Source organism: Thalassophryne amazonica, chromosome 7 (genome assembly GCF_902500255.1).
Source record: "Thalassophryne amazonica chromosome 7, fThaAma1.1, whole genome shotgun sequence".
In the NCBI taxonomy this organism is placed as follows: domain Eukaryota; kingdom Metazoa; phylum Chordata; class Actinopteri; order Batrachoidiformes; family Batrachoididae; genus Thalassophryne; species Thalassophryne amazonica.
The window spans coordinates 52161371-52305549 of record NC_047109.1 but is presented as its reverse complement, the minus strand read 5'-3'; the positions used below and the strand labels follow the sequence as shown (position 1 = coordinate 52305549).

General features: G+C 41.4%; 4 protein-coding genes across 7 annotated transcripts; 2 read left to right on the top strand and 2 right to left on the bottom strand.

Annotated features, from left to right (window-relative positions):
- Positions 1-7936: 7936 nt before the first annotated feature.
- On the bottom strand, positions 7937-8627 carry LOC117513441 (nitric oxide synthase-interacting protein-like). Its single transcript, XM_034173623.1, has 3 exons — positions 8456-8627; positions 8149-8254; positions 7937-8051 (listed from the first exon to the last, which is right to left on the bottom strand). Exons 1-3 carry the CDS (start codon positions 8523-8525, stop codon positions 7937-7939), a joined length of 291 nt encoding a protein of 96 aa, XP_034029514.1. The 5' UTR covers positions 8526-8627.
- Positions 8628-20781: 12154 nt separating this feature from the next.
- Positions 20782-36784, top strand: LOC117513909 (interferon-inducible GTPase 5-like). Its single transcript, XM_034174153.1, is given in 4 exon segments — positions 20782-20872; positions 22871-23352; positions 23354-24014; positions 36620-36784. Coding segments are annotated over 2 exon segments (1140 nt in total). The 5' UTR covers positions 20782-20872; positions 22871-22872; the 3' UTR covers position 24014; positions 36620-36784.
- A 6745-nt stretch (positions 36785-43529) lies between these two features.
- On the top strand, positions 43530-69355 carry si:dkey-24p1.1 (uncharacterized protein LOC556718 homolog). The gene is made up of 14 exons (XM_034174152.1): positions 43530-43804; positions 43982-44233; positions 47793-48050; positions 50465-50755; positions 55496-55774; positions 55910-56179; positions 63611-63877; positions 64294-64372; positions 64510-64576; positions 64725-64867; positions 65040-65097; positions 68334-68428; positions 68504-68570; positions 68839-69355. The coding sequence occupies exons 1-14, from the start codon at positions 43702-43704 to the stop codon at positions 69031-69033; spliced, it is 2424 nt and encodes an 807-aa protein (XP_034030043.1). The 5' UTR covers positions 43530-43701; the 3' UTR covers positions 69034-69355.
- Positions 69356-78518: 9163 nt separating this feature from the next.
- LOC117513907 (B-cell receptor CD22-like) lies at positions 78519-123560 on the bottom strand. 4 transcript variants are annotated; one of them, XM_034174148.1, is made up of 11 exons: positions 123351-123560; positions 120323-120391; positions 119811-120179; positions 119436-119729; positions 105810-106067; positions 105467-105727; positions 100323-100589; positions 99948-100244; positions 99769-99859; positions 95536-95605; positions 78519-79023 (listed from the first exon to the last, which is right to left on the bottom strand). In XM_034174148.1, the coding sequence occupies exons 2-11, from the start codon at positions 120363-120365 to the stop codon at positions 78691-78693; spliced, it is 2283 nt and encodes a 760-aa protein (XP_034030039.1). In that variant the 5' UTR covers positions 120366-120391; positions 123351-123560; the 3' UTR covers positions 78519-78690. The 4 variants fall into 4 exon arrangements, with proteins under 4 accessions (XP_034030039.1, XP_034030038.1, XP_034030042.1 ...); XM_034174147.1 differs by having other exon boundaries at positions 120323-120386; XM_034174151.1 differs by having other exon boundaries at positions 120323-120393; positions 123354-123560.
- Positions 123561-144179: the final 20619 nt, after the last annotated feature.

Below are 144179 nucleotides of genomic sequence, written 5' to 3'. Positions count from 1 at the left end.
AATCTAATTGGTTAATCGTGTGACATTTCAGACCATAAAATATCACGTAAACGGTGGCAAAATATTAAAACCGTTTCACAATTGATGTGTTACTCTGCGCCCTGTCCGCGCGTGTTGCTACGCAGATGTCAATAATGGCGCTATCAGCTGAGAGCGAGAGCTTGCCAACCACCATTAAACACAAAGAAGAAGAAGGAGAGAAATACGAAAATATTGATGTAGATTCTGGTCACAGAATTTCCAGTTTGGCATGAAGACGCTGTTGCTACGGTAAGCTTGGACGAGCCGACCACGCCCTTCATCTGTGTAACAGTTTTACCGAACTATATTATTATGTGGATTAAGATGTAGCCTTCAGTGGTGGACACAGATCCGTGCAAATGTTGGAATTGGATGAGAATGGGAATAACCCCCTTGTGTCTGATGATTTGCGGACGTTAGTGCTGGATTTTACGGTCACAAATGGAAATGGCAGACACAACAGGGTTATTCCCTAAATAACAAGGTTTCCATTTCCTTTTGGACTACTGTTAATTTGCCTATTTTAGGTCATGCTCTAAAATACTTCAGGATACACTCTGGCTTTCATATGGAAAGATATGGTGTTAAAATATGCTCTCAAATTGTTATGGTTGGGTTACTGTGGTGTTTGTGGATCTTGTGTTCTGGTCCCTTTAATTTTTTTTTTTTTCCCCAAAGTCAGTCATGTTATGAGGACGCCTGCAGGTTGATTACATGCAGGCATCCACAAAGAGAAGTCTGTCATCACATGAGTTGTTCTCTAATTGTTTTTCATTATTGCACTGGGTGCACACGCCGCAGACCTGCTGTGTTTCATGACTGTCAAACATATGAAAAAAGTTTATGTTGAAATGCTTGAAATTAATACAACTAGGAAAAAATTAAGGTCTTTTGATCCCCCACAAAGTATTTATGCCATTTATTTTAAATTCGGGGTATTTCATGTTGTTTGGCATTATTTTACACATTCATGTTTGTGTACCTGTTGTTACGTTTGAGTGATATTTTAGAGAAGTATATTTTCATCAAAATAAGGCCAAAATAAGTATTTGCACACAAAAATGGAACGTTATTACAGGTTTTTTTTTTTTTTGCAATCACTTCGATGCTAACCTAGCAGCTGGTCTGCTCTGTGTCGGCCTGATCCCGTCAGATCTCAGAAACTAAGCAGAGCAGGATCTGGTTAGTACTTGGATGGGAGACCTCTTTGGAACACCAGCGGCTGTGAGTGTTTCTCCAGGTAAAACTGGAATTGCGTCAGGAAGGGCATCCGGCGTAAAACCTGTGCCAATTCCCAATGCGGATCTGGTTGTATCCACTGTGGCGACCCCGAACGAAACCGGGGGCGGCCAAATGAACTTCGATGCTAACCTCAGATGTTTGTGCTCAATTTTCAAAATGTTAAATACAACACTCATGACAGTGAATACTTGTAACACAGCCCAACCATGTGTTCAAAATCTTGCATTGTGTATTCATATCATTCATATCATTGAAGAAACATTGTACATCTGAATCTGTGGCTCATATGACTCACCTATCATGAAATGCCGTGGGAACACTAATTTGGATCACCCACACACAAGATGCCAATAACTTCACTGCTAAGTCATTATTTCAATCCCTTACTGCAAGAAACAGTTGATGCATGTTTCAATAAGGTTATATATGTTATGTGTCGGACGCAGCTCGGAGAACCGACCAGCGTTTGAAGGACCCAGTATGAAATAAGCAGAGCACGGTTCAAAGGATAACTGAATTTAATACATAACAGTGATAATATAATAACAAAAAGGTGCGGCCTGGCGTGGTGCGCTCCCAGCAGCGCTAACGGTCCGGAGCCAGAAGCTGTTTCGGACCCAAGGACCCCGCCGACACCCCCCAGGTGGCCGCAACAACCGAGTCTGTGAAAGAAGGAACCATTATGTGAGTCCACACTCTACACACAGAACACTTAAAGGTGTACAAACAGCAAACACTTCCTGGCTTGATTACTGATCAGCTTCCCAACCTGCAGGCATGGAACATCCAGTTCACAAAACTCCACTGCAGTGGAAGCTGATACATGACTAACAAACAGCTCAATACAATAAGGTGTGAGGGACACCACATTTACTGACTGTATAACAGTTAGTCACAAAATCTAACGTACCTCAGGAAGTGTGCTGACGAGCGTGAGACCTCACCCCCTCCTCTTTCACAGACTGTGCATCAAACCTGGACGTTCTCAGCATCCGCTGCTGATGAGATGGCTCCCGAGACGACGATCTCACCCCTGGTCACAAGGTCGAGTCTCTGGCAAATACACACTGTGCACTCCAGTCTTAAATGCCAACATGTTCCAATCCATCCAGATGCACCACAGCTGTGAGTCCTGACGAGTCGCAGGTGATCAGGGTGAGGTCCTGACAGCCTCAGCAACACAGCCACTCAGTCCCAAACGCACGCCACCTGGGAGGAAAACCAAAAAACAGAAACAAACCGGCAGCCAGGCCCCCCCAGCCATATAACAATATATTGTGGTTCTAAACAATAGATACATTGGAATTATTGAACAAAATGTGAAATAATGTCTGAAACACATAGTAACAGGCTTATTTGTAGAATGGTAAAGAAAAGTAGCCATAATGCCAAATAAAGTAGCCATAAAAGTAAGTGAAACAAAGCATTTTTATCAACTGCCATGTAAAAAGTGAATAATCATAAACAAAAACAATACTGTAACATTGTTACTCACCATTTGCATCAACTCTCTCTGCTGGAGTTGGCCAGAGATTCTCATTGATATCACAGTGGATAATTTCCCTTGCCAGGCATCGGGGGGAAATATCTCCTGGCATGACAAACCCAGGCCTGACATTGATCTGCCATCATTTCATCACATGCATCATCTGTGGCCTGGAAGAGAGTGGCACGTTTATGAGGGTGGCGATCATAGACTCTCCACCTCCATGCTGAGAAGAAATCCATTATCGGGTTGAGAAAAGGAGGGTATGAGCACAAATATAATGCTATGAACTGTGTGGCCCTCAAACCATGTGTGCACCACTTCAACATGGTGGAATTGTCCCAGACTACCACATATGTGACTCCCTCAGTTTACAGAGCTGCTCTAGTTCATTTACTACCCACAGGAAATGTGGGCATAAACTTCAAGTACTGCTTGTCCATCATTATCCATAAACCTGTGCATTAGGACCCATACGTTTATTTGTTCTTCTTTTTTTTAACCAACGCTGCAGTGACCATTTTGAGTACTTGTATTTATTGCTAGTTCGATGCCTTTAATGACATGGAAAGACATATGTGATACTTTGATGTTAACTTGTGTCATTTTGAACAGGTGATTTACATTCACTGAATAAATGACTTAAATGTAATGTGTATTGTATCCCAGCAATGAAAATGTGTTTAGAGTTTTGGGAACTTGTCTATCTTGATGATCTGTGTTGAGGTTTGTATCTAGAGTTTTGAAAGTTGTGCAAAGACTTATGAGGTGAGAGTCGAAGCGATTGCAAAAAAATGTAAGAATGCTGATACACTACTAAAATACAACAAACCCAAAACAAATGTGTCCTAAATTCCCGACACAGGCACATTTTGTACATTAACATCTCCTCATCTCTGACATGGTTACGACAATCTTCACTCTTAACCTCCTAGGGCCTGGCATCCACATATGTGGACATGACATTTTTGGTTGTCTAGACCATAATACTAAGTTTTGTTTCATGAGAACCTCCGGGTCTTAGGAGGTTAAAAATGAAAACTAATTTCATATACTGAATTAAAAATGACTCCACTTTATTTTGTGTTATTTATTAATTAATTGTTTGGGGTCAAAGTTGTGTAATATTTAATTTAAAAGAATACCATTCTGTACATACTGATTAAATAATTTCAAATTTGCACAATTTAAAATAGTGTATTGCATAAAGTGCTAATACCCTGAACCTGGAATGAATAAACATATCGTTAGTTGTGGGATGCATCTGTGATGGAGACATTAAAATGATGACTACTCTAATGATGACTCTAACATCTACTTCATAAGATCAAATCTATCTGAAATGGGTAATTTTTTTCTATGCAGCCATTAATCTGTCCATGGTATTTTCCTCTGTCTATGGTGTCCATTCACTCAGTTCATTATTATTATTATTCAGATGTCTTTGTGACAACAGCTTTGCTTCATCATCAGTCCAAACAAAATGTCAGCCCCAAATGGTCATGTGGCTGTGCGTCCCATATCAGTTCAGAGACTGACATCATGCTTTTAGAGACTGAAAATGTGTGAAAAAGAGAAGATATCCAGTGAGTGGCAGTTATGTGGACAGAAATGCCTTGTTGATGTCAGAGGAGAACGAGCACTGGTTGAATGGGCGACTGGGTGACGCCATCATGTCAATATGGAGGAATGCTTCAAACACATTGATGAAGGAACATGGTGATCTGTTTCAAATTGACCACACTTGCAGTACAACACTTCAAGATGTTGATAAGCACAGTTTAAAAAAAGAAGACATGTTTTGCATGGTTGGTCATGCAAATGCTGTCTTCTGATTTGAGTCAACAGTAAGAACTTCCCTTTTTAAAAGTTTTACCTAAACCTCGTGACAGCTGTTTTGCTGTGTGCTGCGTGTTGCTCCTCTGAGGTAAGATCCAGCTTGTTTGAGAATGTTGTTGGAGTCTAAAGTATTTGCCGTGTTAGCATTTTGATTCAAACCACTTTTTATGTTTGTTTGACCCTGTGTTCATCATTAGGTGAGTGATCAGGAGAAAAGAAAGTCTTTAAACTGAAATCTCAGTTCTTGGATTTTATTTAACTGGCATCAGTCAAAAAAGATTCCTGTGATGACAAGTGACATTTTATGAAAAATAAAATTTATAAATATCCAGCTGTGGATGTACATTTGCATACACCTTGCCTAAACACATTCAAACCCACATTTCTCTGACTGCACATACTGAATTTTATGAAACAACAGGTGTGTTAATTCAGTTAGAATATACACTTTAGTTACATATAAAGTTATTTAAAATAGTAGTTAAAAGATAGATTTATTTCAGCTTTTATTTGTTGTGAGATTACATACAACACGATAAATGACGGAGTCGAAGATCCCAGAAAATGATGAAATTACTTGTAACAGCTTTTAAATGACTACTTAGCATAACATACAAGAATCTTGAGTAACACTTTACTTGAAGGTATCGTCATAATAGTGACATAACACTGTCATAAGTGTTACATGACACAGTCATGAATGTGTCATAAACATTATGTCAATGTCATAAACGTTTATGACTGCTGTCATTAAGTGTCATTCAGTTTTTGCAATGACAAGTTGACAAGTTGCCATACAGCCAACGACCACAAAGGTCAAAGACAACCTCTGGTCATGTCACTTTGTTTTTTTTCTATCTGATTCCTTCATCTCTTTCATCCATAGTTGTGATTCTGACGTTTTGGTGGACCCTTAACTCACTCGATGCCACTGACTCTAAAATGCGTCTTTTCCGATATTAATGCTCCGCGCCAAAGACGCGTCATCGAGCCAATTTCTTTTCTTCTCTTTTCTTTTCTTGTGGTATGTTTGTTGTTGACATGAACATAGAACCCAATTTTATAGGTCTTGAAAAAACACTCAAATGCTGAAGAAATCCTGGCACTGGGATGTTCTAAACTTTGAAAATGGCTGGCACTCAATGAGTTAATAAAAGTTTGCTAATTTCTGGATGTTAATTTTAGTTTGCCCCAGTGATGTCAACTCTGTGTGGTCCCACGATTCGGTCACACTTTACTTGAAGGTATTGTCATAAAAGTGACATAACACTGTCATAAGTGTGACATGACACAATGATGAAGTGTCATAAACATGTATGTCAATGTCATAAGTGGCATCAGTTTTTTAATGACAAGTGGACAAGTTGCCATACAGCCAACGACCACAAAGGTCAAAGACAACTTCTGGTCATGTCACTTTGTTTAAAGTCAAGTGTTATAATCAAGGACAAGCCAAAAAATCTCAACTTGTCATATAAAAAACAGATGTCATAACTCCTTTAATATTTTCGATTTGATGATTTCTTTTTAATTCGGGCCGTGTCCATAACTCTCATTTAATGCAGTTAAATTTAAATGTAATACTCTGCGCGGCTGCAAATTGACAAATTAAAAAAAATGTAAGCAAAATTACTTGAGAAAACACAGTGAACACCCTAAACATAAAAATCGTCATGATGGTGCTGAGTGGGGTGTTGTGAGTACAATTTTGAGGGGAAACTGAAGTTACACTTTGGAATAAGACTGTAAGACATAAATGTGGAAAAACTGAAGTGCTGTGCATAATTTCTGGATGCAGTGTATAGACAAAGAAATACCACATGAAGCAAAACAAACTTTGTTCACACTTAGACTGTCAGAAGATAGTAGTTATGCCATACACAGTGCATTTGAACAGCTACATATTTGCACTGCCCCCTAATGACTAGTCTTGGTAATGTTTGAGCCTCTCCTCATGCTATACCTCAAATCAAAAAAGGTTGGGATGGTAAATACAAAAATAGAAATGCATTTAAAAAAAAAAACGTTTCTTAGATTTATTTTGACAACTATTTAATTGCATTAGATATTACTCAGAATATTTTATTCATCCCAGTGCGAAGTTAAATAGAGTTTTAAAATACACAACAGTACAAATATGTAATATAAACAGGATGTGTAAATGAAAAACTTTAAACGCAATGCTAAAATACCCTCGGCCATATGAGCATTGTCTTCTTTAGAATTTTTAAATTAATATATATATATATATATATATATATACACACATACACACACACACACACACACATTCTTATTTACATTCATTATCAAGATCCAATTGTCTTGTGTACAATTGGTACATGTCCAATAAAGCCCCTCCATCAATCAGTGAATCATAAACAATATTAACTATAAACTAATTAACAGCATCTGCAAGAGGGCATGCCTGAGCGCATACACAAGCTTTTGACCAGAGTGGAAGTTAGCGCACACACTAATGTTGGCAAAACATCTTATAAACCACTTCAGAGGTGTTATCAGGTACCAAAAACAGTGTTTTCAGTTTTAGAAGTGTTTATTTCTCGCTAGCTTTTACAGAATCTATGACAAGAGGTTATATTTCCACACAAACTTAACAGAGTTTGCAGCTAGCTAGACCTGCCACTGACATCATGGTGCTACTCTACTCTGATTGACTGTCACCCCGCCAACCCAATAAAAAAAAACCCTGAACAGAATTAATCTCAAAAAATCTCTGAACTTGTCCAAGGTGTATGTCCCAAGAATGTTCTCTGTGAATTTTAAGACTCAGTAATTGGACTGGACTTATGCACAGACAGACGGACAGACAGATCCACATGAAGGCTTCGCAATACCCAATGGCCATATTTGATGGCCTTGGGTATTGAGTCCAGTCTGTAGAATGAACCAAAGCTATTTCGCATTTTATGTGGTCAACATTTAATACATGAATATACATTCATCACTGGATTTAAGGTCTGCAACACATTCCAAATAAAGTTTGCAATGCTAAAGCATTTATCATTTTGTAATGTTTAATTCCTTTTCACAACACTTAAAAGATGTTTTGGCATTGAAGACACTAAACACTGAAGCGTTTGTGTGTTTTTGTCCCATTCTTCCTGCAAAGAAATCTTCAGGAGTGTAATAGTACCAGGGTTGTCACTGTTCGACTGTTCATTTAAATGTTCTGGGGACAGGTCAGGACTTCAGGCATTCCAGTCGAGTACCCACGCCTTTTCCTTATAATAATAATAATATAATAATAATAATGATAATAAAAAAAAAAACTTGAGTGTCTTCTCTCAGTATGAGCAAGGTGCAGGTGCTTGCACCTCAACATCATTAGTGTAAATGTCCTGTCAGGTGTTCAGTTACCTTCATTTTTTTGGCAATTTCTGTCTTCTGGTGCAATATGTATTCCAGAATAGCCTGTTTTTCATACAAGTATCCATCGGGACTAATAACAGCAAACACAAACAAAAAGACTTTATTCACTTTGGTCTCTTGATCATGTTCAGGTTATAGTTACAGTGGGTATGTGAATGCAAACATACGTGACAACAGGACTGTGACAGGGCTGAAGAGAAAGACAGCAACAGTCAAAGTCTTTGATGGCATCTTTGCCCAGTCGAACACTCTGTGTCCCATAACCAGACGCCGCTGAGGAAGACGAAACGCTGTTCAATATTTGTCGTTTGATATACTGCTATTATGACACATATCATGAGGCAGCTACCAACTTGTATAAACACTCTATAATCTCCAGAAAACAGAGTTATCCAAAATTTGGATCCACATATTTCTCCAGCCTCCTTACGTTCTAGCATTAGCTCGGAGCAGCTAACAAGTCTGTTTTCTCACCTGTATCCTTCTTCTTTTCGTGGTATGTGTAAACAGCTCCAGCCGTACAGTTCTTTCCGTGTCGAGTCATTGTAGTGATAGAACTTCTCACAACGACGTTAAACCTCGATATGTGCACAGATGATGATTTATTTCCCTTTTCCCTTATTTCGATTTCTTCTTCTACACGCTGTTACAATGTTGTACCGCCACCAACTGGACAGGAGTACGCTAACCCAAGCCAGACATACGTACATAAATAAATAAATAAATAAATAGAAAGTGAACAGGCAACCGTCAAATTAAAAATAACAACTTAAAAATAAATAAGAATGGACAAGAATTAAAAAATAAATAAATAAATTCAAAGGGCTTACTTTGCTTTGGAGTGAGGGAGATGAGGTGATGGAGAGTGTACCCAAGCATGAAAGAGTGGTGACTGACTGAAGTAGTGGAGCAGATAAGAATGACTTTTGGCCAGAATTGTTCACATGGGTATGCAAGCATCAGATTTGGCATGAAAGTTCTACATAAATCAGTGTTTGGGAAAAAAGTGCTGGCCACGTAAAATTCAATATGAGGGGCAGGTAGGGGTCAATGAAGAATTACACAGGGGTCAATATTTTAAAATGCTCCAATCATTTTGAAAGCTATACCACATTATGTGTCTGATCACAAAGATTCCAAAAAGGTATAGTTTTGGCTATCTGTGACTGAATGTTATGGAGTTATGGGGTAAAAACAGCAAAAATGGTGAGAAAGGTCAGTTTCAGTTTGTACAGGGGTCAAAAGTTAAAGTTCCTCAAATTTTTGTCAAATGTGATGCGGATTATTGGTTGAGTTAATAGGGTTTTTAAAAGGAATAGTTTGCAACATGTGTCATGCTTAGTTGTCACGTTACAGGGTAACATACGTCACATGTCATAGAATCCAATGTACGTCAACATTGTTTGACATTTACTCTGCAAACCAAGCATTCAACACAGTCAAAACTATGCTGACAGCTGAGCAGAGATAAATGCTTTAAAAGTGGTAAATGTTTTAAGCTAAGTGGTAAATTATCTGCAAAATAACTAGAAGGATGTACTTGGTTACCGCAGGTGAATAGTTTAGCAATGGCTGCCCACTATCGCATCTTCAGTCTAAAGTCTAGTAATAAACTGTTACAAACTGGTTCCATTATACATGTTCATGCCTTATTTCCTTATAGACCGCTGGTTTCTTCCTGAATGATGCCTTGAAAAGTTTCTGGTGACCCAGTGTATCTTACTACCAGTCACTTCGTTATTACTTCACATCGTTAACCCATTTAATCCCAAAATTTTCCCAGACATGAAAATATGTAAATCATGTGCCATTAGTACCCCTTTGAAATGATCAATGTTTTTTTTTTTTATTTTCATAGAAAAGCAGGTGAAAAGATGTTTTTTTTTATGGTCGGTCACAATAGTGAGCGGTGGGATAATGTATTATCATATACCTATAAATGATACGCCAATATGATCGGATAAAACACTAAAGAATAAATAGCAATGCGGACCGGTAATATTTTTCATACCACCCAAGTAAAACCCACAAAATGAATGTTGCCTTGGTAATCAGCCAATCCATACATATGTTATGTGACGTCACGGCACATGCGATCCTAGATATTGTCAATGTGTAATTTAATACAACTGTTTCTGTTCTATTCAATGACATTATCAATTGAATGTGTTTGTCGTAGATATTTTCAATGTCTTATTACAATTGTTTAGAAATGTTCTATTTAATAAAATTCTGATTACAATTGACACAGCATTTATTACTATTGCCTTTAGTGTACATGTATATGATAAAATCGTTATCGAGTTATCTTAACTTCTGTGCAGACATAGTCTCCCCAACCAAGCCTGTCCACGGTTAACCTAATACAAACCATAGGTAATGCAGGAAGTTAAAGCTGTCCTCAGCAGGAGAGAAGGCTGCCTTCAGAAGCAGAGATATGGAGGCGATGAAAGCAGGACAATTGGAGGTGAAACACTTCATGAGGGAAGCAAAGGTCAGCTACAGGAGAAAGGTGGAGCAGAAGCTGAAAGAAAACACGAGGGAGGTTTGGGAAGATATGAAATCCATTACAGGCATAAGACCAGAGTCATCTGGTCTTTGTGGAGAAGGCGAATGAACTTAACGACTTCTTCAACCGGTTCAACCAGTCCATGTTTCTCAACCCTCTCCCTCACTGCAGCCATCTCTCCTCCTTCCCTCAGCACACCTCCCCCCAGACATCACAGTAGCGGCTCCCTCCTCCTCCTCTCCCACCTCATCACAACCTCCTCCATACATCACTGTGGACCAGGTCAAAGGACAGCTGAGGAAGCTTCATCCCAGGAAAGCAGAAGGCCCAGACAAGGTGTGTCCCCAACTACTGAAGACCTGTGCAGTTGAACTGGTAGAACTCTGTTACAGCATATCTTCAACCTTAGCTTGCAGCTAGGGAAAGTGCCCACCCTCTGGAAGACATCATGCTTCGTTCCAATCCCTAAGAAGAACCAGCCTCGTGAGCTGAATGACTTCCAAACAGTGGCACTCACTTTACACCTGATGAAGACATTGGAGCAGCTCTTCCTCAGCCTCATCAAACCCCAGATGCAACATGCCCAGGAGAGTCTGCAGTTTGCATACAGGGCAGGTGTTGGTGTGGAGGATACCATTCACTACCTGCTACACCAAGCCCACTCGCACCTGGATAAGGGAAGCGGCACAGTGAGGATTCCTTTCCTGGACTTCTTGAGCGCCTTCAACACCATCCAGCCCATATGCATACCAAAAGGCAAATGTGATTGTAGGACCTTTGTGGCAGGGACGGCGGTGGGATCGAACCCCTGACGGTTCGCACTAAAGACCATTCCTCTACCAGGTCAGCCAAAGGGGAATTCCCCGTTAGCCAAGCTAGCAGGAATGTCTTTTCAATCAGGAACCAGGACCTTCATCCTGCTACATATCTCCCCACCATTTTGACTTTGTCCTGAAGTCACAGGTGTGTTTAAGCATGTTCTGTGACTACCCACATCCTGCTGACAATGCCAATTGTGACCGTAGGACCTTTGTGGCCGGGATGGCAGTGGGATCAAACCCCGGACGGCTTGCACTAAAGACCATTCATCTACCAGGTCAGCCAAAGGGGAATACCCCGTTAGCCAAGCTAGCGGAACATCTTTTCAATCAGGACCCAGGACCTTCATCTTGCTACAGCAAATGTCAGCTCTCCCCAGTTTCTCCATGATCAAAGGTGCACACACACGTACACACACACGTACAGAAACATTGTGAGTTTTCCCATGTTCAGTGTCTCATGACAGTCCTGGATTATGCTGACATCATCTATAGACATGCATCTGTTCAGACAACATACGGAAAATACAAGCATACAGTATATCACTTGGCGATCTTGGCAGGATGTGGCATTTGACCAGGCAGAAACAGGTTTAGGTTTTCCATACTTAAGAGCACCTGTGACTCCAGGAATGAGGTCAAAAATGTGCTAGGAGATATGTAGCAATGTGAAAGCCACACTGAAATATATTCCTACTGGCTTGGTTAGCGGCAAAAATCACCTTGGCTGACCTGGTAGTGCTTTGGTCTCATCAGCAAAAGGTCGTGGGCGTAGAATCACACCAGAAGCCATAAAAAAGATTATCACTTGAATATAATATATATATATATATATATATAAATATATATATATATATATATATATATATATGTGTGTGTGTGGGGTGTGTGTGTGTGTGTGTGTGTGTGGGTGTGTAGTGTATACGAGGTCTATTAGATAAGAAAACCGACACTTTTATTATTTTTTTTAACTATATGGATGTTGAATGACGTGCGATTACACCAATCATGCTTGAACCCTCGTGCGCATGCGTGAGTTTTTTCACGGCAGGTCGGTGATGGCATTTCCCTGTGGGCAGGCCCTTGAGTGAGATGTGGTTCAGGCCCTCTCGGCTGAATTCCTTTGTTTCACACGCTGCTCAGACGGCGCGCGTTGCTTTATCAAAATTTTTCTGGACCTGTGAGGAATATCGGAGTGGACACTATTCGAGAAATTTAGCTGGTTTTTGGTGAAAGGTTTAACAGCTGATGAGAGATTATGGGGTGTTTCTGTCACTGTAAGGACTTCCCACGGAGCGGGACGTCGTGCAGGCGCTTCCAGGCGCCGTTCGTCAGCCTTTTTCGACCTGAAAACAATCCTAATTTAAGGCTTAATTCACCCAGGGACGTCGTGAGAGAAACAGAGAAGATTCAGAAGAGGCCGGCATGAGACTTTGTGCGGACATTCCACTGTTTAAGGACATTTTTAATGAAAGACGTGCACGCAAATTAAACCATTTTGTAAATTCAGGCGGCTTCTTTTGATGGCTTTCAACAAATGAGTAAACTGAGAAATTGTTTAACAGCTTGGGCATGTTCCAACTTGCCCGTCAAGGTTTCCAACGGAGGTGTTTTTTCCTGTCGCGACCTCCCTCGGTCCGGGGCCGGTCCGACATGCGACTCTACCCCGCACGTTCTTTCATTACAAAATTTCCGTTAACAATGGAATGTCCGATAAACTCCTCATGCCGCTTCTTCTGAAAGTTCTCTGACGACTTACTGGGTCAACAGAGCCGGAAATGTGGAAAGTTTTCAACTTGAAACTGCGAGACGCTGCCGCCTCGAAGTGCAGATCACCGTCAGGCACCGTGGCCATTCCTTAAAGCGACACTACCCGAGACCAAAATCTCTCATCAGTTCGTTAAAATTTTTTACCGAAAAAACCAGCTGAATTTATCGAATGGTGTCCACTCAGTTGTGCCTTACAGTTTTTGAAAAAAGCAGTCTCTGAGCCATTCCTAAAACAATGAAAAAAATCGACGAGAGGGTGGGCCACTCCTCACTCAAAGACTGCCCACAGGTGAGATGACGTAACTGACAGCGTGAAAAAACTCTCGCATGCCCATGAAGGGTTCAAGCATGTCTGATGTTAATCACAACGTGATTGAAATCCATATGGGTTTTTGAAAAAAATAATAAGTCGGATACTTTCTAATAGACCTGCGTATATATATTATATATATATATATATATATATATAGTATATATATAGTATATATACAGGGCTGTCCGTAAGGTATAGGGTCCTTTTTTATTTTTTGCAAAAACTATATGGATTTCATCATATTTGTTTATGTCAGACATGCTTGCACCCTCATGCGCATGCGTGAGTTTTTCCATGCCTGTCGGTGACGTCATTCGCCTGTGAGCACTCCTTTGTGGGAGGAGGTCGCCCAGCCCCCTCGTCGGAATTCCTTTGTCTGAGAAGTTGCTGAGAGACTGGCGCTTTGTTTGATCAAAAATTTTTTCTAAACCTGTGGAGACACATCGAGTGGACATGGTTCGAGAAAATTAAGCTGGTTTTCAGTGAAAATTTTAACAGCTGATGAGAGATTTGAGGTGATTCTGTCGCTTTAAGGACTTTTCACGGTGCGAGACGTCGCTCACGCTCTCAGGCAGTGTCCATCAGCCTGTTTCAAGCTTAAAACCTCCACATTCAGGCTCTATTGATCCAGGACGGCGTGAGAGAACAGAGAAGTTCAGAAGAAGTCGGTTTCAGCATTTTATTATCCGGATATTCCACTGTTAAAGGAGATTTTTTAAGTGAAAGACGTTCGGACAGGCGCGGCGCGGCGGCACAGGAAAAACACCTCCGTGTTGAAACCATTTGTTAAAATCCAGTGGCTTGTGATGGCTTTCAGTGGAGTGAGTATAGGAGAAATTGTTTATCACCTGAGATGTTCCAACTTGTCCTCAGGCTTCCAACAGAGGTGTTTTTTTCTGTGGCGGAGCGCCGCGGCAGCTGCGAGCCGACTCTGGCTATCCAGCCCCGCACGTCTTTCATTAAAAAAATCTCCTTTAACAGTGGAATATCCGGATAAAATGCTGAAACCGACTTCTTCTGAAACTTCTCTGTTCTCTCACGACGTCCTGGATCAACAGAGCCTGAAATGTGGAGGGTTTTAAAGCTTGAAACAGGCTGATGACGCCACCTGAGAGGTGCTGCAGCGACGTCTCGCACATGTGAAAAGAGTCCTTAAAGCGACAGAATCACCTCAAAATCTCTCATCAGCTGTTAAAATTTTCACTGAAGACCAGCTTAAGTTTTTCGAACCGTGTCCACTTCGAGTGTCCTCACAGGTATTAGAAAAAAATTTGATTCAAACAAAGCGCCAGTCATCTCAGCAACTTCTCAGACAAAGGAATTCCGACGAGGGGCTGACGACTCCTCCCACAAGGAGTGCTCACAGGCGAATGACATCACCCGACAGGCGTGGAAAAACTCACGCATGTGCACGAGGGTTCAAGCATGTCTAGACGTAAAAACATATGAATGAAAATCCATATAGTTTTTGAAAAAAAATAAAAAGGACCTATACTTTAACGGACAGACCTCGTATATATATATAATATATATATATATATATATATATATATATATATATAATATATATATATATTATAATGGATTTAATGTAAAATAATTGGTACTATTTAGCGGCAAAAGTAGTTCCTCTTTGATTACACGAAAAAACCCCAAACAAACCCCCAAAAAAACTAAACAAAAAAAACCCAACAACTTTCAGTGGTATTTTGCACCATTAGTTTTTGAGTGTGGTGCAGGTGACCAACACAGTGAGGTTCACTCATGCACATCTGCCTACACTGTAAATTTAGCTTGTTCCTCTTTATTGCTACAATTAAATAAAGTCAGAAGTCACAACACAACTTTCAGAAGTGTAAGTGAAAGTACATGCACGGGAATTAAACATTTCTCCTGCAAATGTATTTTCTCTCTCTGTCAACATTAGACAGTAGGTACTTGAATCCAAAATAGGCTTTTTTTCAATATGATCTCAAAAGACTCACCAGCCGTTAATGATCCACTAACTTTGTGATTATTCATACGGAACTAGTGAACCTAAAGCACATCAAGGTATTTTTTAATAAAGTCTCAATTTTGAGCATTGTGGACAGAGAGGGAAAATTGAGCTCTTTTGCGAATAAAGCGATAAAACACTTTGTTGCATGACCGGGGGGGGGGGCATCCACTGCACAATTAAACACCAAATCCACACAGACCAAATGTATCCAACATATCTGAGATATATAATCTCATCTTTCAACACTTTTGTGTCATGACAAAAAAATGTCAGTGAGCGCTTAAATAGCAGTTCCTCTGCACAATCATTTTAGCAGAGCGACTGATCTGTTATGATTAACATATTTATTATGTTAAGATGTGGTGTGATCACCATTGTTAGTCTGTCAGTTCAAAACTTGTTTCAGCCCATCTCCATGAAACTTGTTGGAATGTTCAATCTCATTGAGTGCTAAAGAAACACACAGACCACACACCTCCACCGCAGCTAAAGAGGGTTTTCAATTTTACCAAATCCAACCTATATTCTAATACTCAAATCACATTTATCATTGATTATCTTTGAAAGTTATTCATTAGATCATTTTCAGCTGCTTATTCAGGTCAGGGTCATGGTGCCAACAGAACAAGTAGCTCATCCCACACTTCCCTCTCCTCAGTCAAGTCCTGTAACTCTTCCTGGGGCATCCCAAGGTGTTCCCAAGCCAGATGGCAAATATAATCCCTCCAGCATGTCCTGGGTCTTCTCCGAGGCCTCCTCACAGTTGGATGTGCCTGGAAGACCTCCTTAGGGAGACGACCAGGAAGCATCCCCACCAGATTCCCAAACCACCTCAACTGGTTCCTTTCGATGCAAAGAAGCAGCGGATCTACTCCGAGTTCCTCCCAGATAATCAAGCTTCTCACCCTGTCCAGGAGTGTAAGCCCAGGTACCCGACAGAGGAATCTCATTGCTGCCAGTTGTATCTGCAATCTTATTCTTTCAGTCATTACCCAATGCTCATGACTATAGGTGAGGAGTGTAAACTGACTGGTAAATTGAGAGCCCTCCTTCTGGCTCAGCTCATTCTTTACCACAATGGTCCAGTATAACGTCCATAAAATTTCATGCACCGCCCAAATTCGTCTATAAATCACACGCTCCAATTTACCCCCACTCATGAACAAGACCACGAGACACTTAAACTCCTCCACTTCGGCAATAACTCTGCCCTGACCCAGAGGGAACAATCCACCATTTCCAATAGAGGACCATGGTCTCAGATTTCGAGGTGCTGTTTCTCATCCCATTTGCTTCACACTCAGCCTCAAACCTGCTCAGTGCGCATCAGAGCTCACCGCTTGATAAAGCCAACAAAACCACATCATCTGCATAAAGCAGAGATGCAACTATGAGGTCACTAAATTGGGCATGCTCTGACTGCGCCTTGAAATTCTGTCCATGAACATCACATACAAGCTTGGTGAGAAGGGGCAATCCTGGCAGAGTCCAACTCTCACCAGAAACAAGTCTGATGTAATGCTAAGAATATGGACTCGCCTCCTACTCTGGTCGCATAGAGACCGGATTCCACAGTCAGCAAATCCGGTGCCCCATATTTCCACAGCAGTCCCCACAGGTTTCACAGAGAAACCCGGTCATACTGTTATGTGTCGGACGTGGTCGGAGCATCGACCCAGCGTTTGACAGGACCCAGCATAAAATAAGCAGAGCACAGTTCAAAAGGTAACAGAATTTAATAAACATAATAGTGAGTGGAGTGATAAACAACCCAAAAAGTCCGCAGTCTGGTGAGGTGGAAACACGGCGCGCTCTCAGCAGCGCAAACGGTCCGGAGCCACAGCAGTTCGGACCCAGGGACCCCGCCGACACCCCCCAGGCGGCCGCGACAAACCGAGTCTGCGAAGGAAGAAATCATGAGGTGAGTCCAACACTCTCCACACAGAGAGACACAGCTCAAAGGTGCACACAATCAGCAAACACTTCCTGGCTTTAATATAACTCAGCTTCTCACCCTGCAGGCACGGAACAACTCAGTTCAAATCTCCACTGCAGCAGAAGCTGATTAGGCGATTAGCATAGCGTAACAGCTCAATATAACAAGGTGTGAGGGACACCAAATCCACTGTCATTACTTCATGAAAGTCACCAAAACCAAATTACCTCAGGAAGTGTGCTGAAGAGCGTGAGACCTCACCCAATCCTCCTTCACAGACTGTGGCGTCAAACCTGGAGCGGTCTCTGCGTCCGTAATGGTGAGATTGTTCTCCTGACGTCGATCTCACACGTCTGCTCACAAGGTCGAGTCTCTGACAATCACACACTGTGCATTCAAGGTTTAAGTGCAGCAAGCTCTGATCAAGACAGATACACCACAGCTGTGAGTCCTGATGACCTGCACGTGATAACAAGCCTCAGGTGTTCAGGGTGAGGTCCTAATACTCAGCCACACGTCAGCCACTCAGTCCTGAACGCATACCACCTGGTGGGAGAAACAGAAAACAAAAACAAAGCCAGCCAAACACCCCAGCCCACAACACATATGCGTTTTACAAGTCTACAAAACACATGTAGACTGGTTGGTCATACTCCCAAGAGCCCTCCAATATCCTTCTGAGGTTAAAGAGCTGGTCCACCATTCCATGACCAGGATGGAATCCGTATTGCTCTTCCTGAATCTGAGGATCAAGTAACGGTCTAAGTCTCCTCTCTAGTACCCTGGTATAGACTTTCCCAGGCAGACTGGGAAGTGTGATTCCTCTATAAGTGGAACACATTCTCTGATAACCTTTTTTAAAGATGGGGACCACCAGCTCAGTTTGCCAATCTAGAGCTACTATCCCCAACTTCCATACAGCGTTATATAAGCATGTCAACCATGACAGCTGAACAACATCCAGAGACTTCAGACACTCAAGACAAACCTTATCCGCCCCTGGTGACTTGCCATCAAGGAGTTTTTATTGACTACTTCAGTGACTTCCACTACAGTGAAGGCACCAGATCCATCAAAGTCACCCATTTCTGTCAACTTGATGGAGGGCATGTCAGTAGGGTTGACAAGAACCTCAAAGTGTTCTTTCCACTGTCTGACATATCTTCAGTACAGTTTAGCAGCTCTCCTCCCCTGCTGAAGAACTGCCTCCCTTTCCTGAGGCGCATGACATTTTGCCAGAACCGCTTTGAGGTCATTTTCCATGGCCTCTCCAAACTCCTCCTTTGCTCAAGTTTTTGCCTCAGCCAGCACTGAGGCTGCTGTTTTCTGGCCTGCCGATACCTATCCACTGATTCCGGAGACCTCTGTGCCAACCAAGCACAACAGGCCTCTTTCTTCAGCCTGACGGCTTCCCTTATCACTAGAGTCTAAAAGTGGGCTTTTCTGTTGCTGCCATGACAAGCATGACCACCTTCTGGCCACAGCTCAAAGCAGCTGCCTTAGCAATGGAGGCTTTGAACATGGACCACTCTGTTTCCATGTCGTCAACCTCCCCCGGGATCTGGGAGACATTTCGTCAGAGGTGCAAGTTAAAAGCCGTTCAGACAGGCTCTTCCACCAAATGTTCCCAGGAAAACCATCACAACATGTTTAGGTCTTCCAGTTCATCCCGGCAGCTTATCCTGCCATCTGAGCCTACTCAACACCAGGTGGAGATCAGTTGACAGCTCCGCAGCTCTCTTCACTCACTGATTGATGCAGGTATGCAGCAACCACAGGTGTAGATGATGATCAGCTCCACTGGCAGAGAAAACACAGGAAGGTGGGAGAAACAAAAAAGGAGATACCCCAGACCACAACAGATTTCAAGGTTTTGCTGTGAAAATATAAGGCTCTAAATGGTCATGCACCCACCTCTCTTGCTGAACTTTCAATCATTTTTTCCATTAACTTTATATAATTTATCTTGGTATGAGTCATGGTAGCAGCAGTCCAAGTACCTCATGTGACATTTCCATATCCTCAGCCAAGTCCTGAAACTCTTCCTGAGGGGTCTTGATGTGTTCCCAAACCGACCGGAGAGATAAACCTTCTAGTATGTCAGAGGTCTTCCCCAGGTCCTCCTCCCAGCTGCACATGACTGGAAGATCTCCCTAGGGAGACAACCACAGGGCATCCACACCAGATGCCATAACTACCTTAGCTGGCTCCATTTGATGCAAAGAAGAAGTAGCCCTACTCTGAGTTCCTCCTGGATATTTGGGCTTCTCACCATGACCCTGAATGTAAGCTCAGATACTTGAGGGTCAAATCTCATTTATGCCCCTTGTATCTGAGACCAGGAGACCTTTGTTCTTTCATTCATACCCAAAGATTATGGTCATAGGTGAGGATAGGAGTGCAAATTGATTGGTAAATGGAGAGTCTCATCTTACAGCGCTGCTCTTTTTTCCCCATGACAGTCCATCCTTTTCTGACACAGATCCATGGCCTCAGAGATGGATGTGCTAATACTCATCTCATTTGCTTCACAGTTGGCCTCAAACCTGCACAGTGCACTTTGGAGCCATATCATCCACAAAAAAAGCAGAGATGGAATTCTGAGGTCACCAAACTGGATATCCTCCAGTCCCTCACTCTACCATGAAATCCTATCAATGAAAATCATGTACAGGACTGGTGACAGGGAGCAGTCCTGACAGCAGGGAGTAGCCCTCCAGCATCCACCCGGAACAGGTCCGATACAATGCTGAGAATGCAGACACAGCTCCGACTTTGGCTGTCTCGAGCAACAGCAGTACTGGTATCCCATACTCCCATAGTACCCTCCACAGGGCACCTTGGGAGAACTGGCTGTACACCTTTTCCAAGTCCACAAAACACTGGGTGGGCATACTCTTGCTGAACTTGATAAACCTTATTTGCCTTCTCCCGCTCTGCAGGCAAAGGATGAGTGCATGCTCTGTGTCCCCACCGGGTTAAAAAAAAAACTCAGCAGGTTTCAGAGCCTTTGCCTACCGTGCTGCTATTTTTTGGAGCAGTTGGAGCAGCACTTATTGACAACAGAAAGTCCACCACAGTTGAATCTTTTAAGATTAATCATAAAACTAATTGATTTTCTGTTGTTTTAAAATAGTTTTATGGTTTTAACTTATTTAATTATATCTGCTAGTTCATGTGTTTTATTTGCACTTGACATTTTAATTTTAATTTGTTCTTATCAATGTAAAATTCTGGTTTATTGTTGCTTCTTGAAGGTTTTATTTTTCTACTTGAACATGATATATAAATAAATCAATACATTATTATTACAAGCTTTCTGAGTTTACATGCTGTGTGATGCACATAAAGCAGCTTTGAGCATGTGCATGTACGTGCTTACTGATTTTGGATTAAGGCTCAGTTTACAGGATTAGAAAGTTCCATTGGAAGGGTGAACACTCTAAATACCTCTGATGCTGTCAACCCTCCAGAGCTGCAAAAGAATCTGTGCTTGATCACTGCAGGGACTCCAACCAGAGCACGGCTCTGTCTCCAGGTTTGCTGGTGAGCATCTTCGATATCTGTATGGAATTCAAACTGTCCTTAAATATTCCTTAAATATTATATTTGCAAAAACAGGAAATTATTTTCAGACAGCAGCTCATTTTTACAGATTGAATTTGTCTCAGTCTGGACTATACGTATATTAAATACACTGTATATTTTCAATTTTAGCAGTCTGTCACGGGGTTGATTTGTAAACTGTAGCTATCAAGCTGTCATGCAGACTGTCAGCTTACCTTGAGGGGTAAGAACATTAAAATCAGACAAATGTGACAGCAAACAAACAAACAAAAAAACAAAAACACCAAGACACCCACTGGCTGTGACTGCAGAGACTGTGAGAACAGGAAGTTTTGCTTTTTGCTTCATTTGTCACAGCTTTATGGTTAAATTTACACCAATGTCACTTCACTCTATATTCCGATAAGATGGTTCCTCAAATTCCAATAAGCGTGTTGTCGTGCGCAGCTTCATGTCTGAACTATTTCTCATTTACAATCATGGCAACCCTATATTTTATGTACACCTGTTAATATATGGTAAGAAATAAAGGTAAACAAAGCAATTTTATTTAATAAAAAATATCTAAAGTTATTTGGCAACAAGAATAAAACAAAATGCTTTCATAAAGTGACAAAAAAATAAAGTAAAATCCTGGCATAAAATGTATTCTGGACACTATTATTGGCACCCTTTGATGAGTTTGCAGTAAATTGTCACTTTTATAGCCAGTTTTCTTCAGACAAGTCAGGTGATGGATAATGAACATTTCCAATTCACTGAATATGTCTTGGACTTCATGAGGGAAGCCACAAAGACACTCAGGACAATTCTTAAGAAGTGATAGGCTTCTGTGGCTGTGACTGAAAAAATTGTGCCTCTGCAACTTTTGTCTGTTGCAGCACCACTCTTATAAGTCTTAGAAGTTGCTTTGGATCAAAGCTGCAAAATGCATATACACAATTAATGCCAATAGTTAGGCTTTTAATGTGGAAGTAACTGGAAGTGCTGAAGTATGAGCAGGTATGGAATACACTTGGGTCTGGATCAGAACATTTGCCCACTTGCATTTAGACAAACTTAAGTCAGTGTCATATATTTACCATTTATCATTGACTCCTTGTGTGACTGAAGCTGTGATCAGTGAAGCAACAGAAAAAGTTACAGTGCTGCCACTGTCTTCAATTACTGCCACAAAAACTACAAGTCAGAAGTGCCATATGGGAGTCTTGGTGGCTCTCCTCACATGTCTCTTGTGCATTGTCACTGATTATTGCCCAATTAGTTTTGCCTCCTTAAAAAGTCGAGACCACCTATATGCAGTAAAGTGCTGTTATTTGTACAACATTCAGCTGTTTTGAATAAAACTGACAGGTTGCACTATGAGCTCATACTCAATACTTCATTTGTCTCTAATGGCCCCATCGCTTTGATTTATTGTGCAAGATCTACAGCACATGCATCCAAGTCCACTCTGCTATTTACATGATGTGCAATCTGAGTACAAAATAGGGCACAAGGCGCAAACAGTCAATTGGCTATGAGCGTGAAGTAAAATTAACCAGAGTGTGTCATTGTATTTAAGAGAAAGGTGCGCCAGCAAGTACTGCATTATTTGGACAGTGAACTCAGATGTGAGAGTTTTTCTGGTGAGGAAAAGTTTCTGGGCATAAAGAATGTAACTGGGAGTGAACATTATCTCCCTGAGGTGAAGCATTACCACACTTCATTTAAAGACCAACATACCCATGGATGCAAAGGTGGCACAAGTAGACCAGCTTTTTAAAGAACCTGGGCACTGGGTGTGAAAAGACAGCTGTATCTGTTGGAAACTAGCAACACTCAACACTAGACAAAGGGTATCAAAGCTGTGACAGGCAGACAACATATCTGCATATCGATGTCCAGTATGGGTCTAAATACATGAACAAAAGTTGTGGGAGAATCGTGTGTGCTGAGAGTGGAGGATTCCTTCAAACAATCTTTATTTTTCCACAGTCATGGCTGATGTGTTCAGAGGTCTAAAGCTGCTTGAAACTCTCAAAGAAATGATAGAGAACAACAAGCTATCAGATGTCAAAGATGCAGTGGAAGATCTCCTCATCAGCAGGATAAATGTGGCCATAGTGGGCGACCGTGGGGATGAAAAAGTGACTTTCATAAACTCTTTACGTGGATTGGGTCCAGGCGATGAGGGTGCAGCTGTGTTTCCATCTCCTGCTGCCTCAGAGGAAGTGGCAGGATACCCTAGTCCAAAACATCCTGACTTTCGCTTGTGGGATCTGCCACCCGTCCCATCCACCTCTCCGTTTGAGCCTGAGGAATACATGGACCGAGTTAAGTTCCTCCGCTACAATGCAGTGCTCATGACGTTCACACAGACACCACAAAGTAACAGTGTGGAGGTCTTCTTTGAGGCTCTTTCACTTCAGCGAAAAACAGTTTACTTTATTCTGTTGGCATCACAAAAAGATACAGAAAAAAACTCTGGAAGCCAAGAGAAAAGCCAGTCTAGACATTCTGACATCAGAGGGTGTGAAGCAGCCAAAAGTTTATCTCGTAACACCCGCCACCCTGGAAAAGTTTGACTTCCCAAAGCTGTTGGAGGACATGGGCAGGGAGCTGCCTGAGGTCCGAGCTCATGCATTACTCCTGGCTCTCCCAACTCTCACTCCCGCTCTGGTTACTCAGAAAAAGGAGGCCTTCAAAGCATTAGTGTGGGCGGCTGCCTCGCTGTCTGGCGGGGTATCAGCTATCCCTGTTCCCCTGGTGGCTTCCATGGTGGACACAAGTGTAGCAGTGCGGATCCTGACCAAAGCACAAGCATCCCTCTGCCTGGACAATGAATCAGTTGAGCGACTGGCACGACAGCGTGGCGTGGAACCCACCAGACTTAAAGACCTGCAGACTTGCGTCCTGTCAATGGAGGTCAGCAAAGAGGAGGTGAAAAAGCGGCTGGCGGCTGCAGAAAAGGACCTGTCCACTGTTTCATCCAAGTTGATGGGGATTGCCATGCCGCGACATGCCCGTTCTGCAAGCCGCTCTTTTGCTGCCATGCTGCAGGCCTTAAATGGTGCCATTGATGACATGGCTGCAGATGCTGAGAAGATAATGTCCACTGCTGTCAGCGAGGGGAAGTGAGGTTGTAAATGTACATTTTTTAAATTACTCTCTTTAAGTTATTTCCTATTTGGCTTTTGTAAACAAGACTGGATGTTGAAAATGGTTATTTGATGATGCATTTGATATTCTAATCCAATTCCATTTTCCCGCAAATCTAATTGGTTAATCGTGTGACATTTCAGACCATAAAATATCACGTAAACGGTGGCAAAATATTAAAACCGTTTCACAATTGATGTGTTACTCTGCGCCCTGTCCGCGCGTGTTGCTACGCAGATGTCAATAATGGCGCTATCAGCTTAGAGCGAGAGCTTGCCAACCACCATTAAACACAAAGAAGAAGAAGGAGAGAAATACGAAAAATATTGATGTAGATTCTGGTCACAGAATTTCCAGTTTGGCATGAAGACGCTGTTGCTACGGTAAGCTTGGACGAGCCGACCACGCCCTTCATCTGTGTAACAGTTTTACCGAACTATATTATTATGTGGATTAAGATGTAGCCTTCAGTGGTGGACACAGATCCGTGCAAATGTTGGAATTGGATGAGAATGGGAATAACCCCCTTGTGTCTGATGATTTGCGGACGTTAGTGCTGGATTTTACGGTCACAAATGGAAATGGCAGACACAACAGGGTTATTCCCTAAATAACAAGGTTTCCATTTCCTTTTGGACTACTGTTAATTTGCCTATTTTAGGTCATGCTCTAAAATACTTCAGGATACACTCTGGCTTTCATATGGAAAGATATGGTGTTAAAATATGCTCTCAAATTGTTATGGTTGGGTTACTGTGGTGTTTGTGGATCTTGTGTTCTGGTCCCTTTAATTTTTTTTTTTTTCCCCAAAGTCAGTCATGTTATGAGGACGCCTGCAGGTTGATTACATGCAGGCATCCACAAAGAGAAGTCTGTCATCACATGAGTTGTTCTCTAATTGTTTTTCATTATTGCACTGGGTGCACACGCCGCAGACCTGCTGTGTTTCATGACTGTCAAACATATGAAAAAAGTTTATGTTGAAATGCTTGAAATTAATACAACTAGGAAAAAATTAAGGTCTTTTGATCCCCCACAAAGTATTTATGCCATTTATTTTAAATTCGGGGTATTTCATGTTGTTTGGCATTATTTTACACATTCATGTTTGTGTACCTGTTGTTACGTTTGAGTGATATTTTAGAGAAGTATATTTTCATCAAAATAAGGCCAAAATAAGTATTTGCACACAAAAATGGAACGTTATTACAGGTTTTTTTTTTTTTTGCAATCACTTCGATGCTAACCTAGCAGCTGGTCTGCTCTGTGTCGGCCTGATCCCGTCAGATCTCAGAAACTAAGCAGAGCAGGATCTGGTTAGTACTTGGATGGGAGACCTCTTTGGAACACCAGCGGCTGTGAGTGTTTCTCCAGGTAAAACTGGAATTGCGTCAGGAAGGGCATCCGGCGTAAAACCTGTGCCAATTCCCAATGCGGATCTGGTTGTATCCACTGTGGCGACCCCGAACGAAACCGGGGGCGGCCAAATGAACTTCGATGCTAACCTCAGATGTTTGTGCTCAATTTTCAAAATGTTAAATACAACACTCATGACAGTGAATACTTGTAACACAGCCCAACCATGTGTTCAAAATCTTGCATTGTGTATTCATATCATTCATATCATTGAAGAAACATTGTACATCTGAATCTGTGGCTCATATGACTCACCTATCATGAAATGCCGTGGGAACACTAATTTGGATCACCCACACACAAGATGCCAATAACTTCACTGCTAAGTCATTATTTCAATCCCTTACTGCAAGAAACAGTTGATGCATGTTTCAATAAGGTTATATATGTTATGTGTCGGACGCAGCTCGGAGAACCGACCAGCGTTTGAAGGACCCAGTATGAAATAAGCAGAGCACGGTTCAAAGGATAACTGAATTTAATACATAACAGTGATAATATAATAACAAAAAGGTGCGGCCTGGCGTGGTGCGCTCCCAGCAGCGCTAACGGTCCGGAGCCAGAAGCTGTTTCGGACCCAAGGACCCCGCCGACACCCCCCAGGTGGCCGCAACAACCGAGTCTGTGAAAGAAGGAACCATTATGTGAGTCCACACTCTACACACAGAACACTTAAAGGTGTACAAACAGCAAACACTTCCTGGCTTGATTACTGATCAGCTTCCCAACCTGCAGGCATGGAACATCCAGTTCACAAAACTCCACTGCAGTGGAAGCTGATACATGACTAACAAACAGCTCAATACAATAAGGTGTGAGGGACACCACATTTACTGACTGTATAACAGTTAGTCACAAAATCTAACGTACCTCAGGAAGTGTGCTGACGAGCGTGAGACCTCACCCCCTCCTCTTTCACAGACTGTGCATCAAACCTGGACGTTCTCAGCATCCGCTGCTGATGAGATGGCTCCCGAGACGACGATCTCACCCGTCTGGTCACAAGGTCGAGTCTCTGGCAAATACACACTGTGCACTCCAGTCTTAAATGCCAACATGTTCCAATCCATCCAGATGCACCACAGCTGTGAGTCCTGACGAGTCGCAGGTGATCAGGGTGAGGTCCTGACAGCCTCAGCAACACAGCCACTCAGTCCCAAACGCACGCCACCTGGGAGGAAAACCAAAAAACAGAAACAAACCGGCAGCCAGGCCCCCCCAGCCATATAACAATATATTGTGGTTCTAAACAATAGATACATTGGAATTATTGAACAAAATGTGAAATAATGTCTGAAACACATAGTAACAGGCTTATTTGTAGAATGGTAAAGAAAAGTAGCCATAATGCCAAATAAAGTAGCCATAAAAGTAAGTGAAACAAAGCATTTTTATCAACTGCCATGTAAAAAGTGAATAATCATAAACAAAAACAATACTGTAACATTGTTACTCACCATTTGCATCAACTCTCTCTGCTGGAGTTGGCCAGAGATTCTCATTGATATCACAGTGGATAATTTCCCTTGCCAGGCATCGGGGGGAAATATCTCCTGGCATGACAAACCCAGGCCTGACATTGATCTGCCATCATTTCATCACATGCATCATCTGTGGCCTGGAAGAGAGTGGCACGTTTATGAGGGTGGCGATCATAGACTCTCCACCTCCATGCTGAGAAGAAATCCATTATCGGGTTGAGAAAAGGAGGGTATGAGCACAAATATAATGCTATGAACTGTGTGGCCCTCAAACCATGTGTGCACCACTTCAACATGGTGGAATTGTCCCAGACTACCACATATGTGACTCCCTCAGTTTGACAGAGCTGCTCTAGTTCATTTACTACCCACAGGAAATGTGGGCATAAACTTCAAGTACTGCTTGTCCATCATTATCCATAAACCTGTGCATTAGGACCCATACGTTTATTTGTTCTTCTTTTTTTTAACCAACGCTGCAGTGACCATTTTGAGTACTTGTATTTATTGCTAGTTCGATGCCTTTAATGACATGGAAAGACATATGTGATACTTTGATGTTAACTTGTGTCATTTTGAACAGGTGATTTACATTCACTGAATAAATGACTTAAATGTAATGTGTATTGTATCCCAGCAATGAAAAATGTGTTTAGAGTTTTGGGAACTTGTCTATCTTGATGATCTGTGTTGAGGTTTGTATCTAGAGTTTTGAAAGTTGTGCAAAGACTTATGAGGTGAGAGTCGAAGCGATTGCAAAAAAATGTAAGAATGCTGATACACTACTAAAATACAACAAACCCAAAACAAATGTGTCCTAAATTCCCGACACAGGCACATTTTGTACATTAACATCTCCTCATCTCTGACATGGTTACGACAATCTTCACTCTTAACCTCCTAGGGCCTGGCATCCACATATGTGGACATGACATTTTTGGTTGTCTAGACCATAATACTAAGTTTTGTTTCATGAGAACCTCCGGGTCTTAGGAGGTTAAAAATGAAAACTAATTTCATATACTGAATTAAAAATGACTCCACTTTATTTTGTGTTATTTATTAATTAATTGTTTGGGGTCAAAGTTGTGTAATATTTAATTTAAAAGAATACCATTCTGTACATACTGATTAAATAATTTCAAATTTGCACAATTTAAAATAGTGTATTGCATAAAGTGCTAATACCCTGAACCTGGAATGAATAAACATATCGTTAGTTGTGGGATGCATCTGTGATGGAGACATTAAAAATGATGACTACTCTAATGATGACTCTAACATCTACTTCATAAGATCAAATCTATCTGAAATGGGTAATTTTTTTCTATGCAGCCATTAATCTGTCCATGGTATTTTCCTCTGTCTATGGTGTCCATTCACTCAGTTCATTATTATTATTATTATTCAGATGTCTTTGTGACAACAGCTTTGCTTCATCATCAGTCCAAACAAAATGTCAGCCCCAAATGGTCATGTGGCTGTGCGTCCCATATCAGTTCAGAGACTGACATCATGCTTTTAGAGACTGAAAATGTGTGAAAAAGAGAAGATATCCAGTGAGTGGCAGTTATGTGGACAGAAATGCCTTGTTGATGTCAGAGGAGAACGAGCACTGGTTGAATGGGCGACTGGGTGACGCCATCATGTCAATATGGAGGAATGCTTCAAACACATTGATGAAGGAACATGGTGATCTGTTTCAAATTGACCACACTTGCAGTACAACACTTCAAGATGTTGATAAGCACAGTTTAAAAAAAGAAGACATGTTTTGCATGGTTGGTCATGCAAATGCTGTCTTCTGATTTGAGTCAACAGTAAGAACTTCCCTTTTTAAAAGTTTTACCTAAACCTCGTGACAGCTGTTTTGCTGTGTGCTGCGTGTTGCTCCTCTGAGGTAAGATCCAGCTTGTTTGAGAATGTTGTTGGAGTCTAAAGTATTTGCCGTGTTAGCATTTTGATTCAAACCACTTTTTATGTTTGTTTGACCCTGTGTTCATCATTAGGTGAGTGATCAGGAGAAAAGAAAGTCTTTAAACTGAAATCTCAGTTCTTGGATTTTATTTAACTGGCATCAGTCAAAAAAGATTCCTGTGATGACAAGTGACATTTTATGAAAAATAAAATTTATAAATATCCAGCTGTGGATGTACATTTGCATACACCTTGCCTAAACACATTCAAACCCACATTTCTCTGACTGCACATACTGAATTTTATGAAACAACAGGTGTGTTAATTCAGTTAGAATATACACTTTAGTTACATATAAAGTTATTTAAAATAGTAGTTAAAAGATAGATTTATTTCAGCTTTTATTTGTTGTGAGATTACATACAACACGATAAATGACGGAGTCGAAGATCCCAGAAAATGATGAAATTACTTGTAACAGCTTTTAAATGACTACTTAGCATAACATACAAGAATCTTGAGTAACACTTTACTTGAAGGTATCGTCATAATAGTGACATAACACTGTCATAAGTGTTACATGACACAGTCATGAATGTGTCATAAACATTATGTCAATGTCATAAACGTTTATGACTGCTGTCATTAAGTGTCATTCAGTTTTTGCAATGACAAGTTGACAAGTTGCCATACAGCCAACGACCACAAAGGTCAAAGACAACCTCTGGTCATGTCACTTTGTTTTTTTTCTATCTGATTCCTTCATCTCTTTCATCCATAGTTGTGATTCTGACGTTTTGGTGGACCCTTAACTCACTCGATGCCACTGACTCTAAAATGCGTCTTTTCCGATATTAATGCTCCGCGCCAAAGACGCGTCATCGAGCCAATTTCTTTTCTTCTCTTTTCTTTTCTTGTGGTATGTTTGTTGTTGACATGAACATAGAACCCAATTTTCTATAGGTCTTGAAAAAACACTCAAATGCTGAAGAAATCCTGGCACTGGGATGTTCTAAACTTTGAAAATGGCTGGCACTCAATGAGTTAATAAAAGTTTGCTAATTTCTGGATGTTAATTTTAGTTTGCCCCAGTGATGTCAACTCTGTGTGGTCCCACGATTCGGTCACACTTTACTTGAAGGTATTGTCATAAAAGTGACATAACACTGTCATAAGTGTTACATGACACAATGATGAATGTGTCATAAACATTATGTCAATGTCATTAAGTGTCATTCAGTTTTTGTAATGACAAGTTGACAAGTTGCCATACAGCCAACGACCACAAAGGTCAAAGACAACTTCTGGTCATGTCACTTTGTTTAAAGTCAAGTTGTTATAATCAAGACAAGCCAAAAAATCTCAACTTGTCATTATAAAAAACAGATGTCATAACTCCTTTAATATTTTTCGATTTTGATGATTTCTTTTTATTCGGCCGTGTCCATAACTCTCATTTAATGCAGTTAAATTTAAATGTAATACTCTGCGCGGCTGCAAATTGACAAATTAAAAAAAAATGTAAGCAAAATTACTTGAGAAAACACAGTGAACACCCTAAACATAAAAATCGTCATGATGGTGCTGAGATTGTAACAATGTGGTGCTGCACCACACTTGTATTTGTTAGGGAGAGCCCTGACATGCCTACAATCAGATGTTCATACCAGTTTAGGCACCGTCACTTCAATGAATTGAGCCCCGTACTGGTACGTAATCTTGCGTGCCAATGAGTAAACTTGTTGTAACTGTTGTAAACTGCACATGAACTGTGTGTTGCTGCATGTCAGTGCGCAATGAAAATTTTAAAATGTTCAAAACTTCTGCCACACATAAAATTTGTGAACTAGCCGTGAACATTGTGCAACCTATCTGAAAACACTGCGTATCACTGCCCGTCAGGGCATCAGAACGATTATGACGCGATGTTACATCTATAATAAACATAATTTTACAGATACATTATCTCGCTCATAAGAAGGAATGAAATTGCAGTTGTTTTACCAATCTATTCCGATATATATATTATAAATTATTACATTTGCAACAAGACTCCAAATGCGTTCTCCACCACATGGTGCACACGAGACAAGCTGCAGCTGTAGATAAATTCTCTGTGATTCTGGGTGCGATGAGAGAATGGTTTCATCAGCCAAGTTCTGAGTGCAAACGTGTCATCGGCTACAAAATGATTATTTTATATAGCGTGGTGTCAAGCAGGACAAAGCGGGATGTATTGGCACGACGAATTGCACGGCAGTATGGGAATCAAACTCGTGCAAGCAGGGCCGCTGCTAAGGTTTTGGAGGCCCTAAGCATAACTGGTCAGGGAGGCCCCCCCACGCCCATACAAGAACCCCCCCCCCCCCCACACACACACACAAGTAATCAAAACAATTTAAACCTTTAACACGTACTTACCAGCAAGGGATGCACGGGCATCATCGTTTTGTTTCTTTTTCCTCCGTTTTTCAGCTCCAGTCTCCTGCTGTCGCTTCATTGTTTAATTGTGGCATAGTGGCAACTTGTCGTCTCGCGTCAGAATCGAATGTGGGCTAGCAGTGCTACTTCAGTTAGGGGCAGGGTTGTTATGTGTCGGACGCAGCTCAGAGAACCGACCAGCGTTTGAAGGACCCAGTATGAAATAAGCAGAGCACGGTTCAAAGGCTAACTGAATTTAATACATAACAGTGATAATATAACAAAAAGGTGCGGCCTGGCGTGGTGCGCTCCCAGCAGCGCTAACGGTCCGGAGCCAGAAGCTGTTTCGGACCCAAGGACCCCGCCGACACCCCCCAGGTGGCCGCAACAACCGAGTCTGTGAAAGAAGGAACCATTATGTGAGTCCACACTCTACACACAGAACACTTAAAGGTGTACAAACAGCAAACACTTCCTGGCTTGATTACTGATCAGCTTCCCAACCTGCAGGCATGGAACATCCAGTTCACAAAACTCCACTGCAGTGGAAGCTGATACATGACTAACAAACAGCTCAATACAATAAGGTGTGAGGGACACCACATTTACTGACTGTATAACTGTTAGTCACAAAATCTAACGTACCTCAGGAAGTGTGCTGACGAGCGTGAGACCTCACCCCCTCCTCTTTCACAGACCGTGCATCAAACCTGGACGTTCTCAGCATCCGCTGTTGATGAGATGGCTCCCGAGACGACGATCTCACCCGTCTGGTCACAAGGTCGAGTCTCTGGCAAATACACACTGTGCACTCCAGTCTTAAATGCCAACATGTTCCAATCCATCCAGATGCACCACAGCTGTGAGTCCTGACGAGTCGCAGGTGATCAGGGTGAGGTCCTGACAGCCTCAGCAACACAGCCACTCAGTCCCAAACGCACGCCACCTGGGAGGAAAACCAAAAAACAGAAACAAACCGGCAGCCAGGCCCCCCCAGCCATATAAAAGTACCCCACCCTCACGGGAAGCCTCCCGGCGACCACACACACCTGGCCCAGGAGAAACACCCCCCTCCAGGGACCATGGCTGGAAACCGCGTCTGCGTTCATCCTCCAACAGACTGGTTGAACTGGCTGCATCTTTGCCCTTGTTTCTGACAGTCTCTTAGCACAGGTGTGGCCAGGAGTTCTTACACCTGTGCGGTCAGCCTTTATCCAACATGTGTGATTAGTCATAAAACAAAACAACCAAAACACCCCCCCCCTCCCCAGGGGAGCGTCCCATCAAACCCCAGGGAAGGGGAGAAAGGAAAAACAACCCAAACCCAAGCCTACAAACAAAAATACCAAACACCCCCCCCCCCCCCCAGAGGACCGTTCCATCAAACCCTAGGGAAGGGGAGAAAGAAAAACAACCCAAACTTGAGCTCACAAACAAAAATGCCAAAATACCCCCCCTCCCCCCCCCCCCCAGAGGACCGTTCCATCAAACCCCAGGGAAGGGGAGAAAGAAAAACCCAAACTTGAGCTCACAAACAAAAATGCCAAAATACCCCCCCTCCTCCCCCCAAACGACACGTAGGGACCAACACCCCCAGAGGGCCACCCGCCAGCTCCAGGAGTAATAACCACGGCCGAGGTCCCTCTGGGATCCAACGTCACCCACGGGGACTACCAGCGCCTCCCAGAGGACCACTCGTCAACCCCAGGAGACGCCTCCCCTCATGACCAATGGACCCAGCCCCGGCCGTCCACGGCTAGATGGACCCAACGCCCTTTCCCCCCCAGAGGACACCACAGTCAAACCCTGAGGGCGGAAACTGGGGGGGGAAAACAAAAAGACACCCCAAACCCCCCCCCTCCCCTCCCGGGTGCAGAGGCTACCTGGGAAACGCCCAGCACAACCTAACTGCACCCCTCCAGCAATGCCGACACTACGGCACACCCGGCTGGAGTCAGAGGAGAAGAGAGGGCATAACAAAAAACGAAAAAAACAACCCAAGTTCCACCCCATCACCCCCCAGGGGACCGTTCCATCTAACCCTGGGGATGTGAAACAAAAAGAAATAAAAGAAAAAACAAACAGACCAACACACAGTTGTTTGGGTCCTTTTTTTTTGTTTTTTTTTGTTTTTTTTGTTCTTTGTCAGACAGGCTGCAGGGTCACAACCCCAGACAAATAGTGGACAACAAAAAAATAAAATCCCACACAAAAACCAACTCAAAAAACACCCACACAAAATGAACTAACACAAAACAAATCAGTGAGTTATACCGTCAAGCTCAACCAAATGGAACACACCTGTTCCTACTCAAGAGCTTGACGGTAACGTGATTCAGTCACCACAAGGGGGAGCCAGAGTGCAAAAATGAAAAAAACCCCTTTGGCGACAGAAAAACAAACGAGCTGCTCTTATGTGCGCAGCTGAGTGCAACACACAACCAAAATGTGCTCAACTAAATAACGCCGGAGCTGATACAACAGACGCAGTAGTTACCTTTGTCTGGGGAAACGGGGCTACGACTGTAACACAGGAAGCCCAGCGACCCGTGCTAACAGAGCTCCGCCGTGCGCGTGAACCCATTACAAACGCACTCTTGCAGCTCCCGTTTACACCTCTTATCCGGTCGGAGTGTGACGCGAAGCCGTCGCCAGTCACACTCCACCACGACCCACGGATAAGGCACAACACAGGAACACGGCTGCAAGAGAGCACAAATCAGTATCCAGTAATGGGTCTCAAACACGCACCTTCCGGGTGGAGAGCCCCGCAACTGATCCGGATAACCACTGAACGTCTGCTGCCGCCTTCCCGGCGCGTTACCGTCTCTGCTACCGCTGGGTCCGTGATGTTTGGCCAGAGACTACTGTTATGTGTCGGACGCAGCTCGGAGAACCGACCAGCGTTTGAAGGACCCAGTATGAAATAAGCAGAGCACGGTTCAAAGGCTAACTGAATTTAATACATAACAGTGATAATATAACAAAAAGGTGCGGCCTGGCGTGGTGCGCTCCCAGCAGCGCTAACGGTCCGGAGCCAGAAGCTGTTTCGGACCCAAGGACCCCGCCGACACCCCCCAGGTGGCCGCAACAACCGAGTCTGTGAAAGAAGGAACCATTATGTGAGTCCACACTCTACACACAGAACACTTAAAGGTGTACAAACAGCAAACACTTCCTGGCTTGATTACTGATCAGCTTCCCAACCTGCAGGCATGGAACATCCAGTTCACAAAACTCCACTGCAGTGGAAGCTGATACATGACTAACAAACAGCTCAATACAATAAGGTGTGAGGGACACCACATTTACTGACTGTATAACTGTTAGTCACAAAATCTAACGTACCTCAGGAAGTGTGCTGACGAGCGTGAGACCTCACCCCCTCCTCTTTCACAGACCGTGCATCAAACCTGGACGTTCTCAGCATCCGCTGTTGATGAGATGGCTCCCGAGACGACGATCTCACCCGTCTGGTCACAAGGTCGAGTCTCTGGCAAATACACACTGTGCACTCCAGTCTTAAATGCCAACATGTTCCAATCCATCCAGATGCACCACAGCTGTGAGTCCTGACGAGTCGCAGGTGATCAGGGTGAGGTCCTGACAGCCTCAGCAACACAGCCACTCAGTCCCAAACGCACGCCACCTGGGAGGAAAACCAAAAAACAGAAACAAACCGGCAGCCAGGCCCCCCCAGCCATATAACAAGGGTTGCCAGATTGTGTGTTTTCCCATCCAGTTGGTTTGTTTAGGGTAAAAATATGGCACTGGATGAGTTTTTTTGTATAGAATTGTCACACACATTTTAAAAATCAGTTCAAATTGCGCAGGATTTAGTGCCTCCATGCATTTTTGAGCATTTATTGGACTGGAAATTGTCACATCTGGCAACATTGGTTAGGCGACACAGCGAACAGAGAAAGACGCAAACAGGGCTGTACCATTTCAGGGAATCGGGGCGGGGGTGGATGGGGGCTTTATATTAGGGAAAAAAACTGTTAATTTGCCCCAGTTAAGTAATGGGGTAGGGGCCTACACAATGTTTAAAGACAAAAACGATGGGCCTATTCATAAATAATTCATACTGATTTGAAATGTAATAATCAGTGTTGCCACAGTTACTTTGATAAAGTAATCCAATTACTGATTACTGATTACTCCTTGAAAAAGTAACTTAGTTACTTTACTGATTACTCAATTGTAAAAGTAACTAAGTTAGATTACTAGTTACTTTTTTAGTTACTTTCCCCAGCTGCCGACAACAACCCACGTCAACATGACAATGATACCTGTTTTGCCAAAACTCACTTTATAGTCACCCTTTCTTGACTTCAATGAAAATAAATACTTGTTTTATAAAAAGTACAATAATCTTTCTTGACCTCATATTTAACTGTTGACAGCACTGTAACAGTAAAACTTCAGCAATTTCTAACCTACATTGTTTATAAATGTAACTATTAAATTCCAACATTTTTCTAACATTTAAATTCTCTATAAACATTTTACTTGTCAAAATTATTATTATTTTAAGTAGTATTAGTAGTTGTAGTAAAAAAAAAAAACGGCTTCAAAACTGGACCTTTAATCTAGGGATGTTGTGGGGGAGGGGGGCACATCCTTGCCCCACGCCCCCATTCCATCTGGATTCGCCCCTGCTTTGGCGTTTGAGCACAAAGAATGGATAACATTTATTTATTCAGAAAACATGACCAGATTTACAGGTAAGAAAGGTTTATTGTGTTTTCACATCATGTGGTCCTCAGAAAGAGAGTTTAGGTGTATTTGAGTGGAAAAAAAGTTGCTGACGCGTCGCGGAAGATCAGCTGTTTTTAACGAGACGATACGGAGCGGCTCAGCTCAGAATTATAAATAAAGGAGAAAAATAAAGCATAAAAATGACTTTGTAAAGCTCAGTGCAGGTGTGCTGTTTTCACCGCGCTTTAAGAGGTGAGGACGAGTCGTAGCTGATGAAAAGCTCACAGCTCGATTAAAGTGGGCAGTTCAGTCGAACCCCGACCTCCTGCCCACAGACCAAGTTTAATGCTGCTGTCAACCCACAATGAAAAAATAATAGTAACGCACAGTGACTTGGAGAAGTAACTTTAATCTGATTACTCATTTGGAAAGATTAATGCGTTAGATTATTCGTTACAAAAAAAGTGGTTAGATTATTGGCATCACTGGTAATAATGTAATAATTTCAACACATTTTTCAGTCAATTGGAGGCCCTGCAAACTAGTGCAATATGGTTGGTGCCTCACGCAGGCTGCATAGTCTGCTTATGCCGAACGGCGGCGTTGCGTGCAAGTGTCAAGGTGCCTTTTGTTTTCTTGTTTGTTTCAGATATCATGCAGACGTCCTTCCAATAGTTAAGAAAATGAATGTGTCACTCAAGTGGTTGGTGTTTATGGCTCTAGTGCGAGGTAGGCATCTTTTCGCCCCGTCATTGTAACAATATTTACTTTTTCAAGCATTTTGTAAGTGTTAATTAACAGTCATTTGTGTTTTTACCATCACAGATTCATGCCAAAAAGAGTCTCTACGGTTTGAATTACCAGACCTAAACCTGACAGTTAATGAGGGGGTGTGTGTTAAGATCAACTGCAGTGTCAAAGGATATGTTAATTCTAGGGCAGCGGAATGGTTTTGGATGAAGAATGCAACATGGAATACACTTAGCAAGGATTTTGACTCTGAGATTGTTTACAGCAACAGAAAAACACGCCCTGCCAGCCACAAATACGCAGGAAGAGTGAAATTTGACGGCAGTTGGGCTTCAGCAGGCACACAAATGCTGACATGCAGCATTTCTATCTGCAATTTGACAAGAAGTGACAGCGGAAAATATGCTTTTAGATTTGTTAAAGGCGAGAAATGGAAGAGTGAGCACGATGTGCAGCTGACAGTTCAAGGCAAGTAGCACACAGGTGAAAGTCAGTCCACAGTTTGACTGAAACTCTGCAAAAATTAAGAGTCATGAGACCGACTGTGTCAAATGAGCAGTTACTTCAGGAGACTAAGATTAGGAATATTACTTGTATTGTGAGGTAGCATCAGCTGTGACATTCTGACCACATGGTGCACTTGCCTAGGCCTCAGTTGTTGAGGACACCAGAATCATGGGGACACCAGTGTTTAACCTGGCTGCAGCAGATCAATGGTTACTATCAAGGAGTGGGGATGGACTGGTCGTCTGCCTGTCTGGTTGCCTCCCAGAACCGAGGACGGTTTCCTGGTATGGTTGATGAGATTATGCTCCCATACCTGATCTGGTGCTGATGCTATGACTGATTTACTGCATCCACCATCCCACTGAACTGTTCTGGATCCTGATCATCATTCCATCCTCATCTCTCCAAAATAACCATCTACTTCCTGAGGCTGAGGTGATATTAGAGGCATCTCCTCATTGACCTGGAGGAGCTACTGGGATTCCAAGCATTGATACAACTCAGAAAAATACAAAAAAATTATTTTTTGATGCCACTAAGCTCTGGCAAATCATGTTTTTGCTTTTACCAATGTAAGTGTCAAGTTTTCAACAATTTAAAGTTGACACTTTACATTGAAATGATTTACAGTCAGGTTCATAAAGTCATTGCACAGTGTCATGAGTAGACAAGGGTTCAGACACCAATGCTGAAAAAAACCCCCCAAAAAAACAGCAAATGCGGGAAGAGTCAATATTTCAGTACACAGGAGAGCACGCCACAACTGGCAGTAGTGTGTGAGGGGATAGGCAGGACAGCGGTCAGAAAGGCAACAAAAGGTCCAAAAAACATGAGGCATTTAAGAGCAAAAGTGTCCAAAGAGCAAGCAAGGTCAAACATTCCCAAGAGGCAAATAAAGGTCAGCAAGAAGAAGACAATTACTGGGAAACACTAGACGTAATGACAAGAAAAAAGCAACAAAGTACAAACATTCAAGCAATGCACAGGAGGAACACAGGGGTATAATACACACTGGAGGAATCACACAAATGGATAACAGGTGAAGGTAATTATAGATAAACAGCAGGAGAGAGACACAGGAAGAAAGTTAACAAAACCACACAGGAAACCATTAAAATACAGGACACAGGCATCAAATAAAACACAGGAATGAAACACAATAAAACCAGACTACAATAACTCAGGACCTAAACTGCAGAACATTTAAATAAACACCAAATACATACAAGGATAAAGACAGCACATAGACATGAAAACCCACAGGGACCCAAGACAATATCAACACCAGGAACAGTCACAAGGGAAAGCCAGAGGACAAGGATGGACACAAACATGAAAACCCACAGGGAACTTAAAATAACACACAAGGGGGTGGCAAAGGATAAGGACAGACAGACAGGGATTATGACACACAGTAACAATTTTTGCCATTTTACCTCCGTACACCACCATAGTGAAGATGAAATTAAAAAATAAAAATGTGATGTAGCGTAAACATTTAGCATTCATTTGAAAGGTTTAGCAAAAATATCACATTAACCATTTTTATGTTTGTACAGAGTATAGTGAGGGTGTACATTCTTGCATGTTCAGAGCCCATGAAGCCATCTGCAGAGTTTGTCCAGTCACAGTCACGGAAGCTTGTAGCTCTTTCAGAGTTGTCTGGGTGTCTTGGTGGTTTTTCATCATTTGTCTCCTTCGTCCAAGGGTTTTTGAGAACTATCCACTCCAGAGAGATTTATCATACAGTACCATACTGTTTGTATTCCTTAATGACTGATGGAAATGAAGAGCTACAGCAACTTATTGATTAATCAATTAATCATTTATTAATTAACTGAATGAATCATTCAGAGTTTTTTTAAATATATAAATTTGATTTCAGCTGTATAAATGTGAATATTCTGTTTATTTTACGAGCTACTTTAGTCTTAATTTGCAAAAAACTGAGTACCTTTGGGTTGTGGATAAAACAAGACATCTGAAGGTGTTATCTAGGCGCTCAAAAGCATAGATCTACATTTTTCACATTTTTTTTTTAGCATTTTATGGACCAAACAACTGAGAAAAAAATTTGATTGATTAATCAACTATGAAAATAATTGTTAATTGCAGCCCTATGGAAATCAAGTCCAAGACATATTCAGTGGATTGGAAATGTTCATGTGTCATTCCCTGATCTAAAGAAAACTGGCTGTGAGAGTGGTGATTTATGTGTATTAAAATAATGCCAATTTACCGACTACAGTATGTATGGGGTCTGGAAATGGAGGGACTATGTATACAAATGAAAGCAATTCCCAAATGGTTAGTGTGATATTTTTGTCCAACCTCTTGAATTAAAGCTGAAAGTCTGCATTATGCACACATCTTCATTGTCTGATGTCAACTCCATTGTGGTGGTGTACAGAAACATTTCAAAAATAGTAACTGTCCAATTACTTATGGACCTGACTGCAGCTCAGTCAAAGAAAAAAGATGACTGAATCAAGTGGAGTCAACAAATCCTACTTTACAGTGCACACATTATGACTAGTGGTTGAGGTGATGGTTCTTCATGATGTACGAGGGTAGGCTGAAAAGTTATAAGGCTCACTATGATGCAGTTAATGCATTACTCCTTCATGGGGAGCCTTAGAACTTTTCAGCCTACCCTCGTATGTATCCACCTCAGATGAGTCTCCTGAAGTAGCCTCACACTTGACATGAAGGACCCTATCTTACACCTGGCGCAAAGCAAGTATCAATGCTGGTTTTGATACATTTGCCATATGTTTAAATAGCTAAATGTTTAAATAGTAAATGTATTTGTGCTCATGTGTCTGCCTGTGGGCATGTTAGTCTTAAAATAAGGTGTTTTCATACGCAGTACTGGTGCATTGCTGTCATGAGGCAGCAGAAACCAAGTTCATGACAGACCATCAAAATATTGATCTGAAGGGCAGAGTTTTTCTGGATTTTATGTGGTGCAATATGCAGATACGCCTTACATAAACAGGTTGAAACTGCACATATACTCTACATACACATACAAGTCTATTCTCACTCATTATCAATCATCAAATTGAATCAAACTGAATACAAAACTAAAATGAATAAAAGGCATCAGAGGGCTGATGCTTAATTGGTGTGCTCCATGCAGCAAGATGTAAATATGCAGTTGTGCTCAAAGGTTTACATACCTTGGCTGAATTTTTCTTTTTCTTTTTTTTTGGCCATTTTTCAGAGAATGTGAATGATAGCACAAAACCCTTTTTTCCCCCACTCATGGTTAGTGGTTGGGTGAAGCCATTTATTATATATTAAACTAATGTGTTTACTCTTTACTACCCAAATGAGCCTATCAAAGGTTTACATACCCCAGTTCTTAATACTGTGTATTGCCCCCTTTAATATCAATGACAGGTTGGAGTCTTTTGTGGTAATTGTGGACAGCATGCCTGCTATCAGGCTGGCTTATAAAGCACATACCTGGCAAACTGCTCTAAAACGAGAGTGAAGCTGCTGTGCCCGGTTGCATTCTGAGCCAGAACCACAACAATCACTGCTTTTGCTTCAAGATGTACTCACTAGGGCTACCAAATTTAAAGATGTTTGAACATGACTAAAGCTGTTAAGACTATGAACATCCAGAAGTGACCGCCAAATCAGGATGAATTTTTGAACAGCTTGAAAATTTCACCCAGATTTCAAAACTGGTGCAGATGATGGCCGTAACTACTATGTACGAGATATCTTATAAAACTAACCGGCAGTTTTATTAAAAAAAAAAAAAAAAAAACTATATGGATTTGAATGACATGCGATTACACCAATCATGCTTGAACCCTCGTGCGCATGCGTGAGTTTTTTCACGCGTGTCGGTGACGTCATTTCCCTGTGGGCAGGCTTTGAGTGAGCGCTGGTCCCGCCCTCTCGGCTGAATTCCTTTCTTTGAGACGCTGCTCCAGACGGCGCGCGTTGCTTTATCAAAAATTTTTCTGGACCTGTGAGGAATATCCGAGTGGACACTATTCGAGAAATTCAGCTGGTTTTCGATGAAAAGTTTAATGGCTGATGAGAGATTATGGGGTGTTTCTGTCACTTTAAGGACTTCCCACGGAGCGGGACGTCGCACAGCGCTTCCAGGCGCCGTCGTCTGGCTGTTTCGAGCTGAAATCATCCTAATTTAAGGCTTAATTCACCCAGGACGTCGTGAGAGAACAGAGAAGAGGCCGGCATGAGGACTTTATGTGGACATTCCACTGTTAAAGGTCATTTTGTAATGAAAGAACGTACGCGCAAATTCGCCGAGTCGTTTCTGTGACGACGCCGCAAATCTGTGTGCGCCGCGACAGGAAAAACACCTCTGTGTTGAAAACCATTTGTAAAATTCAGGCGGCTTTTGGTGGCTTTCAACAAGTGAGTAACTGAGAAATTAACAGCTTGGGCATGTTCCAACTTGCCCGTTAAGTTTTCCAACGGAGGTGTTTTTCCTGTCGCGACCCCCCGCGTCGGGTCCGGCCCGACATGCGACTCTGCCTGCACGTTCTTTCATTACAAAATGACCTTTAACAGTGGAATGGCCGCATAAACTCCTCATGCCGACTTCTTCTGAAAGTTCTCTGTTGTCTGACGACTTACTGGGTGAACAGAGCCTGAAATGTGGAAGTTTTCAACTTGAAACAGCGAGATGACGCTGCCTCAGAGCGCAGATCGCCGTCAGGCACCGTGGGCCGTCCTTACGGCGACACTACCAGACCAAAATCTCTCATCAGCCGTTAAAATTTTCAACGAAAACCAGCTGAATTTATCGAATGGTGTCCACTCAGTTGTGCCTTACAGTTTTTGAAAAAATTTTTATCAAACAAAGCAGCAGTCTCTGAGCCATTCCTAAACAATGAAAAAAATCGACGAGAGGGTGGGCGACTCCTCACTCAAAGACTGCCCACAGGCGAATGACGTAACCGACTGGCGTGAAAAAACTCTCGCATGCCCACGAGGGTTCAAGCATGTCTGATGTAATCACACGTGATTCAAATCCATATGGTTTTTGAAAAAAATAATAAGGTCGGATACTTTTCTAATAGACCTCGTATACCGTATGTTCACGATTGACAAAAGATGGATCAAGAAGATACTGTGATGCTTCAAAATGCACCCTGATTTGCTATTTGGGATGAAATGGGAAGGAACGGTGCTCTATGGAATACGGGTATAAGCTAATACAAAACTTTAGTACCTGTCATTTGTTTCTGTCCAGTTTTGCAGGCAGAGAGCACCAAGATGGGGATGGACCACAGGATGCTCTTGGAGCAGCAGGGAGTCTGTGTGTAACTGATGAGGATCTGGAGCAGATCAGGCAGATGGAGGAGTTGCAGGAATGATGCTTTATACTGCTTCACCTCAGGGAGCTTTAGTGCAGGACTGCTGCTCCTGTAAATGACCTGCTTCAGAAATCCTCTCAGTTGAGTCTGCCATATACACAGATGAATCACCAGTGTAAAATTAACACTGCCAGTGTCTATATATTCCTCACTGACCCAGTGTGTACCCATATAGGCAAAGTCAGTGTTCATTTAACACGGGTGATTTTGCTGTGTAGCAGTGCGACAAGCTCACATGACTCTTAAAGGAGATGGTGTAATTCATGTTACCCCAAAGCATAGCCCCTTTATCCCGTGTACCTTACTGTGCACCCGATTTCACAAAAAAATAGCAAGGTTAAGTTGAAGACAGCTCAAAAGCACTTGCGCTATGCACTTTATGCTGTGCATTATAGATTGTCAAAACTGGGGCCCAAAGTCATTCCAGCAGTACCCAGTGATACTCTTGGTAGACCTGGTACCAGAGATCAATGGATAGAATCCAGGTCTCCTTGCAGAGGACCACGGTGACAAAATGAAGCTGTATAACATCTGGCTGCAGTATGTCGGTGTTTTATTTCAGTACATTGCAGGTGTGTCTCTGTGATGTCAGACAGGAAGCAGAGCAGTTGTGTGCTGGTGCATGCAACAATGCACAGCACATTTCCCTAGATCTGACTTGATGGATCTGTCAGGACGGTCTTAATTATCAGTATGTTGATTTTAATATAATGCCAGAATGAAGTGATGCAGTCTTTCATTAACAACGTTTTCAGTTTTACAGTGTAGAATATGGTTACCAGTACTGTGTATGATACATCTAGCTTGGGATTGAATGGCAAGATGACCTGTATGTTTCTTTTACCTTTTCTGAGTCTTAACTAAAGGTCTGCACTGATCTGTCTATTTGATCTTATCATTGTGTTGATGTTTTCTCACTTTTCTGTTTGCAGTTAATCCATGCCCTTTCATTTTTGAGAAGCCATCTGCTGTTAGAGAATCCAGTAGGATAATCTTAAAATGTTCCACATCAGCGTCATGTCCTACAAGTCCATGGATCACATCATCTAAAAATTTCAATCAACTGCCTCAAACTACTGAATCAAGGAATTCAAAAATCACCACAATCATGTTTGATGCTGACTGGCAGGATGATGGAAAGGAGTTTTCATGTGAAGCACGGGAAAACAAAGACCAATATTTTAGTCCAAAAATCAGCTTAACTGTAGAATGTACGTTCAAAAATGGACAATTATTGCAGTTAATAAAATTAATTCTAAAAGCCATATTTTGAGGAAAATATCATCAGCATATTAGTTGATCTTTTGTGCATAAACTCGAACTCTGTGGCAGCATGCAGACTGATGTCTTTTCCTCACCTATTTGCAAATCCTGTTTTGTTGATTCAGATGGTCCTAAAGAAACAAAAGCAGAAATAAGCAATCCCAATGTGACTGAAGGACAGCATGTGACTCTCACCTGCTCCACCAGAGGACGCCCCATTCCCAGTGTTACATGGTTCAGAGGTGAAGAACACATGTCCTCAGGGCCAGCGTGGACCATCACCTCCATTACCCGTTCACAGCAGGGAGAGTACCACTGCGTCTCAACAAACACACAGGGACAAATGACATCTAACAATGTCACCATTAATGTTAAATGTAAGAATTACCTTGAATTTCATTTCTGGCACTATAGAAAATGTTGATTTAATTTTGCCCAAAGAAATCACAATGTGAAGGTGATATTGGTCAAGTCAGCTTGAGGGGCTTGCACAGATGTTGAGTGTTGGTGCATTCACCTTGTGGGATTAAATTTGGGACTAAATTTGTCTGTATGAAAAAAAAATTAAACTGAAAGTCCAGCTATTGATTTCACACTTTAAAAACAGACCTCTTGATTGTAGTGTCAAATTATTTCCGATAGACAAAAGCATTTCCTTTTTTGCCTTCTTCCAACATAATTTCAAAATTGTTGTAAATCAGCTATTCTAAAACTTTTGTCCCACTTTGTAACCTGAAAAAGTTCTGGTGACCACCAAAACTTTAGTCAGAATGCTTTATCAACACATGAAACTTAATGAAGTATTTCCATTAATAATTTTAATATAATTCGGATAAAAGAAATGTAACACATAATTTAAATCCCATTGTTTGGTTTTCTTAATTCTGACATTTTGACATCAATTACTTTTAAATATTTGTAAACTTTGTTACAAAATTGAAAATCAAAGATGTTTTTATTTCATTCAATTTAATGACATCTCATGGACCACCTGCAGTACCGGCGTGACAGCCCAGACTGCGAGAAACTGCTGTAGAAATTCAATGATGTGTCTTTGCATTCTGTTCACGTCCCCACTTGTGCATATGAAAATAGTGAAAACTAGAGCACTGCGTTCATAGAGCGCAAACCTCCGCCAACACTAGTTTTCAATTCCACAAATTTTTAACCTTGCAAAAATTTCAAGGTTAAAGTCCTGTTAGAAGTGGCTTTTCATAAGCCAAAATATAATACAAAATATAGATCAAAAGGGCTTTTCAATGTTAAATCAAAAATTGCTAAATCCGCAATACGGATCAGATGCGGATCAAACTTAATCTATTCATTGAGAGTGCCAGTTTGCACCTTATTGTCACGAATGAGAGTGATTTAGGCACTTCTGATTGAGATATAATGCAAAAGTTACATCATATGTCTTTTCAATATTAAATTAAAATGTCTACAAAATCTACAGTCCAGAACAGATCTAGATCAAACTTTGTCAGGCAATAGTGAGTGACACTCCACATCTCACTTTAAAACATAAGACTGATTGAGGCATGTTTGAATAAGATATAATGTAAAATATACATTAATGAGGTTTTCAATGTTAAATTTAAATGGCCACAAAATCTTTAATCTGGACCAGATCCAGATCAAACTTTGTCAATCGACAAATGATACCAACCTACAACCCCTGGCAAAAATTATGGAATCACCGGCCTCGGAGGATGTTCATTCAGTTGTTTAATTTTGTAGAAAAAAAGCAGATCACAGATATGACACAAAACTAAAGTCATTTCAAATGGCAACTTTCTGGCTTTAAGAAACACTATAAGAAATCAAGAAAAAAAGATTGTGGCAGTCAGTAACAGTTACTTTTTTAGACCAAGCAGAGGAAAAAAATATGGAATCACTCAATTCTGAGGAAAAATTATGGAATCACCCTGTAATTTTCATCCCCAAAACTAACACCTGCATCATATCAGATCTGCTCGTTAGTCTGCATCTAAAAAGGAGTGCTCACACCTTGGAGAGCTGTTGCACCAAGTGGACTGACATGAATCATGGCTCCAACATGAGAGATGTCAATTGAAACAAAGAAGAGGATTATCAAACTCTTAAAAGAGGGTAAATCATCACGCAATGTTGCAAAAGATGTTGGTTGTTCACAGTCAGCTGTGTCTAAACTCTGGACCAAATACAAACAACATGGGAAGGTTGTTAAAGGCAAACATACTGGTAGACCAAGGAAGACATCAAAGCGTCAAGACAGAAAACTTAAAGCAATATGTCTCAAAAATCAAAAAATGCACAACAAAACAAATGAGGAACGAATGGGAGGAAACTGGAGTCAACGTCTGTGACCGAACTCTAAGAAACCGCCTAAAGGAAATGGGATTAACATACAGAAAAGCTAAACAAAAGCCATCATTAACACCTAAACAGAAAAAAAACAAGGTTACAATGGGCTAAGGAAAAGCAATCGTGGACTGTGGATGACTGGATGAAAGTCATATTCAGTGATGAATCTCGAATCTGCATTGGGCAAGGTGATGATGCTGGAACTTTTGTTTGGTGCCGTTCCAATGAGATTTATAAAGATGACTGCCTGAAGAGAACATGTAGATTTCCACAGTCATTGATGATATGGGGCTGCATGTCAGGTAAAGGCACTGGGGAGATGACTGTCATTACATCATCAATAAATGCACAAGTTTACGTTGATATTTGGACAATTGAAAGGATGTTTGGGGATGATTAAATCATTTTTCAAGATGATAATACATCTTGCCATAGAGCAAAAACTGTGAAAACATTCCTTGCAAAAAGACACATAGGGTCAATGTCAACGAGCAGATCTGATTTGATGCAGGTGTTAGTTTGGGGGATGAAAATTTACAGGGTGATTCCATAATTTATTCCTCAGAATTGAGTGATTCCATATTTTTTTCCTCTGCTTGGTCTAAAAAAGTAACCGTTACTGTCACAATCTTTTTTTCCTGATTTCTTATAGTGTTTCTTAAAGCCAGAAAGTTGCCATTTGAAATGACTTTAGTTTTGTGTCATGTCTGTGATCTGCTTTTTTTTCTACAAAATTAAACAACTGAATGAACATCATCCGAGGCCGGGGATTCCATAATTTTTGCCAGGGGATGTACATAACACTCTCAAATGTGAAAGGAATTTGATCTTTTATGACAGAGTTATGAATTTTTGAAAATTTGTTAAATGATAAATGATTTTTTTTTCAATTTTCAAAGATTTTTCCTCACTTTGCCATTTGATCCTGAAAATTGAATCACTTCTTGCCTATCAGGATATGAATCCTCAGTAAAAAAAAAAAATCATAACAATAGAAAAAAAAATTGGTCTCTAGGCTGTTCACAACAAAACAGACAGACAAACAAAACAAACAAACAAACAAACAATCTAACGCAATAACATAACCTCCTCCAACTTCGTTGGTGTAGGCAATTAACAATACAAACCTCCCACTTCTTACTTTAGTGAGGGGTCTTTTTTATTTGGGTCAGAGGTCAAAGCAGGTGTGTCTGGTTATTTTAGGGGAAAATATTTCAATATATCAAACAGAAACATGGAATCTGAGTAATTTAAGGCCACTAGCTGATTGATCTGTCTGGTCCAGTTACTAAAATGAGAGCAGCAGGTTACCATGGTAACACCCAATCTTGATAAAGTTAAAGTCTATAGAAACATGCATGATGGAAATAACTATATACTGGATATATGACAACATCCACACAAGGACACACAGTACATAGTGGTACATGGACCTTTTTTTCTCCCCACTGACGACAGCAGTGTCTGTTACTCTAATGCGTCAATGGAATACATAATGTTTGTCCAAAGGTCTTACATTTAGTGGATATGTCATTTCAAATATTCCTGTTAGTAAATCTGTTGGTCATTTTTTTTTCACATTTTCTCTTTCAGATCCCCCAAGTGTTGAGATCAGTTCACCAAAATATGAATTTACTGAAGGAGAAGAAATGGAATTAGAATGCAAAGTGATCGACAGCAACCCACAACCTCACACTTTTCATTGGCATATAGCTGAGGAAACACTGGCTGGAAATTGGAAAAAACATGTTCTTTCCAGGATTCGGCCTGAAGACGGCGGAAAATACACGTGCACAGCGACTAACACTGCAGGCCCTGGAACATCAATGTCACACATCATTGTGGTTAACTGTAAGTCAAACAGCTCCCTCATGATAAGACTAAAGGGCTCTATCTTCATGGCAGACACAAAAACGAGTGGCACAGTGGGTACAAATCTATTTAGAAATGCTCGACTCCACCTTGGTTTTTACGTAGCAGTAAATATCAAAGCAAACCAGGGCGCTAGGCGCAAAAGGCTTGGACGTACTCTGTTCAATAGACTGAGGCATGTTGTAGTTCAAATGGCAGTTGGGATGATTGTTCATACAAATCACTTTTACAACCAATGTTCTTCAGAGGATATAAACATCTCAAGTCAGTGACTGTATCTTGGACTTGAAGAGAAACAGCATGGCACTGTATGATAAATCTCCCTGGAGTAGGCAGTTCTCAGATGATTAGTGAAAGAAGCCATCAAGACAGCCATGTCCACTCTGAAGGTGTTATATGCTTCTGTGGCTGTGATTTGAAAAACTACATTTCAAATTTTGTCTCAGATTTCAGACCAGATTTTTGTTGTCCAAGGTGTAAACACTTTCTTGTGATGGACAATATGAACGCACCAGCTTTGCACCTGACCACTCCTTATTTTTAGACAAATGCACCGACAGGTGACAGTTGGCATTATGATCCATGGGACATGGCCACTAAACATTAATATGACAATCGCATGAAATGAAAATTAACAGTGACTTGAGACTTTTTGTGTTAAACAGTTCAATAGGTTTTTGGTTATTAAGGACTTTCTGACAGATTTCTCACAGAGAGTCAGGATTGGTCCTCACATATCCACAGCTCTCACACTCAGCACCGGTTCCCCTCAAGGCTGTGTGCTGAGCCCGCTGTTCTTCACCTGCTACACCTCTGATGCACTCCTATCCGCACCAACAACACCTTCATTAAATATGCAGATGACACCACCGTGGTAGGCTGTATCACTTGAGGAGATGAGTCTGCCTACCAGGATGAGGTGGAACAGCTGACGGTGTGGTGTAGAGAAAATAACCTGCTCCTGAACGCATCCAAAACCAATGAGCTAATCATAGACTTCAGGAGAAACAAAACAGGCATTCAGCCCATTATCTTTGGGGGGACCTGTGTGGAAAGGGTCTGGGACTTCAGTTTTCTGGGAGTCCACATAGCGGAGAAACTGACCTGGGACAGGAAAACCACACATTGGTAAAGAAGGCACAGCATAGACTCCACTTTCTGAGAATCCTCAGGAAAAATAGCAGAAACCAGAGATCGCTCGTGTCTTTTTACCGCTCTGCCATGGAGAGCGTCCTCACATACTGCCTCTGTATGTGGTTTGCCAGTTGCACAGGGGCAAACAGGAAATGGCAGAGAAGATCATTGGGTGCCCTCTACCCACACCGGGGGACCTTCATGGTTCTTACTGTCTCAGGAGAGCCAACACCATCCTAAAGGACTCATCCCACCATGGACACTCTCTGCTTGATGGCAGACGGTACAGGGCCATTAAAGCAAATACAAATAGACTGAAAAACAGTGTCTACACAGTAAAATCACCAGTGAAAATTAACACTAACAGTGTACATATGGTCCCATTCTGAGCAGAGTAGGCGCATATGTACACTGGCAGTGTTAATTTAACACTGTCAGTATTAGTTTTACACTGGTGATCTAACTGCTGTTAGAGCTTTGAATTCCACTGGAACCAAACAGCCAGGTCACACACCACACTTGAAATGAGTGCAATATTTGTTTATTTGCAGTATCCACTGCCACTGAGATATCCACAGTTTTGTACATACTTTTCAGTTTTTTTTTAATATGCTGTATCTTTTTTGCTACTACATGCTTATTTTTTCCTTTTTAATTTTCACTCTAGACATACCTCTTTCATTTGATTAAAATTTTATATTTATTTTTCTTTTCTTCTCCAGATCTTTCAAGTCTGTGCGTGGTTTACTCAGGTTTATATTTGCACTGAAAGGCTTGCACCTTACCTTTTGTTGTACTGGTTACAACGACAATAAGAAACTGTATCTGTATTTGGTTTGATATAATAATTTAAATATTTTTCACATTCCGAGCTGATGGGCAAACAAATAAGTAATGGAATTTCTCACAAATTTCTTGAAGATTGCAGAGCTCACAGTCAATTTTTTTTTTTATACCAGAAAACTGATTTGCATTAACTGGTATCTTAAGGTTGCCACTTCTGAATTTACCTGGGGTAAACGTATCTACATCATTCAGATATGATAAGAAATAATTTTCAATTCCATATTCTTTTTTAAAAAGTGCACCTCCTTGCACCGAGTGGAAGATGGAGCACAATGTTTTGTGTTGAGTTAGTTGTTATCTTAGTAAAAGTACTTATGGTGCTGGGAGACTGAGTTTAATTAAAATGTCAGAGACCAACACCTTACAGTCTGTGTCATCATCCAAAGCATACTGAACATTACTTCTCCTTCCAGACAAGCCGAGGAAGACAAATATTTCCATCAAAGGCACGTCTATCATCAGCAGCACCAACAATGTCAAAGTTAATTCATACCTGGCAATAATCTGTAACACTGATGCACATCCTGCTCCCTTCAAATACCAGTGGAACTGCGACAGTGAGCATCAATGCACCAATGTAACTTCTGAAAACAGCCTGGTTTTCCACCATGTACAAAGGACAGATGAAATGTGTTACACGTGCACCGCCACCAACAACATCAACACAGGAAACCGCAGTAATCCATTCTGCATACGAGTACTGTGTAAGTACTATTTTTGCTTGGACAGGTTTCTCCATCATTTAGTTTTAGTTTAATATTTATTTACTAGGGACACATACAGTATACATGGAGAAGTGCTTAACAGTAATCCTATATATAGAGTGCCTTGTGTGTGTGTGTGTGTGTGTGTGTGTGTGTGTGTGTGTGTGTGTGTGTGTGTGTGTGTGTGTGTGTGTGTGTGTGTGTGTGTGTGTGTGTGTGTGTGTGTGTGTGTGTGTGTGTGTGTGTGTGTGTGTAGACAGGCCATATATGGTTAAAGAGGTGGAGCGTGGCTGAGAACATTTATGACCTGAGCAGGACAAATGAAGCCCGAACACAGACAAACTCAGTGAACAGGCCTCAATTTGGGTGTTTATTACATCAGATTTTTGGAGGTTGCCTGGTAGCACTGTCATTGACGTTAAATTTTTTATATAAATTTTTTATATATTTTTATATGTCCTCTAAAATACATGCAATATACATGTAACTGCAACCTTGTCCTTACTCTACTCTTGAAAAATAGAATTCATAATTTGACATGAAGGTACATTCCTGAACTGTCTAGCAGGTGGGAGTTGTGTTCCTTTTCATGACTGTAAAATTGTTAAAACCTTGGTTTTTCACAGAATTATAAATCTTTCAAAGCAGTGTTTCGAGTGAGTCATCACTAATTTGCAGCACAGATGAAATGTTTGGCATCATCCCCAGCCACACATTCTATCTATTCTTTAACTCTGATTTTAATTTCCCATTCTGTTGTATAATTCATCTTGGATTTGCAGATGTACTGGATCCTGTGTTTCTCCCCACAGTTGCTAGCTTAGCGCTGTTCATTCGATGACCCCAGGGATATGACATAGGTAATACAGTGTTGCTTTTGGGGTTGATCTGGTGCATCAAAGTTCACCATGAATGAATCATTTCATTCTCATTATTTTGTTGAGTTTCGAAATGATAGATTTATTATTTTTGCATTATTGTCTACACAAGCTGGAGGGGATGGACTCGCTCACTCACTCATCTACATTTTTGTTATTCCAGCCCTACATTGGCCTGAGAACACAGGGGATATTACAGGTTTTCTCAGTCGCTTTGGTACATTTCTCAAATCATCCTCAACATTTGCAAAACAGCAAGTGCATTTCTCAAAACCGTTCGTACAAACAGAAAAACACCATGGATTACTTGCAAAAGCCAGTCTCTTGCTCAAAAAACTGAGTTTATCTCTCAAAAGTAAATATCTGTGTCAATGAACATGTCAGTGCCATCATAAGGCCAGCCCTTGTGTCAGTCTGTACAATTCAAGTAATGAAAACAGCAAGGTGATTGGACCAATACACACTTCCACACTGAGAGCCTGTATTTCAAAATAAAATCCTGTGAGGTTGCTGCAGACCTGACATAATTCATCAGTCTGTCCATCCTCTAACATCCCAAACAGCAGATTTAAATCTGGACACTTTCTATATGCATGTGACCCCAAACCCAGAATTAACATGTTCACACACTCCGGGAAAAATGACAGAATTGTGTCTCAACAGTGTGTTATGTGTTGGACGTAGGACGGAGAACCGACCAGCGTTTGAAGGACCCAGTATGAAATAAGCAGAGCATGGTACAAAGGATAACTGAATTTAATACATAACAGTGATGTGATAAAAGATATAACAAATAAGTGCGCGGTCTGGCGTGGTAGAAAAGCAGTGCGCTCCCAGCAGCACTAATGGTCCAGAGCCAGAACCAGTTCGGACCCAAGGACCCCGCCGACACCCCCCAGGTGGCCGTGACAAACCGAGTCTGTGAAAGAAGAAATCATTATGTGAGTCCACACTCCACACACAGAGAGACCGCTCAAAGGTGTACAAACAGCAAACACTTCCTGGCTTAATTACTAATCAGCTTCCCACCCTGCAGGCATGGAACACCCTGTTCACAAACTCCACTGCAGTGGAAGCTGATTAAACGACTAACATACAGCTCAATATAATAAGGTGTGAGGGACACCACATTTACTGACTGTGCAAATGTTAGTCACAAAACCTAACGTACCTCAGGAAGTGTGCTGACGAGCGTGAGACCTCACCCCCTCCTCTTTCACAGACCATGCATCAAACCTGGACATTCTCTGCATCCACTGATGATGAGATGGCTCTCGAGACGACGATCTCACCCGTCTGGTCACAAGGTCGAGTCTCTGGCAAATACACACTGTGCACTCCAGACTTAAATGCTACCATGTTCCAATCCGTGTAGATGGACCACAGCTGTGAGTCCTGACGAGCTGCACCTGATCAGCCTCAGGTGATCAGGGTGAGGTCCTGGTAACTCAGCCACACAGCCACTCAGTCCCAAATGCACACCACCTGGAAGGAAAACCAAAAGACAGAAACAGAAGACAAACAAAAGCCAGCCAGGCACACCAGCCACAACACAGTGTCTCACACAGGCCAAAAAAAGAAATTTGGTCTATTCTAATGTGAACACTGTCACAGTGCAAATATAAAACTTCAGTTATTTGTAATTTCTTTACATGGAATATTGCACTGGTTAAGCAGCTTCAGAAAAGCTTATTGATGAGAAAAATTCATTTTAGAAAATTTAAGTCAACTGAAAACAGATTAAATCTTCAATAAAGACTTTCATAAAACCCAGTAAATTTTTCTATGTCAATACTTAAAAAATGTAGCATAACTGTAGTCAGCTATCCTTCGTAGATAGTAAAAATGACCAGTTCTAGAACCTGTGTTTCCCCACAGGTCAACCTTCTAGTCTTAAATTATTGTTGTTTCTATCCAACAGCATCACTGTTCTCTACATTTGTGCTTTCAATCATACAACCCCTGGCAAAAATTATGGAATCACCGGCCTCGGAGGATGTTCATTCTGTTGTTTAATTTTGTAGAAAAAAAGCAGATCACAGACATGACACAAAACTAAAGTCATTTCAAATGGCAACTTTCTGGCTTTAAGAAACACTATAAGAAATCAAGAAAAAAAGATTATGGCAGTCAGTAACGGTTACTTTTTTAGACCAAGCAGAGGAAAAAAATATGGAATCACTCAATTCTGAGGAATAAATTATGGAATCACCCTGTAAATTTCCATCCCCAAAACTAACACCTGCATCAAATCACATCTGCTCGTTGACATTGACCCTATGTCATGAAATTGACCCTATGTGTCTTTTTGCAAGGAATGTTTTCACAGTTTTTGCTCTATGGCAAGATGCATTATCTTCTTGACAAATGATTTCATCATCCTCAAACATCAGAAAAGTGTCCAAAATATCAACGTAACTTGTGCATTTATTGATGATGTAATGACAGCCATCTCCCCAGTGCCTTTACCTGACATGCAGCCCCATATCATCAATGACTGTGGAAATTTACATGTTCTCTTCAGGCAGTCATCTTTATAAATCTCATTGGAACGGCACCAAACAAAAGTTCCAGCATCATCACCTTGCCCAATGCAGATTCGAGATTCATCACTGAATATGACTTTCATCCAGTCATCCACAGTCCACGATTGCTTTCTTTAGCCCATTGTAACCTTGTTTTTTTCTGTTTAGGTGTTAATGATGGCTTTTGTTTAGCTTTTCTGTATGTAAATCCCATTTCCTTTAGGCGGTTTCTTACAGTTCAGTCACAGACGTTGACTCCAGTTTCCTCCCATTCGTTCCTCATTTGTTTTGTTGTGCATTTTCGATTTTTGAGACATATTGCTTTAAGTTTTCTGTCTTGACGCTTTGATGTCTTCCTTGGTCTACCAGTATGTTTGCCTTTAACAACCTTCCCATGTTGTTTGTATTTGGTCCAGAGTTTAGACACAGCTGACTGTGAACAACCAACATCTTTTGCAACATTGCGTGATGATTTACCCTCTTTTAAGAGTTTGATAATCCTCTCCTTTGTTTCAATTGACATCTCTCGTGTTGGAGCCATGATTCATGTCAGTCCACTTGGTGCAACAGCTCTCCAAGGTGTGATCACTCCTTTTTAGATGCAGACTAACAAGCAGATGTGATTTGATGCAGGTGTTAGTTTTGGGGATGAAAATTTACAGGGTGATTCCATAATTTATTCCTCAGAATTGAGTGAGTCCATATTTTTTTCCTCTGTTTGGTCTAAAAAAGTAACTGTTACTGACTGCCACAATCTTTTTTTCTTGATTTCTTATAGTGTTTCTTAAAGCCAGAAAGTTGCCATTTGAAATTACTTTAGTTTTGTGTCATGTCTGTGATCTGCTTTTTTTCTACAAAATTAAATCAACTGAATGAACATCCTCCAAGGCCGGTGATTCCATAATTTTTGCCAGGGGTTGTACTTTACCTGTGGATTTTGTCATTCTGTGATCAGATTTTAAGAAGATCTGAAATTAATTATGTTCTTAGAATAATTGAGTTTGTGTAAAGTCATACTTTCAAGAGCTAAATGCAGCTTCTGTCACTGTTTCTGTAGCCACCTTTTTACTACCCGCCGCCTGCACAGATAGATAGATAGATAGATAGATAGATAGATAGATAGATAGATAGATAGATAGATAGATGATAGATAGATAGATAGATAGATAGATAGATAGATAGATAGATAGATAGATAGATAGATAGATAGATAGATAGATAGATAGATAGATAGATAGATAGATAGATAGATAGATAGATAGATAGATAGATAGATAGAGCAGCACAAAAAACACGACTCCCTAATAATCTATCATATATCTACTTCTTTCCTACAGATCCTCCCATGAAACCCACACTAATAATGAAAAGTGATATCAGAGAAGGTCAGGCCATCAACATCACCTGCACAGTTGAAAGCTTCCCATTATCACGTCTCACTTTGACATGGACTTCCAAATCTACTCCTGAGACTCAAAAACAGCTGTCCACAAACAACGATCGCAATACTCTCCTCCACATATTTAAGGTCACTTCAGCTGATGGAGGTTTTTACACCTGCAGCGCCGAAAACAGTGAAGGTTCCAACAGCATCAAAACAGAGTTGGTGGTGAAATGTTGGTAGTTCTATTGATGCACTTTGCACCAAATTAAAAGTTGTTGTTTTTCCTCTAAAACATTTCCTGAAGATGTAAGTCATAGTTTGGGATTGTGCTGATTTTTTTTAATGCTATATATTGTGTTGAATGCAGATAGTCCCAAAAATGTGCGAATAGAAGCACAGCCTGAGAGAGTCGTGAATGAAAAGGAGAAGCTGATTCTGCATTGTGTTGCCAAGTCCAACCCACCACTGACCAAATTCACCTGGATGAAAACAGCTGATAGAAAGGAGGAAGTAATCGGGAGTACTCCAACCTTCACTATAACATCTGCCAGCCCCTCTGACAGCGGGGACTACAGCTGTACAGCCGCTAATACCATCGGAGCTGGAAAATCACAGCCCTATAGAGTCAACGTTAGGTGTACGTCCAAGCACTCATTCTGGTCAATGAATTAATGACAGAAAGCACAAGAAATGTAGAACTACCTCCTACATGAAACTAGCACCAAAATATACACTGAGAACATTCTCAGGATATACAACTCAGTTTAATTATACAGCACCACATCATGATCACAACCTGACCTACGTATGTCCACATAACTCCAGGCAGTGTAACTCTTCTTGACGTCTTGGATAAAATCTTTTTTCCTCTCAGAGCTGACCAGCAGGACACACTGCCAGAGTGCACTCATCTGCCAGCACATGGCGCATATAGAATAGCCCCTCTGCTGTAATTAATTTGTGCACTCTCTGGCTCATATGTAATTAAGTACATGTTCAGTGCTCAGTTTGATCTCCAAAGAAATCTATGGCCTTCTTGTTTATGCACTCAAAAAACCAACATGGGTGTTGTTGGTTTTTATGTTATATGAATGTAAGTCTAACATGTAGCTTCTATGATATAGACTCAAGCTTTATGGGTGAACACATTCAAATCATGTAGTTTTAACATAACATGCAACAAGAAAATTTAACTTAATAAACATAATAAAATTATGGAAAGTATTTCCACCAAAGTAAAATGCATCAACAGAGCCAGAAACAATTTTGCTGAGGGACCTAAATGTAAATTTGTTGGGTCAACATGATGAATTGTGTTACTGTTACTTAATTACTATGGGTGAGACAACTAGATTTGTAAGGGTAAATGTAAACAAAACAAAAAAAAACTCCAGTTAGTACCTGAAATAATACTAAGCATAGGATGACTTAACACGCCCCCACCCACCCACCCCGACACAAAGAAGATCCAACATCTTTTTATCAGTGATGTCATCACAAACCTCCCAATTTTAGGAATGTATGAATTGGGGTGAAACTTAGATATGGATATGCACAAACCTTTGTGCATTACTTTTTCCAATGTTTTACTAGGAATGTTCATGAGAATAGGCAGTACTTGGAGCTGTATAGCTTTTAGCGTGATTAGGATTATATGCAACTACCACAGGCTCTAGATTGGATAATGTTTGCAAAATAGGTAGCTGACATTTTTCAAGGGTGGCAATAAATTAAGCAATGAGTCGGGATGGCGTGTGGGTCCAGAATGACTTTATAACTTTAGAGCCCAACAATTTTTACCAGAGGAACTCAACCCTGTTAATAATGTAATTTTTAATGTTAATTTACTGTTTTAATGTTTTTAGAAATTGTTTAGGTTGTTCTTATCATATACACAGTATTATTGTTATTATCATTATTATTATTATTATTATTATTATTATTATTATTATTATTATTACTTCTATTTTGTCATTTGATTTTTAAATGGACCACAATGGAAATATGTGTTTTTACTTTCTTGTGTCATCCATGTATTTTTAACATATTTACAATTATATGCACTTGCACTCACACTTTTAATATAAAGATGATTTACTGCCCCCTGCTGGAAAGGTTTCTGAGTCCAAAATGTAATGAGCAGCGTTAGCTAATATTATGAGTTTCTCCAAAACTATTAGTCCTATCAGTGTTGCGTTTTGGCACCATTCATCCTTGACCCAAAATATTTAATCATGCCAAACAGCAAATGTCAGCTGTGCTCTGTTTGTCCTGCATCAAATTTGCATGTATGTACACACAGCTGCTGTAAGGTGTTTTGAATGTGACAAAGACTGGCTGTAGACATTAAAACCACTACACATTTCAGTCATGGTACTAACATGATCCTTAAGTCACTTATGGTAAGAGCAACATTGAGCTACAAAAACACAATAAATAAGTAACACTAACAATACTGCTAAACTAACATAAACCACAATAACATAACATATAACCTCAAACCCTGAACTCCCATGGTGCATTGCAGCACAGCATTCACTGTGTATTGGTTAGCTAGCACTGCTAATTTCAACTTTCCATTTTCACAGCATTTCTCCTTGACCCAAAATACATAATCATGCCAAACAGCAAATCTCAGCTCTCTCCGGTTTTTGCATGATCAAAGCCATACACACGTACATGTGCACACACGGAGGCCACTTGGCTGTTATACAAATAGTGACTGGTTTGGAGGGCAGCATAATGGTGTCACCCCGAGGGATCATTGTTGCCCAAAGCCGAAGACCACAGGCAACAATGATCCCGAGGGGTGACACCATTATGCTGCCCGATAAAGCAGTCATACCATTTGTTTTATTATACATCTGTGTAGTTAATAAATTTATTTTTACAATTGTGTGAAAAATTTGCTAAGTCATTTCCCGTTCAAACTCAGGATTCCCCATAATGTCAGTACCCTTATCCTTAAGGTACCTGGATATCCCGTACCGTAGTGAGTTCATGGTACTGTGTTTCAGCCTCTGGCCAGACTTGGAGCACGGCAGTGGGAAGCTTCTCAAACTCGTCGGGTGAAACACTATGCAAATATTTCCTGTCGTCCTTCGCTAAAAACTCCTTGAATAGCGCAGAACTTTTCTTGATACTTTTTGTAGTACTCTCACTGTCTTTCTTGGAAAGAAGAGCGTTTATCCCATTAGTATCCACGGATGCAAACCTTCTGTTCTCCGCCATGATGTCGTCTGTGATGCATCAACCCTGCGCAAAACATTGTTGCCCCGTTATGACAAAATTGGTCCGTAATCACTCATAATTTTTCCCGAAATGGTGCAGAATCAGTCAGTAATGTGGCTATTGTTAACTTTGCATGATTTATTGTGAAAAGTATTGCAATTATTACACGTGAATCAGCCAATCAGAACACAGGATTTCAGTCAGATGTATAATAATATAATATAGATTCATCTTCTTCTAATACCTCCATCATACACACGCTGATTGAGGCTGCATTGCGTCAGAATGACACACCTGGCCACACTTGAGAAATATTGAGGCGCGGTCTTTAGACCAACAGACAGCAGTCTCTGAGCAGTCTACATATTCGGTCCCATTCACTTGGCTGTCCCGAGTGTGTCGCACATGTTCAAAACACTCTTGGCACCATCAAGATGCAACGCACATCCGATGGCGGTCTATATGCCGTTTTTGCATCATCTGATCACAGTTTATACATTGTGATAGCATCACAACAGCTTCTGAAATGATGTGATTGTGATTGATTAAGCTCTGAGATCGGTCAGTCACAGCAAAGCCTGCCGGCATGTAGTGGGATGTCCATCTCCACTGGACCCCGGCCAGGGAGGGCAAAGGAAATGTTGATATATAATAACATATGTGGCACGCATTCATCATGTACAGTGGGTGTGAACAGCGTGCAATTAAACTGAAAGTACCGTGTGCTTCTGCACCTCTCCGTGGTCTCGTGCAGTAATGCGTTATAGCGCACGTCAGGCATAGAGCTGAACGGATCTCACCGTTATATACATATTATTACATACTTGATCACCATCTAAACTCTGTAGGAGGTGTGATGTGGAACTTTATTGCCAGACTGACAACATTATTAAACATGAAACTCATCTCCAGCACAGAACCAGGACAGTGCAGAGGATCCAAACCACAGCCTGTGGTGAAAAACATCTCACCAGGCTGCTGTGTGCTGCAAATAACCAAAAATTATGTCCCATGTGATAATCCAACCGACATCGTCACATGGTGATATCGGCTTGGGACTCCGACGAGGGCGGTCGCATCTCCTCCACTCTCCCTTATCTCTGCTCTCTGCTTTAACCTTCAAGTCCCTACTTCACCAGACTGTGAATTCCTCAAATTATATTGGATACTGGATCTACTGGACTACTATTGGATTTACCATGGAATTGATCAGCTGGTCTCTGAACGCTATTAACACCATCTTTTCTACGAGAAGGTCAGGAATGGGGGATCCTACCTGCCCAGATGGAACGTATCCTGCGGGCTATGTTCTTGAATCCTGGGGGTCATGGCGTGTTGCATGCTTGGCACCTTTCTCCGTTGAGGACGTCGAGGATTTATTCATATTTGGTCTTATGGTAGCAGGGCTGGTACTTTCTGGCTTATGTGCTGCCCTGATCTACAGGAAAATTGGCAAGATGGCGGCATCAAGAACCACAGCCCCTCGCTTGTCCGTCATGATTAATGAGGTTGGCAAGGTAGTGCATTCTCAGACTGCGATGACTCTTGAACTCAGACACAAATTGGATGACATCTTGGAGCAGATGTGTGTCTTACAGATGAAGATGAAGATTTTGGAGGCCGGGGAATATTCTTAATTCATAATTGGGATTTGGTTGTTCTAGTGAAGCTGTAAAAACTGTTTTTCACTGCTCAAACCACAACACGGCAGGCTTATCAAGCCTGAAGGACAAGTTGCCTGACTGTTTTCCTCCAGAGGAATGTCTTCAGACCTTGGTGATCATTTGGCTCTTTTCTTATCTCAACTCACAAAGGCAATAAACTGTTTTTCATAGGACTGAAGCATGCTCCACTCCCTATTCCCACCCCCTCCTACCCCCCATCACACACACCCCACTCCGGTTTCTGCTCACGTCACCCCTTCCCTTTTGCGGGGGCAGCACAGTTTTAGCTTCTGCTGGTCCCCATTCCTCCCTTCAAGCTGACGGTGGCGCAACTCAGGATTGCTGTGTGACCTTCACCCACTTGCCTCAATTTGGATAACGGACTTCTTCAAATTTAGTGCACATAAACAATGTCAAATGTGTATGTGCTGTCTTTAATTCTGATGTGTGCCATTATTACGGTAAACAAGTAATAATTGTGGACTAATTGCTGTCTGAGATAACTGGAGTGTAAACATAATTTCTCCACTGCGATCAATAAAGTACACTCAACAAAAATATAAACGCAACACTTTTGGTTTTGCTCCCATTTTGTATGAGATGAACTCAAAGATCTAAAACTTTTTCCACATACACAATATCACCATTTCCCTCAAATATTGTTCACAAACCAGTCTGAATCTGTGATAGTGAGCACTTCTCCTTTGCTGAGATAATCCATCCCACCTCAGAGGTGTGCCATATCAAGATGCTGATTAGACACCATGATTAGTGCACGTGTGCCTTAGACTGTCCACAATAAAAGGCCACTCTGAAAGGTGCAGTTTTATCACACAGCACAATGCCACAGATGTCGCAAGATTTGAGGGAGCGTGCAATTGGCATACTGACAGCAGGAATGTCAACCAGAGCTGTTGCTCGTGTATTGAATGTTCATCTCTCTACCATAAGCTGTCTCCAAAGGCGTTTCAGAGAATTTGGCAGTACATCCAACCAGCCTCACAACCGCAGACCACGTGTAACCACACTAGCCCAGGACCTCCACATCCAGCATGTTCACCTCCAAGATCGTCTGAGACCAGCCACTCGGACAGCTGCTGAAACAATTGGTTTGCATAACCAAAGAATTTCTGCACAAACTGTCAGAAACCGTCTCAGGGAAGCTCATCTGCATGCTCGTCGTCCTCATCAGGGTCTCGACCTGACTCCAGTTCGTCGTCGTAACCGACTTGAGTGGGCAAATGCTCACATTCGCTGGCGTTTGGCACGTTGGAGAGGTGTTCTCTTCACGGATGAATCCCGGTTCACACTGTTCAGGGCAGATGGCAGACAGCGTGTGTGGCGTCGTGTGGGTGAGCGGTTTTCTGATGTCAATGTTGTGGATCGAGTGGCCCATGGTGGCGGTGGGGTTATGGTATGGGCAGGCGTCTGTTATGGACGAAGAACACAGGTGCATTTTATTGATGGCATTTTGAATGCACAGAGATACCGTGACGAGATCCTGAGGCCCACTGTTGTGCCATACATCCAAGAACATCACCTCATGTTGCAGCAGGATAATGCACGGCCCCATGTTGCAAGGATCTGTACACAATTCTTGGAAGCTGAAAATGTCCCAGTTCTTGCATGGCCGGCATACTCACCGGACATGTCACCCATTGAGCATGTTTGGGATGCTCTGGAGCGGCGTATACGACAGCGTGTACCAGTTCCTGCCAATATCTAGCAACTTCGCACAGCCATTGAAGAGGCGTGGACCAACATTCCACAGGCCACAATTGACAACCTGATCAACTCTATGCGAAGGAGATGTGTTGCACTGCATGAGGCAAATGGTGGTCACACCAGATACTGACTGGTATCCCCCCCCCCAATAAAACAAAACTGCACCTTTCAGAGTGGCCTTTTATTGTGGACAGTCTAAGGCACACCTGTGCACTAATCATGGTGTCTAATCAGCATCTTGATATGGCACACCTGTGAGGTGGGATGGATTATCTCAGCAAAGGAGAAGTGCTCACTATCACAGATTTAGACTGGTTTGTGAACAATATTTGAGGGAAATGGTGATATTGTGTATGTGGAAAAAGTTTTAGATCTTTGAGTTCATCTCATACAAAATGGGAGCAAAACCAAAAGTGTTGCGTTTATATTTTTGTTGAGTGTATATCTCATCTCATGTACAGACTTGCATTGTGCTCCTGAAGTGAGCAAAAAAAAAAAAGAAATTAAAGTTTGCTGGAAAGGCTGCATCTAACGCATGGTGTGACTGCTGCAAACTTTCAGCAAAGGTGTCCAGTGGCACGCATGCACGTGCGCCCTGCACACACCTTCGCTATGCACTCACACGCACGTGTGGGGCTGGAATGATCACTCAGCAGTTTGCATGTGTGTGTTCATAATGGCTGCATGAGCCACTAAACGTGCGTGCGGAATACATGTGTGCGTGTGCCACTGGGCACCTTTGCTGAAAGTTTGCTGGCAGTGGGCCAAGCAGTCACACCATGCGTCAGACACAGCTTTGACACATATGGTGTGAGTCTGGTCCATACATTGGTTGTACTCTGGTGTCCAGTACCAGCAGGGACTGTGCAAAGGGAGGAACAAGCGCTCCCTCCCACTCCGGTCCTGTGTTTGCCATCCAGACATTTGGACATCGGGCAGTCTTCAGCACCTTTTATGGCCGTCTGACAGCAGTCTGTGTCATCTACCTGTTGTCCACATACACTTTGGATGCCATCGTGCAGGTGGTTCCTGAACATTCTTTTCTGTGTGTGACGGGGGCTTTAGATTTCTTTGAGGTTGTTTAGGAGTTGTGTTCTCTCTACTGTGTCAAAGCCATTGCTCACATCAAACATCAGCAGGAACTCATTGTAGATTAGTGATGTTGCTGTTTTCTCCACCAGAACATTGAATATGAGGATCAGTTCTGTGGTCCTCTGTGGTCCTTCTTTCTTTATAGCTGCTTGTGTCACTCCTATCAACTGATATATCTTTATTACAGTTCTTATCATGCCTATTGCGTGGTTTTTCTCAGGATTGATATGAGCATGATGGGTCTTAAGGTGCCTGGTGGTCCTGGCTTTTTAACTGTTTTTTGTATAGAAATTACACACTATAAATCCATCTCTATTACATAAATGTGTTTATTTCTCCCTACGTATTCCTTCTAGATGCACCAAAACACACACAGATCAACAGATCAGCAGAGCAGCAACGGCCTGACGGAATACGTTTTGTGACACTGACCTGCAGCAGTCAAAGTTTTCCGCCAGTACAAAAGTATGCATGGTACGGGGAAATGAAGGACAAACCCAGGATATTATTGGCTGAAGGTCAGCGCTACACCGTTTACTCTAACCAGCCGGGAAAATACTACTGCATCGCCACTAACAGCATCAGTGAAAAAATGTCAGAGGGAGCGGAGGTCTTTCTTGAGAGTGAGTGAAATCTATGGATTACGAATGTGGTTCCATCTTAGTTCAATGTCCTTGACTGAGCTCCATCTCTGTTTAGTAGCATGTTTCTGTTCTCTGCAAACCTGCTGATAACAACAGACACTCATGCATGGGACACACATTGCAACATTTTCTCTGCTTAAAACACTGTGCTTTAATTAAGTCACGTACCCTCGTACAAACTCAGGTGAACTGTAACTGTATAAATTGCTTTCACACTGAGATGCTTTCTGTCAGACAGACACAAAATGCTCTTGTATTCTGTCCTGTTTGACCACTTTTGATCAAGATCCTCTTAATAAAACACACAAAAGACAACATTTGAGTCTTCATGTCAGCTTTTCCACCACAAATCCATATCATTGATATAACGGAATGTTCTTCCTCTAAAACCACAGGTGGATTTCGAAGGTTCCTGCCATACATCCTGGCTTTTCTAGCTGTTGTCATCATCCTTTTACTTTTTCTTTGGTTCAGGTAAAAAAAGATAATAATCTTTCTTTATTAAAATATTGACTGCCATTGACTACCAGTAGCATGCTTCAGAAATATCATTTCAAAAACAATGTGATATATGGACCTGACATAAGCTGCTATGATGTCCCTTTTTATAGGAGGAAGAGAACATTACACCAACAAACATCAAATGCGCAGCCGTGGTGGAGCTGTTCTTGTTTTATGGTAAAGAATGTCGTGCAACGGTTAAGAAAAAATAAATAAATAAATAAATTATATATATATATATATATATATATATATAGTCTGTCCATACTTTTGACTCATATTGTATGTGGAGGAAAACGTCATACTTGCACGCTAAATCTGTCAGGTTCCGTGTGGTGACACAAGAAGGGTCAATCTGGTAAATGAATGTCGCATGGCAGAGGCATGCAGAAGCAGAGAGGACCTTTTACCCCCGCACTCACGCTCACGCCCACAGTCAGGGCCCCGCCAACCTCTTCAAGACAGCATGTAAGACAGCAAACACTCACACAGTGCCCACCCAGGAAACGAGAGAAAGTCGGTATGATAACGGACCCCACCCATTTTACACCCTTCAGATGTCAACGACACTATGTTGTTGATTATATTGTCACATTTTATGTGCTTCACTTAGACTTTTACTGTTGTTAATATTCCCCAGGAGTACATCATACATCACCACTGTTTACTGCTCTGTGGCACAACCAGTGAAAAAACAGGTAAGTAAAGCAATTTAAATGAGAAGGGCGCATTCCTATGGTATTCCTATAATTAATTCCTATAATCTTTCACTTATATGCATGGTTTTTATTTATTTATTTTTTTTTGGGGGGGGGGGGGGGGGGGGGGATTTTGAAGCAAAATGCCAAACCATAATTTTGTATCACTGAAAGACCAAATATTCCATCCATTCATTTTCTCTACCTGCTGACTCCAGCTAAACGTCACCAGGGATCCCAGCAATCAAACGGTGTAAGGCAGGGTACAGTCTATCACAGGCTACATATAGACAGACAAACACATTCACACCTGCATTCACAGCTACGGTCAATTTACAGTTTCCAATTTCCCTAACCTGCATGTCTTTGGATGTGGGAGGAAGCCGGAGCACCTGGAACCCACACAAACACAGGGAGAACATACAAACTCCACACAGAGTTGAAGCTCTGTGAGGAGAAGAAGATCATTTGTAACCTTCACTAATGCTGTTTCTGTACTATGATGAATTCTGAAACCTGACTGAAACTCTTCAAATAGACCATTCCTCTGCAGATGATCAGTTAGCTGTTTTACAACTACCCTTTCAAGAATTTTTGAGAGAAAAGGAAGGTTGGAGATTGGCCTATAATTAGCTAAGATAGCTGGGTCAAGTGATGGCTTTTTAAGTAATGGTTTAATTACTGCCACCTTAAAAGCCTGTGGTACATAGCCAACTAATAAAGACAGATTGATCATATTTAAGATCAAAGCATTAATTAATGGTAGGGCTTCCTTGAGCAGCCTGGTAGGAATGGGGTCTAATAGACATGTTGATGGTTTGGATGAAGTAACTAATGAAAATAACTCAGACAGAACAATCTGAGAGAAAGAGTCTAACCAAATACCGGCATCACTGAAAGCAGCCAAAGATAACGATACGTCTTTGGGATGGTTATGAGTAATTTTTTCTCTAATAGTTAAAATTTTGTTAGCAAAGAAAGTCATGAAGTCATTACTAGTTAAAGTTAATGGAATACTCAGCTCAATAGAGCTCTGACTCTTTGTCAGCCTGGCTACAGTGCTGAAAAGAAACCTGGGGTTGTTCTTATTTTCTTCAATTAGTGATGAGTAGAAAGATGTCCTAGCTTTACGGAGGGCTTTTTTATAGAGCAACAGACTCTTTTTCCAGGCTAAGTGAAGATCTTCTAAATTAGTGAGACGCCATTTCCTCTCCAACTTACGGGTTATCTGCTTTAAGCTATGAGTTTGTGAGTTATACCACGGAGTCAGGCACTTCTGATTTAAAGCTCTCTTTTTCAGAGGAGCTACAGCATCCAAAGTTGTCTTCAATGAGGATGTAAAACTATTGACGAGATACTGTATCTCACTTACAGAGTTTAGGTAGCTACTCTGCACTGTGTTGGTATATGGCATTAGAGAACATAAAGAAGGAATCATATCCTTAAACCTAGTTACAGCGCTTTCTGAAAGACTTCTAGTGTAATGAAACTTATTCCCCACTGCTGGGTAGTCCATCAGAGTAAATGTAAATGTTATTAAGAAATGATCAGACAGAAGGGAGTTTTCAGGGAATACTGTTAAGTCTTCTATTTCCATACCATAAGTCAGAACAAGATCTAAGATATGATTAAAGTGGTGGGTGGACTCATTTACTTTTTGAGCAAAGCCAATAGAGTCTAATAATAGATTAAATGCAGTGTTGAGGCTGTCATTCTCAGCATCTGTGTGGATGTTAAAATCGCCCACTATAATTATCTTATCTGAGCTAAGCACTAAGTCAGACAAAAGGTCTGAAAATTCACAGAGAAACTCACAGTAACGACCAGGTGGACGATAGACAATAACAAATAAAACTGGTTTTTGGGACTTCCAATTTGGATGGACAAGACTAAGAGTCAAGCTTTCAAATGAATTAAAGCTCTGTCTGGGTTTTTGATTAATTAATAAGCTGGAATGGAAGATTGCTGCTAATCCTCCGCCCCGGCCCGTGCTACGAGCATTCTGACAGTTTTTGTGACTCCGGGTGTTGACTCATTTAAACTAACATATTCATCCTGCTGTAACCAGGTTTCTGTAAGGCAGAATAAATCAATATGTTGATCAATTATTATATCATTTACCAACAGGGACTTAGAAGAGAGAGACCTAATGTTTAATAGACCACATTTAACTGTTTTAGTCTGTGGTGCAGTTGAAGGTGCTATATTATTTTTTCTTTTTGAATTTTTATGCTTAAATAGATTTTTGCTGGTTATTGGTGGTCTGGGAGCAGACACCGTCTCTACGGGGATGGATGCATGTTATACAAACACGTAAATGAAGCGATTTTCGACAGACCTGCCACTGACACCATGGCACATCTCTCCTCTGATTGGCTGTCACCCACTCAAACAAACAAAAAAGAGGAACACTTTGAAACAGAATGTGACTTTTTAACCTTAAAATAGGTCATACTTTTCTCCATCTTCCAGGATTGGCTGTCTAGAGGGAAGATGGACAATACAGCTGAGAAGTTGTAGTTTCAGGAAGTATTTGAACGACGTCTCCGTGACATTCCTTCCCTGATTTATTAATAGAAATACAATGAAATGTTGATTGGACAAAGCAGCTCTATCATATTCATCCACGTACTTAACTACTTGGCTAGCCAGCAAAGGCCTCAAAGATGACAGAATAATGACATGGCCCTTTTCATCTCCTGACATCAACCTATTGAGAACTTGTGGGCTCTTCTTAAACATGTCATTTATAGTGAGGGAAAACAGTCGACCTCTTTAAACAGCATTTGGGAGGTTGTGTTTGGTGCTGCACGAAAATCTGACTACAAATCAAGAAACTGACAAATTCCATGGATGGAAACCTTAGGGCAGCTAATGAAAAGAAAGGGACTATATTGGTCACTGAATAATTTTTGAAATGTTGGAAGTGTTTATTTGTTAATTTAGAGTTTTTTTTTTGTTATACTTATTCTAATGCATGAAAGTAAAGACTTGAGATGGGAAATTTTTAGTTTTTCATTTAGTCGTATATTAATTCTGTACACATGTATTCCCCTGAGAAAGCTGAAACTCACTTGCCTTTTGTTAAACAATGAGGTTTGAGGTTTATTAACATTTTGGACTGACTGAGAGCACTACATTTGTTTAACTATGAAATTAACACACAGTGATCACTCAACATGATTTCTGAAACATCAGACTGTTGTCTCAAAGAAGGTTTGTGTGGATGTGCTCAGGGTCTCCCAGCGAAGAAGCCAATCCAACAGCGAGATGCCTGCCAACAGGACGATTCGGTCACCTACACTACTCTGCACTTTGGAGACAAGCAAAAGTGAGAATTTATCTTTTCAATCAGAAATAAAAGGGTAGATGGTAAATGTTGTGATGATATTTTGTCTTTTTCCAGGAACAAACAAGCAAAAGCAGGAGATGATGTGTATGCCCAAATAGTCAAGAAAAAGATGCCTAAAAAGGTCAGCCAAGTTCAGTTTGGAATGCTGAAGCAATTTATATCAGTTCCCTGATGTCCAAATACAGCTTCTTTTTTTTTTTAATCAACATACACTCCGGACTGTTTGTTAATTTACCCACAGCGCTGCTGCAAAGAGCACATTTCCTGTTAGGAAATTCATCCTGTGTAACAAAAAAAAAGGGTTATTTCACCCAGAAAAAAAAGTTGTGTGACTCTTGAAATAGAAGTCAGAAGCTAGCGACACAGCATGATAATATTTGCTTTCCTAGGAGGAGCGGGGAACTGTGGAGGACTACGAAAACATCAGCACCAGCAAATCTCCAAATGAAAACTATGACACAGACACCAGTGAAGATGAAGTGGAGGTCAACTACTCACATGTGATGTTCAAAGCAAAACCAGGCCAGCAGAGAGCCAGCACGGACTCCGACGACGAGGAAGAGAAGACTGGGGTCAAAACCTGATTAAAGATATACAATAAACACATCCATCATCTCTTCCAGGTAGACATGTTCGCAAACCATGTTCATAATAAAAACATATCGGGCCTAATTTATTTAAGGTTTGCGTGTATAAAAAAGTATGCAAACTCCATATACCACCTACAAAAAATGTGCAACCTGATCTGCTAACATTGCACTTGAGGATCCCATCTGTCAAATGAGCAGTATAATGTAATAAGCATAACAATGTAATGCATTTGCCTTAATGAATTTGCAATTGGGGCTGTGTCTACCAAGTGTACAAAATACTAGGAGGAGACATTGCAAATAGGTTAATTTAGCACACGCATCAAGACCCATATAAATTTAGTCATCTAAAAATTTCATCTGTATATTGCACATTTGAAAGCGGCGTGCTGACTGATCCCCTGTGGATTTGATACTTGCTTGTGTTTCATTCAAAGTCAGTTCCCAAGAGCTGCTTGGGATATGGATTTCTTTATTTTCATTTGTTAGTCTTCTTTAATACAGAAAACACCACAATTAAACATCAATTTATAGTGGCTTAATTTTAATGAAAGGAAGCCACACATTCACAGTAGAAATGTTTGGATCAGAATGTCATTCAAAGCCGCTGCTAATGATAAATCATCCACCCGCCCCCCATTCTCAATGGTGTGTTGAAGCCCCAGTCACACTGACATAAGAGTGTGCTGACAAGAAGCCTCTCACTACAGCGAGACATAGTTGGACACACTGTCGGCAGTGCTGCCAGCTACAGTACACAATTTTATGCCAGTTGAAGACATACGAACCTCTTGAAGAACATTTTCTGTAAAAATGTGTGTGGTTGTCTTATTTTGCACATACCTGCAAGTGGCTGATTGAATTGCATTCTGTGCATATGGTCATTAACACACACAAAATCCTTATTTATATTCTGCTGTCTGTCATGTTACCTCCTGCTTTCATGTGCACCCTTATTCTAAGTAAATCACCCTTCAAAACATTCACCAACCCAAAGTGCAAAATTTTAGAACACCCGCGCAATTTAGTACTCAAGTGCGAGCTTAGTAAATGGCGTTAAAAGAGATTAAAAGATCACTTCACTTTGTACAATATTTAGCAAGATGAGGCAGAAGTGATGGAAAAGTGGTTAGTGCGTTTCGTTTTGGTGCATAAGGTTACCAGTTTACACCCCACCCCTGTCACATTTCTCCATGGAATGTGGAGTTGCATCAGGAAGGGCATCCAGCGTAAAAATGTGTGCCAAATCAACATGCAGATCCACCTTGGATCTGCTGTGGCGACTCCGAGTGAAAACAAGGGAGCAGCCAAATGGACTTACTTGTGCTCTGTGGTACATGAGCTATAATCAGCTATTATCAAATGTATTAATAACACACTGAAAACAAGTTTTTTTTTTTAAAAAAGAAGTAAAACTGTCCTCACGGGAGGTTTCCTTAATTCAGACTTGCTCTTACGACAGTTAATAGGACGGTCCTCAGACATTGGATGTCACAAAAGACGGTCAGCTTTAAAGAATAGAGAGATGAACTAAGTCTCATTTGAACAGCTTATCTACAAGGTAAATTATAACAAACAAACTGTAAAGTAACTGGTGTCCATATCTGATAATGATTGAAAAGAAAGACTTATGTAAGTGATGTGTATGTGCTTCTGTTGCCTTTTTATTTTCATTAAACATTTGAGAATTTCAGTGAGTGGAATGTGGTGCGGGAACCAGAATGGCATAATGCCAAACGTGCCATGTTTATGTATTGTTATTGTGGGTGTGCCACATGATAAATAGTCCCTACAGAAAATGAACAATGGCATCAGCAATACATGTTGTAAGTAAGCATAAAATTTAAGAAGGCATTAATGACCCCTTAAAACCAAAGGAGCCCAAAAGTAGTCCCAGCCCTCTCTAAATAAGAAACATTCACTGTCTTTCATAATTTGATTCTCAACAAAATATCTATATAGATAGCTTACCTTCTCTTGAACAAATTGAGCTGAGCCATGACATTTTACGACACCGCGATCTTGATAGAAATAATCTAACAAAAGCACAAAATAGTCTTTGGATTAAAACATAACTTGACCTCACTGGACATCTCTGGACTAAAACATAACCTGCCTTCCTAAGGACATCACTTCTGGGAGTGTTTTAAATTTGAAAGTCTTTCACTTTAATTCTGCAGCAAACTGGTAAAGGTCTTGACTGATTGGTTGTGGTTCTAACATCTTTTGTTTGGCCATGAAAATAAGCATGGTGAGTTGTGGAACGGGGAAAGTACAAAGCTTAAGAAATTGGACATCGTATACATGTGCCAATTGCAATGATTTTTCTAGATCTTTCAATGCAGTCCATTCAAATCCGTCAGCTGTCAGAGTTTACATATTATTGGTGCCGGTGTTTATCCCCAGAAACTGAAGCAAATGAGAGTCCATGATGAAGTTTACTTCCCCAGACAAAGCTGGTACCCATTTACAGCTCGGTGGACTGAGACAACACAGAGGAAGTGTCTTATCTCAGGACTCATGAAGGCAGCATGACTGGGAATAGAACGAGGTCCATCCAAAAAGTAACCAACATTATTTTATCCCACGGAAACGAATGCAGCATGCAAGATGTCATTTGCTGGAGAGGTGAAAGGAACCTTCTTGCGCATGTGTGAATTTCGTCAGACACGAGTACCAAGCCAGAGTGAACGCATGTACTGCACCTCCATCAGATTTTGAAAATGTTAAATTCTTTAAATATGTCTGATGTTTAAAGTTAATGGTTTTTTATTCAGTGTATGAGTAGGCAGCGGTTTGTCACGCATAATCAGTTAACGCTAAGGATTCAACATCGCAAAATACAGACGTTATATAAGCAGGCCCTGAATTTCCCTTTGATCTTGAAAAATCGTGCTGTGTGTGCAAAGTTCACCTATTTTCATGTTATAATAATAATAAATTTTATTTATACTGCACTTTACATCTGATTCCAAATCTCAAAGTGCTACGGAGACAAAAAATAACAATAAAAACATCATAAAATATACACATCAGTTAATAACATTGGCTGTAAGCTTTCCTAAAAAGATACGCTTTTAGTCCTTTCTTAAAAGCATCAACCATCTGTGGGGCCCTGAGGTGGTCTGGTAGAGCATTCCTCAGATGGGGAGCAGCGGCCTTGAAGGCTCGGTCCCCCATGGTCTTAAGCCGTGTCCTGGGCAGGAGAAGATGGTGCTGTTGGCCTGACCGGGTTCTACCTGAGGTGTGTGAGCAGGTCTGTGAGGTAGGTGGGGCATCACCACAGAGATGTTACCTCCCAGAATTTTGTGCACTCTGGTAGACAAACCCAAAACTGCATATTCTTGAAGGAAAACATGCTAAACTAATGATATAATATAATGATATTGACAGAAACAATCCTTGTTGCTCGCTGTTAGTAATTCAGCATGCAGGTGTATTTGCAAGTGCAAACCATTAGTAAATAAGGTTCTTAGTGCCAAAAAGTATTTTAAAAAATACCCATTTGAAGATTTTTTTTAACAGAACTCCATAAGCTCAGTATGCATACATGGACGCTTTTCAAAGGTAGAGCCTGTCAAATTGGGACTTTTTTCTGTTGTTACCTTAAAATGTTAATTGTGAATTAGAGCAATTCATTGATTATCAAAATAGCTGACATGTTCTGTCGGTTAACTAATCAATCAATTCGTTTTAGTGTGAAGCTGCTTCTATTTACAGTCTGTAAAGTTTGGACAATCTTCAGCCTCATTTCCAACAATACGTAATGGTTTATAAGTGGAGTATTTGGAACTTTCTGAACACTGGGAGTATCATGGAAGTCATTTCCTCAGATTTTCATGTTGCCAGACGCTCATCTGTATTTTAAATTTTTCATAGTCTGACAGCATGATGACTTAATATATGAAAAGGCAATCACAGATGGACAAATGGTGGGACGGGAACTTGATTGATAGTGCTTTTCAATCTATACTGTTTTTGTAATGTTTTTGTTGAATTCTCAGGAGTGAACAGTGGCAAACAACTTTCAACTTTCTTTTCATATTAAAAGTTAAACAGTTAAAAATAAATGGCAATGATTTGATGTTTGGATGGCACGGTGGATTAGTGGTTAGCACTGTTGCCTCACAGGAAGAAGGTCATGGGATCAATTCCCGTCCCTTCTGTGTGGAGTTTGTATGTCCTCCCCATGTCTACGTGGGTTCCCTCCGGGTGCTTCGGCTTCCAACATGCAGGTTAGGTGAACCGGAAACTTTAAATTGTCCTTAGGTGTGCGTGCGTGTGTGAATTTGTTTGTCTATATGTGGCCCTGTGACAGACTGTTGTCCTTTCCAGGGTGTACCCTGCCTCACGTCTTGTGACTCCTGGGATAGGCTCCAGCCCCCCGTGACCCTTAACTGGAGTAAGCAGGTATACAACCCCTGGCAAAAATTATGGAATCATCGGCCTCGGAGGAAATTATGGAATCACCGGCCTCAGAGGATGTTCATTCAGTTGTTTAATTTTGTAGAAAAAAAGCAGATCACAGACATGACACAAAGCTAAAGTCATTTCAAATGGCAACTTTCTGGCTTTAAGAAACACTATAAGAAATCAGGAAAAAAAAAATTGTGGCAGTCAGTAACGGTTACTTTTTTAGATCAAGCAGAGGGAAAAAATATGGAATCACTCAATTCTGAGGAAAAAAATTATGGAATCATGAAAAACAAAAGAACGCTCCAACACATCACTAGTATTTTGTTGCACCACCTCTGGCTTTTATAACAGCTTGCAGTCTCTGAGGCATGGACTTAATGAGTGACAAACAGTACTCTTCATCAATCTGGCTCCAACTTTCTCTGATTGCTGTTGCCAGATCAGCTTTGCAGGTTGGAGCCTTGTCATGGACCATTTTCTTCAAGTTCCACCAAAGATTTTCAATTGGATTAAGATCCGGACTATTTGCAGGCCATGACATTGACCCTATGTGTCTTTTTGCAAGGAATGTTTTCACAGTTTTCGCTCTATGGCAAGATGCATTATCATCTTGAAAAATGATTTCATCATCCCCAAACATCCTTTCAATTGATGGGATAAGAAAAGTGTTCAAAATATCAACGTAAACTTGTGCATTTATTGATGATGTAATGACAGCCATCTCCCCAGTGCCTTTACCTGACATGCAGCCCCATGTCATTAATGACAGTGGAAATTTACATGTTCTCTTCAGGCAGTTATCTTTATAAATCTCATTGGAACGCACCAAACAAAAGTTCCAGCATCATCACCTTGACCAATGCAGATTCGAGATTCATCACTGAATATGACTTTCATCCAGTCATCCACAGTCCACGATTGCTTTTCCTTAGCCCATTGTAACCTTGTTTTTTTCTGTTTAGGTGTTAATGATGGCTTTCGTTTAGCTTTCCATTCCTTTGTATGTAAATCCCATTTCCTTTAGGCGGTTTCTTACAGTTCGGTCACAGACGTTGACTCCAGTTTCCTCCCATTCATTCCTCATTTGTTTTGTTGTGCATTTTCGATTTTTGAGACATATTGCTTTAAGTTTTCTGTCTTGACGCTTTGATGTCTTCCTTGGTCTACCAGTATGTTTGCCTTTAACAACCTTCCCATGTTGTTTGTATTTGGTCCAGAGTTTAGACTCAGCTGACTGTGAACAACCAACATCTTTTGCAACATTGCGTGATGATTTACCCTCTTTTAAGAGTTTGATAATCCTCTCCTTTGTTTCTATTGACATCTCTCGTGTTGGAGCCATGATTCATGTAAGTCTACTTGGTGCAACAGCTCTCCAAGGTGTGATCACTCCTTTTTAGATGCAGACTAACGAGCAGATCTGATTTGATGCAGGTGTTAGTTTTGGGGATGAAAATTTACAGGGTGATTCCATAATTTATTCCTCAGAATTGAGTGAGTCCATATTTTTTTTTCCCTCTGCTTGGTCTAAAAAAGTAACCGTTATTGACTGACACAATTTTTTTCTTGATTTCTTATAGTGTTTCTTAAAGCCAGAAAGTTGCCATTTTGAAATGACTTTAGTTTTGTGTCATGTCTGTGATCTGCTTTTTTTCTACAAAATTAAACAACTGAAAGAATATCCTCCGAGGCCCGTGATTCCATAATTATTGCCAGGGGTTGTAGAAAATTGACAGATTTGATGTTTGTGAACATTCTGAGGCACTTGTATTTTTTTTTAACCAGCATACTTAAGCAATTCCTAAAAGCACAGAATGACAAAACCACAATGTTGTAAAGGTGTGACGCAACATCTTAACTGTTTTGAGTTTCTCAAATCTGCATTACAACAACCAGTAACACATTCTACTGCAAAACATGCTTGGATTCTAGTTCAACTGCATATTGAGAAAGTACACTTGGTGATCATACACATATGTTTTGGGATTGCCCAGCATTGGGACCATTTTGGCAGGGGGTTTTGAGCAAGATTGAAACTATTTTGAAGTACAGACTGTCTCTGGAAATAATTAATTGTGTAATAGGAATATCCCCAAATGTGGAGACATATAAGCATGCCAAATTGATACAAATACTACTATTAGTGGGAAAAAATTGATAAAATCTTGGCTTAAAGTCCAACCCCCATACATTTAACCAATGGAAAGAGGGTCTAAAATCAGTGTTTCATGTGGAAAAAATTACAGCTCAACATCATCTGAAATTTGATCAATTTAAAAAGCTATAGGACCCAGTAAGCAAATATTATGGCTGAAAGCAATGATGCTATATTTCTATGATATAACACAATACTAGTATTACTGTATGTGCCTTCATCCATGTCCTTTTGTTTTTGTTCTCTTTTTTGGGATATTCTAACTGAAACTTTGAAAGTTTGTTGTATGTTGTATGTAAGTATGTGGTGACAATTACTCGAAACCGCTGAGATGCCATTTGTTCACATATGTTCCTATTTGTGAGAAAGTGTAGTGAACTAACTATCAGAAGAGGTAAAAATGTATAAATTTTGTAAACAGATACATTTTTTAAATAAAAATTGTTAAAAAAAGAGAGAATGTACACTTGATTGTTTGTGCAGAATGCAGTTATGAATAAAATCTGTCAAAATGTTGCTGTACTTTTCTTTGTGTGTACATACATCATAATAAATTGAAAAAACAAAGCAAAGCTCACAAACAGAATAGACAGTTGATATCAAATACTAGCACACAGTAGCATAATTCATTTAAATTTAGTTCAGTTCAATTTATTTATGCAGCACTAAATCATAAAAAAGCACGCCAACGTGCAGGTGACATCTGGCCCTTTCTCACCTCATGAGCAATCTCATTGTCTGCAGTGGTCAAGAAAAATACAGTTAAAAAGCATTTAATGTTTGTTATTATATAGTCCAGTCAAAATGGGCAACCAAAAAATTTGTAAAAAGCTGAAAATTGGTGTATGCTCTCTTCTCAGTAGCCTTGAGCTACTGTACCTTGGGCTTTCACCGTTATGATGTCATGATATCATAGCTTATACAGTAGTGTTCAGAATAATAGTAGTGCAATGTGACTAAAAAAAAATTAACCCAGGTTTTGAGTATATTTCTTATTTTTACATGGGAAACAAGGTACCAGTAGATTCAGTAGATTCTCACAAATCCAACAAGACCAAGCATTCATGATATGCACACTCTTAAGGCTATGAAATTGGGCTATTAGTAAAAAAAAAAAAAGTAGAAAAGGGTGTGCTCACAATAATAGTAGCATCTGCAGTTGACGCTACAAACTCAAAACTATTATGTTCAAACTGCTTTTTTAGCAATCCTGTGAATCACTAAACTAGTATTTAGTTGTATAACCACAGTTTTTCATAATTTCATCACATCTGTGAGGCATTAGTTTTGTTGGTTTGGAACCAAGATTTTGCTTGTTTACTAGTGTGCTTGGGGTCACTGTCTTGTTGAAACACCCATTTCAAGGGCATGTCCTCTTCAGCATAAGGCAACATGACCTCTTCAAGTATTTTGACATATCCAAACTGATCCATGATACCTGGTATGTGATATATAGGCTCAACACCATAGTAGGAGAAGCATGCCCATATCATGATGGTTGCACCACCATGCTTCACTGTCTTCACTGTGAACTGTGGCTTGAATTCAGAGTTTGGGGGTCGTCTCACAAACTGTCTGCGGCCCTTGGACCCAAAAAGAACAATTTTACTCTCATCAGTCCACAAAATATTCCTCCATTTCTCTTTGGGCCAGTTGATGTGTTCTTTGGCAAATTGTAACCTCTTCTGCACGTCTTTTATTTAACAGAGGGACTTAGCAGGGGATTCTTGCAAATAAATTAGCTTCACACAGGTATCTTCTAACTGTCACAGCACTTACAGGTAACTCCAGACTGTCTTTGATCATCCTGGAGCTGATCAATGGGTGAACCTTTGCCATTCTGGTTATTCTTCTATCCATTTTGATGGTTGTTTTCCATTTTCTTCCATGCGTCTCTGTTTTTTTGTCCATTTTAAAGCATTGGAGATCACTGTAGATGAACAGCCTATAATTTTTTGCACCAGCGTATAGGTTTTCCCCTCTCCAATCAACTTTTTAATCAAAGTACACTGTTCTTCTGAACAATGTCTTGAATGTCCCATTTTCCTCAGGCTTTCAAAGAGAAAAGCATGTTCAACAGGTGCTGGCTTCATCCTTAAATATGGGACACCTGATTCACACTTGTTTGTTCCACAAAATTGATGAATTCACTGACTGAATGCCACACTGCTATTATTGTGAACACCCCCTTTTCTACTTTTTTTTTTTACTAATAGCCCAATTTCATAGCCTTAAGAGTGTGCATATCATGAATGCTTGGTCTTGTTGGATTTGTGAGAATCTACTGAATCTACTGGTACCTTGTTTCCCATGTAGCAATAAGAAATATACTCAAAACCTGGATTAATCTTTTTAGTCACATAGCACTACTATTATTCTGAACACTACTGTATTTACGTGATAAATGGCCTCATCCAGATATATAATTGAGTAGAGAAGGGTATATTTTTATTAAACAGCCATACAATGCATTGGAACATTGACATACACATAAATAAACAAAAGAGCATAAGATCATAATGTCATGACCTCATTTTTGACGTCATAATGAACGTGAACGTTCATTATTTGATGTCATGTTGACTTACCTCATAGTTAGTAATTATAGGGATTTTCACTGGAATGTTGAAGAACCACAAAATACTCTTAAAGGAGAACATTATACAATCCAGGATAGGTGTTCTATGCAATTTTTCAAACTTGGGGTCTTGGGTTCACAATATAGTATTACGGTTCAAATCAGAGTGTGCCTACATGAAAGGTTATTAAGGGCATTTGTTGTATTTGTGGATTTTCAGTCACGGATGAAGTCACATTTATCAAAATGATCTTTGTCGGCCATCTGGATATCATTTTCGAGCACCAGTGAATTGGAATTCAACTCATCTTTGCTCTCTTTTCCATCAGAGTCACACTCTTCATCATGATGATCATTTTTATCCCTTTAATTCACATTGCATAGGCTGCGTTTACAGCTGCAGATATTAAGATGTTCTTCACAGATTTTTTTCTTCAGCCTCGCCTCCCAGTGGCCGAAGTCAGAAGACAGTGAATCTTGTGCTCATGGTCCTGTGTCTGAGCTACAGTCTCCTGTTTTCCTCAGGCTGATCAGGAGGCTCTTCACTAACTGGATGTCCTTGTTCTTCCATCTGTTCCTCCTGTATAGCATCATTTTTTGCGTTTGTCTCTCCTGCCTTTGTATCGCTCTTGCTACCTGCTCGGGTCAAGAGGCAGATCTCGGCGTACTCTGTTGTATTGGAAGCCGTCCCTCTAACATCTCCGAGCGTTTCTTCTGATTCAGCCTGGCGTTTAGTGAAGTTGACAACAGCGTAATGGAGACCGTCTTCCTTAATTCCTCCTTCTTGGACTAGAACATCACTGTTGGCATACACGACCTCTTGTGAAGTGTTTGCCTTTTTAAACAAAAGGTGATATTCAGCAACATGTCAGATTTACTGAATTTTTAGTGACACACAAGTATCAAAAAAACAGTAAATGTAAGAAGAATCCAAATTGTATCTGATATATAACATGAAAATATATGTTAATATATATGTATATAAGTCAAAAATAAAATGTGAAAGAGGTCTTTAATACTGTCGGGACGGGTCTCCTAACTTTTATCAGGGTCTGCTCAGGGTCTGTTCCAGCTGCTTTCAAACATGCTGTGGTTCGACTCAGTTTTAAACCTGTGTCACATCTGCCATTTCTTTCTCAGTTTTTATAAAACGTTGCTTTTATACAGTTACGGTCATTTGTGGAAAGCATACCCATTCTTGAAAAATTCCAATCTGGATTTAGATCACAACACAGCACTGAGTCAGAACTTTTAAAAGTACATAATGACATCACTCTGTGGATGCAGGGAATCCTACTGTGCTGGTTCTGTTGGATCTCACAGCAGCTTTTGACACTGTGGATCACACAGTACTTGTTTCCCAGTGAGAACATCTTGCTGGTATTCATGTTACTGTACTTAAGTGGCCTAATCGTATTTGGCTGAGAAGAGTTTTTTCCACTATGATCAGTAACCTCTCCTCATCAAATACTCATCTATTCTATTTTCATTATACAGTGGGGTAAAAAAGTATTTAGTCAGTCCCTGATTGTGCAAGTTCTCCTACTTAGAAAGATGAGAGAGGTCTGTAATTTTCAACATAGGTACACTTTAACTATGAGAGACAAAATGAGAAAAAAAATCCAGAAAATCACATTGTAGGATTTAAAAAAAAAAAAAAACACGGTAAAAAAACAAAAACAAAATACAGTTGTGCTCAAAAGTTTACATACCCTGGCAGAATTTTTGCTTTTTTGCCTATTTATAAGAGAATATGAATGACAACACAAAAACTATTTTTCACTCATGGTTAGTGGTTGGGTGAAGCCATTTATTGTCAAACAACTGTGTTTCCGCTTTTTAAATCAAAATGACAAGTGAACTACCCAAATGACCCTGATCTAAAGTTTACATACCCCTGTTCTTAATACTGTGTATTGCCCCTTTAACATCAACAGCAGCTCGGAGTCTTTTGTGGTAGTTTTGGACGAGGTTCTCTAATGGTAAAGCTGCCACTGAATGTGTCTTATATGACTTATATCACTATATACAGTAGTGTTCAGAATAATAGTAGTGCTATGTGACTAAAAACATTAATCCAGGTTTTGAGTATATTTCTTATTGTTACATGGGAAACAAGGTACCAGTAGATTCAGTAGATTCTCACAAATCCAACAAGACCAAGCATTCATGATATGCACACTCTTAAGACTATGAAATTGGGCTTTTAGTAAAAAAGAAAAGAAAAGGGGGTGTTCACAATAATAGTAGTGTGGCATTAAATCAATTTTGTGGAACAAACAGGTGTGAATCAGGTGTCCCCTATTTAAGGACGAAGCCAGCACCTGTTGAACATGCTTTTCTCTTTGAAAGCCTGAGGAAAATTGGACGTTCAAGACATTGTTCAGAAGAACAGTGTAGTTTGATTAAAAAGTTGATTGGAGAGGGGAAAACCTATATGCAGGTGCAAAAAATTATAGGCTGTTCATCTACAATGATCTCCAATGCTTTAAAATGGACAAAAAAAACCAGAGACGCGTGGAAGAAAACAGAAAACAACCATCAAAATTGATAGAAGAATAACCAGAATGGCAAAAGCTCACCCACTGATCAGCTCAAGGATGATCAAAGACAGTCTGGAGTTACCTGTAAGTGCTGTGACAGTTAGAAGATACCTGTGTGAAGCTAATTTATTTGCAAGAATCCCCCGCAAAGTCCCTCTGTTAAATAAAAGACATGTGCACAAGAGGTTACAATTTGCCAAAAAACACATCAACTGGCCTAAAGAGAAAGGAGGAATATTTTGTGGACTGATGAGAGTAAAATTGTTCTTTTTGGGTCCAAGGGCCGCAGACAGTTTGTGAGACGACCCCCAAACTCTGACTTTAAACCACAGTTCACAGTGAAGACAGTGAAGCATGGTGGTGCAAGCATCATGATATGGGCATGTTTCTCCTACTATGGTGTTGGGCCTATATATCGCATACCAGGTATCATGGTATATGGATATGTTAAAATACTTGAAGAGGTCATGTTGCCTAAGAGGACATGCCCTTGAAATGGGTGTTTCAACAAGACAATGACTCAAAGCACACAAGTAAGTGAGTAAAATCTTGGTTCCAAACCAGCAAAATTAATGCCTCACAGATGTGAAGAAATTATGAAAAACTGTGGTTATACAACTAAATACTAGTTTAGTGATTCACAGGATTGCTAAAAAAAAACTGCAGATGCTACTATTATTGTGAGTACACCCTTTTCTACTTTTTTTTTTACTAATAGCCCAATTTCATAGCCTTAAGAGTGTGCATATCATGAATGCTTGGTCTTGTTGGATTTGTGAGAATCTACTGAATCTACTGGTACCTTGTTTCCCATGTAACAATAAGAAATATACTCAACACCTGGATTAATTTTTTTAGTCACATTGCACTACTATTATTCTGAACACTATTGTATGACTTTATTTACATTAATTACAAAGAAATACAAACAGTATGGCACTTTATGGTAAATCTGCATGGAGTAGACAGTTCTCAAAAACAAAGTGACTGTGCAAGAAGGAGAAGAGTAAGGAAAGCCACCAAGACACCCACACATTCCCAAGAGAAGTTATGGGCTTATGTGGCTGTGATTGGAGAAATTGTGCACAGTGCAAGCTTTGCATTTTGTATCACTACTCTTAGCTTCATAGTAGAGTAGAGCAGAGAAGGATTTTCTTTCACCAAAACAGATCAAATCCAGGCTTGCATCTTAGATGTACCTTCTGGCAATTTGTAGCTAAATTTTCAGGTCTTCTTGTTAAGAAAATCCTCCTCTATACCACTTCATCATGAAGATGGATAACTGGTGATACAAAATGAGGAATGACCTGATGAATGACCTGCAGACCTGCAGAGAGCTGAGAGCTATTGCCGCATTTTGCGCTTCATAATGTGCCACACATTTTCAATGGGCTACAGGTCTGGACTGCAGGCAGGCCAGTCTAGTAACTGCACTCTTTTACTACAAAGCCACGCTGTTGTAACACGTGCAGAATGTGGCTTGGCATTGTCTTGCTGAAATAAGCAGGGACATTCCTGAAAAAGACATTGCTTGGATGGCAGCATATGTTGCTTCAAAACCTGGATGCACCTTTCAGCATTGATGGTGCCATCACAGATGTGGAAGTTTCCCATGCCATGGGCACTAACACACCCTCATACCATCACAGGTGCTGGCTTTTGAACTTTGCGCTGGTAACAATCTGGATGGTCTTTTTCCTCTTTTGTTCAGAGGACACGATGTCCATGATTTCCAAAAACAATTTGAAACATGGACTCATCAGACCACAGCACACTTGAGCTCAGGCCCAGAGAATGTGGTGGCGTTTCTGGATGTTGTTGATGTAGGGCTTAACTTGCACTTGTAGATGTAGCAACAAACTGTGTTAACTGACAATGGTTTTCTGAAGTGTTACTGAGCCCACGCGGTAAGATCCTTTACACAATGATGTCAGTTTTTAATGCAGTGCCACCTGAGGGATCGAAGGTCACGGGCATTCAATGTTGGTTTTCGGCCTTGCTGCTTACATGTAGAAAGTTCCCCATATTCTCTGAATCTTCTGATTATATTATGGACTGTAGATGATGAAATCCCTAAATTGCCTGCAACTGAACGTTGAGAAAGATTGTTCTTTAACTGTTCGACTATTTTTTCATGCAGTTGTTCACAAAGTGGTGATCCTCGCCCCATCTTTGCTTGTGAATGGCTGAGCCTTTTGGGGATGCTCCTTTTATACCCAATCATGACACTCACAATTAGTGTCCTCAGTTCCCAAATGCTTATTGAATGTTGTTAGAAGGAAAGGTGATGTAACACAGTGGTAAACATACCACTGTCCCAGCTTTTTTGAAACGTGTTGCAGGCATCCATTTCAAAACGAGCAAAATATTTGCACAAAAACAATAACGTTTATGAGTGTGAACATTAAATATCTTGTCTTTGTGGTGTATTGAATTGAATATAGGTTGAATAGGATTCGCAAATTAGTGTATTCTGATTTTATTTACATTTTACACAGTATCCCAACTTCATTGGAATTGGGGTTGTATAGCTGAGCACAAACCGTCCTTTCAATGTTATGCAGATGATCTGCAAATCTATCTTCCTGTGAGGACTAATGGAAGTGATGCTTTGTAGTCATTATTTAATTGTATTCATGATGTGAAGCAGTGGCTGTCCCAAAATTTTCTTAACTTGAATGATGGTAGAACAGAGACCATTGTGTTTGCACATTTTGGCATGCCCTCAAACTTTGGTGTTCTGGTTAATTATTTAAAACCAGCTGTCACAAATTTGGGAGTGATATTTGACACTTGATTGAGGTTCAATTAACAGATAAACTCTGCTGTCAAACCAAGTTTTTTCCAGGTACATCTTTTGGCCCAAGTAAAGCCCTTTCTCAGTTGACATGATCTTCAGACAGAACATTCATGTTTTCATCAGCTCCAGATTACTGTAATGCACTTTATGCTGGAGTTAACCAGTCTTCTTGCACACTTCCAACTAGTGCAAAACGCTGCTGCTCATCTTTTAACAAACACTTCCAGAAATGAGCATATTACACCTGTCCTGTACTCACTTCACTCTTTTCCAGTTTGTTTTAGAATTGATTTTGTTTGTTTTTTAAACTAATAATGGCCTTGTACCTTCCTACTCGTCTGAAATTTTAACTCTCTGCACTTACAGTTGGACTTTATGGGCATCTGGCCAACTTTACTTACATGTTCCGAGGTCAAAATACAAACTCTGGTTGTGCTTTAACGGTAGCTGAACCCAGACTGTGGAACAAATTATCGCCTGATTTGCGCACTATTTCTTACCCAGCACCTTTTAAATTAAAGCTCAAGATTTATTTAAACTGTTTTTAATACCTAGTGGTGATGTGACATGTTTTGTTTTTTTTTTATCTTTGGTGCCATTTTAACTCTATTGTATGTGTTTGTTTTATTTTTGTGAATTCTTTATCTTACTTGATTTTACTGTAAAGCACTTTAGATACCATCTGGCTGCTGTAAAGGGCTATATAAATAAATGCTGATTGGTTGATTGAAAACATTTGCTAAACCAGTTAACTTTGGGTAGTGACCAAAAGAGCAAGATCGTGAATACAAGCAGTAGAAATGAGGTTCCTCCATCGGGTATCTGGGCTTACACTCAGGGACAGGGTGAGAAGCTCAAATATTCGGATGGAACTCAGAGTACAGCTGTTGTTTCTTCAAACAGAAAGGAGCAACCTGACATGGTTCAGGCATCTGGTGAGGATGACCTGTAGTGACCTCCCTAGGGAGGTCTTCCAGCAATGTCCAACTAAGAGGCAGACCCAGGGAAGGCTCAGGACACACTGGACGGATTATTTTTCACAGTTAGTTTGGGAAAGCCTCAGGAGACCCCAGGAAGAGTTAGAGGGCTTGGCCGAGGATAGGGAAGTGTGGCCTGAGCTGCATGGTCTGTTGCCAGAGTGACTCGGACAAGTAGCAGAAAATGAATGAATTTCTTGGACTTCATGAATAAATGCAAGCAGAGTGATACTGCACAGTCAATCTGTCTACACTAGGCAGTTCTGAGTGACTGTGCAAGTAGGAGAGTGGTGAGGGAAGCCACCAAGACACCCATAACAAGTCCAATGAACAATAACTCCACCAAGACACTCATAACAACCAACAATAACTCCATCAAGACACCCATAACAACTCCAACCAACAATAACTCCACCAAAACACCCATAACAAGTCCAACCAACAATAACTCCACCCATAGCAAGTCCAACCAACAATAACTCCACCAAGACACCCATAGCAAGTCCAACCAACAATAACTCCACCCATAACAAGTCCAACCAACAATAACTCCACCAAGACACCCATAACATCGCCAACGAACAATAACTCCACCAAGACACCCATAGCAAGTCCAACCAACAATAACTCCACCAAGACACCCATGAATCTCCAACGAACAATAACTCCACCAAGACACCCACAGTGGTGGGCACAGTTCCGCTAATCTGCTAACCGCTAATTATCAAAGATAATGTTTTCATTATTGGATTATCTTTTCAGGTAACTTTGAAAAGCATTATTGGACCAAATATCTTCCAATATGTTTTGTATTCCGCTAACCACTAATTATCCAAGGTAATGTTTTCATTATCGGATTAGCTTTACACATAACTTTGAAAACCATTATCAGACCAATTATCTTCCGATAAGTTTTGGTCCGATACTTTTTAGACCGCTAACGTATTTTTGCAGACGTGGTAAACAAAGCTTAACAGTTACAAACATTTATGAAGTCTTAATCAGTTGAGTACTTACCTGTTTAATGTATTGTAGTAGATGTGCAGTTCTATCCTCTGCAAACAGAGGAGAGCTGGTTCTAGAAGAAATTGCTCTATCCTCTATCCAGTTCTCCTTTGAGAACTGCTCACACAAAAGAAAAAAACTCATTTCTTTTGACCCCATACTGATATGCTGGCAATATTGCTCAAGTCATTCAATCAATCAATCAATCAATCAATCAATCAATCAATCAATCAATTTTATTATATAGCGCCAAATCACAACAAACAGTTGCCCCAAGGCGCTTTATATTGTAAGGCAAGGCCATACAATAATTATGTAAAAACCCCAACGGTCAAAACGACCCCCTGTGAACAAGCACTTGGCGACAGTGGGAAGGAAAAACTCCCTTTTAACAGGAAGAAACCTCCAGCAGAACCAGGCTCAGGGAGGGGCAGTCTTCTGCTGGGACTGGTTGGGGCTGAGGGAGAGAGCCAGGAAAAAGACATGCTGTGGAGGGGAGCAGAGATCAATCACTAATGATTAAATGCAGAGTGGTGCATACAGAGCAAAAAGAAAAAGAAACACTGGGTGAATCATGGGAACCCCCCCAGCAGTCTAAGTCTATAGCAGCATAACTAAGGGATGGTTCAGGGTCACCTGATCCAGCCCTAACTGTAAGCTTTAGCAAAAAGGAAAGTTTTAACCCTAATCTTAAAAGTAGAGAGGGTGTCTTGTCTCCCTGATCTGAATTGGGAGCTGGTTCCACAGGAAAGGAGCCTGAAAGCTGAAGGCTCTGCCTCTCATTCTCATTCTACTCTTACAAACCCTAGGAACTACAAGTAAGCCTGCAGTCTGAGAGCGAAGCGCTCTATTGGGGTGATATGGTACTATGAGGTCCCTAAGATAAGATGGGACCTGATTATTCAAAACCTTATAAGTAAGAAGAAGAATTTTAAATTCTATTCTAGAATTAATAGGAAGCCAATGAAGAGAGGCCAATATGGGTGAGATATGCTCTCTCTTTCTAGTCCCCGTTAGTACTCTAGCTGCAACATTTTGAATTAACTGAAGGCTTTTCAGGGAACTTTTAGGACAACCTGATAATAATGAATTACAATAGTCCAGCCTAGAGGAAATAAATGCATGAATTAGTTTTTCAGCATCACTCTGAGACAAGACCTTTCTAATTTTAGAGATATTGCGTAAATGCAAAAAAGCAGTCCTACATATTTGTTTAATATGCTTTTTGAATGACATATCCTGATCAGAAATGACTCCAAGATTTCTCACAGTATTACTAGAGGTCAGGGTAATGCCATCCAGAGTAAGGATCTGGTTAGACACCATGTTTCTAAGATTTGTGGGGCCAAGTACAATAACTTCAGTTTTATCTGAGTTTAAAAGCAGGAAATTAGAAGTCATCCATGTCTTTACGTCTGTAAGACAATCCTGCAGTTTAACTAATTGGTGTGTGTCCTCTGGCTTCATGGATAGATAAAGGTGGGGGTCATCTGCGTAACAATGAAAATTTAAGCAATGCCGTCTAATAATACTGCCTAAGGGAAGCATGTATAAAGTGAATAAAATTGGTCCTAGCACAGAACCTTGTGGAACTCCATAATTAACCTTAGTCTGTGAAGAAGATTCCCCATTTACATGAACAAATTGTAATCTATTAGATAAATATGATTCAAACCACCGCAGCGCAGTGCCTTTAATACCTATGGCATGCTCTAATCTCTGTAATAAAATTTTATGGTCAACAGTATCAAAAGCAGCACTGAGGTCTAACAGAACAAGCACAGAGATGAGTCCACTGTCTGAGGCCATAAGAAGATCATTTGTAACCTTCACTAATGCTGTTTCTGTACTATGATGAATTCTAAAACCTGACTGAAACTCTTCAAATAGACCATTCCTCTGCAGATGATCAGTTAGCTGTTTTACAACTACCCTTTCAAGAATTTTTGAGAGAAAAGGAAGGTTGGAGATTGGCCTATAATTAGCTAAGATAGCTGGGTCAAGTGATGGCTTTTTAAGTAATGGTTTAATTACTGCCACCTTAAAAGCCTGTGGTACATAGCCAACTAATAAAGATAGATTGATCATATTTAAGATCGAAGCATTAAATAATGGTAGGGCTTCCTTGAGCAGCCTGGTAGGAATGGGGTCTAATAGACATGTTGATGGTTTGGATGAAGTAACTAATGAAAATAACTCAGACAGAACAATCTGAGAGAAAGAGTCTAACCAAATACCGGCATCAATGAAAGCAGCCAAAGATAACGATACGTCTTTGGGATGGTTATGAGTAATTTTTTCTCTAATAGTTAAAATTTTATTAGCAAAGAAAGTCATGAAGTCATTACTAGTTAAAGTTAAAGGAATACTCGGCTCAATAGAGCTCTGACTCTTTGTCAGCCTGGCTACAGTGCTGAAAAGAAACCTGGGGTTGTTCTTATTTTCTTCAATTAGTGATGAGTAGTAAGATGTCCTAGCTTTACAGAGGGCTTTTTTTATAGAGCAACAGACTCTTTTTCCAGGCTAAGTGAAGATCTTCTAAATTAGTGAGACGCCATTTCCTCTCCAACTTACGGGTTATCTGCTTTAAGCTGCGAGTTTGTGAGTTATACCACAGAGTCAGGCACTTCTGATTTAAAGCTCTCTTTTTCAGAGGAGCTACAGCATCCAAAGTTGTCTTCAATGAGGATGTAAAACTATTGACGAGATACTCTATCTCACTTATAGAGTTTAGGTAGCTACTCTGCACTGTGTTGGTATATGGCATTAGAGAACATAAAGAAGGAATCATATCCTTAAACTTAGTTACAGTGCTTTCTGAAAGACGTCTAGTGTAATGAAACTTATTCCCCACTGCTGGGTAGTCCATCAGAGTAAATGTAAATGTTATTAAGAAATGATCAGACAGAAGGGAGTTTTCAGGGAATACTGTTAAGTCTTCAATTTCCATACCATAAGTCAGAACAAGATCTAAGATATGATAAAGTGGTGGGTGGACTCATTTACATTTTGAGCAAAGCCAACTGAGTCTAATAATAGATTAAATGCAGTGTTGAGGCTGTCATTCTCAGCATCTGTGTGGATGTTAAAATCGCCCACTATAATTATCTTATCTGAGCTAAGCACTAAGTCAGACAAAAGGTCTGAAAATTCACAGAGAAACTCACAGTAACGACCAGGTGGACGATAGATAATAACAAATAAAACTGGTTTTTGGGACTTCCAATTTGGATGGACAAGACTAAGAGTCAAGCTTTCAAATGAATTAAAGCTCTGTCTGGGTTTTTGATTAATTAATAAGATGGAATGGAAGATTGCTGCTAATCCTCCGCCTCGGCCCGTGCTACGAGCGTTCTGGCAGTTAGTGTGACTCGGGGGTGTTGACTCATTTAAACTAACATATTCATCCTGCTGTAACCAGGTTTCTGTAAGGCAGAATAAATCAATATGTTGATCAATTATTATATCATTTACTAACAGGGACTTAGAAGAGAGAGAGCTAATGTTTAATAGACCACATTTAACTGTTTTAGTCTGTGGTGCAGTTGAAGGTGCTATATTATTTTTTCTTTTTGAATTTTTATGCTTAAATAGATTTTTGCTGGTTATTGGTGGTCTAGGAGCAGGCACCGTCTCTACGGGGATGGGGTAATGAGGGGATGGCAGGGGGAGAGAAGCTGCAGAGAGGTGTGTAAGACTACAACTCTGCTTCCTGGTCCCAACCCTGGATAGTCACGGTTTGGAGGGTTTAAGAAAATTGGCCAGATTTCTAGAAATGAGAGCTGCTCCATCTAAAGTGGGATGGATGCCGTCTCTCCTAACAAGACCAGGTTTTCCCCAGAAGCTTTGCCAATTATCTATGAAGCCCACCTCATTTTTTGGACACCACTCAGACAGCCAGCAATTCAAGGAGAACATGTGGCTAAACATGTCACTCCCGGTCCGATTGGGGAGGGGCCCAGAGAAAACTACAGAGTCCGACATTGTTTTTGCAAAGTTACACACCGATTCAATGTTAATTTTAGTGACCTCCGATTGGCGTAACCGGGTGTCATTACTGCCGATGTGAATTACAATCTTACCAAATTTACGCCTAGCCTTAGCCAGCAGTTTCAAATTTCCTTCAATGTCGCCTGCTCTGGCCCCCGGAAGACAATTGACTATGGTTGCTGGTGTCACTAACTTCACATTTCTCAAAACAGAGTCGCCAATAACCAGAGTTTGATCCTCGGCGGGTGTGTTGTCGAGTGGGGAAAAACGGTTAGAAATGTGAACGGGTTGGCAGTGTACACGGGGCTTCTGTTTAAAACTACGCTTCCTCCTCACAGTCACCCAGTCGGCCTGCTTTCCCGGCTGCTCGGGATCTGCCAGAGGGAAACTAACGTCGGCTAAGCTACCTTGGTCCACACCGACTACAGGGGCCTGGCTAGCTGTAGAATTTTCCACGGTGCGGAGCCGAGTCTCCAATTCGCCCAGCCTGGCCTCCAAAGCTATGAATAAGCTACACTTATTGCAACTACCATTACTGCTAAAGGAGGCCGAGGAATAACTAAACATTTCACACCCAGAGCAGAAAAGTGCGGGAGAGACAGGAGAAGCCGCCATGCTAAACCAGCTAAGAGCTAGTAGCTGCGCTAAGCTAGCGGATTCTAAAAACACACAAAGTGAATAATGTGTAAATAATTTAGAGGTGATTCAGCAGAGGGAGTGCTTTAGTTAAGGCACGTGAAGATTACACTGTGAAACAAATCGTTATCTAGGTCAGTGATTCTCAACCGGGGTGCCGCGGCACACTAGGGTGCCGTGATCGATCGTCAGGGGTGCCGTGGGTATTTTTCATATTCGCGATTACCGTGAATTATTTATTTTATTCATAAAGCATAAAACGACTCAGAATCTGATGTCAAACGTGCTGCAGCCTCGCTCTCGTCTTAAGGCGGGACAATAACAAGGAGGCTGACGGCCGATTAAAACAGTGCCGTCTCCTTCAAAAGCCATCTAAAATGCGGAGCTGTCGGTGTGTGTGTCTGTGCCTGTGTGTGCGCGCGCGTGGAGTTAACAGGCTGCAGACTGCGAGGGAGGGGAGGGGGTCAGGGAGGGGAGGGGAGGGGGTGGGTGAGGGGAGGGGGTGGGTCAGGGAGATTCCTGAATGCAGGCGCGACACGTTCAGTGCGCAGCGAGCGCGGAGCAGAGAGAGGATTTTAACCCAAGTGAACGGAAGCATGAAGCTGCCTTTACTTCTCTCTGAACTTTCTCTAAAGGTGTGATTCTGCTGTTACCGTCCTGTTCTCACCATGTGCGCGTCGTATGCTGAATTTATGAGATCATGAGATGAAATAAATGGTCAAATATCTTTAAAAACATATTTAAAAAATGAGAATATATGAATGAACTGAGCCACAAAAAAAAAAAAACAATGTTCAGACGCAGAGATCACAAAAAGCAGGTGAGAACTCTGAACTTTAACAGCTGTTATTTTCCAAAGGTATTTATTTGTTCAATCTTGAGCTTAATGCAGTGTTTAAGCACAAAACGTGACTGATGAGGAGAAACAATTTCAGAAATGCAACAGAAACAACCACAAATCAGAAAAAGTTGGGACTGTATGTAAAATGAAGATAAAAATAAAAATGTTGCACCATTCCCAGTTTCTCCACTCACAGAAGCCAAACGTTCTTCCAGAGTTGTGTAATTATACTACAATAGTAGAATATAAAGAAGGGGAAAAAAGGAAAAAAAAATAGACAATATATTCATCAATCGCAATTATTTGTCTGACAATTAATCGTCTCCAGAAATTCCTAATCGTGACAGCCCTACTTGAGATCAGAGCGCAAAATGCTTGAGGATTTTCGAAATGCGGTGTTTTCTGTATCGATTTTCCATTGCGATAATTGGGTTTTGCGCAAAACGAGAGGTAATAGCATTATAATATTATTTTGGTTGGTGGTGTGCTGCAGGATTTTGTAAATATAAAAAGGGTGCCGCGGCTCAAAAAAGGTTGAAAATCACTGATCTAGGTAACTAGATCAATCTAACTGCGCAGATTAAACAGCTAACAGATACAACAAAACACCGCTGTGCTCCGAAACAGGAAGTGATACAATACCACAGTGAGAGCCAACCACCAGTAGAGGCAAGCAAGTCAAAGTCATTCAGAGTCATACAGTTTTAACTTATGTTTAAAATTTTAACCAAACTAATTTTGGACAAGTTATTTAAATTAACATTAGGTCTGAAGTTTTATAAAGTGAAAATATCAGATATATGTATTAGTTTTAAAGTAATGCACTAATTTTGAAGGTTTTAGTGTGGACATACTGTGTCCAAGTGCATTATGTGTAATCTCAGTACATTCATGACAGAAGAAATGCATTTGAGATGCTCTGATCAGGCTCCACATAGATAACAGCATTAAACTCTTTGTGCCTAAAACTCTTGTGAATATATTCTCTGGGTTTATAGACATTGTTATTGTGTTTGTTTTATGTAAAAATGCCAGAACAAGCCCAGGTTGCTTCTCCATTATTTTCAACTGGAATCACTGCAATCGATTCCTGTTTGCTATTTAGAGTTCTGCTTATGTCAAACACTGTCTGTCATCTTTGTTCCAGAGTAATATATAAGATGTCTGAAATTCAGTTTGTGTTTACTAAATTCCACGGATCTTAAACGTAGCAGACACGGATTATCTGGAATTTTGTTTTGGCAAGTTTTAACGGTCTCTACTGCCTTCTACTGCTCCAGTAGTGTTCATGCCAGGGTAAGTACTGAGTGTCTGGGCACTAGTAGATGGCAGTGTTCTTTTTATTTTGACACTGGTTATATCAGATGGTTATTACAACTTGGCTTTTCTTTTGGAAATGCCTTTTTTTTTTTACAAATAAAAAAAATGGCATATTTTATTAAAGCACATTTATATGTAAACACCAACACACACACTTCACATTAACGTGTTGGTTTTACATAGAATGAATGAGTTCACCAGTCAGTGTAAGTGGAGGCACATTTTACCCATCATCCCTTTGGCATCTGTCTGTGTTTGTTACAAAACTTCAGAATTAGTGCATTATTCAACATTAAAAGATATACGAGGGCTGTCCGTAAAGTATAGGTCCTTTTTATTTTTTTCAAAAACTATATGGATTTCATTCATATGTTCTTACGTCAGACATGCTTGAACCCTCGTGCGCATGCGTGAGTTTTTCCACGCCTGTCGGTGACGTCATTCGCCTGTGTGCACTCCTTGTGGGAGGAGTCGTCCAGCCCCTCGTCGGAATTCCTTTGTCTGAGAAGTTGTTGAGAGACTGGCGCTTTGTTTGATCAAAATTTTTTCTAAACCTGTGAGACACATCGAAGTGGACATGGTTCGAAAAATTAAGCTGGTCTTCAGTGAAAATTTTAACAGCTGATGAGAGATTTTGAGGTGATTCTGTCGCTTTAAGGACTTTTCACGGTGCGAGACGTCGCGCAGCACTCTCAGGCGGCATCATCAGCCTGTTTCAAGCTTAAAACCTCCACATTTCAGGCTTTATTGATCCAGGACGTCATGAGAGAACAGAGACGTTTCAGAAGAAGTCGGTTTCAGCATTTTATCCGGATATTCCACTGTTAAAGGAGATTTTTTTTATGAAAGACGTGCGGGCGGATTGCAGCGTCGGCTCGCAGCCGCCGCAACGCTCCGCCACAGGAAAAACACCTCTGTTGGAAGCCTTGAGGACAAGTTGGAACATCTCCAGCTGATAAACAATTTCTCATATACTCACTCCACTGAAAGCCATCAAAAGCCGCCTGGATTTTACAAATGGTTATCAACACGGAGGTGTTTTTCCTGTGCCGCCGTGCCACGTCGGCTGCGTCCCGACGCGCGGACCCGTCCGCACGTCTTTCATTAAAAAAATCTCCTTTAACAGTGGAATATCCGGATAAAATGCTGAAACCGACTTCTTCTGAAACTTCTCTGTTCTCTCACGACGTCCTGGATCAATAGAGCCTGAAATGTGGAGGTTTTAAGCTTGAAACAGGCTGATGACGCTGCCTGAGAGCGCTGCGCGACGTCTCGCACCGTGAAAAGTCCTTAAAGCGACAGAATCACCTCAAAATCTCTCATCAGCTGTTAAAATTTTCACTGAAAACCAGCTTAATTTTTCGAACCATGTCCACTTCGATGTGTCTCACAGGTTTAGAAAAAATTTTGATCAAACAAAGCGCCAGTCTCTCAGCAACTTCTCAGACAAAGGAATTCAGACGAGGGGCTGGACGACTCCTCCCACAAGGAGTGCTCACAGGCGAATGACGTCACCGACAGGCGTGGAAAAACTCACGCATGCGCACGAGGGTGCAAGCATGTCTGACGTAAAAACATATGAATGAAATCCATATAGTTTTTGAAAAAATAAAAAGGACCTATACTTTACGGACAGCCCTCGTATGTTATATTTTAACTTTGTACAAATGACAGAATTGACATTAATGGAGTTATTTTATCTGCTGGTGTTGTTGTTCATTTGGCTGCTCCCGGTTTTGTTCGGGGTCACCACAGCGGATACAGCCAGATCTGCATTGGTAATTGGCACAAGTTTCACGCCGGATGCCCTTCCTCATGCAACTCCAGTTTCACCTGGAGAAACACACACAGCCGCTGGTGTTCCAAAGAGGTCCCATCCAAGTACTAACCAGATCCTGCTCTGCGTAGCTTCTGAGATCTGACGGGATCAGGCTGACACAGAGCAGACCAGCTGTGCGGAGTTATTCTATCAGTATTAATTTTATTTATAAATCAAACCATAAGTCAGCACTGCTTTATTTTCCAAGACCTCCGCCTCACGATGACGCTGTTATTGAGTAGAGAGTTGAGCTTTGCTGCTCCTCTCAACTGCTTCTCTGCTGGAAGTTATGTAGTAAACAGGAGCTTCCAGCAGTGAGCAGGACGCTCAAAGACAGAAGTGCTGACTCGTTGTTTGGGTCTGTAGTTGCCTTTGATGCAACCACAAGCGCTTGTGGTGTTAAAACTCAAAATCAGCTTGTTAGTAGTTGTAAGTGTACCGGAGACAATACTGGAAGTTATCGGTTAGCTGTAGCTTCTGATAAATCTTTGGATGGTTTATCGGTTTAGCTTTATAAAAGATAACGTTTCATTTAGCTGATTATCTGTTATCGAATCTAACTTTTTGGTTAGCTGTGCCCACCACTGGACACCCATAACAACTCCAACCAACAATAACTCCACCAAGACACCCATAACAACTCTGAATGAGTTACAGACTTCTCTGCATAGAGGCAAAATTACAAAAACTGTCACTGTCCATATACCCATGGACATGACTGTATGTACAGTCGGCAACATAATGCCTGGAGGTCTGGTTTGTGCTTAGATTTAATGCCATGCAAATAGCAATGTGTCAACAGACACACTCCCAAAATGATTTGCATCTGGTATTTTGCACCTTCCAGATAGAACCATTCAATACTTGAGTCACGCAGACAAAATTGTGACACTTGCTCGGTAACACATGACCTTACTATTACTGTAGGTCATAAGGTCCTCCACTGCAAACCTTTACCTTGAGCTGGGCGGATGAATTGTCGCTTCACAGTTTCATGTTACATTGTTGTGTAACATCATTTGTGCTATCCCAATGCAGTTCCAAAAGGTTTCGTGAACACTCCTCTACAGTTGTACAAGTATGCATTAGACTGAGATTTCTGCATCTCTAAAGAAAGTTTATTTGCCGGTGTCCCTGTCAGGGTTTTTTCTTGACGTTTCTTCAAGCTCCACCAAATCATGACCACTCCACAAGGAAAACAGTCTACAGTAATACACCATAAGTCTCACTTCATCTTCAAATACTAAATATTATTTTGCTTTATGAATTAGTAATAATCTGTCATCAAGTAAAAGTAAGGTTAACAAGTAATGGTGTATGCGGACAACATGTTGGGAACTTTCACCAGTGGTCTGTGTGTGACTGAACCAAAGACATTTGAGAAAATATTTGGCATATGAAAAGAAGTCAACTCACCTCATCAGCAACCAAACAGTCTGACGTGTCCACCATGCCTTTGTCAGGGGAAGGGCTGGCTTTCTTTTTCCTAACATTAAAACAAACTGTCGTTTTAGTTATCATTATCATTTACTGTGAGTCCATTACTTCACTGTAATGATGTAATTATTTGGCAAATGTGATTCTTTTGATTTGATTCATTACAGATTCTCAGTTTAATCACAATTGGCTCACCAAAAAGGAAAGTGATTTGATTTTGAGGAAAATTCATTTCAATTCAAGGTCACATGCCAGGGTCAGTTATATATAGGGGATATTTCGAAAGGCTATTTTGAGTAATTGTCAATGTTAACTGGGTTAATGAGTTAATGTTACTATGAAGTGACTATGTTTTATATGAATGACAATTATTTACCTTTATTCTAAATAGGGCCTTATTCACATTATGGTGTTTACAGGAGTTGTTTAAAGAATATTCAGTTCATATTCCTGTCCAAGCGGACCTCACCAAAAGTTATAGTTTTTTTTTAAATACTGTTAACATTTTTTAACTCATTCTTGCATCATCTATAACTAGTTATGATCAGTTTTCATCATCTATCGATCACTTTTCAGCTGTTTAAAAATACTTTTGAGTATCTGGCTAATAAACAACATTTAATTCTGAGAGAACTTTGAGAACTTTTTTTTCTCTGTTTTGAACATGACTTTTCAATACAAAATTCAATACCTACCGGAACTCACTGCAGTTGCTCTTATCCAGACATCGTAAATGAAAACTGCTTAGTGCAGTAGTTGTGAAAATTTGACAAAAAGCTTAAAACTTTGCTACAGAGCCTGAACAGATGCCATTATTTCAAACTGGGATCCAAAAATGATCAGGGAGTACACAATATTTATTCAAATATGATCTAAAGAAGAGAAACTGAAGAGAACTGTTTCAGTGAGAATCACATAAACGTTCTTCTTAATAAGTGAAAAGGCTCTGAATATATATATATATATATATATATATATATATATATATATATATATATATATATATATATATATATATAGCTGTTTTAGCAATCCTGTGAATCACTAAACTAGTATTTAGTTGTATAACCACAGTTTTTCATGATTTCTTCACATCTGTGAGGCATTAATTTTGTTGGTTTGGAACCAAGATTTTGCTCGTTTACTAGTGTGCTTGGGGTCATTGTCTTGTTGAAACACCCATTTCAAGGGCATGTCCTCTTCAGCATAAGGCAACATGACCTCTTCAAGTATTTTGACATATCCAAACTGATCCATGGTATGCGATATATAGGCCCAACACCATAGTAGGAGAAACATGCCCATATTATGATGCTTGCACCACCATGCTTCACTGTCTTGACTGTGAACTGTGGCTTGAATTCAGAGTTTGGGGCTCGTCTCACAAACTGTCTGCGACCCTTGGACCCAAAAAGAACAATTTTACTCTCATCAGTCCACAAAATATTCCTCCATTTCTCTTTAGGCCAGTTGATGTGTTGTTTGGCAAATTGTAACCTCCTCTGCACATGTCTTTTATTTAACAGAGAGACTTTGAGGGGGATTCTTGCAAATAAATTAGCTTCACTGTTGTGTGTTGGGAGGGGGGGTTTGGCTGGACAAGGTTGGGTTGTTTTGTGTTTATTTTCCTTCCCAGGTGATTTGGGGCTGTTCTCTGAGGAAAATGTGCTGCAGAAGAGTCTCTCTCCTCTGTTACGATGATTGGCTGCACCTGTTGCATTCTCGTGCGGCTCTCTATCAGGACAATCCACAACACCTGTGATGTTCACGTGCAGATCTGAGGACTTCCAGCTGGTGCCAATGTAGTGATGAAGAGCTACATTTAAACCAGCAGTGAGTTGGATAAGATTGCCGGAGAATACGACCTTGTGACGACCGTGTGGGGACGCTGAGGGCCGTTTCCGAGTCTGACATCGCGCCTGTGAAGGAGGACGAGGGTGAGAGACAAACGTTGTCAGCACACGGCAGAAAAGTATTCTGAAAAGTTTATCCGTGAATGTAAATTGGTGTCTTATACGCAGCTATAAGTAATTATTGGTGGAAAGTGTTTGGCGTGCTCCTCACGGCAGTGGCATGCGGATTAATGATCCTCCACTAGCTGTGAGCAGCAGCCTCCTTGAATTAAGTTGGAATTCAGACCTAAACGTGTAGCTGATAAGTTTGCCTCCAAACAATATTTCGTAGTAATAGTGTTGAATAATCTCATCTCTGTTCCTCCTTCGCAGAGTACAGTTCTGGGAAAAAGTCACCTGGGGGGGGGGGGGGGTGTCGGCGGAACTCCTGAGTCCTGAACGTTCGGACTCCGACTGTTGAGACGCTGAGAGAGCGCGCCACCTTTTCACCGCACCAGAACTTTAATTAATTAGTATTTTATGTATAGCACAAAGGGGAGAAAAATAAATGTGTTTTCTTTTTGAAACTGCTTCTGATTATTTCATGCTGGGTTCAGTCAGATACTGGACCGCTCCTCACTCCGCGTCTTATCCATAACATTCACACAGGCATCTTCTAACTGTCACAGCACTTACAGGTAACTCCAGACTGTCTTTGATCATCCTGGAGCTGATCAATGGGTGAGCCTTTGCCATTCTGGTTATTCTTCTATCCATTTTGATGGTTGTTTTCCGGTTTCTTCCACGCGTCTCTGGTTTTTTTGTCCATTTTAAAGCATTGGAGATTATTGTAGATGAACAGCCTATAATTTTTTGCACCTGCATATAATTTTCCCCTCTCCAATCAACTTTTTAATCAAACTACGCTGTTCTTCTGAACAATGTCTTGAACATCCCATTTTCCTCAGGCTTTCAAAGAGAAAAGCATGTTCAACAGGTGCTGGCTTCATCCTTAAATAGGGGACACCTGATTCACACCTGTTTGTTCCACAAAATTGAAGAACTCACTGACTGAATGCCACACTACTATTATTAGTGATTCACAGGATTGCTAAAAAAAAGCACTTTGAACATAACAGTTTTGAGTTTGTAGTGTCAACAGCAGATGCTACTATTATTGTGAACACCCCCTTTTCTACTTTTTTTTTTTTTACTAATAGCCCAATTTCATAGCCTTAAGAGTGTGCATATCATGAATGCTTGCTCTTGTTGGATTTGTGAGAATCTACTGAATCTACTGGTACCTTGTTTCCCATGTAACAATAAGAAATATACTCAAAACCTGAATTAATCTTTTTAGTCACATAGCACTACTATTATTCTGAACACTACTGTATGTGTTTATTGTCTGCTGCACCGACCCGTTTGTATTTGTGTGTCCTCCTTATGGTTCCTCCTCTGCCTTTGTCCTTGGTCTGTCTCCCCACGTCTTTGTGTTCAGTCCAACCTGCGTCTCTGTGTCTAGTTGTCATACTCATGATTGGTTTCTCTGGTCATCGGGTTTGTATCCAGCATTCGCACTTTAGTCGCGTCCATGTTCCAAGTTAGTTTCTGCTGTTGGGTCTTGATTTGGTTATTGTTTAGTTCTTGTTATAGTTGAGTTTTGTTGCCTCCTTATTAATGAATTAGTCTTCATGTCAGTATTTCCACTGTTGCATTTTGTTTACTTCTGAGTTCTATGTGGGTTTTGTAGTTTTGGTTCTGTGTTTTTTCTTCTGCTAAGGTTATGTTTTGTTTGCACTCACCCTTAGATGCCTGTTTAGTTTGTAGTCACCATTTGGTTTGTTGTTGTGACTTGACCTTTGACCTTGTCACACATTCATTTGTTCATCAGTTGGTTTTGCTATTATTCATCTGCTGGTTTCTTCATGTGGGTCACATTGGTTTCACATTTGTCCCTCTGATGTTTTGTAGGTATTGAGATTAGATTGTTAAGATGCTGTATTTAGTTTTTTTGTTTTTTTGTTCATTCATTGTGTCTTCCATGATTGGATCCCTTTGACAATGTGCCATTGCTTACAGAGAACCCTGTGAGCTGATGACCAGAGGATCTTTTTAAATCCCTGTCAGACTGGAAAATCATGAAGGACCCTTGGGCAAAGTCCTTAATCCCCAAATTGTTCCAGTTGTGTACCTTGCACGGCAGCACCCCAACATCAAGGTGTGAATTTGAGGCATCACTGTAAAGAGCTTTGACCATGAAAGCACACTATAAAATGCAGTTTAAAAATGCCCCTTCTCATTTTATTACGGTGCTGTTCTCACTACTGTAATTAGATGGTTAATGGTTGCCTTTTCATCTGTTTTGAGTGTTCATCACCTGAATACCAACACAACCAGTAGGAGACACAACAGCAACATCCCCAATGCGGCCACTGCAGAGCCAATCAAGACAAGTGGGCTTTGGCTTCCTGAAGAAACACCCAAAGACATTATGGTCAGTAAAATCTACAAGAAGCGGGTTATGTGACAGAAACAATATGCAGCAGATTGTTTTACCGTGTGTAGACTGAGTGGTTGTCACATTGTACACCCAACGGTCAGCACCCAGTGAATTGGTGCCAAAGCAGACTAGAGACAGTATGTTTACATCTTGTGAATGGAAGATGATGAGGCTCCTCAAGCCCATCTTCTCCAGAGGTACTTCATTGATCTGGACATCAGCAGAATGATTGACAGCCTGCCCAGCCAATTCCCAGTGCAATGAAGGAGGTGGATTTCCATGGGCATCACAAGAACACTGGATCTCTGTTGCACCCTTGATACAGTGAGAAGTGGACAGGATCTCTGGAGCAACTGGAGAAAATAAGTATTCCTCAAAAACGTAGCTCAGTGCTGTAAAAAGTATGAATAATACAAATAAATCAAGCTTACATGTGACATTAATACTGGCAGGCTGCGAGAACTCTGATCCGTGGACATTCAGAGCTTCGCAGTAAAACTGATTCTCTGACAGCTTACTAGCGTAGAAGCTGAAGTACTTCTCAGACCCGACCACCTCCTTATGTTGTCCAAACATCCTGTACCAGGTAAAGTTCTTTGCTTCTGGATTGGCCATGCATGTACAGATCAGAGTCACAGGGCTGCCGGCCAGCACTGGACCAAACTGGACAGGTGTCGCTGTGGTGTTCTTAGGACGATCTGAAAGAAATCACCAGACCAACATCATGTATATGACAACAAACAGATTCAACCTTTACAGCACATTAATCAGATGCAGCACTGCAGCAATTTCTAAGTTAAAGTTTATCTGAGATGTTGAACATAAAGTGGAATATGACTGGCCTGCCCATATTCCACCATAAAGTTCTTAGAGCTTACTGACATCTACTTCACTACTTCACATAGACCAGTCTGTGCGAAACCTTTTCTCTCCGACCTTCAGGAAGGAAGCTCATATTGATGTTGAAGAGTGTCATTTTCACCATGCAGTGCATCACTGGCTGCTTTTCCAATGGGGCCAATTCCAGGGTTGGAGTCATAATCCAAAGCTCCTTTCAGCAATTCTACTGCAAAATCTTTGGCGCATGACTGAAAAACACATTCTTTGCTATTTTTTGTACTCCATAATTCATTCATCCATTTTCAATCCTCACTTATTTCAATTAAAGGTCACTAGGGGGCTGGAGCCTGTCCCAGTGGTCACTGGTTAAGGGCCCAGTCCCACTGGGGAGAGGATTAATTGCGCATGAATTGAGTACACAAATTACGGGCATTCGTTGTCGTCTGCAACAAAAATGGCCAAAAACGACAAATGTCCCAGTATGAATTATGGATATATTAATAATATATAGCGAATATACCGTATGATGAACAATCACGGTTGTATAACGCATGTAGTGAGGAAACGGATCCAACGCATTGCGATTATCACGGAAATATTACAGGTGTATTATGAATGCATCATGCACGTGTTGGCATGCACGACATCTGCATTGTGGTCATAAAAGAAGCACGCTCGGGCCATCGGCATCACTATTCACACCAAAAATACAGCCTCTGGAGCATTTACTGGACTTGGACAAGTTGATTGGAGTAAACAAGCAGTGAACAGGGTGAGTGATGATGTCAGCGGATCGCATCAGAGTGCAGCTCGTCTGAACGATTATAACAAGAAGTTTAATCTGTTATAAACAGGAATAAATACTGTAACAGCTGCAGACAAGAAGGAAAAACACGCAACTGTTTTATCAAGCCTTGACTATGTAAACAAGTCAAATAATTACCCTTTTAGATGGCTCAAAATGCTTTCTGTAGCTGGAGCCATTCCCATGCGCATGGACGCGCGAACGGCCCAGCTGCAGCTTCCTGTGTGATTCAGGAGGTGATTAGAGCCGTTTTCAACAGGCAATTTGCAGAATAAAATGATTAATCCACCACAAAATAATTATTTTATATACGCAGCATGCAGCGCAGAGTGCGTGGCAGCTGGTAGAACAAAGAACGGTGTCCAGCTGTGAACACAGCGCATCTGATTTGCATCCGCCGCAAGTCAGATGCAAAGCAGACGTAATAAAAATGCTTTATTCGTGTTTCTGTGTAGGCTCTCAGTTGTCCAGGTGGTTTCCATAGTAGAGAAGCTTGAATCTTCGACTGGACTGGGTTGCTTGACGCGAGGACGTTTCGCTTCAAATCGCAGAAGCTTCCTCAGCTAAAATTCTTGCTCTGGTAGTCTGACTTCTGCCTTGACTCTTGTAGAGAAGAATAAACAGAAGCCACAAAAGCTGGAGTTTTAAATCTAACCAGACCCCTCCTACCGAGAGGCAGACTGCTATAGGCTAGTGACTAAACAGTAGCTCTAATTAGCACCTATTGAGCTCTAGTTAGCACCCTCCTAATGACAGAGCAGCTGTCCCTCCTAATGATGGGACAGATGCCTCTCCTGATGGCTCCCTTGATGACTCTCCTGATGACATGAATGACTCATTACCACGAACAAAAGACTGAAACTGCTTTGACCTGAGTACCCCATTGTAAACAGGGGACAAAGCATGTCTCAGACCCCTCCCTGGTTAAGGCTGGGTTTCAAATGTTTCACATAGAATGCCTCCTTGACCCCTCTCTCAAACCATTTCTTCTCTCTGGCTAAGATTTTAACTTCCCTGTCCTCAAACGTGCGGTTAGTGTTTTTAAGGTGGAGATGAACTGCAGACTGAGGTCCACTGGTGCCCTCTCTGCGGTGCTGGTATAGCCTTTTGTGTAAAGGTTGCTTAGTCTCACCTATGTAGTGTTTGTTACAGTTTTCCTGACATCTGATAGAATATACTACATTGCTCTGTTTGTAACTAGGGATCTTGTCCTTGGGGTGAACTAATTTCTGTCTCAAGGTGTTAACTGGTTTAAAGTAAACTGGGATTTTGTGCTGTCTGAAGATCCTCTGTAGTTTTTCCCCCACTCCTGCTAAATAAGGGAGAGACACTCCTCTTCTTCTTGTCTCCGTCTCCTGTCTATCTGGCCAATCTGTATGCAGTCGCGGCCGAGTGTGCTTCCGAGTGTGCTTAATCGTGGCCAATCTGTATGCAGTCGTGGCCGAGTGTGCTTCTGAGTGTGCTTAATCCTGGCCAATCTGTATGCAGTCGCTACAACTTATTTTAGTGCGTGATGTGGACATGATGGGCACGCAAAATATCCATTTTACACACTGTCCCAGTCCGCCGCCAAGCCGCAAATCCCTGTCAGTTGTGGATATCAGCAGATGACGGCGAATATATAGTGCATAGATTGAGTATGTTTGTGTAAGTATTGAGTACGTATGTATGGAGTATGTAAGGCGGATGTCATCCACAGCCAAAATTGTGTGCAGTTCAAAAATCCTGGGAACGGAAAAACGTGCCTCTGTGGATAATTGCGGATGTGTGTGGGTGTCAGCCGACTCATACAAGCATGTTTCATGGATATTGCGGATGTTAAGCAAATATGAGACAATTATGTGTGCAATCCATATGCAAATCCTCCTAAACGCCAGTGGGACCGGGCCCTAAGAGACAGGGTACACCCTGGACAAGCCACCAGTCTAATGCATATAGACAAACATATTCACATGGTCACTCACACATATGGTCAATTTAAGCTGTCCTGCTCACTCAACCTGCATGTCTTTTGGATTGGGAGAAAGCCAGAGCACCTGGAGAGAAGCCGCACAAACACGGAGAACATAGAAACTCACACACGGAAAGGACCAGGTGGGAAGTGAACCTGGGATCCTCTTGCTATGACCTTTAATTAGAAAAAAACTAGTATAGAAAAGTATATAATGAATGAATTTTTTCCTAACATATTGTGGTGAAAACTATTTCACTCTCCCTCGCTAAAATGAAAATAAGGTCTAAGGCCTTGCAAATGAAGAACCCGCCTCCCTCTTCCGTCATGGGATAATTCTTGTTTTCAATATTCAGTTGAAGCCAACTGTCAATGAAATGGATTCATGCCTTTGTGAGACATTCTGTAACAAATAATCAAACACTGCCTCCTTTGCAGAGGTAATAGGGCAGCGCAGTCTCGGTTGAACCCCTGCGTAATATCACGGGATTTCACCACTTCCGGGAGAGCCTGCCATTGAGCAACATAAACACAGCATCACTTCACATGAAAAATGGCGAACTGGTTTTGTTTTCGGCTGCAATCACCAAAGCAGTCGCGAACAGTGTCCTTTTTCGGTTCCCAGTGTAGAAGGGAAGATGAGGCAAATGGGAGAGGTTGTGTCAGTAAATGTTAGCCTACACACCTAGCCAGAGTAGCTATGTTCTCTCGCCTGCATAACCACCTCTACATATTTGAGCTCTGGTGTCGCAGACCAAACGGTCCCCCCTAAAAATTGGTCCACTCTACCTCTACTGCGCATGCATCATTTCGAAACTCAGCAGCTCGTCTGAGACAGACTCTCTTCACCCAAAGTGATCAAATGGATTAATGTGATTATTAACCATCAGATGATAAAGTAAAACCTCTTAAATCATTCTAAAATCAGTTTTAAGCAGAAACTAGGTGATAATCTGTGATGTTTTGAAATGACGGAGGTGCAGTGAATGCAGCAGCTATCAGCTTGTGTAGCCGCGGCGCTCTGATCACTTCATCCGTCTTTTATGATGAAATAATGCTGAATTTATGTGGAAATGATTGTTGTACAAAAGCTTCAAATATCTGTCGCTGAGATAGATGATGACTAGAGCTAGAGTGCAGTTTGAAGCAGAAACGAGGTGATAATTGGTGAACCGTGGCTGATGACGCATACGCAGTGAAGGCAGGGCGGACCATTCTTAGGGGGGATCGTTCGGTCTGCGACACTGAGTCATAAACAAATCACATCACATATCTGCTTTCCACCACATCCTCACTTTTTCTTTGCATTTTCACTTTGTTTGCCATGTAATTTGCCCAAAAACTCAGAAAAAGTGCCATGTTTCTGATGGGGAGATACGAGGGCTGTCCCCAGATGTAGGATTATTGTGTCATATGCATCATATTTTAACCCTTTAGCACTCACCCTCAAGCGAAACTGTGCTTCCTAATAAAGCCTTGACACAAAAATCAGCACACTGTCATACATGTGGACAGACAACAAAGCTCAGACATGGACACATGAAGAACTCTGGGGTTGTCACCCAATATGTCATTAGATTAGTACCAGTTTCAATGCAGCAAACACACAATATCTCTCACTTATGTGCCAACAACAGCGATCAGAAAGTGACAGTACCCCACTGCCAGCAGCTGATTTTTTTTTACATCATGTGACACCACTGACATCAGAGTTCTGGCACATTTGTTACCCCCCCCCCCCCCCCCCCAAAAAAAAAGAGGTCTATGCAGAAAAATCCATTTCAATGCTTCATCTGAGATCTGGTCAGTAATGGATTTTAGACAGTCAACTTTGATTTGATCTTGCGAACCCAGTGACTCCATTGATTTTATTCACCAAATTTGATGGAACTGCTCTTTGCATTTTGAAGAAACAGTAGCACCACAGACAGACAGGCACACAGACAGATATGACCATTACAATAGCAACACTAACTCACACTGAACATCCAATCCATAGGTTGCTGAAATGTCCCTCCCCAGGTCATTTTTTGCTTCACAGTAGTAGTCACCACTATGACTCAGCTCCACTTTGTCTATCACCAAGCTTGGTCCCAAAGCCTCAGCCTTTGCTCCATGTCTGTACCAGGTGTAGTTGGTCACAACAGGATTGGCATGGCTGTTGCAGAGCAGAGTAACAGACCTGCCCTCCTTCACTGGACCAGGGGGGTCCACCGTTACTGTGGTCTCCCTGGGAGGAACTGAAACATCATATAAACACTGGCTGAGTTCACACTGTTCTTATGGTTCAAACATCTGACCTTCTGCATCATTCTGACTTACACTGTATGTCCAGCTCCACGATCGATGAGTTCTGGGATCCGTATCTGTTGCTGACCATGCAGTAAAAGTGGGTATCATTTCCAGAAACCATGAAGGAAAATGTCTTCAAGTACCCCACTGGGCTCACCTGATCACCTTTCAGTTTGTACCAAGTGTAGCTATGCACAGCTGGATTTGCATTAGTGTTGCAGGTCATGGTTAACCACTTGCCTTCTCTCACTGGACCATGAAAACTGACTGACGTGTTCTGAGGCGCATCTGCAAGACAAATTTTTAATCTGCAGTTACCATTTTACCCCAGATCTCATTCTTCATGTTTAGAGTGTACTTTCAGTCAGCAGTAAGGTAGTGCAGATGCACAATAAATCATACTTCCACATCAAACACTTTAACAAAGATTTACATCTGTGGGTGGAGAGAAGGATTTCTAGCGCACCTGAATGTTTTTAAGAAAAAATTGATACAACTAAGTAACAAATTCATCTTAAAAGCATATATACATATATATATATATATATATATATATATATATATATATATATATATATATATATATATATATATATATATATATATATATAAATGAAGTATTAAGACAGGCAAAGAATTTTAAAGGAACAAGTGTCTATATAAATGAGCATTTAACAAAAAAAAAATGCAGATATTGCTAGGGAAGCAAGACTACTAAGAAAACAGAAGCACATTGTTGCTACATGGGTCTGGAATTGTAGGGTGTGGATTAGAGTAAAAGAAGGAACAAACGGTATACAAATCAAAAACATGGAGGACCTTACGAAATACAGACCTGAATAGACAATCAAATATGACGTCTGTTGGTAATTGGACCAACAAAAAAAAAAAAATCTGATCAAACATGGAAACAGATGATAAAATATATGACATGATGACATATGATGTTCAAATAGAGGGATATGAGCTGTATTTTGTGAACATAAGAGATAAAAGGGGCGCTGGTGTTGCTCTGTACATAAAGGCAGATCTGATATGTACAATTGTAGAAGAAATGACAACTGTGGATGACATCATAGAAATTGTAACAGTGGAACTTGTACATGAAACATCTAAAAATATTTTAATCAGTTGTGTATACAGAGCACCAGACACTTGTGTTGTGAAATTTACAGATAGAATAATAGAGCTATTCCATCAAATTAAAAACAAAACGCTTTTTATATGTGGAGACTTTTGTTGGGAAAGTGTAGGTACACGGACCCACAACAGGGGGCGCAAATGAACGGACAATGGATGAGGTCAAATAACAACACTTTACTGTTGTGAATGGGCACAACAAATACAATCAGATTACAACAATAGACAAAAGCCAAATCACAAAAGGTGTCGTGTGGGCAGGCTCGAAGATAGGAGACGTCTGTCCAAAGCAGAACTGGAACCACACGATTTCCTCCGCCACCAGACCCCGGGAATACTGGAGCCGCCAAGTCCCGAACTCCCAGGTGGCCACTGCCTTCGCGTGTCGGACCTGGTACTGCTGGCGAGGAACAAAAGAACAATTAAATGTGGGTGCGTCTGCACCCAGGAATCCGTACGGCAGGAAAACTACCTCCACCACTCGTTGGAAAAGGAGTCAGCTAAACAACTCACAAAAGTCACAAAAGATCACTGTTAACCAGTCAGCTGAGCACGTTACCTTCCAGGTAGAACGATATCTCGGCAAAGAGGTGGAGGCGTCATCCTGCTGATATTCCCCTGCTGATCAGATGATGGGTAACAGCTGTTGCAGGTGATGCGTGACAGCTGTCACCCTGGCTGCTCCTGTGAGGCGACTGCGCCCTCTCGTGCCTGAAGCCCGCACTTCAGGCAGGGCGCCCTCTGGTGGTGGGCCAGCAGTACCTCCTCTTCTGGCGGCCCACACAACAGGACCCCCCCCTCAACGGGCGCCTCCTGGCGTCCGACCAGGCTTGTCCGGGTGGCGGCGGCAGAAATCGGCCAGGAGGGCTGGGTCCAGGATGAAGCTCCTCTTCACCCAGGAGTGTTCTTCGGGGCCGTACCCCTCCCAGTCCACCAAATACTGGAAGCCCCGGCCCATCCTACGGACATCCAAAAGCCGGCGTACAGTCCAAGCCGGCTCGCCATCGATGATCTGGGCAGGAGGCGGTGCCGGACCCGGAGTACAGAGGGGTGAGGTGTGATGTGGTTTTATTCGGGACACATGAAACACAGGATGGATCCGCAGTGAGGCCGGAAGCTGAAGCCTCACCGCGGCTGGACTGATGACCTTAAGGATCTTAAATGGGCAGATGTAACGGTCCTGTAGCTTGGGGGAGTCCACCTTGAGGGGAATGTCCTTTGTGGATAACCACACCTCCTGCCCTGGCTGATACGCAGGGGCCGGGGCCCGCCGACGGTCTGCATGGGCTTTTGCCCTCGTCCGGACTTTTAGCAAAGCAGAACGGGCGGCATGCCACACCCGACAGCACTTCCGTAGGTGGGCCTGGACCGAGGGCACACCGACCTCTCCCTCAACCACCGGAAACAACGGGGGCTGATACCCCAGACATACCTCAAAAGGGGAGAGGCCGGTGGCTGAAGACACCTGGCTGTTATGAGCATACTCGATCCAGGCCAAATGGGTACTCCAGGCCGCCGGGTGCGCGGCAGTCACGCAGCGCAAAGCCTGTTCCACCTCCTGGTTTACCCGTTCTGCTTGCCCGTTGGTCTGAGGGTGGTACCCGGACGAGAGACTCACCGTGGCCCCCAGTTCCCGGCAGAAGCTCCTCCAGACTTGCGAGGAGAACTGGGGACCGCGATCGGAGACGATGTCTGTTGGAATCCCATGCAGCCGGACGATGTGGTGGACCAGGAGGTCCGCTGTCTCCTGGGCTGTTGGGAGCTTCAAGAGGGCCACGAAGTGGGCCGCCTTGGAGAATCGGTCAGATGTCTTGGACAGATGTCTCCACTCTTCAAGAGCCTCTTTCACCGCAAGGAGTTCTCGATTGCCGACGTCATAGTTCCGTTCGGCCGGGGTCAACCTGCGGGAAAAATAGGCACACGGGTGAAGGACCTTATCGGTCTTCCCGCTCTGGGAAAGCACAGCTCCTATCCCTGAGTCCGAGGCGTCCACTTCAACCACTAACTGGCGACTAGGATCGGGCTGCACCAGAACGGGTGCAGACGAGAAGCGCCGTTTCAACTCCTTGAACGCGGTATCGCAACGATCCGACCAGGTGAAGGGGACTTTTGGTGAGGTCAGGGCTGTCAGGGGGCTAACTACCTGACTGTAGCCCTTAATGAACCTCCTGTAGAAATTTGCAAAGCCGAGGAACTGTTGCAGCTTCCTACGGCTAGTGGGTTGGGGCCAGTCTCTCACCGCCGCAACCTTGGCCGGATCAGGAGCGACGGAGTTGGGGGAGATGATAAACCCCAGGAAGGACAAAGATGTGCGGTGAAACTCACACTTCTCGCCCTTCACAAACAGCCGGTTCTCCAACAACCGCTGCAGGACCTGACGTATATGCCGGACATGAGTCTCAGGATCCGGAGAAAAGATGAGTATATCGTCTAGATATACGAAGACGAATCGGTGCAGGAAATCCCGCAAGACATCATTAACTAATGCTTGGAACGTCGCGGGGGCGTTTGTGAGGCCGAACGGCATGACCAGGTACTCAAAGTGACCTAATGGGGTGTTGAATGCCGTCTTCCATTCGTCTCCCTTCCGGATCCGAACCAGGTGATACGCATTTCTAAGATCCAGCTTAGTAAAGATTTTGGCTCCATGCAGGGGGGTGAACACGGAATCTAATAATGGCAACGGGTATCGGTTGCGAACCGTAATCTCATTCAGCCCCCTGTAATCAATACATGGACGAAGTCCGCCATCTTTCTTGCCCACAAAAAAGAAACCTGCCCCCATCGGGGAGGTGGAGTTCCGGATCAGCCCGGCAGCTAATGAGTCCCGGATGTAGGTCTCCATTGATTCGCGCTCAGGTCGTGAGAGGTTGTACAGCCTGCTGGACGGGAACTCAGCGCCTGGAACCAAATCAATGGCACAATCGTACGGACGGTGCGGGGGAAGGGTGAGTGCCAGATCCTTGCTGAAGACGTCAGCAAGATCGTGGTACTCAACCGGCACTGCCGTCAGATTGGGAGGGACTTTGACCTCCTCCTTAGTGTTGTGTGGGCCGCTGAAGAGGAGGTACTGCTGGCCCACCACCACCAGAGGGCGCCCTGCCTGGAGTGCGGGCTCCAGGCACCAGAGGGCGCTGCCGCCGACGAGGGCTGCCAGGGTGACAGCTGTCACCCATTACTGGACACAGCTGACTGCACTCAGGACGGAGGTATATCAGCAGGACAGCGTCTCCACCTCAGTGCCGAGATATCGCCTTGAGATTAAGGTAACCTTCTCTGCAAGCTCATATTGAAGACTCTGATAAACCTTGGTAAACCTTTTCAGGACAGCTGACTACAGAAAGCTACTTGCTTGGATAAGTACTCACCTTTCCTGCTTCATTGTAACAAGAGGTGGAGGCGGCTTCTCCCCTCTCCGTCTACTGGGTGCTGTCGCATCCATACCTGTGTGTTTGTGCTCTTGCCCGCCAGCAGTACCGGATCCGACGAGCGGAGGGCAGTGGCCACCTGGAATTCGGGACTTGGCGGTTCCAGTACTTCTGGGGTTCGGTGGCAGAGGAAATCTGGGTGGTTCCGGTTCGACTAGGACGGACGCCTCCTACCTTCGAGCCTGCCCACACGACACCAGCAGATTTCGGCTTCAAACTCCAATTATTAATTGTTGTATTGGTTGTGCTCTTTTCACAACAGTAAAACTTGTTATTCACCTTTCTCCATTGTCCGTTCATTGCGCCCCCTGTTGTGGGTCCGTGTACCTACACTTTCACAACACTTAGCCTGGGAACCGGGAGGAACCGAGGATCCTAAACACACCCGATGGCAGGTTTCGCTCCACTGAACCACCACCCCAGACAGCCAATCGATCCGGGGATTGTGCTTTAACATCCATGGGATGCCCAAAATCACGCGGGAGGTAGAAGGAGTTACAAAAAACTCAATCTCCTCCCGGTGGTTTCCAGACACCACCAGAGTTACTGGTTGTGTCTTGTGTGTGAGTAAAGGGAGGAGGGTGCCATCTAGTGCCCGCACCTGCAATGGCGAAGGAAGCGCCACCAGAGGGAGCCCTACCTCCCTTGCCCATCTGCTATCTAGCAGATTCCCTTCTGACCCCGTGTCCACCAGTGCTCGGGCTTGAAGGGTTAAATCCCCGCTCAGGATCGTGACTGAGAGTCATGTGGCAATTTGTGTGTGTCTCACTTGAATGTCTTGACCCCCCCTTAGCCCAGTCTCTAAGGGCGAGTGTTGACGTCTTGGCCGTTTGGGGCAGTCTCTCTGTGTGTGCTCTGTTGAGCTGCAGAGAAAACACTCTCCACGGATCAGCCTCCCCATTTTGGCCCTGTGCGTTTCCCTAACAACGTCAACAGGGGGAGCTGTTGCCCCACAAAGCGCTGCGGCTGTGGAGCGTGGGGAGGGCGGCCCCTTTTCGAACCCGGAAGGGAGAGGGGCGGCGCGTATCTGGTCACGTCCTTCGCCTCGCTCCCGACGGCGTTCCTCTAACCGATTGTCTAATCGTATAACGAGATCAATAAGCCCGTCCAAATCCCGCGGTTCGTCCTTAGCCACCAGGTGCTCCTTCAGGACCAACGATAGTCCGTTTACGAAGGCGGTGCGGAGGGCGGTGCTATTCCAGCCGGACCTCGCAGCCGCGATGCGGAAGTCAACTGCATAAGCAGCTGCGCTCCGGCGCCCCTGTCTCATTGACAGCAGCACGGCTGAAGCGGTCTCTCCTCTATTTGGGTGATCGAACACTGTTCTGAACTCCCTCACAAACCCATCATATGTCAGAAGGAGCCGTGAATTTTGCTCCCAGAGTGCTGTAGCCCAAGCGCGTGCCTTGCCGCGAAGCAGATTAATCACATAAGCTATCTTACTAGCATCAGTCGCGTACATGACGGGACGTTGTGCGAAGACGAGCGAACACTGCATAAGAAAGTCCGTGCATGTCTCCACACAACCCCCGTACGGTTCTGGAGGGCTTATGTATGCTTCAGGGGAAGGTGGGAGGGGTCGTTGAACGACCTGTGGAACGTCACTATTGCGCACAGGATCGACAGGAGGGAGAGCCGCAGCAGCGCCCTGAGGGCGCGCTTCCACCTGCGCGGCGAGAGCCTCCACCCTGCGGTTAAGGAGGACGTTCTGCTCGGTCATCAGATCCAGCCGAGCCGTAAAAGCGGTGAGGATTCGCTGCAACTCACAGATCATTCCTCCTGCAGACGCCTGTGCGCCCTGCTCTTCCATTGGCCGTTCAACGGCCGGTCGACGCCCCTCGGGGTCCATGACGTTGGCCGAGATATCCTGTTGGGAAAGTGTAGGTACACGGACCCACAACAGGGGGCGCAAATGAACGGACAATGGATGAGGTCAAATAACAACACTTTACTGTTGTGAATGGGCACAACAAATACAATCAGATACAACAATAGACAAAAGCCAAATCACAAAAGGTGTCGTGTGGGCAGGCTCGAAGATAGGAGACGTCTGTCCAAAGCAGAACCGGAACCACACGATTTCCTTCGCCACCAGACCCCGGGATATTGAAAGATTGTATTGTAAAAAGGGGCAGAAAATATAAGACTTGTTCTTCTCTCTGCTCCTTTTCATTCTGGTAATGGAGATGCTTTATTTCTGCTTTTCTGTTTTTTTTTTTTTTTCTTTTAAATGAATGAAATAAATAAATAAATGAAATGAAATGAAATATACACATATACACATATATATACACACACATATATATATATACATATATATACATATATACATATATATACATATACATATATATACATATACATATATATATACATATATATACATATACATATATATATACATATATATACATATACATATATATACATATATATATATATACATATATATACATATACATATATACATATATATATACATATATACATATATATACATATACATATATATACATATATACATATATATACATATACATATATATACATATATACATATATACATATATATATATATACATATATATATATATATATATTAGGTACTGGAAGTACATTTCTTTTAAGTGGTTTTGTGAGGTTTATAAGTCACTTCGTTTTTGTCAGAAAATTCCTACCATCTCTGACTTACAGCCAGAGGAAGAGAGAGAGAGAGAGACGGACGCCTTGCTTCAATTGAAGTCTTTATTAATACCGCGGGAGTGAACAATGATATTACTACTTCCTTTCACTGAATGAAAGTTCCACTTCTCCAAGCTTATATACAGTTTTTCAGACATCATAAGCAGATTTATGTAGCAACACTTCCCTCCTCTGTAAAAATGTGTTAACCTCACAGCTGCACTCTCCTCAAGACCAGATGATGGGGGAGGGACATCTTCTCTTATCTTTTTGCTCTCTGTGAAGAGTTGTCTTTTGCCTTCTCACATGAAAACCCTCAGCATTAAACTGTCTTATTACAATGTAAGGATTACCACAATATATTCAACATTTACCCGTCGTGATAATAATGAAAATTTAGAAAACACAAAAACTTTTCCAACAATTTTATAATGACGTGATCATCATCAATCATTTATTTAAATTGGCAAAGGCATGATTGATCACTTCAAATTTGACATTCTTTTGACCCACAGATGAAAGGATACACTGTTATATAATCTCATATTCATAAATATTTTAAAATGTTTTATTAATAAATGATTACTTTGTACTAGGGCTGTTATAAATAACACGTTAACTATTTGCGTTATTTTTTCCCCTATAACACAATAAAATAAATTGATCGCAAAGATTAATAAAAAAAACGCTCCTTCACTTTGCAGTACCAAACGGTCAGTCAGTGGGGGCAGCATTACGCCCACGTCCAGCGTGCCACCAGAAAGAAGAAGAAGTGGCCCTTTCCTGTGTTTACGCGCTGCTGGTGCTACGTCAAGCTAGCAATGGAAAATAAAAAAGACACGCTGTTAAATGGAAAATTGAAAAGATACAACCAGACGGTGCTTTGGACAAGACAAAGGCGATATGTGTGCTTTGCAAAGGTGAGTAGAGAAGCTTGAATCTTCGACTGGACTGGGCTGCTTGACGCGAGGACGTTTCACTTCAAATCGCAGAAGCTTCCTCAGCTAAAATTCTTGCTCTGGTAGTCTGACTTCTGTCTTGACTCTTGTAGAGAAGAATAAACAGAAGCCACAAAAGCTGGAGTTTTAAACCTAACCAGACCCCTCCTACCGAGAGGCAGACTGCTATAGGCTAGTGACTAAACAATAGCTCTAATTAGCACCTATTGTGCTCTAGTAAGCACCCTCCTAATGACAGGGCAGCTGTCCCTTCTAATGATGGGACGGACGCCTCTCCTGCCGGCTTCCTTGATGACTCTCCTGATGACGTGAATGACTCATTACCATGAACAAAAGACTGAAACTGCTTTGACCTGAGTACCCCATTGTAAACAGGGAGAATAATTTAACTGGGTTAAGTGCAATATAAGATCTGGTTGAAATTGAATAAGGCAATTCTGTGCAATATAAGGTGAATGTAAAAAGCAGTACTATGAAATGTGAAATTTGTAATGTTTTATTTATATTTTTAAATTTGACAGAATAAATCTACCTTGTGATAAGCACACCTCTCTGTTTCCCAAACCTTGCGCAGCCTTCTGTTACAAATTGGGCTTTGATTGGTCCCAGGGCTGTATCCCTGGGTGGCATTGTCGGTCCTTCTTTTAAAATTGGAATTAAATCATAGTGTCTTTTTAATTAGGATAAACAAACAAATAACCCTAGCCCAGAAGCAAGACTCCACTTCACCACACAATTGCGCTGAACTACTGAATGAACCTTTCATGTTTTCAACATTTGTTTTTTTAATCATTTAACCACATACAGCAACACATCCAGGTACAGGTGCTATCAAAATAAATAAAAAAAATAGTTAAGCTATCAAATTTACCATTTATGATGATTTATTTAATTTAAAGCCTGATTCATGCTTCTGCAGCTCGGTAACTCCGTGTCATAAAGATCTTTGTCGCTGGATTATGCTTTATTTGACCTTCAATAAGCTTTTCTTTCTAAAATCACCTCCTCTAATTCAAACATAACCTGTACAATTTCATCTTTTTCTGGCTTCATGCTGTAAAGTTGTGGACTTTTCTGATCCATTTGTCATCAGTGTGCACACTGCAAAAACTATTATGATGGCAGACAAAGGCGTAAAAGCAGGAAGTGTCAAATCACAGCCTTTTGTGTCTGATTTAACAGGTGGATGTCAGGCTGTGGGTCCGAGTCTGAGCACGGTGTGAAAAAAATAAACGGCCGGGCTTTTAATCACAGAAATAACTCTGGTCCCACATGCGAGGGATTTTTAATGGAAATACATTATGATGAGACATTTCATCCTATTATTACATGGAAAACAATACAAAAACAGTGGGACTTTTTTTAATCCGGTTACTGCGAATATCTGGTTTATGACAGTTTAGGTGGGTTTTATTGTACATGGGACTCAACAATAAATTTACCTCTCAAAACTTTAACGGTGATGTGGGCTTCCATCCCACACGGCTGACTTTATTTTCCTAAATTTTTCTTCTGTTCGGATCTGAAAGGAATCTGTACATCTTGAAGCCCTTGTTGTGACTATTTGTGCCTCTAAATGCACAAATAGCATTTGGCATTTTCAGCAAATAAATAAATAAAATAGCTGAATTTACATGCACATAGAGTAACAGTGAACATTATTTAGAACCCAAGATGGCACCATGAGTCACATGACCGTTTTTTTTTTTTTTTCAATCAATCAATCAATCAATTTTTTTTTTATATAGCGCCAAATCACAACAAACAGTTGCCCCAAGGCGCTTTATATTGTAAGGCAAGGCCATACAATAATGATGTAAAACCCCAACGGTCAAAACGACCCCCTGTGAGCAAGCACTTGGCTACAGTGGGAAGGAAAAACTCCCTTTTAACAGGAAGAAACCTCCAGCAGAACCAGGCTCAGGGAGGGGCAGTCTTCTGCTGGGACTGGTTGGGGCTGAGGGAGAGAACCAGGAAAAAGACATGCTGTGGAGGGGAGCAGAGATCGATCACTAATGATTAAATGCAGAGTGGTGCATACAGAGCAAAAAGAGAAAGAAACAGTGCATCATGGGAACCCCCAGCAGTCTACGTCTATAGCAGCATAACTAAGGGATGGTTCAGGGTCACCTGATCCAGCCCTAACTATAAGCTTTAGCAAAAAGGAAAGTTTTAAGCCTAATCTTAAAAGTAGAGAGGGTGTCTGTCTCCCTGATCTGAATTGGGAGCTGGTTCCACAGGAGAGGAGCCTGAAAGCTGAAGGCTCTGCCTCCCATTCTACTCTTACAAACCCTAGGAACTACAAGTAAGCCTGCAGTCTGAGAGCGAAGCGCTCTATTGGGGTGATATGGTACTATGAGGTCCCTAAGATAAGATGGGACCTGATTATTCAAAACCTTATAAGTAAGAAGAAGAATTTTAAATTCTATTCTAGAATTAACAGGAAGCCAATGAAGAGAGGCCAATATGGGTGAGATATGCTCTCTCCTTCTAGTCCCCGTCAGCACTCTAGCTGCAGCATTTTGAATTAACTGAAGGCTTTTTAGGGAACTTTTAGGACAACCTGATAATAATGAATTACAATAGTCCAGCCTAGAGGAAATAAATGCATGAATTAGTTTTTCAGCATCACTCTGAGACAAGACCTTTCTGATTTTAGAGATATTGCGTAAATGCAAAAAAGCAGTCCTACATATTTGTTTAATATGCGCTTTGAATGACATATCCTGATCAAAAATGACTCCAAGATTTCTCACAGTATTACTAGAGGTCAGGGTAATGCCATCCAGAGTAAGGATCTGGTTAGACACCATGTTTCTAAGATTTGTGGGGCCAAGAACAATAACTTCAGTTTTATCTGAGTTTAAAAGCAGGAAATTAGAGGTCATCCATGTCTTTATGTCTGTAAGACAATCCTGCAGTTTAGCTAATTGGTGTGTGTCCTCTGGCTTCATGGATAGATAAAGCTGGGTATCATCTGCGTAACAATGAAAATTTAAGCAATACCGTCTAATAATACTGCCTAAGGGAAGCATATATAAAGTGAATAAAATTGGTCCTAGCACAGAACCTTGTGGAACTCCATAATTAACTTTAGTCTGTGAAGAAGATTCCCCATTTACATGAACAAATTGTAATCTATTAGACAAATATGATTCAAACCACCGCAGCGCAGTGCCTTTAATACCTATGGCATGCTCTAATCTCTGTAATAAAATTTTATGGTCAACAGTATCAAAAGCAGCACTGAGGTCTAACAGAACAAGCACAGAGATGAGTCCACTGTCCGAGGCCATAAGAAGATCATTTGTAACCTTCACTAATGCTGTTTCTGTACTATGATGAATTCTAAAACCTGACTGAAACTCTTCAAATAGACCATTCCTCTGCAGATGATCAGTTAGCTGTTTTACAACTACCCTTTCAAGAATTTTTGAGAGAAAAGGAAGGTTGGAGATTGGCCTATAATTAGCTAAGATAGCTGGGTCAAGTGATGGCTTTTTAAGTAATGGTTTAATTACTGCCACCTTAAAAGCCTGTGGTACATAGCCAACTAACAAAGATAGATTGATCATATTTAAGATCGAAGCATTAAATAATGGTAGGGCTTCCTTGAGCAGCCTGGTAGGAATGGGGTCTAATAAACATGTTGATGGTTTGGATGAAGTAACTAATGAAAATAACTCAGACAGAACAATCGGAGAGAAAGAGTCTAACCAAATACCGGCATCACTGAAAGCAGCCAAAGATAACGATACGTCTTTGGGATGGTTATGAGTAATTTTTTCTCTAATAGTTAAAATTTTGTTAGCAAGAAAGTCATGAACTCATTACTAGTTAAAGATAATGGAATACTCAGCTCAATAGAGCTCTGACTCTTTGTCAGCCTGGCTACAGTGCTGAAAAGAAACCTGGGGTTGTTCTTATTTTCTTCAATTAGTGATGAGTAGAAAGATGTCCTAGCTTTACGGAGGGCTTTTTATAGAGCAACAGACTCTTTTTCCAGGCTAAGTGAAGATCTTCTAAATTAGTGAGACGCCATTTCCTCTCCAACTTACGGGTTATCTGCTTTAAGCTACGAGTTTGAGAGTTATACCATGGAGTCAGACACTTCTGATTTAAAGCTCTCTTTTTCAGAGGAGCTACAGCATCCAAAGTTCAACTCATCATGTCCTTACTCTCTCAGTCAAGGGACTCTAGCTTAAACTTGAAACTGGCTTATCAGTAGCCGACAGATGTGACCGTGACCGAGTCAATGCTAAAAGTTAGCGGTAACGTCCGCTAAATGTTTTATCAATATATCATTATACGAGGTCTGTTAGAAAAGTATCGGACCTTTTTATTTTTTGCAAAAACCTGATGGATTTGAATCACGTGTGCTTGCATGAGCAAACCTTAAACCTTCGTGCGCATGCGTGAACTTTTTCACACCTGTCGATTGCATCATTTTCTGGTAAGCAGCATTTGTGTGGGACGTGTGCAGTGTGCTCGGCAGATTTTCATTACAAGGAAAAAGTCGGAACTATTGGAGCAGCGCCTCATCAAATTTTGCCAGAAACTGGGCGACAGCCAGGTGGAAACCATTCGGATTATTCAGACGGCTTTCGGTGACTTTTCAGTCGTGTGACTATCCGAGAAATTGTGGAAGAGGTGGGCATGTCACAGCATGTCCTGTGAGACTTCAACACGAAGGCGCTTTTGCTCCACCGTCAGCAGCAGCATGAATTTCACAGCCACTCTTTTCATGGCCAAATCTTCTGTCACAGTGGAATGTACCGAAAAAGTGCTGATGTCAACCTCTTCCGCAATTTCTTGGATAGTCACACGACGGTCCCGCATCACCACAGCGTTCACTTTGGAAATGATCTGGTCATTTCAGCATGTTGATGGCCGACCGGAGCATGCTCGCACTCCACTGTTGTGCGGACGTCTTTAAGCCGATTGTACTGCTCCTTAATCTGTGTGATGCCCAAAGCATTGTCACCGAAAGCCATCTGAATCGTCCGAATGGTTTCTACCTGGCTGTTGCCTAGTTTCTGGCAAAATTTGATGCGGTGCTGCTCCAGTCATTGTCTTTTTCCTTGAAATGAAAATCCGCCGAGTGCACTGCACATGTCCTCACACAAAGGCTGCTTTGAAATGACGCAATCACCAGGCGTAAAAAAGTTCACACATGCGCACGAAGGTTCAAGGTTGGCTCATGCAAGCACACGTGATTCAACCAGTCACTTGCCCAGACCTCTCCATTGGCTCCTTCTTGCACTGAATTCCTCTCTACTTATTACTGGACGTCTGCCTAATTTAGCAGATTCTGTGATCATAATACATTGACTTGCATCTTCTTAAAGAGCTCTTTCTACAGCATAGTCTTATTTTTAAAAATGTATAATCAAGTCACACATTATGATGTTTGGTAACATGTTATGAAAATGCAGAAATACACTTACATAGAACACTGATGGTCAGACTTTTGTCAGACCGAAGCTCACGGCCAGACTGTTGGTTGTAAAGAGCGATGCAGGAGATCATTTGTTTATGGTGGAGGTAAGAAGAAGTGAAGTTGATCAGGGAGGTCACAAATTTGGTTCCCACACTCTCGTTAGTGTCTCCAACACTTGGAGTCCATGTCAGAGTTGGAGGCAGAATAGGACAGGGCACCACCGCAGAGCATTTCAGCCTCACAGGAGTTCCTTCTTCCACCTCCAGCCTGAAAGGAATTATGGTTGGATGAGGTGGTGAGTCTGAGGAGTTAAGGACAAAAGGAGTAAGTTAAAGATCCATCAAGACGTCACATTACACAAGCAACACAACAGAACAGTAACCTTGCACACTAATGTAGACACTTTCTTCAAAGCTGATCTTCAGCTGGTTATCACATTCCAGACGGAAGTAATGGTTCCCATAATGGTATGATGGCATGTTGTGGAAGATGGTTGTGCAGTCCTTCTCACGCAGGATCCCCGTTAAGTTTCCTTGAAGGATGTTTAACTTTGCATTTTCTCCTGTGAGGCTGGAATCGAAGACCACTGTGGGGTACCAGTATCCTCTTCTCCAAATGGCTCTACAGGAATCATCCAAGTTCAGAGCCAAGTCTGAGGCCAAGTTAAACCTGCAGGGGATTTTCAAACAGGTTCCACTCAGGCCCTCCAAAGCCTGAGGCAGAGAGACTGACCAGTCCTCACACAAGTTACCTGAGGAGAGGAGCAATAATGGCAACATCTGAGCAAAACAAAATCCAAACCATCAGAATCACACTCAGCTATGAGAAGGATTCAATTTTTATCAATAACTGACCGATCTAAAGCAAGAACTGACAAATGTTTGAAAGGCATACCTTTAATTAGACAAAATATGAAGAAACAAACAACAGGCATCATGATTTCGAGTCGTTGAAGGTCCTACACTGACAAAGAGAAGAAGATACGACAAAGAGAAGAGGATATTTAATGCTTATTCATCATGAAAAAAATATTGTATGTGTGTGTGTTTATTCCTCTGCTCATTCAAGGTGCTTGTGCTTCTTTCCCCAAATCTTGCTGTGTGCATATACATTAACCCCAGAGCTGCCTTTAGGTTTTTATGTACGTTTCTTTCTTTGTTTTTCCAAAAATCAAGGTCATTGGGGCAAAAGTAAAAAATTTGGTTTATACAGTACTGGGCAAGTATTAGGCACCTCAGAGTTATAATAAAATGTTTGATGTCCCTCCCCCTACCCATTTTTTTATTGGCATGTTAACACAAAATCAGTTCCAACAAAAGTGAATATGTGAGCTATATTTTTTATTCCATAATAATAACAATTTTTTTGTATGTGTACTGGCCAGTAGAATACCACACAACCACAGCTGCAAATGATCACGCAATATTAAAATGATTGCAAAACACAATTCCTCATACTTTAAGTCGCATTTTTCTTAAAACAGGTTTTGAGGTCCTGTGACTTATACTCTGGTGTGACTTATATACCAAAAAAAAAAATCACACATAAATAGAACCCAATTTTCATATCAGTTATCATTAAAGTTGAAATTCATCGCACATTTAATTTATTTATGAATATTTATCAGGTTTTATCATTAAAGTTGAAATTCATCACACATTTAATTTATTTATGAGTATATATCAGGTTTTCATAAAATTGCAGCACGGTGGCTTAGCTGTTAGCACTGATGCTTCACAGAAGGTCTTCCCGGTCTTTCCGTGTGGAGTTTGAATGTTCTCCACGTGTCTGTGTGGGTTTCCTCCCACAATTAAAAACATGTTTATTTAGGGTCTGCTCCTTTATGTGCCCTGACCAAGGTAGCGTCTCTACATCTGCAGTTGGTCCCCGAGCACCGGACTGTGGCTGTCCACTGCTCCTAGTAGTTGTATTGTGTCTAACTGTAATTAGGATGGGTTAAATGCAGAGGACAAATTTTGTTGTATGTATAGGTACAATCACAATAAAGGATATACAAGTATTATGATAATTTTTTTTTATACTTTTATGATGCATTAAATGTGCCTAAAACATTTGCACACTACTGTGTGTCTGTTTGTTGTGCTACTCCTTCCAGGTTCTTTGGCTGATTTTCAACAAACTTGATATGTGGATGACAGTTGACCCCAGAACTGTCCTTAAAGGGTTTATTTTGGCAAAGGTCAAGGTAATTGGGGTGAAAGGTCAAAATTAGGATTTTTCACTCCGAACACCACCAAAACTGGCATACTTATGTAAGTTGGTTCTGGAATTGGAGATGTATGGTCAAAGATGGCAAAGGGTAATTATTAGTGTCAAATTAATTGAGTTCAATGGTCAAAAATGTTAGTTAATGATAGTTTTTCCACTCCCATTTGCACAAAACATGGCATGCATATGGAGGTGGGAGGCCTTTTTGTTTACTTATTCCTCTCACGCCCTTTTGCTGATTTTTATCAAACATGGTACACCAGTGAAGGTTGACTCAACCCCATTTTGGACTAATTATGGCACACAGTTATGTGGATTCTAGAATTGCCCTCGTAAGGGTAGCCAGCGGTCAATCATTTGGATGAAGGTCAAAGTCATCTGGGTCAAATGTCAGACGATCTTAGCCCTGACTGTCTTCATGCCCACAGGTACTATTGGAATGGAATGAGATTTATTGTCATTGTCATCACAAATGCAACAACAACGAGATTACGTTTACACTCCAATTACCTCAGACAAAATACAGCAGTTAATCCACAATTATTACTTGTTTACCGTAATAATGGCACACATCAAAATTAAAGACAACACATATACATTTGACATTGTTTATGTGCTCTAAACTTGAAGCAGTCCGTCATCCGAATTGAGGCAAAGTGGGTGAGGGCCGCCGCAACATGAGTCGCGCCGCCATATATTACTTACTATATATCAATATGACTATAACAGTGCCTTAATACACTTGATTTCTGCAGCAAAAGCGTATCTAAAGAAGTTGAACCAACTTCTCAGTGCAACACTATGACATTATAACAGGATAATTTGAACAAACAGATATTGTCATATTTTAAACACTTTAACAGCATAGCTATCTTTTGATATTATTATCTAGAAGCATGAGTAACTGTGTTAATGATGTAGCTTGTCGTACAACTGCATTTGAACACATATTCAATGTGGGGAAAATACTGTATGTTTAGAAAGATTTAAACCATAAAAATATGCACATGCAAAACTGACTGATTAAATTCCTGTATTCAGTCTTACTATAAATATAATGTGGAATTTGTCAGATGGACTGGCAAAAACTGTTACATGTGCTGCAAAAGTGTATTCAGAAAGACAAACAGCAACTGCACCTTTACCAAAGTAAAAGCACAAAAGTAAATTTTAAAATCTCAGTTTACTGACCAGCATTTTTTTTTAAAAAAACAAACATTTCAGTAGATTGTGTACATCAAAGTACATATGTTGAAACTACACTAATAAATAAAATGCTACATTATAATATTTTACCTAGTTATGTCAAACTGTCCCACTCAACTTAGTTGTTTAAATGGAAAACAGAATATACAAAAAGTTGTAAAAAGTTGTCACAATTACAACTTTTGGGGGGAACTGCAACAATTGCAACAACTGGTTACACATACAATCATGTACTTTAAGATAATAATATCAAAAGACAACTGCACTGTTAAGGTGCTGAAATACTTCAACATTTCCCATTTCAACAACTAAATTATGTGTAACTGGTTGACATAGCTATAAGTAACTATAGCATTTCATTTCTTATAGATCTGACAAAGACATACAAGTTCTGAAATTTATTATTTAACACATCTAATATTATTGTTGTAATAAAATAACAAAACAGTTCACTTTTATTTCAGTGACCTGAAAAAAAAAGTCTTACCTTCAAACTGATGATGATAATCAGGATACAGTACCTTTACTTTCTAAATGTATAGATTTGAAAACAAAATAAATTACTTTAGGTGTTTGATTTAACAAACAGCGTCATCAACACGTGTCAAACAACTGAGTAGTGTCAAAGTGCCGGTGTTTGGTGAAGGACACAGAGTTTCCGCTGAGACATCAGTTCTAGTGTGTCGTCACAGCATTTCTGCTATTTGGTAGAGGAAATGACAAGTGGGAAAAAAGGAACAGTGCAGTACTGATTTTCTGACAAACATCCGAAAAACAGACTCTTTGAAAGATAATGTTGTGAAAGTGTCGTGACACGGACCCACAACAGGGGGCGGTAATGAACGGACAATGGATAAGCCAAAAGTAACAATTTAAAGTTGTGAATCGCACAACGACGTACAAACAACAACAATATGGTGGACTGTCAATCATACACCAGGTGACGTGTGGGCAGGCTCGACGATAGAAGATGCCTGGCGAGAGAAGAGCTGGATCCCCAAACAGCTTCCACCACCAACGGAGCTGAAGAACACTGGAGCCGCCAAGCCCTGCGCCCCAGGTGGCCACTCTCTTCAGCAGTCAGACCCGGTACTGCTGGCAGAAAACAGAGACAGTCCTGATGAGTGTGAGTTCGCATACTCAGTAATCCCACAGTCAGTGTTCAGTAAAGGAGGGAGAACCTCCACCTCCAATCACACACTCGTGCAGCTCCTGTCTAAGTACTTATCTGACTGGAGTGTGAAGCGAAGCCGTCGCTGATCACACCAAACGCCAATCCCACAGATAAGGCAAACACCACAGGATAACGGCTGCAAAAGAAGTTCAGATTATTACTCAACGTTTTGAGTCAGCAGAGAAAAGTACCTGAATGGTAGCTGATTTCTCGGCGAGGAGGTGGAGTTGCAGTCCGGCCTTTATGGTGACGGTGATGATGATGAATGAGTGACAGCTGGTCCTGAGGATGAGTGACAGCTGTCACTCCCAGTGGCTCTGGCGCCCTCTCGTGCTTGAAGCCCGCACTCCAAGCAGGGCGCCATCTGGTGGTGGTGGGCCAGCAGTACCTCCTCTTCAGCGGCCCACACAACAGATCATTTTGTAAGAAAGTCTCTAACTGTAGCTGTGATTTGACTTACAGTGTGTCGATAAAAAGTACAAGCAGTGTACCCAGGCATCAACACACTGGTGTGAGATTATGTAGAGATTTGTGATATATACCAAGGTACAACCAGGTAAAAGAAAAATTTAAATGTGAATATTGATAAATGTACAAGATGTGACCAACAAATTTATTATTTATCTTCATTCAAAAAAATTTATATATGCTAAATGGTAAAATAATTAATGAATTTGCTAGATTCTGTCATTTAAGTTTTGAGAAAAGAAACCAAGTTTGATAATCATAGACCAGCCCAAGGTTCAGTCATGAGTCAACATTTGTATGACGTCAGTCTTATGGACGTGCTGTATGACTGTTCTGAAACTATTAAAGTAGACCTGCATTGAAATAAATGTGGTCAGATCTCAGAAAGAAATGTATTTATAAGACCCTCTATTGCTCCCAGTGTGTAGTGAGGCCTTGTATGGCAGCACCCTGACATCGAGGTGAATGTGAGGCATAATTGTAAAGCGCTTTGAGCATCTGATGCAGATGGAAAAGCGCTATATAAATGCAGTCCATTTACCCTCATGAATGCAGTAAAGTAAATCTTCAAGCCCAGATTTGTAATTCAGTGGAGAAATCTTCGTTTAAAAATGACAAATTTGCAGCTAATATTTGGCCCTCCGCGAAAACTGTTTGTACATCCGGGACATTGCCTTGACGTGAGGGAGAAGACGAAGTGCTAGTGCCTTCAGTCCGATCGCGCATTGAAATTGATTTTATCTGTTGTAATGTTACTGTTATACACATCCTGGTTTCATCATCCAAAAGTAAGCTGCACTGAATGCGAGATACAGCTCTACATGCTCAGATCAGCGGCGACATTGACAGCGGGTGACGTTGTTCCCCGACGCCTTGCTCTCACTGCCTCCAATGCGCTTACCAAGTCTGCAGGCCCGGTAAACGCCGCAGCGGCCCACTCACACCGCCCCCGTATCTGCTGTGCAGAGCTGCGGCCAACTCCGGCACCACCTCCCTGTCTACTGAATGGAGGTGCAGCCAACTTGGCAACAAGTCCAGAGACTACGCTCGCTGTTTTGATGCAGAGTGCCCCGGAAGCCCGTAAGGACAGACTTCTTGCGGAAAAATCCGCAGCGCTGCATTGTCTCGGTAATCGCAGCCGCAGAAATCCGTGGCCACTGAGAGGGGTATCTTTTTAATGACTTGGATTCTTTGCGGGTCCCGCATCTGTATCCCGCAATGGTAACACCGGAGGCTAAAGACAGTAGATTTTCAATGTGACACCACTCAATCAATGGGCGTATGAAAAAGTCCCCAAAAATAATTTTCAAGCAAAAATAAAAGAAATGTGTACTCACCAAACGTACCGAAAGAGAATATGAAGTTTTTAAAAAAGTCGATCCTTCCATATAAGACAATAAAAAGGAGAGTTGCATGGTCCACTGTGTCAAAAGCAGCAGTCAGGTCTAAAAGCACTAAGATAGCAGAGCTTCCCGCATCAGCTATTAAAAACAGGTCATTAAAAACCTTAAGAAGTGCAGACTCTGTACTGTGAAACGTTTTGTAACCCGACTGAAATGGGTATAAAATGCCATGTGCATCTATCTAAAAACGGTTGAAATTGAGCAAGCACGCATTTCTCCAAGATCTTGGAAACCAAAGGAAGCTTAGAAATGGGCCGATAATTTGCTAAAGTCACAGGGTCAAGGCCAGGCTTCTTAATCAGAGGCTCAACAACAGCATTTTTACAAAAAATGGGGACAGTGCCAGAGACCAGACTACTGTTTATTACCTCACTCACAAAGGTGCCAATGGTGCCCCAGACCTCTTTAAAAAAGCAAGGAGGAACTGGGTCTGTAGGACTAGTAGAGGCTTTGCGTTTACTCACAATCCCAGTAAGAACAGCAAGTGGAACAGGCTCAAACTGGCTAAATGCTGCCATACATGCGTTAGCCCCGGGGCCACAAGGTGAAGAGGGCGAAATATTGGTCCTTATCGCAGCAACCTTATCATTAAAAAAGGAGAGAAATCTCTCACAGGTTTCATTGGTTATTTCCAATGCAGTGGAAGGATTAGGATTAAAAATAGAGTTCACAGTTTTAAAAAGAACATGGGGTTTGTTAACACTGTTGGCAATTAAGTCAGATAAATATTTTGTTTTCTCTGCTTTAACCACACATTGATAGTTCCTCCAGCTATCTTTAAGAACCTGGTAAAAAACCTCCAGGTGGTTCTTTTTCCATCTCCGCTCCGCCCTCCGACACTCACGCCGAGCTGCACGCGTAGTGTCATTTAGCCAGGGCTCCTGCCTGGGCTTTGGGCACATGATTTTAAGAGGAGCGATGCTGTCCAGCACATCAGAGCAGGTGGAAACAAAAGAGTTCATCAGGTGCTCCGTGTTCATGTTTATAGATGGACAAGGGTTTAAAAGACTACACGCTGCAGCGGTAAAGAGAGAGCTAAAGTCAGCTGGCAGCTGCTCTCCAAAAGTTAAAAACACGTCAAACATGACAGGGCAGTGGTCAGAGAACACAGCATCCTCAACAATAACATGGCCAACCGAAAAGCCATGCGACAACACCAGGTCCAATGTGTGTCCGTGTATCTGCGTTGAGCCAGTGACATGTTGTGTTAGATTAAAAACTTCACATAAGTTTAAGACATTTAGCAGTAGTTCGAATCTTTCTTCTATCAAACACCAAAGATCCACGCAAATTATAACTGGACTGTCTCATTTTAAACAGCACCTGGACATGTTGAGGCAAGAGTTCATTTCTAACTTTATACATTATCTGTATTGTAAAATAATCAACCAAGTCATAAAATTTCAAAAACTGAAGACAAACAAACAGTGAATTTGTTGGTTCACGATATGGTTTTTTACTTATCACTCTTATAGCTTTTTTTGGTAACAGAAATATTGGATTAGTATTTGTTTTATATCTATTTCCCCAAACTTCAATGCAGTAAGTCATATAAGGGACAAGTAAAGAGTGATACAATGAAACCAACAGATGTTGGGGGAGAAAGTATTGTACTTTGTACAAGATAGCAATAACTTTTGATATTTTGGACTCAGTATGTTTTATATGAGTTTTCCAACTGAGCTTGTCATCAACAAAAACTCCAAGAAATTTAGTTTGAGATACAATTTCAATTTCAATACCATTCAACAATAATTTACTGCTTAAATTTCTAGGTTTATTTCCAAATATAATGCACTTAGTTTTACCGAAATGAAGTGATCATTTATTAGAGTCAAACCAGTATTTATATTTTTGCAGTTCCCTCTCCACCAAGTCCAAGAGCTGTCTCAAATTATCTCCACTACCAATCACAGTTGTATCATCAGCAAACAAAATACAACTCAAATACTTAGAAACCAAGCCTATATCATTAATATACAGCAAAAACAATAATGGCCCGAGAACTGACCCCTGGGGCACTCCACATGTAATCCTCAAAAATTCTGATTTTATCCCACCTAGGTGAACACACTGATATATATTATGTAAATAACTAGCTATCCAGTTAAAGGCCAGTCCTCTAATACCATACATCTGTAATTTTTCCAATAATACGGTATGATCAATAGTATCAAATGCTTTCTGTAAGTCAACAAAACCCCAACAGTGTATTGCTTCTTCTCTATTGCGTTTGTAACTTGTTCCACAAAGTCTATTAAAGCCAAATAAGTTGTTCGATTTTTTTCTGAAACGATACTGCTGTTCGTTAATTATATGATGTTTTTCTATAAAATCGTTCAACCTCTTTACAAATATTTTTTCCAGAATTTTAGAAAACTGTGGTAACAAAGAGATTGGCCTATAATTTGAAAAAACGTGTTTATCACCAGATTTAAACAATGGTATCACCTTAGCAATTTTCATTCTGGAGGGAAATTTCCCAGTCATGAGTGACAGGTTACAAATATATGTTAAGGGTTTGAAAATACAGTCAATAATGTTCTTAATCAAAACCATATCAAAGCTATCAATGTCAGTGGATTTTTTTCCCTTAATTTTATGAACTATGTTAAAAAATAATGGCAGCAAGATGGCGGAGCGCTAGCAGCGTCATGACTGAGCGCTAGCAGCGTCATGACTGAGCACTAGCAGCATCATGACTGAGCGCTAGCAGCAATTAAGAGATTATCGCCCCGTTTGCGCTTAAACTGCCTTGTTTCTGCTTACAATCGACTTAGAATGATTAAGAAGTTTTACATTGTCATCTGACAGTTAATAATCACATTATTAGTGTGAAGTTTGCTGATCCACAGCAGGATTGTTTTCCACCGGCGCGGGTCCACTGAAGCCCGAGGCGCCAGCGCAGTTCCACCGGCGCGGCTCCACCTAAAGCCCGAGGCATCAGCGCACATCCACCGGTGCGGCTCCACCTGAAGCCCGAGGCGCCAGCGCAGTTCCATCGGCGCGGTTCCATTTGAAGCCCGAGGCGCCAGCGCAGTTCCACTGGCGCGGCTCCACCTGAAGCCCGAGGCGTCAGCGCAGTTCCACCGGCGCGGCTTTACCAAGGCCCGAGGCATCAGCGCACATCCACCGGCACAGCTCCACCTGAAGCCCGAGGCGTCAGTGCAGTTCCACCAGCGCGGCTTCACCGAGGCCCGAGGTGTCAGCGCACATCCACCAGCGCGGCTCCACCTGAAGCCCGAGGCGTCAGTGCAGTTCCACCGGCGCGGCTTCATCGAGGCCCGAGGCGCCAGCGCAGTTCCACCGGCGTGGCTTTACTGAGGCCCAAGGCGCCAGCGCAGAGTTATCTGACCATGGGTCCGAAGAAGGCACTGACGGCGGAGGAGGGAGACGATATCAAGAAGTCCCAGATTATTACTCAGTGTTTTGAGTCAGCAGAGAAAATTACCTGATTGATAGTTGATTTCTCTGCGAGGAAGTGGAGTCGCAGTCCGGCCTTTATGGAGATGGTGATGAGTTGGCTGAGTGACAGCTGGTGCTGATGAAGAGTGACAGCTGTCACTCCCAGTGGCTCCGGCGCCCTCTCGTGCTTGAAGCCCGCACTCCAAGCAGGGCGCCATCTGGTGGTGGTGGGCCAGCAGTACCTCCTCTTCAGCGGCCCACACAACAAAACCCTGTGACTAAAGTATAATAAAGTAACACAAAATAAATGGCAAACAGAGTGCAACAAATAAATAAAGGAAAATAACCAGACAAGAAACAAGACCAGCAGAAGCATGACTATGATACATGGAATGAAGGAGAACACAAACGTGGAAAAAAGGCTTCAAAATAATAACAACCAGGCCCAACCCGGCTGAATCATGACACACCTGTTATATTCCCTACAATGGCATTTGTTAATATGTTGTCAATGAGTGTTGATGTGTTCCTAGTTATCCTGGTTGGATGTGTGATCACAGGATATAGACAATACAAAACATAGAGTTTATAAATTCAGTTATTTGTAATTGACCATAAGGGTTTAAAAGGGTACTGAAAGTGAAGTGAGAAATAATGTGGCTTCAGTTTTGTTTTGTGTTTTCTTATCATGTTGCTTCACTATCGGGAAGTACAGGGAGCCGCTGTGGAGGGGTTAAAGAGCTGCACACAGCTCCAGAGCCGCGGGTTGGCCATGGCAGACTGCCACAGACTAAACAGTAATGTGAATCCTGGGCTGAGGGAGTTTCCTCTTGGTCTTGTGGGAAACAGGAGTCCAACATTCATCTGTCCTCTTTCTGACACTTTGTCTGAAAATCAAGATGTGAAAGTTCAGCTAAACAACCCCTGGCAAAAATTATGGAATCACCGGCCTCGGAGGATGTTCATTCAGTTGTTTAATTTTGTAGAAAAAAAGCAGATCACAGACATGACACAAAACTGAGTGTTGTAGTCTTACACACCTCTCTGCAGCTTCTCTCCCCCTGCCATCCCCTCATTACACCATCCCCGTAGAGCCGGTGCCTGCTCCCAGACCACCAATAACCAGTAAAAATCTATTTAAGCATAAAAATTCAAAAAGAAAAAACAATATAGCACCTTCAACTGCACCACAGACTAAAACAGTTAAATGTGGTCTATTAAACATTAGGTCTCTCTCTTCTAAGTCCCTGTTAGTAAATGATATAATAATTGATCAACATATTGAGTTATTCTGCCTTACAGAAACCTGGTTACAGCAGGATGAATATGTTAATTTAAATGAGTCAACACCCCTGAGTCACACTAACTGCCAGAATGCTCGTAGCACGGGCCGAGGGGGAGGATTAGCAGCAATCTTCCATTCCAGCTTATTAATTAATCAAAAACCCAGACAGAGCTTTAATTCATTTGAAAGCTTGACTCTTAGTCTTGTCCATCCAAATTGGAAGTCCCAAAAAACAGTTTTATTTGTTATTATCTATCATCCACCTGGTCGTTACTGTGAGTTTCTCTGTGAATTTTCAGACCTTTTGTCTGACTTAGTGCTTAGCTCAGATAAGATAATTATAGTGGGCGATTTTAACATCCACACAGATGCTGAGAATGACAGCCTCAACACTGCATCTATTATTAGACTCAATTGGCTTTGCTCAAAATGTAAATGAGTCCACCCACCACTTTAATCATATCTTAGATCTTGTTCTGACTTATGGTATGGAAATTGAAAACTTAACAGTATTCCCTGAAAACTCCCTTCTGTCTGATCATTTCTTAATAACATTTACATTTATTCTGATGGACTACTCAGCAGTGGGGAATAAGTTTCCTTACACTAGAAGTCTTTCAGCAAGCGCTGTAACTAGGTTTAAGGATATGATTCCTTCTTTATGTTCTCTAATGCCATATACCAACACAGTGCAGAGTAGCTACCTAAACTCTGTAAGTGAGATAGAGTATCTCGTCAATAGTTTTACATCCTCATTGAAGACAACTTTGGATGCTGTAGCTCCTCTGAAAAAGAGAGCTTTAAATCAGAAGTGCCTGACTCCGTGGTATAACTCACAAACTCGCATCTTAAAGCAGATAACCCGTACGTTGGAGAGGAAATGGCGTCTCACTAATTTAGAAGATCTTCACTTAGCCTGGAAAAAGAGTCTGTTGCTCTATAAAAAAGCCCTCTGTAAAGCCAGGACATCTTACTACTCATCACTAATTGAAGAAAATAAGAACAACCCCAGGTTTCTTTTCAGCACTGTAGCCAGGCTGACAAAGAGTTAGAGCTCTATTGAGCCGAGTATTCCTTTAACTTTAACTAGTAATGACTTCATGACTTTCTTTGCTAATAAAATTTTAACTATTAGAGAAAAAATTACTCATAACCATCCCAAAGACGTATCGTTATCTTTGGCTGCTTTCAGTGATGCTGGTATTTGATTAGACTCTTTCTCTCTGATTGTTCTGTCTGAGTTATTTTCATTAGTTACTTCCTCCAAACCATCAACATGTCTATTAGACCCCATTCCTACCAGGCTGCTCAAGGAAGCCCTACCATTAATTAATGCTTCGATCTTAAATATGATCAATCTATCTTTATTAATTGGCTATGTACCACAGGCTTTTAAGGTGGCAGTAATTAAACCATTACTTAAAAAGCCATCACTTGACCCAGCTATCTTAGCTAATTATAGGCCAATCTCCAACCTTCCTTTTCTCTCAAAAATTCTTGAAAGGGTAGTTGTAAAACAGCTAACTGATCATCTGCAGAGGAATGGTCTATTTGAAGAGTTTCAGTCAGGTTTTAGAATTCATCATAGTACAGAAACAGCATTAGTGAAGGTTACAAATGATCTTCTTATGGCCTCAGACAGTGGACTCATCTCTGTGCTTGTTCTGTTAGACCTCAGTGCTGCTTTTGATACTGTTGACCATAAAATTTTATTACAGAGATTAGAGCATGCCATAGGTATTAAAGGCACTGCGCTGCGGTGGTTTGAATCATATTTATCTAATAGATTACAATTTGTTCATGTAAATGGGGAGTCTTCTTCACAGACTAAGGTTAATTATGGAGTTCCACAAGGTTCTGTGCTAGGACCAATTTTATTCACTTTATACACGTTTCCCTTAAGCAGTATTATTAGACGGCACTGTTTAAATTTTCATTGTTACGCAGATGATACCCAGCTTTATCTATCCATGAAGCCAGAGGACACACACCAATTAGCTAAACTGCAGGATTGTCTTACAGACATAAAGACATGGATGACCTCTAATTTCCTGCTTTTTAAACTCAGATAAAACTGAAGCTCCAACTTTCTCTGATTGCTGTTGCCAGATCAGCTTTGCAGGTTGGAGCCTAGTCATGGACCATTTTCTTCAACTTCCACCAAAGATTTGAAAGATTATGATCCGGACTATTTGCAGGCCATGACATTGACCCTATGTGTCTTTTTGCAAGGAATGTTTTCACAGTTTTTGCTCTATGGCAAGATGCATTATCATCTTGAAAAATGACTTCATCATCCCCAAACATCCTTTCAATTGATGGGATAAGAAAAGTGTCCAAAATATCAACATAAACTTGTGCATTTATTGATATGTAATGACAGCCATCTCCCCAGTGCCTTTACCTGACATGCAGCCCCATCATCAATGACTGTGGAAATTTACATGTTCTCTTCAGGCAGTCATCTTTATAAATCTCACTGGAACGGCACCAAACAAAAGTTCCAGCATCATCACCTTGCCCAATGCAGATTCGAGATTCATCACTGAATATGACTTTCATCCAGTCATCCACAGTTCACGATTGCTTTTCTTTAGCCCATTGTAACCTTGTTTTTTTCTGTTTAGGTGTTAATGATGGCTTTCGTTTAGCTTTTCTGTATGTAAATCCCATTTCCTTTAGGCGGTTTCTTACAGTTCAGTCACAGACGTTGACTCCAGTTTCCTCCCATTCGTTCCTCATTTGTTTTGTTGTGCATTTTCGATTTTTGAGACATATTGCTTTAAGTTTTCTGTCTTGATGCTTTGATGTCTTCCTTGGTTTTCCAGTATGTTTGCCTTTAACAACCTTCCCATGTTGTTTGTATTTGGTCCAGAGTTTAGACACAGCTGACTGTGAACAACCAACATCTTTTGCAACATTGCATGATGATTTACCCTCTTTTAAGAGTTTGATAATCCTCTCCTTTGTTTCAACTGACATCTCTCATGTTGGAGCCATGATTCATGTCAGTCCACTTGGTGCAACAGCTCTCCAAGGTGTGATCACTCCTTTTTAGATGCAGACTAACGAGCAGATCTGATTTGATGCAGGTGTTAGTTTTGGGGATGAAAATTTACAGGGTGATGCCATAATTTATTCCTCAGAATTGAGTGAGTCCATATTTTTTTCCCTCTGCTTGGTCTAAAAAAGTAACCGTTACTGACTGCCACAATTGTCTTTCCTGATTTCTTATAGTGTTTCTTAAAGCCAGAAAGTTGCCATTTGAAATGACTTTAGTTTTGTGTCATGTCTGTGATCTGCTTTTTTTCTACAAAATTAAACATCCTCCGAGGGCGGTGATTCCATAATTATTGCCAGGGGTTGTAGTTTGTCTGAAGGCACATGGGAGACATGAGTGCAGATTTGATCTGTTTTTTCTTGCACAATCATTCAGTTTTTAAGAACTGCCTACTCCAGTCAGATTTCTCAGTTTACAATGCTGAATGAATGAAGTAAAATAAGTCCAAGACATACTGAGTGACTTGGAAATATTCCTGTGCCCCTCCACTGAATAAGGAAAACCGTCTGTAAAAGTCATAATTGATTTAAAAAAATAAACAATTATATTAGTTTGTGCAATTACTTATGAGCTACAAATTACTTATAAGCAGTGGCGGTCCTAGAGTGATTTACTCCCTGGGCGAAACCCCCTGCGTGCCCCCCCCGCGCACACTAACGTGGCCACCACCTCTGCCCCACCACCCATGAAAACACTAACTTTGTCCAGAACACCCACAATCCCACAAATTAACTCACAACAGCTATTTTCAAGAACAAATTTCCGGTTTTAATGTCTACTGCAATAACAAACACAAAGATAAACAATAATTACTTCAATAAAGTTTTTGAACATAAAAAAAAGACAGTGACTTCACATTACAACTATGTACAATACAGGTATTTAAGAAAGCACAACTGCACTACAGCACCACCCGATGGTCAAAATATTGCACGTCATTCAGTTTTACCAACAGAGTGTACTTTGCATTATCATAGAGTACCATTCACCATAATGAACAAGACTTAAACCGCCATTAAAGTCGCACCATATAAATAACAAAAGAAGTTAATCTGTATATTACAGAATACCATGAAGTGACGCGCGGAACTCCTCCGCACGTCTGTCTTGATGTGCTGAAAAAGTGCTGATGTCCACGTCTTTTCACAATTCCTGTGCTAGTCAGACAACATACCGGATCAAGACAGCATCCAGTTTAGAAATGAATGGCACATTCCACTGTTACAGGAGTTTTTGTCATGGAAAGAGGAGCGGCTCCACTGCGCGTCGTGGTGGAGCCGCATGGCGCAAAGCAACGCCGTGATGAAGCCTTCCAGGACATGTTGGGGCATGTCCAGCTCATACACAATCACAATCGGATAATCACACGACTGAAAAGCAACCGGAATCCATCTGAAATCCACCTGAAAGCCGTCCTGTGAGACCAACACGGAGGTGGTTTTGTGCCGCGTAATGAATGGCTCCGTGGCGCATCCCTCCGCTTTTCTTTCCATGAAAAAAACTCCTGTAACAGTGGAATGTGCCAAAAAAGTGCTGATGTCCACGTCTCCTGCCTTTTTGTGAAAATCAGACGAGGTCCCGGATCAACAAAGCATTCACATTGGAAATGATCTGGTTGTTTGAGCATGTCGATCGGCGCTGGGAGCGCGCTGCGCTCTCAGCAGTTGTGGGCCGTCCTTAAAGCGGCAGTAATACTCCTTAATCTGTATAATCCCCATAAAATCGTCCCTGAAAGCCATATTAATTTTCCGAACAGTGTCCACCTGGAGGTCTCTCACAGTTTCTGGAAAAAAAATTGATGCAGCAAAGCTCCAAATCGTTCAGACATTTATTCGCAATAAAAATCCGACGAGAGGGGTGGACCACTGCTCACACAAAGCCTGCTCACAGGTGAATGACGCAACCAACAGGCGTGAAAAAACTCACACATGCACACGAAGGTTCAAGCTTGTCTGATGCAATCACACATGATTCAAATCCATATGGTTTTTGAAAAAAATAAAAAGGTCTGATACTTTTCTCACAGACCTCGTATATGGAAGAAACTAAACATTTGTGGTAAAACAAAGTTATTTAACAACTAACTGATGACTAAATTAGTTGACAACTATTTTAATAATCGATTAAATCGATTAGTTGTTTCAGCACTAGTAAACACCTCCTCTTTCTGTCAGATCCCATTTGGGATGTGTGTGTGTGGGGTGGGGGAGTGCCGCCTGTGCGCCTGGACTAAACCATTGTACAACTGTGCAGGGGTGGAAGGGCCCTCAGAGATCTTTCAATATTATTGTTAGAGCAGAATTATGTTTTGCAACATTTATACATTCATTCTAATTATATTCTTTTACAACATGAATTGTATGGACATTAATAACATGCAACACAAAAATGTATTTAATGCCAGTTTTTTGTGCCCCCCCCCCATGCTCTGGGCCCTGGGTACATAGTACCCTTTACCCCCCAGTCGGACACCCCTGGCTCTTTGTCTGGTACTTCTTGGATTAACCTTTTCTCTCCTCATCTTGGATGCCCTTTCTTTTTTATCCTGCAGGAGCTTTTCTTTTGGTTCAAAGGTTTTTGAATGATATGACGTTTTCATTCTTTCCTTTTGCTTTAGTAATCCTTTTTCTTTTTTGTAAGCTGATAACATTTTTGTTCTTTTAGCACTCCACAAACTTTCCTTTGATTTTCTTATTAATATACATTTCCTTGTCATTTTGAAGGCCTTAAGTAAAAATTTATTTTAAAGCACATGTAAAATGTAATGCATTGGTTATAAATACTTAAAAATTGAGGGAGGATTTAGAATTAGTAGAAAAATAATTTTGATAATTTTGGGATGCAGTATGTAAAAATTGGACACATTTTTAAACTGGAACACTTTAAAGGAAATCACAATTGTTACCTAATAATAGGACTTAATCAGTCACTGCAACCACTCAGTCACTTAACATGTGACTTTTGTCTGCATCAGCAAACAGCCTATATGAAATCATCATCAAAAATAAAAGTAAAAGAAAAAAAGACAGAAGAGTATAATGTGTATACAAGTGGAGAGTATTGTGTATACATTGGGGGGAGTACTATGCAGGTGCACCCATAAGGGCCCCTTCACACATAGTACGAAGTTTGGATGAAGTGCAAATTTATTACACATAACACAGGAATCGTGTGCAAACCGTGTAATGTCATCCCTGTAGCCAACACGTCGTACACCTGTGAACCCCATTGCACCCGCTCACGGGCAGGTGCCAGCCAAATTCCAGGTGACACGCACGAACACCTAACACTACTCGCAGGGCACTTAGAAAATGTGTGGCCAGTCGCACTCTTGGCACAACAACAGACTGCAGACAATCACTGTCGTACTGCTGTGAAATTTGTCTAAGTTCCACACAGGTGTGACTTTGCAAACACACAATGACACGCGACAAGCTGCAGCAAGTAAACACGTGCATGGAGCAGACACTGACAGCTCCCCAGGTTGAAACGGACCGTCAGATCAGTTGGCGATCTGACTGTCACGTCACCGACGTGAGCTCTGTTCCACATGACGCGGTGTCTGTGCTGTGGCGTGCCGTCCACAAGACGCGTGTCGGGCAGAACATGCGCACAGCCGACTGGATGCACCTGACCAGTAGATGTGGACATCAGAGCACACTGCTTCTCATTCATGTCATTTCATGACTGTATGTCAGTGACCATGGGTCATCGCCAGAAGAACAGACGGATCATATTTGTATTGCTCGCTTGATAAGTGCGTTGTTTTTATATGGAGTGGGATTTTAATTTTTTGTAATGCTTCCATGTCTTTTCTGATATGAGGCAGCTTGCCACAGAACAGCTCTGTAGCTCAGTGGTAAAGTCTCTGACTGGGGATCAGAGGTTTTGACAGGCATGAGTTCACATCCTGGGTGGTGTGTTTTTTTTTTTCTTTTTACTTTTTAAATTATCCCACATAAGCGGTGCGATGTGGTCCCACAGGTAGCAGATGGTTTATATTTTTTTTATTTATTCCATATAAGCAGCACCATGTGGTTCCACACGTACCAGCTGTTTTTTTATTTCTTCCACATAAGCGGCGCCATGTGCTGCAACTGGCACTGTTTCTGCTCAACGGACACCGGCGTGTACACGAGCTCTCACACTGGGTTCGTGCATGCCTGCTCGTCAGCGTGATATTTCGTGCGCAATGTTTCGTGCGCTAATTTCAAACTGTTTTGCGCTGTTTCGCCATTTTCGTCCAAATGCTGTCCAAACCTAGCACTATGTGTGAAGGGGCCCTAAAAGGAAAATAGTAACGATGAATTGTCGACACAGTTATCTCTTTTCCTTCACTCGTCTGGAATGTATTTAACTTTCATCCATCCATCTATTTTTCTGTACCCGCTTACTCCAATCAAGGGTCATGGGGGGCTGGAGCGTATCCCAGCTGTCATAGGACACGAAGCACAGTACACCCTGGGCAGGATGCCTGTTGCAGGCCTATTTATGAATAAAACAAATATATACATGTAAACATATATGAACACTTTAACCACCGTAATAAGTGTCTCTTTTCACACTTTTCTGATTATTCACATTCTGCTCTGACTTTGGTTGTCACAAACATTGAATGGCAATGACAAGCATACATACATATATATATGTGTGTGTGTATTTTAACCATTTCACTTTCTTAAATTTTCTCTTTAAAGTGCATATCTCACGCCAGTCAACACTCATTTTAAAACGATATACCAGATTATCATTATCATTTCTTCCAAGTCTTTAACTCGTGTGGACACTGATATAGCTGATAAAAATAAACTTAGCCAGAGTGCATCAGAAAAACATGTGACAGATTAATAGCTATTTTATCCTTCCATAATTACTACGTAACCATGAGGATCGACTTAACTGCCCGAAGGTCACTACGCTCCCTCTGCGACTGATTAGTTTCAAAAATCGGACATAAGACAGCACGTAATCTGGGTTGCTTTATGTATCTAGAAAAAAAAGCCTCCCCATCTAAAACTGTACATCTAAATAAGCGAATAAGAAAAGCACAGAAATAATAAATACATACCCTGAGAAATGCATCCAGCTGAGTTCTCCTGTGTTCACACACAGCAGCCATGTAGAATGTCACTTCTACTCCAGTTCCAGTTGTTAATTCAAACAAAACAAAACAACCCCCCCCCCCCCCCAAATTGTAGGAACACATGATGGTCAGTAAAGATCTGACTGCAGATCATCGTGTTTGTGTGGATTCCATCTGTCAATTGTCCATTCACAGTTGTTGATTCAAGAAGTAAGTAATGACGTTAAATGGCTGGGGGCAGGTCCAGTGTCCTCATAACCCAGTCTCACGGATTGTTGTGATTCAGCGGCACGAAATATACATTAATCTATTGGTTTGTCATATTGTCAAGAAAAGTGCAAAATTTTTGTCATCGGAGCATGAATTCATTCTAATTAATTCCGTGATGGGTGCACGTAATTAAAAGTGCAGCGGGGGGTCGGGGGTATGGTTAAAGAGAGGGTTGGAGTAGGGTTAGTAATAGTGAGTTTAAATAAATAAAAAAAACCCTCACAATAATTTTAATCATTTCGTGACGGAAGGACGAAAAAAAATGTGAGACTGGGCTGGTCTACATGTCTCTCACATTAAGATTACAGCAGCAGTCACGCTTTCTCAAAGTCTTAAATGTAAATAAATGGACTGCATTTATATAGCGCTTTTCCATCTGCATCAGACGCTCAAAGCTCTTAACAAATAATGCCTCACATTCATCCCAGTGCGAGGGTGCTGTCATACAAGGCGAAAACTACTCACCAAGAGCAATAGGGGACTTAAGATCTTGCCCAAGGGCCCTTAGTGTTTTTCCAGTCAGGCTGGGATTTGAACCAAGGATCTTCTGGTCTCAAGCTCAATGCCTTAACCATCACCTCCCAATGGCCTCTAACAGAAAAATACCCAACACCTGACTTTCCAATGGAAAACCACGAACACCCATCCATTGTAAACCAGTGGACTCTAATATAGACCCACCCAACACCCACCTTTCCTCGACCAACAGGTCTTAGTGTTCCCATCTTTAAACACAGATAAAATTCTTCTTTCTCTGCAACTCCAACTCCAAGTAGTTTTTGAAGCACATTTCTCACATTGTGCTCGGCTAACCCTAACCCTAACCCACTAAAATCACTGATTTTTAGTTGAAAAAAAAAATTGGTTTTGCCATTCGATTCAGTAAAGTCACTGAGGGGGCAGTGCCTCACATGATATCACCAAAGTCGATTTTTCTGTCAGGCTCACATTTCTGAGTGTTTATCAACAGCAGATGGAATCAAGCTAATTTCCCTATGTTTATGACTTAATTTCTCAGGGCATATAACACCAAACATAAAACACATCAATATTTTAATAATTCATTTATTTGCAATAGTCAGCTCATTCGATATTTTATTTACCAGAGATATGCACTTTAAATTATTTCAGTTCAAATGATATTCTTAATGCCTTATTACCCTTTTTTTTACTAAATTATTACATTCAAGTGTGATTTTAAACCTCTCAACTTACTTATCTCTGTCTTGAAATACAAACTATAATGGTACCATGCAGCAATGGACATACCATATTTCCTTGATTAAATGCCTGACCTTAATTACGGGCGTGCCTCATTTAATTTCCGGGTCAAAACTCCGCCAGAGAAAAAGTAATGCCTGCCTTAGCAGTTGTGGGTCCAAATGGCGGCCTCCTGCTCCAGTGTATGTGCTGACGTACAACATATCGGTAATTTGTTTCCTGTACAATTCCTACACCACTGAGACAAAGCTGCAAGCTGTTGCGTTTGCCAAAAAAAAGCAAGGTAGTGTACGAGGGCTGTCAAAGTATAGGTCCTTTTTATTTTTTTCAAAAACTATATGGATTTCATTCATATGTTTTTACGTCAGACATGCTTGAACCCTCGTGCGCATGCGTGAGTTTTTCCATGCCTGTCGGTGACGTCAATCGCCTGTGAGCACTCCTTGTGGGAGGAGTCGTCCAGCCCCTCGTCGGAATTCCTTTGTCTGAGAAGTTGCTGACAGACTGGCGCTTTGTTTGATCAAAATTTTTTCTAAACCTGTGAGACACATCGAAGTGGACACGGTTCGAAAAATTAAGCTTGTTTTCAGTGAAAATTTTAACAGCTGATGAGAGATTTTGAGGTGATACTGTCGCTTTAAGGACTTCCCACGGTGCGAGACGTGGCGCAGCGCTCTCAGGCACCGTCATCAGCCTGTTTCAAGCTGAAAACCTCCACATTTCAGGCTCTATTGATCCAGGACGTTGTGAGAGAACAGAGAAGTTTCAGAAGAAGTCGGTTTCAGCATTTTTTCTGGATATTCCACTGTTAAAGGAGATTTTTTTAATGAAAGACGTGCGGACGGGTCCGCGCGTCGAGACGCAGCCGGCGCGGTGCGGCGGCACAGGAAAAACACCTCTGTGTTGATAACCATTTGTAAAATCCAGGCGACTTTTGATGGCTTTCAGTGGAGTGAGTATATGAGAAATTGTTTAACAGCTGGACATGTTCCAACTTGTCCTTATGGCTTCCAACAGAGGTGTTTTTCCTGTGGCGGAGCGTCGCGGCGGCTGCGAGCCGATGCTGCAATCCGTCCGCACGTCTTTCATTAAAAAAAATCTCCTTTAACAGTGGAATATCCGGAAAAAATGCTGAAACCGACTTCTTCTGAAACTTCTCTGTTCTCTCACGACGTCCTGGATCAATAGAGCCTGAAATGTGGAGGTTTTCAGCTTGAAACAGGCTGATGACGGCACCTGAGAGCGCTGCGCGACGTCTCGCACCGTGGGAAGTCCTTAAAGTGACAGTATCACCTCACAATCTCTCATCAGCCGTTAAAATTTTCACTGAAAACCAGCTTAATTTTTCGAACCGTGTCCACTTCGATGTGTCTCACAGGTTTAGAAAAAATTTTGATCAAACAAAGCGCCAGTCTCTCAGCAACTTCTCAGACAAAGGAATTCCGACGAGGGGCTGGACGACTCCTCCCACAAGGAGTGCTCACAGGCGAATGACGTCACCGACAGGCGTGGAAAAACTCACGCATGTGCACGAGGGTTCAAGCATGTCTGACGTAAAAACATATGAATGAATCCATATAGTTTTTGAAAAAAATAAAAAGGACCTATACTTTATTGACAGACCTCGTATAATGTATAAAGCTGGTTGTGTGTGTGTGCGTGCGTGTGTGTTCGCTATGCACAGCCACAGTAATTAAGCAATTGACACCAAACTTGTGGTGTGACTGGGGAGGTCACTGTGGCCCTTAGGTTGAAAGTGTACTTGCGGGACAGGAACACACACACACACACGGTCAGCCTTATAAATTAGAATCACAACCCGCTCACTGGAGCCCTTATTTTCACAGTTCACGTGGTACTCGGGTCAGGTAGCAAGCATCACACTTGCTTACTACGTAGCAGCGGCTGGCTAGGGTGCCCTTTAATTAGAATCCGTATGGGCCAGCGCACGCCACAAGCGAGTTAAAACATTTTTTGTTTTGTTTATTTTACTTAAAATGTACCTGCTGTGTACAGCATGGATACTGGTAGACTGTCTCACAAGAAGCGAGGGGCATTATGTCGTAAAACCCCAAGTGCTAAATGGATGAAATATAATAGATCTGCAGAACCACAAAGAACATTATATATCCCACAGCATTGCAGTGATATGACATGCTATCACCATTCACTTGAGTCCCATGAATGTCACAAATTTTTCTATGAAAATTAATGATGACAACATACACACAATGCAATGCAACTTACTACACCTTAACAAAAGTGACATGAAATATACAATGACCTGGCTAAAATGCTTCTCTATTACCTGTGCATAGAACAGGTTACTCAGCTATAGCTAGGTCCGCTGCAACTCCACACAGAAAGGCCACATGTGGGAATCAAACTCATGACCTTCTTGCTATGAGGAAACAGCACTAACCAATAAGCCACTGTGCTGCCTGAATCTATCAGTAACTAAATTAAATGGCAAATAGTCTGACTGGAGCTATAGAGTGTTTTCACATGACATCACAAACCCAGAAGTCGGCCATCTCAGTGATACTCCGCTATCCCGTCATTTCATTTCATTTATTTGTTTATTTGACTGGGACAATGCAGTCAGACATAGAACAAGCAGTGTTTGCAACTGATGTGATGCACAAAGAGTTTATAGCTACAGTTAATTCACAACTCTTGTCCCTGGTTGGGCCTTTCTACAATTTACATAATGTTGTTGTCCATTCGGCTGCTCCCATTTTGTGTTCGGGGCCGCCACAGCGGATACAACCAATTAACAACCTCATTCTGCATTTCATTAAATCATTGGTCCTTCTCAAATCTAAAATTTTCTCTCATTTCCACACTTACCAATACACATCTATAATATACAAAATCTAAAAACGAAATTTCTATGTTAACACATTCACTCCTTCATTCAGTCTTGCCTTCACCCACTCTTTCACTCACAGTGCTATTTACACATGGGTACAACGCTGATGACTTTTAAGCTAAAACTTGAGCCTGGAGGTGAACATCCTAAATTCAAATATGCTCTTGAGCTCTTGCAGCAATGTGCTTTTAAAAGAAAAGGCAGACTGACCAAATGAAGTCCTACACTGTGAGATCTTACAATTCTTATTTATGGAACCTCTGGTGACTCTGTTTCCATTTGGTCTCCAAACAAATGAACTGAGTGGCTCAGGTGCTTGATTATTAATACATTTAAATAACAGTTTGAGACAGCATATTACTAAATACAACCCCTGGCAAAAATTATGGAATCACCGGCCTCGGAGGATGTTCATTCAGTTGTTTAATTTTGTAGAAAAAAAAGCAGATCACAGGCATGACACAAAACTAAAGTCATTTCAAATGGCAACTTTCTGGCTTCAAGAAACACTATAAGAAATCAGGAAAAAAAATTGTGGCAGTCAGTAACTTGTTTAGACCAAGCAGAGGGAAAAAAATATGGAATCACTCAATTCTGAGGAAAAAATTATGGAATCATGAAAAACAAAAGAACGCTCCAACACATCACTAGTATTTTGTTGCACCACCTCTGGCTTTTATAACAGCTTGCAGTCTCTGAGGCATGGACTTAATGAGTGACAAACAGTACTCTTTATCAATCTGGCTCCAACTTTCTCTGATTGCTGTTGCCAGATCAGCTTTGCAGGTTGGAGCCTTGTCATGGACCATTTTCTTCAACTTCCACCAAAGATTTTCAATTGGATTAAGATCCAGACTATTTGCAGGCCATGACATTGACCATATGTGTCTTTTTGCAAGGAATGTTTTCACAGTTTTTGCTCTATGGCAAGATGCATTATCATCTTGAAAAATTATTTCATCATCCCCAAACATCCTTTCAAAATATCAACGTAAACTTGTGCATTTATTGATGATGTAATGACAGCCATCTCCCCAGTGCCTTTACCTGACATGCAGCCCCATATCATCAATG

What these genes read in the sequence shown, in the direction of transcription:
- LOC117513441 (XM_034173623.1), bottom strand. Translation starts at nt 8,525, where the DNA reads ATGACTCGACACGGAAAGAACTGTACGGCTGGAGCTGTTTACACATAC. An exon ending in CGAAAAGAAGAAGGATACAG is followed by an intron (nt 8,255 to 8,455) that starts GTGAGAAAACAG and finishes CGTCTTCCTCAG; the next exon opens with CGGCGTCTGGTTATGGGACA. An exon ending in TGTCACAGTCCTGTTGTCAC is followed by an intron (nt 8,052 to 8,148) that starts GTATGTTTGCAT and finishes TGCTGTTATTAG; the next exon opens with TCCCGATGGATACTTGTATG.
- si:dkey-24p1.1 (XM_034174152.1), top strand. Translation starts at nt 43,702, where the DNA reads ATGTTTGATGCTGACTGGCAGGATGATGGAAAGGAGTTTTCATGTGAA. An exon ending in GGAGCTGTTCTTGTTTTATG is followed by an intron (nt 64,577 to 64,724) that starts GTAAAGAATGTC and finishes TAAATCTGTCAG; the next exon opens with GTTCCGTGTGGTGACACAAG. An exon ending in CACAACCAGTGAAAAAACAG is followed by an intron (nt 65,098 to 68,333) that starts GTAAGTAAAGCA and finishes GGATGTGCTCAG; the next exon opens with GGTCTCCCAGCGAAGAAGCC.
- LOC117513907 (XM_034174148.1), bottom strand. Translation starts at nt 120,365, where the DNA reads ATGATGCCTGTTGTTTGTTTCTTCATATTTTGTCTAATTAAAG. An exon ending in CATATTTTGTCTAATTAAAG is followed by an intron (nt 120,180 to 120,322) that starts GTATGCCTTTCA and finishes TCCTCTCCTCAG; the next exon opens with GTAACTTGTGTGAGGACTGG. An exon ending in AACCACTCAGTCTACACACG is followed by an intron (nt 99,860 to 99,947) that starts GTAAAACAATCT and finishes GTGTTTCTTCAG; the next exon opens with GAAGCCAAAGCCCACTTGTC.